General features: G+C 41.3%; 2 protein-coding genes, 1 long non-coding RNA gene and 2 pseudogenes across 10 annotated transcripts; 3 read left to right on the forward strand and 2 right to left on the reverse strand.

The window, feature by feature from the left end:
- The first annotated feature begins 1912 nt into the window (after nt 1–1912).
- Nucleotides 1913–31351, forward strand: LOC135964893 (uncharacterized). Its single transcript, XM_065520019.2, has 4 exons — nt 1913–1984; nt 2465–2531; nt 20686–21911; nt 31231–31351. Exons 1-3 carry the CDS (start codon nt 1913–1915, stop codon nt 21807–21809), a joined length of 1263 nt encoding a protein of 420 aa, XP_065376091.1. The 3' UTR covers nt 21810–21911; nt 31231–31351.
- Nucleotides 31352–43282: 11931 nt separating this feature from the next.
- LOC102115904 (uncharacterized) lies at nt 43283–109383 on the forward strand. Of its 8 annotated transcripts, XR_012417654.1 has the most exons (12): nt 43283–44762; nt 51712–51920; nt 54574–54791; nt 55667–55783; nt 57638–58018; nt 59105–59246; nt 60379–60444; nt 69894–69972; nt 72821–73024; nt 80646–80827; nt 86224–86320; nt 106637–109383. It is a non-coding gene; the product is annotated as an uncharacterized lncRNA (long non-coding RNA). The 8 variants fall into 8 exon arrangements; XR_012417650.1 differs by lacking the exon at nt 57638–58018; XR_012417651.1 differs by lacking the exons at nt 57638–58018; nt 59105–59246 and adding an exon at nt 82484–82576 and having other exon boundaries at nt 69894–70008; nt 106637–109162.
- Nucleotides 73770–75343, forward strand: LOC135965062 (ankyrin repeat domain-containing protein 54-like; annotated as a pseudogene).
- LOC123575472 (ankyrin repeat domain-containing protein 54-like) lies at nt 97805–98571 on the reverse strand (annotated as a pseudogene).
- A 1017-nt stretch (nt 109384–110400) lies between the features above and the next one.
- On the reverse strand, nt 110401–116378 carry LOC102131071 (ankyrin repeat domain-containing protein 30A). The gene is given in 6 exon segments (XM_065520020.2): nt 110401–110768; nt 110770–110850; nt 110852–111073; nt 111075–111300; nt 111303–111519; nt 116322–116378. Coding segments are annotated over 6 exon segments (1026 nt in total). The 3' UTR covers nt 110401–110545.
- Between the last annotated feature and the right edge of the window lie 27801 nt (nt 116379–144179).

Here is a 144179-nt window from a genome sequence, read left to right on the forward strand (position 1 = left end):
CCTGACTTCAAACTATACTACAAGGCTACAGTAACCAAAACAGCGTGGTACTGGTACCAAAACAGAGATATAGACCAATGGAACAGAACAGAGTCCTCAGAAATAATACCACACATCTACAGCCATCTGATCTTTGACAAACCTGACAAAAACAAGAAATGGGGAAAGGATTCCCTATTTAACAAAGGGTGCTGGGAAAATTGGCTAGCCATAAGTAGAAAGCTGAAACTGGATCCTTTCCTTACTCCTTATACAAAAATTAATTCAAGACGGATTAGAGACTTAAATGTTAGACCTAATACCATAAAAACCCTAGAAGAAAACCTAGGTAATACCATTCAGGACATAGGCATGGGCAAGGACTTCATGTCTGAAACACCAAAAGCAATGGCAACAAAAGCCAAAATTGACAAATGGGATCTCATTAAACTAAAGAGCTTCTGCACAGTAAAAGAAACTACCATAAGAGTGAACAGGCAACCTACAGAATGGGAGAAAATTTTTGCAATCTACTCATCTGATAAAGGGCTAATATCCAGAACCTACAAAGAACTCAAACAAATTTACAAGAAAAACCAAACAACCTCATCAAAAAGGGGCAAAGGATATGAACAGACATTTCTCAAAAGAAGACATTCATACAGCCAACCGACACATGAAAAAATGCTCATCATCACTGGCCATCAGAGAAATGCAAATCAAAACCACAATGATATAGCATCTCACACCAGTTAGAATGGCAATTATTAAAAAGTCAGGAAACAACAGGTGCTGGAGAGGATGTGGAGAAATAGGAACACTTTTACACTGTTGGTGGGATTGTAAACTAGTTCAGTCATTATGGAAAACAGTATGGCAATCCCTCAAGGATCTAGAACTAGAAGTACCATATGACCCAGCCATCCCATTACTGGGGATATACCCAAAGGATTATAAGTCATGCTGCTATAAAGACACATGCACACATATGTTTATTGTGGCACTATTCACAATAGCAAAGACTTGGAATCAACCCAAATGTCCATCAGTGACAGACTGAATTAAGAAAATGTGGCACATATACACCATGGAATACTATGCAGTCATAAAAAAGGATGAGTTTGTGTCCTTTGTAGGGACATGGCTGCAGCTGGAAACCATCATTCTCAGCAAACTATCGCAAGAATAGAAAACCAAACACCGCATGTTCTCACTCATAGTTGGGAACTGAACAATGAGATCCCTTGGACTCAGGAAGGGGAACATCACACACCCGGCCAATCACAGGGAGAGGGAGGGGGGAGGAATTGCATTGGGAGTTATACCTGATATAAATGACGAGTTGATGGGTGCTGATGAGTTGATGGGTGTAGGACACTATCATGGCACAAGTATACATATGTAACAAACCTGCACTAATGCACATGTACCCTAGAACTTAAAGTATAGTAATAATTTAAAAAAAAATGTGGATTACCTCAATCCTGATTTGTTCTCTCTGGCATGACAAGAGCCATTTTGACAGAAATACCTTGCATCACATTTCAGATGGTAGATACATGTGATACAATCCCACAGAGTGCCGCAAGCTTGGCAGAAGCTATTTTGAAATGTAAAGGGAAGAATGACCCAGAATTCTTTATCGTCAGGGGACAATATTCACTTCTGCAATCAGGCATATCTCCTTTGAAAGGATTTATGACAGCAAACCTCACAAAGGCAACTGGCACTCTGAGGTGTTCACTCTACACACCTCAGACACCTACAGCGTAGTAAAGGTGACAGCCAACATAGAAAGACACAAACTCACACTGCTCAGTGACCAATGTTTAGAAATTAAGACTGATAAAATATGCATTTACCCAAAAGATTATTTTCCTGTTAGCACCGCTAGGTGTAATTTAGACAATACTTTGTATTGATCTATGACACAATGGGGAAACATAAGTTACTGGCATTAGACTTCAGCAGTACAGGAGCAGCTATGTGCACTGCCATTCAAGAGGTAAAGATGGGCCGGGTGCAGTGGCTGACGCCTGTAATCCCAGCACTTTGGAAGGCCAAGGCCGGCTGATCATGAGGTCAGGAGACCGAGACCATCCTGGCTAATACAGTGAAATCCCATCTCTACTAAAAATACAAAAAATGAGCTGGACATGGTGGCGGGCGCCTGTAGTCCCAACTACTCGGGAGACTGAGGCAGGGGAATGGCGGGAACCCGGGAGACGGAGCTTGCAGGGAGCCGAGATTGCGCCACTGCTCCCCAGGCTGGGTGACAGAGCGAGACTCCGTCTCAAAAAAAAAAAAAAAAAAAAAAAAAAGGAGGTGAAGACTGGTGATCAGATTATCACATATTTTTCTGCATAGCATCATCAAAGATCTTCACTCTTGAGGTCATGTGCTTTCACAGCAAGATGTCTGTAGCATTTAGAAATGGCCCTTGTGCATCATATACTTCATAACAGCTTGGAAAACTCTCACCCAGGTATTACCAAATGCCAAACATCTCTCCATATTTGCCATGTTCTACCCACAGCGAAAATCTGTCCTAGGTGAGATGCTAGCCTTGGCTGCTAAGGAAGTGATCTGAGAATGCCAGGTGCCTTTTGCTCTCTGTCGGTCTATGACAAAAAGGCGACACTGAAAGGCACTAAGTTTACTGCCACTTTTAGAAGAACTTGTCAAAGAAATGCTCCTTGACTCTCCCCACCTGAGTGTTATATGTGGCCAATACCAACTTGAGTTTTTATAGCAGTTATTATATAATGATCACAATCATATTCAAGTCCACATTCTAAATCTTATCCAGATTTTACAGGAACTCTGTTTGATAATGTCCTATAGGCCCTTCAGTGGCTACAATCAATGAATTTGAAAAATAATTTGAATTTGGTTTACTCACTTTTTCAACAGAATGCACTGGTGAATCCTGTTCTGTCATTATATCTCATGTGTGGCTATCCCTCTTGCTGTGTTGGAAGTCAATATTCCACAATGTCAGCTTCTACAAATACCTAAGTATAGAGTAAAGGGGAAACTCTTCAAAGCAAATAGAGGATATGCTATGTCGGGGGGCTCTCTAGCCTTGAATTTGAAACTATGATGTTTATTGTACAGAAAGAAGATGGTTCTTTTTTATATTTAATTTTTAATTTTTGTGGTTACATAGTATTTATGGGGTACATGAGATGTTTTGATACAGGCACGCAATGTGAAATAAGCACATCACAGAGAATGAGATATCCATCCCCTCAATCCTTTTTTCTTTGAGTTACAAACAATCCAATTATAGTATGTAATTTTCAAATATATGATTAAGTTATTATTGACACTAGTCACCCAGTTGTGCTATCAAATAGTAGGTTTTATTCATTTTTGCTATGTTTTGGTAGCCATTTTTCATTCCCACCTCACCCCACCCTCTCACCACACTTCCTAGACTCTTATAACCATCCTTCTACTCTCTATGTCCATGAGTTCAATTGTTTTGATTTTTAGATTCCAGAAATAAGTGAGAACATGTGATGTTTGACTCTCTGTGCCCGGCTTATTTCACTTACCATAATGATGTTCCTGTCCATCCATGTTGTTGCAAATTACAGGCCCTAATTTTTTAAGGCTGAAGAGTACTTCGTTGTATACATGTACATTTTCTTAATCCATTCACCTGTTTATGGACACTTAGGTTGCTTCCAAATTTTAGCTGTTGTAAACAGTGCTGCAACACACATAAGAGTACAGATACCGCTTGGATAAACTGATTTCCTTTCTTTTGGATCCATGTTGGATCACATGGTTGATCAATGTTTAGTTTTTTGAAGAATCTTCAAACCTTTCAAGGAGAAGGATCTGTTGTGATTATTTCATTGAGCTATCCGACCTATGAGCAATTGAAAGGAATACAAGTTGCTGGAAAATCATAATGAAGAATGCAAAATTATCAGTCTACACTGGAATGTCATTTTTCATTCTAAGGTGAAAAAGGCAGTGCATTTAATAGAAAATACCTTTCCAGAGTAAAATCTTAGGTGTATTTCTTTAGTGCCAGTGTCTTGGATGATGGGCCCCTAGAAGTTGTCAACATCTCTTCTTGATTGGAGAAAGTGTTAAGCCCCAAAGTAGCTGGAGCAGTATATTTTCACCTTTTGTCAAGAAGGCAGGAACTTGATTACTTTGAGTGCTATTCAACAGTTTCTGATTTAATTAAAAATGCAACACAAGCCAACTATATTGCTGCTAACTCCTCGCTATATATCTTCTGCTACTGTCAAAGGAATTGTGGTCTCACTGGACAATCAATTAACTGGGGAGTCTTGAATCTTGGATGACAGCTGAAAAAATATTATCCACCAGAGGAATACCAATTCTTCAAATACCCCATATCCATCAGTATCTTGAATCATGCTTGATTCTGAAGAATTCTCAACAAGTCATGTCAATGGGGCTCTCTGGCCTTGGATTTGATATGTTGATGTTCATTTTATAGAAAGGAGACTGTTCTGTTGTAATTATTTTATTGAGAAACACAACTTTTGAGCCCTTGGAAAAAAAATACAAGTTGCTGGAAAATCAGAATGAAGAATACAGAATTATCAGACTACAATGTACTGTCAAATTTGATTTCAAGAAATTACAGAAAATCTTTCCTCCAGTTTAATCTCACAGAATTTATTTCTACAAAGAATTCCAAGATAAATTCAGTTTTCTGGAAGATTTTTACATGGCTTTTACTCATTCTTCATATCGAATATCAACAGATGAGTACATCAATTATTTGGCTAGTGAATTCATGAGTGCAAAACTCAGAGACATTCCAATATTACATTGCTTACATCGTTAGGCATACGCACAATGCCAGCTCTGGCAATTGAAAATAAGCTCTTTTGTGATCTAAAGGCTTAAATTCCTCCAACCAAACTGCTTGATTCAGATGCAGCTCTGCAAATTTTAAAATTGTTTCTGGAAGAACATGTAAATGAGACTTAAGAGAGAAAAGGGCTTGAAACTGGGAGGTGGAGGTTGCGGTGAGCCCAGATTGCACCATTGCACTATAGCCTGGGGGACAAAAGCGAAACTCTGTCTTAAAAAAAAAAAAAAAAAGAGAGAGAGAGAGAGACAGAGATAGAGGAAAGGAATGGTCACAAACCACTTGAAATTTAAAAAAAAAAAAATCAAATTAGATTGAAGCATGCCAAATTAGAATGAAAACAGAGGTACAAGATTATAAACAGAATGCAAACTTGTCTTGAGCTTACCTAAAGTTTTCTTTCCTCATAATTTTAGGCAACTTTGATTAACATTAAATTAACATTCTAAACTACCAAGTCATTTGAGTTTATATATGTTAGTAAACACTCCCTATATTAATTTTATTGTCCAAGGCTAAATCTAAAGAGTTTAAGTATAATTTAAAAATTAGTTTTCATTGATTGAAAAATAAAGTTTGTTAAATTTAGTACTTTCACAATTAAATTGATCATTGTTAGTTCTTTATTTGAGAAATCTGCAAAATTCCACTGAAAATAAATTAGTAGTAGAAATTATTCCTAAATATCAAAAAATGAACAGATTAGTCAATTGGTTTCAAAAAGAAATAAAGGAAATTTGCTTAATTAGCAGAATATCATTCCTACTATTTTTATTGTACTTGGATTAGTGTTCTGAGACAGATACAGTGGCAAGTAATTACGTAATTAAAGTAAATATGTACATTTTAAAATTAAATGACAATAAAAATAGGTTATGCAATGTCCTTAAAAACATTGTGGCCTAATTCTAATGTTATTTACTACTATGCTACACCACACCCAACATCACTTAAATGTTCAGTCTGGGATAGGTGCTACATTAAATTTTAGCAAACTTCACAAGACCCTTATGGGATGATATGCTTCAGTGTTGTAAGTTTGTGTGCCTGTACTAGTCTTGAATTTTCTGGGGGTATACTGACCCAGTATTACTCCAGACACCCAAGAATCTGTCTAGACTTCACAGTAGAACTGATATAAATCTTGACCATAGGTGACAGTGTTCTGACATTTATTTGGAAATTATTTTTCTTTGATTTTTCTTTGCCTTTTAGTTGTTTCATGCATTTTTTAATGTACAGAACATTTTAAAATTCTTATCTAGATAAACTGTTTAGTCTTCATTTTAAACTCCTGCCTCTGAGATGTTACTTAGGTTTCTCCTACCCATAATATCATACACATATTTGCAATATTTTTCTTGTACTGTTTTTTGACTCACTTTGTTTTTCAACTTTTTTAGAATAACAAAAGTGATATCAATTAATTGTGAAAATACTGAAGTGGCATATAAGTTTCCGAAGTGCATATATGTATGTATTTATTTATTTTTTAACCGACAGATAGGGGGAATGCTGTGTCCTATTTTAATGTACATTTTGGCCATTAACATCTTCTCCTTTGTTAATACATGATGCATACTATTTTTACTGTGCATTTCCTCTTTACATTCTTTGCCTATTTTCCCACTGGGGTGTGCAAGTTCCTAGTTATTTGAATGACCTCTACATATTCTGAATATTCCCTTTTCATTATAAACACCTTGTAAATATTTTCTTCTAGTCTATTATTTGTGTTTTAACATTATTTATCAATAGTTTGCAAAAATGCATCTTTTTAGATAGTAAAATTTGGCTTTTACTTCATGATATTTGTACTTCATGTCATAAGTAAAATACATGACTATTTTAAGATTTTCATTTCTTGTAGTACTGATTTTTTTGTTGTTGTTGAGATGGAGTCTTGCTCTGTCGCCCAGGCTGGAGTGCAGTGGCGCCATCTCTGCTCACTGCAAGCTCCGCATCCCAGGTTCACGCCATTCTCTGGTCTCTGCCTCCTGAGTAGCTAGGACTACAGGCAACCGCCACCACACCCGGCTAATTTTTTTTTGTATTTTTAGTAGAGATGGGGTTTCACCATATTAGCCAGGAGGATCTCGATCTCCTGACCTCTGATCCACCGACCTCGGCCTCCCAAAGTGCTGGGATTATAGGCGTGAGCCACCGCGCCCGGCCCTGATTTTTTTTATATCAGTCTTTATGTTATTTGAAATTCAGTATTTTTTTATTTCAAATTCCAAATATTACCCAACTTTCTCAAAGAAATTCTTTTCTTTACTGATTACAAATGCTACATTTGTCATCTCAGGAATTCTCGTATATTTCCTGTCTGGCTGTCACTCTCCTGCTGTGGATGTGTTTTGTACCAGCACAGTACTGTGGAGTTGCCATATGCTCTGACATCCGGTAAAAGCAGACCTCCGCTCACTGGTGCGTGCTTGGTCTTTCTCTCTTTCTTTCTTTCTTTCTTTCTTTCTTTCTTTCTTTCTTTCTTTCTTTCTTTCTTTCTTTCTTTCTTTCTTTCTTTCTTTCTTTCTTTCTTTCTTTCTTTCTTTCTTTCTTTCTTTCTTTCTTTCTTTCTTTCTTTCTTCTTTCTTCCTTCCTTCCTTCCTTCCTTCCTTTCTTTTTCTTTCTTTCTTTCTCCTTCTTTTAAATTCTTTCCTTCCTTCCTTCCTTCCTTCCTTCCTTCCTTCCTTCCTTCCTTCCTTCCCTCCTTCTTTCTTTCTTTCTCTCTCTCTCTCTTTCTTTCTTTCCTTCCTTCCTTCCTTCTTCCTTCTTTCTTTCTTGTTTCTCTTTCCTTTCTTTTTATATGGGTTCTCATTTTTGTACAAACTTTGGAGTAGTTCATCAAATCGCATACCAATTATCATCTGATTGAAATTTCAATGTTTTTAGATATAAACTTTGGGACTAAAGCCATCTCACTTTTTTGGCACTTCTGATTTTATTGACTTTCAGTTCAAAATGTATTCTACTTTGTATTTTGATTATTGTTTGTTTATGAATTATTTAGAAGATTATTGTCTGATTTCCAAACCCTTTTGAGTTTAGTAAGTATCTTCTTGATATTGCCTTCCTTTTTCTTTTTCAATTTATATTTTAGGTTCAGGGGTACATTTGCAGCTTTGTTATGTAGGTAAATTACATGTTGCTAGGGTTTGGTGACAAAATGATTTAGTTACTGAATTAGTGAGCATAGTGCCTGATGTACTAGGTATAGGTAGTTTTCCAATCTTCACCCCCTTTCCAGCCTCCCTCCTCAAATAGGACCCCCTGTGTGGCATCTATTGGTCCCCTTTTTTTGCTCATGTGTCATCAAAGTTTACTTCCCACTTATACATGACAATGAGGGGTTTTTTTGTTTGTTTCTGTTCCCATGTTAATTTCCTTTGTTGATTTGCTGGATGTAGCCTCCAGCTACATACATGTTGCTGCAAAAGACATAATTTCATTCTTTTTCTGTTGTTGTTGCTGCATAGTATTTCATGGAGTATGTACTACATTGTCTTTATCAGCCTCTAGGCTGAGTCCCTGTCTTTACTCTTGAGAAGAGTACTGTGATAAACATGTAAGTACATATGTAAATTTAGTAGACTGATTCATATTCCTTTGTGTATCTACCCTGTAATTAGATTGCTGGGTCGAATGGTAGTTTTTTTTTTTTTTAAGTTATTTTAGAAATCTTCAAACTTCTTTCTGCATAGCTGAATTAATTTACATTCCCACCAGCCATGTATAAATTTTCCCTTTTCTCTGCAACGTTGCCAACGTCTGTTATTTTCTGACTTTTTATTTATAGCCATTCTGATTGGTGTGAAATGGTGTCTCATTGAGGTTTTAATTTGCATTTCTGTAATGATTAGTGATTAAAGAAGTTGAGCATTTATTCATATGCCTGTTGACTGTATGTATGTCTTTGAGAAGTGCCTGTTCTGTCCTCTGCCCATTTTTGAATGGGGTTCTTTGGTTTTTGCTTAAAAATTTGTTTAAGTTCTTTGTAGATTCTGGATATGAGACCTTTGTCAGATGCACAAATTGAAAATATTTTTTCTCATTTTGTAGGTTGTCTGTTTCTTCTGTTGATAGTTCCTTTTGCTGAGGATAGTCTCTTAGGTCCCATGTGTCTATATATGTTTTTGTTGCAATTGCCTTTAGAGACTTGGTCTTGAAATTTTTGCTATGGCCTAGGTCTAGAATAGTATGTCTTATGTTTTTGTCTAGGGTTTGTGTAGTTTTAGGTCTTATATGTAGGCCTTTAATCCATCTTAAATTGATTTTTGTATATGGTAAAAGGAGTGGTGCAGTTTTAATCTTCTGCATATAGCTAGCCAGTTATCCTAGTACGGTTTAATGAATAGAAAGTCTGCTCCTCATTGTTTGTTGTTGTAGACTTTGTCAAAGATCAGAGGGTTATAGGGATGCCTTTATTTCTAGATTCTCTAACCTGTTCCATTTGTCTATGTTTTTCTACCAGACCCATGAAGGTTTGGTTAATGAAGTCTTGGAATATAATTTGAAAAGTTAGGTTAATGTGATGCCTCCAACTGTGTTCTTTTAGCTTAGGATTTCTTTGGCTATTCCAACTCTTTCTTGATTTCATATAAATGTTAGGATAGTTATTTTTTTCTAATTTCTGTGCAAAATAACTTTAGTTGTTTGATCAGAATAGCATTGAACTATCAATTGCTTTGGGCAGTAATGCCATTGTAACAATATTGATTCTTCCTATTCATGAGCATAGAATGTTTTTCCATTGGTTTGTATCATGTCTAATTTCTTTCCAACAGTGTTTTATAATCTAATTGTAGAGATCTTTCACATCCTTAGTTAGCTGTATTTCTAGGTACTTTATTTTTCTTATGGCTATTGTGAATGGGATTGCAGTCTTCATATGGCCCTCAGATTGGATGTTGTTGGTGTATAGAAATGCTATGGATTTTTTTGTCCATTGCTTTTGTATCCTGAGACTTGGTAAATAACTGAAGTTCTTTATCATTTCTAGGAGCCTTTGAGCAGGAACTAAATGGATTTCTGGGTATAGAATCATACTATTATAATGTTTGTGAAGAGAGTTATTTCAAATCCTCTCTCCTTCTCGGATGTCTTTTCTTTCTCTTGCTTGCTTGCTCTGGCCAGGACTTACAGCACTATGTTGAATAGGATGATGAGAGTGGACATTCTTCTCTTGTTCTGGTTCTCAGGGGGAATGGTTTAAGTTTTGTCTATTCAGTACAATGGTAGTTATGGGTTTGTTACAGATGGATCTTATTTTGTGATATGTTCTTTCAATGCCTAGTATGTTGAGGATTTTTAACATGATAGATGTTGAATTAAATGAAAAGCATTTTGTGCATCTTTTGAGATAGCATGTGGTTTTTGTTTTTAGTTCTGTTTATGTGATTAATCACATTTATTGATTTGCATATGCTAAACAAACCTTAAAGAAATAAAGCCTACTTGATCATGGTAGATGAACTTTTCCATGTGCTGCTGGATTTGGTTTGTTGGTATTTTGTTGAGATTTTTGCATCTATGTTCATCAGGATATTGGCCTGAAGTTTTCTTTCTTTGTTGAAACTATCAACAGAGTAAATAAACAACCTACAAAATGGGAGAAAAATTTTGCAAAATATTTACCTGGCAAAAGTCTAATATCCTGTATCTTTAAGGAACTTACACAAATTTATAAGAAAAAACAAACAAACAAACAATCCCATTAAGAAGTGGACACAGAATATGAACAGACACTTTTTATTATTATTATACTTTAAGTTCTGGGATATATGTGCAGAATGTGCAGGTTTGTTGCATAGGTATACATAGGTGGTTTGCTGCATCCATCAACCCGTCATCTACATTAGGTATTTCTCCTAATGCTATCCCTCCCCGTATCTGCGACTACATGCTGGGAATACAGGTATGTGACAGCATTCCCATCCTGATCTACTGCAGATTCTCTTGATTTCTGGGTAAAGGGACTGACTGCACCATCCTATTCTGTGAAACCTCTCACACAAATACTTCTACTTTAAGAATTCTTCCACTTGGTCCAGAGCCATAATCCATCAATTCCATTATTTTGTCTCTTAAGAGAATACACAAATGACAAGCTGACCGACCCATCAAAACACACACCTTTTTGCCCCAGATAACAAACACTAAAAACCCCAGCTGGTCTTCTTTCACTTCATCCACTTGAGATAGTCACTTTCTCATGAGTGCCTTAAACTCCTTGATTTACTGCTCTCCCTTTCTCTGGCACAATCCTCCACCTGGATGAATCCTGTATTATCTTTGTTCAATGACATCACTCAGCTGAGCCAGAGAGAATGTAGAAAAGTGGCCGGTGGTGTCAGCACAAATTCAAAACTACCCACACACCAAATTGGCCATAAACATTGTCCAGAAATCATTAAGTTTATGTTTCTCTGAGAAAATCCTTTCTTCAGAATCCCAACATCTCTAATAATCTTCTCCACGTCCTTGTAACATTCACTCACCTGGCATCTTGCCCAGTAATTCATACAAAAATTAGATCTCATGAGGCAAGAACCATCTAATCTTCCCACCACTTCCCAAAGTAATATGCCCAGGTCTGTACCTTTCTTATCCTTCTTTATTTCATCATGTCAGTAAAAAGGCATACCATAGATAAGAGACTGAGATGACATCCAGTCTCATTTGTAAGGTAATCTTGTAAGGATACTGGTAGGCTGAAGTGGAGAATCCCTTGAGGCCAGGAGTTTAAGGCTTTAGTGTGCAGAGACTATGCCTGTGAATAGCAGCTGCACTCCAACCTGGTCAACATGGTGAAAACCTGACTATAGAAATATGCATACATAGTAGCTCAGACTCAGGCCCCTAAAAACAGATGGAAAAGGGAAGTCCTCACAGCAATTGGTACCTTAGTGGTAACAGAATTTTCTTAGAATAGTGAGTCATCTGTCTTTAGCCCCAGTCAGTGACTATTGTTAGTGGCTGTTGTCTGTCCTGGCATGGTCCCTGCCCCAGCCCAACCCCATACTCCCACCCAAATCTTTTCTGCCCTCAGCCAGAGTCACAGTGGAAAGGCCCATGAGGAGAGGTATATATTAGTGCAGTCCCAGAACAAGTCTTATCTCATCCTAAAATATATTGCTACTGTGTCCACTTTCCCCAAGACATCACTTCAGTGTTACTCATGCATGATTTCCTGGGGACAAGGGGCCTAGCTCAGTTCTTAAGATGAAACCCCTTGCCTTTCTCCCCAAATCCACTGGCCAGCTTGATGCATTCAAATATACTTGATTCAACTGTTTATTCGAATGCAAAAGCTTTGGGAAAGTTGCAGCTTTTGACAAGGCCTTGAGGTTCTCTTCATTAGATGGTTTTCTTCAATGCCCCCACTCTTAGACTGTGGCTTCCAAACTGAAGAAGCTTGTCTTAGACACCTGCCCATCTGTAGAACAAATAATTCTCTATTTTTTTTAACCAAGAAAACCCCACTAAACCATCTGTCAGTCATCGGCTTAGAGGCTGATGTCTCATTTTATGTCTTCCGTAGGGATGACCGAGTGAAAGGCGGATGCTACACAGGTTATCTTGGTCTCTTTGAGCACATTTTTCAAAATATGGACTGGAGTAAGAGGATCAAGGTCTAGCAGTAGGTGGCTCTGACCCACCTAAGCCCATCCCATCATGCAGGTTTTTATCATTAATCTTTAAGGTCCATTTTCCACCTGTTTTCCAGGGGAAATCTTCAGTCTAATTCCACACATCCATGGCTGCAGCCTGTTGGAGTTGAAACCACCTTTGCAGAATTATAAAGAATGAGATCAATTTAACATAACAGACTCCATCTTGCTTTTAATTTCACAAGTTACATTGGTTTTTGCTTAATCTGTCATGGAGGTCAAGGTAACTATGAAAGGAATTTGGTTTATTGTTAAACTTTGAGGCAGAGAAACCTGACCCCCCTCCTTGTTTGGAGATTGAAGCTGCATTCATAAGACAAGATGTGAATTATAGTAGTGGCGTAAACTTTGTTAAGGACAGGGATAGTTACACCATGCCTGCTATTGCTTGGCTTGAGTTCTGTTTTTTTTAATATATATACTTTATATTCTAGGGTACATGTGAACAACATGCAGGTTTGTTACATATGTATACATGTGCCATGTTGGTGTGCTGCACCCATTAACTCATCATTTACATTAGGCATATCCCCTAATGCTATCCCTCCCCACTCCCCCAACCCCACCACAGGCCCCAGTGTGTGATGTTCCCCTTCCTGTGCCCAAGTGTTCTCATTGTTCAATTCCCACCTGTGAGTGAGAACATGCAGTGTTTGCTTTTCTGTTCTTGTGATAGTTTGCTGAGAGTGATGGTTTCCAGCTGCATCCATGTCCCTACAAAGGACATGAACTCATCCTTTCTTATGGCTGCATGGTATTCCATGGTGTATATATGCCACATTTTCTTAATCCAATCTGTTATTGATGGACATTTGGGTTGGTTCCAAGTCTTTGCTATTGTGAATAGTGCCACAATAAACATATGTGTGCATGTGTCTTTATAGCAGCATGACTTATAATCCTTTGGGTATATCCCCAGTAATGGTATGGCTGGGTCAGATGGTATTTCTAGTTCTAGATCCTTGAGGAATCGCCATCTGTCTTCCACAATGGTTGAACTAGTTTACAGTCCCACCAACAGTGTAAAAGTGTTCCTATTTCTCCATATCCTCTCCAGCACCTGTTGTTTCCTGACTTTTTAATGATCACCATTCTAACTGGTGTGAGATGGTAACTTATTGTGGTTTTGATTTGCATTTCTTTGATGGCAAGTGATGATGAACATTTTTTCATGTGTCTGTTGGCTGCAAAAATGTCTTCTTTTGAGAAGTGTCTGTTCATATCCTTCACCCACTTTTTGATGGGGTTGTTTGTTTTTTTCTTGTAAATTGTTTGAGTTCTTTGTAGGTTCTGGATGTTAGCCCTTTGTCAGATGAGTAGATTGCAAAAATTTTCTCCCATTCTGTAGGTTGCCTGTTCACTCTGATGGTAGTTTCCTTTGCTGTTCGGAAGCTTTTTAGTTTAATTAGATCCCATTGATCAATTTTGGCATTTGTTGCCGTTGCTTTTGGTGTTTTAGACATGAAGTCCTTGCCCATGCCTATGTCCTTAATGGTATTGCCTCGGTTTTCTTCTAGGGTTTTTATGGTTTTAGGTCTAATTAAGTCTCTAATCCATCTTGAATTAATTTTTGTATAAGTTGCAAGGAAAGGATCCAGTTTCAACTTTCTACTCATGGCAAGCTAGTTTTCCCAGCACCATTTATTAAATAGGGAATCATTTCCCCATTTCTTGTTTGTATTAGGTTTGTCAAAGATCAGATGGTTGTAGTTGTGTGGTATTATTTCTAAGGGCTCTGTTCTGTTCCATTGGTCTATATCTCTGTTTTGGTACCAGGCATCACCACAATGCAATCGATGCAGGTGTGAAATCTGCATGTACACTCCCTAAATATGTTACCATTTATTTTAAAAATTGAGAGAAGAAAATAAAAATCACAGGACCCCCAAACTTGTTATGTCAAGGGGAAAGGTAAGCCTAGGAACAGAGTCATGGAACCCTGCCATTTATTTTCCCTAAATAGGTAGTTAGCTGTAATTTCACAATCCCTTGTCATAGCATTATGTGTAAGCCAGGATCCCACAAGAGCCCAAAGCCATATACTTCCCCAGATGGCCTGCATTACAAATCACTCACAAGGAAATTCCTTGCTAGCCCCTGAATCCTACATATCCTCCTATAAAACGAGCCTATGCCCATGGTTGCCTTAGGTCTGCAACCTAAGTTTAACTGCTAAAACTGAGTTCTCTTAAATTTCACATTGACAGTATCAATCACCAACTTATCTTCACAGGTACAGAACAAAGACAAGATGAGATCAATTGCTTTTCCACCTAGCCTAAGACAGCTGCATACATGACTCTTTCCTACACTCTTTCTTTTCAAACATTTGCCTTATCTTATGTAAAGCATCGATTTACTGAGCACTAAATAGACTCTCCCAAGATGTAGCCATTAGATTCACTGCCTACCCCATCCTTTCTCTTTTCTTCTGCATGTTCTCTTGCCCTACGTACTGAGTTCCCAAAACCCACTGAAAATGCACAAATGCTCCTGTGACTTGTGTTGTTTCTGGGTACAGCCTCAAACCTTAGCTCAATAAACCTCTGCTAATCAAGACACTTGCCTAAGCCACTTTCACTGGTTAACACGCCCTACTCCACCCTCCTTATTTTTCTCCATAAAGCTTATCATCTCCTGACACGCTCCATTCTATAGTTAATTGTATTGTCAAATTTCATTCTTTTCTCCCTAAAATGTCAGCCACATGAAGACAGGGACTTCCCTTCTATTATTCATGGCTCTGTCTGCAATACAGAAGCCCTTCTCCTGATGCTGTCTCTGTCGTTGATCTCATGTGACCCTCCATCTCTCCCAGTTACTCACAGTGTCACTTGCTGCTCCCCTTCCATTGTGACAGTGACCAGTTTGTGCTCATTGCCTAATGGGGAGACATCACTGATGACCAAATGTATGAATGATGGGAACCCTGGCTTAATTTTCTGAGAGAGAGAAACCCTTAAAACTTTCTTTAGCTTTCCACTGAAAAGTGTTTCTGATGAATTTGATATGGGTTGAGGAGTAGCAACATGGAGTTCTCCAGTGTTGTCCAAGGGGATCTATTCTTCACCAAACATTTCTCCCTACATTACTCATGTAGTAAAAGAAAGCAATTTCTGTGTCACTTATCAATGTTATTTTTTAGAAAATGTCCATGATTATGTAAAAATATAAATATTAAATTGTATAAATTTCTATCTAAGCATACCAGTTAACTCTATCCCCCTCAAAAAAGCTATTATTTCCTTTTATTCTGGAATGTATACATACTGAGGCAAAAAATGTTGCTTTAAATTATGATGTAACTATTGGAAATGTAACTGTAGAAAAAATATTGCTAGAGAGTACTAAAAGTCTCTACTGATAAAGTGCATATATTTTCAAAATGTAATGTAATAAGTATATAGAGAATAAAATATGTTATTCACTTATAAAATTAGTATATAAATAATATTTACAGCGAATTGTTTTGAGAAATGTGTTTTGATATTGTTTCAGTTAGAGGAAAAGATTAATCTCTCAAGTATATCAGTTCTTCTATTGTGAAAAAGAATACAAACTTTCTGTGAAGAGAAAGGAATGTAGCCAAGTCCAACCTCATCCTGCTCCCCACACACCAGTCAATATGTCAGGAGACAAGGATTTGGAGCAAGGAAAGGTGACTTTAGTTTGGAGAGCCAGGAAGCCAAGAAGATGGTGGACTAATGTCCCAAAGAAGTATGTGAATCAGTATAAATTTCATGCTCTTTTTATGGAAAGGGCAGAGGAAGGGGAGGTGGGTGGGTAGGATCCAGAGGTGACTGAGGAAGGCAGACACCTGGGAGCCAGTGAGAGTCTGAGGAGGATGGGAACTACTTTGTCATTGGTCAGGTCACAAAGCTCCTACAAATCTCTAACAAAGCATAGTTGTTTACATACTTTCCCTTTAATCTCAGAGTTAGTTTCAAAAACTATATGATTGCTGTTTTTAATTTTATCTCAGTGTTGTAAAATTATCCTAGCCTATGTGCAGGAATGGATGAAGGCCCCTTAAACAGAAGTGGAGTTAGTTATGTTCGTTCTTTTGCTGTTTCACTGTTACATTCATTCCAATATTTCTTGGTGTGTTTCAGGATCTCCAATATTTTTTATATTTATAAGAATCAACCATGAAGGAGATGACTGCTGTGTTCAGCATGTGAAGGTGAAGGAATTCCAACCCAGAAAGTGACTCCCCTAGATCCACTGACCTCAGTTACTCTCAGATGCAGTTGAGGTTGGTGAACACAGCCTGGCAGATTAGGAGGCCTTCGTGGAGAGGAGGGAACAGTGCTGCTTTAAGGCCCAGGTCCAACTGCTGGTGAAGGAACCAACAGGGCTCAGCTCATGCTATTTCTCCACTGTGGTGTAAACACAGTGGCCAAAAACAGAGTAGTGCTTTGCCTTGCCTTTGTCAGTGACTTTTCTCATGGGCAGCCTCAGGCATACTCTTTACCTGCACAGTACGTTAAAAACGTCTCCCTTGGAACATCTTTCTATTTTGAAAACTGATCTATCAAAATTAAATTTGTTTTCCTGTTGATTTTATCATAAAGTTGGAATCTCAGAAAATATGCAAAAAGTGCATACATGAATGAGGAGAAGCCTCTGTAAATCCCCACAAACACAGATCACCCTGTGGAAGTACTGGTGTCCAGCCCTTAGCCCTTGTCTTTTCACCTGTACTTGTGGTCCTGGGGGACAGTCTCAGGCCTGGCATTGCTATGTGCTGCTTTTCTGTATTTTAAATGTTAATATATACTGTCTGATTGCCAACCCCTAAATGTGAAACACTTTATAATCCTGATATGCAATGTAGGAGAATTCTGTCCTTCATTCATCATCATGTGAAACATTTATTCACTTAAATTTTTATCAGTCTAAATAGTTTAAATGAGGTGTGTTTTCCCTGTTCCCCATTGTTGAAATGTCTTCCCTTTTCATGCTATAAGAAAAGTTGATATTCCTCTATATCTATGCCTATATATCTATGTATGTCTATAGAGATATGTCTAACTGTTTAAACACTTCTCCGAGATTAATGTAATTGTGCTATACCTGTTTTGAAAGGTTTTATTAAGATTTTAAAATAAATTTTTCAAAAGAATTTCCTTTATAAAATATTTGACCCATATAACATACTAAGAAGTGAAAATTATGGGTCAATTTTTTTTTCTTATGAATCACCAGATATTGCTGCATTCTTTTCTTTTTTCTTTCTTTCTTTTTTTTTTTTTTAAGACAGGGTCTTGTTCTGCAGTGGCAAGATCAAAGCTCACTGCAGCCTTGACCTGCTAGGCTCAAGTGATCCTCCCACCTCAGCCTCTTGAGTAGTTGTGACCAACCCTCTCTGAGCTTTTAGTTGATTTACCAATCAAGACCACAGGCAATGATGATCCCAAATACCTGCTTTTTCTTTGGCTCCATCTGACACAGCACATACTAGGACACTGACCCTTGAATAAAGTCACAGATATCCCAATGACTTTCAAACATCTCTGGCAATTCTAGAATATCTATTTAAAGAACAGTCATCCAAATGCATATGAGGACCGCTTCCTTATACAAAGATGAATTAGATAAACTGATGAATAGGTGTGTCTGTGTATATCTATTTGCATTTGTCTGATGTGTGTTTTAGTGTTTGGAGAGATGTTGGGTTTTATATACACTTAGATATGAGGATACTGTGTCTGTCTTCTCTGTGAGTGGAGGATTTGGAGTCACAAACTTTTGTACTTGTAAAGAGTACAGAAAAATTTATTTGAAGAATGGAGGTTTGGGATCCTCTGTAATTGATGGAGTATTTTATAAAGACTTGTACACTCTTCCAGAAGAAATTTATTTTTTTGTTTTTGGCTGCAGAATATTTATAACTTAAAGTTTCCCTGGATTGTAGCATCTATTAATGACAAGTAGTCACTATTTCTTTAAAAAAAAAAAAAAAGTAGAGGTCTCTGCACAAAACAAACAGAAACTCATATAATTTCAAATGATATTACAAAAAGCAGAGTATAACCAATAAAAGGGAAACTAAATATGTGCAACAATTAACAATATGTTAAATACTGTGTTTTCTGGCCTTCATCCAATGGAATAAGAAGTTTCATGAATAATTGTTTTAAAAGTCAATTAACTACCTCATTTACACACCCATGTTTATAGCAGCATTTTTCACAATAGCTAAAATATGGAAACAATCCAAGCATCCATGAAGAGGGTAATGGATAATCCAAATGTGATCTATCCATGCGATGAAATAGTATTCAGCCTTCAAAGGAAGGAACACCGGCACATATTGCAGACCGGATGAGCCTTGAGGGCAGGATGCTCAGTGAAATCAGCCAGACACGAAAAGGTCATCACTGTATAATTCCACTTCTCTAATGTAGTTAGAGTAGTGACCCTTATAGAGAGAGGAAGCCTCTGTGATGGTTGTCAGGGACCGTGGGAGTTATTGTTTAGTGGGTTCAGAGATTCCGTTTTACAAGATGAAAAGAGTTATGGAGATGCATGGTGGTGATGGTTTAACAACATTATGAATGCATTTCATACCACTGAATTGTACACTTGAAAATGTTCAAGATGGTCAATTTTATGTGTATTTTTCAACACTAAAAATAATAAATGAGAAAAAAACAATTAACAAATAACGTTTTGTATATGAAGAGGTGTTGCTGTTGGAAGCTCAGAAACATTTCGATCTGAAAAGTCACAATGTCATCACATTTCAAATTTTCTGTATTCTAACAAAAGAGTTTCCCAGAGAGACACTTATACAGTTAATATATATATATATGCTAGGGAAAGGGGAATATTTGAAATAATCGTCCAGCCTTCAACTCAGAATTTCAAAAATATCAAACATAAATAACAAAAAAGCAAAAACTAAAACTACAGTAAAATTCATATATGTATATAAAACAAGAAAAAAAATAAGAAAGTGAATTTTTTAAATACTTATAACCTGAAACACATGGGCACATCCATGGAAAAGAGAAATGGAACAAATCACAGGATTAAAACGGGTCACTAAAGATGGACAAGAGATTGGATATAATATTTAGTCATATGACTAATCATAAGCTCAAAATAAAACACAACTCAGAGCCAGAGAGAGATTTCAGTGTGTGTGTGTTGGGGGCGGGAGGGGGGTGGCAGGGCGTTGCAGGGAGGATTTAATTTCAGTGAGAAGAGAATTTTTTATTTCAGAAATGAGGTTGGGGCCTGGCAGGTGCAGTGGCTCACGCCTGTAATTCCAACACTTTGGGAGGCTGAGGAGGGTGGATCACCTGAGGTCAGGAGTTCAAGACCACCCTGGCCAACATGGTGAAACCCTGTCTCTACTAAAAATACAAAAATTAGCCGGGCGTGGTGGCACCCTCCTGTAGTCCCAGCTACTTCGGAGGCTGAGGCCCGAGAATCACTTGAACCTGGAAGGCGGAGGTTGCAGTGAGTTGAGATCGCCCAATGCACTCCAGCCTGGGCGACAAGGCGAGACTCCATCTCAAAAAGGAAAAAAAAAAAGAAAAAAAAAAGGAAATGAGACTGGGCGCGGAGACTCACACCAGGAACCTCCGCACTTTGAAAGGCCAAGGCGAGAGGATCGCTTAAGCTAAGAGTTTCAGACAAGCCTGGGTAACATTGGGAGACCCCGTCCCTACAAAAAATAAAATTAAAAAAAATTAGCTGGGTGTGGTGGTGTGCACCTGTGCTCCCAGCTACTCAGGAGGCTGAGGTGGGAGGATCGCTTGAGCCTGGGAAGCTGAGGCTTCAGGAAGCCCAGATCGCCCACTGCACCCTAGCCTGGGTCACTCTAGCCTGGGTAACAGAGACAGACCCAGTCTCAAAACAAACGAATAATATAAAAAACAACCCACAGACTGGGGGAAGATTTAAAAAAAAAAAAAGAAAGAAAGAAAGAAAGAAAGAAAAAGAAAAGAAAAAGCTTATAAGTTTAAAGCTGAAAGTGTGGAGTAAACAAAGTCGGGCAAGGGTGGACAGGCACAGCTGACAGGAAGGTCCCTCGCGGGCGGCATCTGGGGGCTGCCAGCCAGGTCTGGCCACGCCTGGTGACGCTGGGCCTGGGGAGGCGTGGGCGGGCAAGCTGCTCCCAAGGCCGCTCTGGGTCCGAGTCCGCTCCCTGAGTGACGCCGGGAGCCTCCAGCGTCCCAGCGCCTCCGCACTCAGTGGCGCCGCCGGCGTCTGAGAACCCAGCAGAGGCTCGGGCGGAGGCCACACCCGGACTCGCTAGAAGGACTAAGCCTGGAGCCCGCCCACAGCCAGGACGCCGAAGGAACCGAGAAGAACGCCGGAGGAGCCAGGAAGAACCTTGCGGCCCCGGAGCTAGAGCGCCGAGGTTCCCGGAACAGCGGCCGCCTGGCCATCGGCCCCGGCGCCCAGGTCTCAGTGGATCGCCAGCTGCAAGGGGCCCGGGACTGGGGTGGCCTCCAGGCAGCACGGATCTGCCCGCACTACCGCAGCGCCGCCTCCAGGACCAGGTCTGTCAGAACCGGACGCGGCCACCCTGCAGCCACCTGCAGGACAAGAGTGAAGGCCCCCCTGTCCTCAGCGCGGTCCTCAGCGTCGCGTCCGCCCCGCAGCGTCTCTGTCCTTTAAACCCTGTCGCGGCTGGGCCCCTGCCCTGCTCCCGCTGCTTCTGTCAACGGAACCTTTCCCTGCCGCCTCCGCGCTCCTTTCCCGGCAGGTTTCCCCTTGACTACGTCTGGGTTTCCTCTCCTGATGGAAGCGCCTGGGCGTCGGGCTGGAGTGGGAGACCTGCCTCTGGCTCGCCGACTCCGTCCTCCCTTCACAGCCTCCTGCCCAGCTCCTCACACACCCGCACATCATGGGACTGGGGGAGCCTGAGACTCCAGGACCCTCAGGCAGGGGTTCCACACAGTCCCCACAGTGGGAACCACTCCTTGTCCCTGGGTTGGGGACCTGGCTCCGCCATTGTAGGGCCGGTGCCAGAGGTTCCGTATCTCTTTCTCAGAGAGGAGGCTGCTGCCTGCCCCCGCCCTGCCCCCAGGGTTCTCCCTCCTCTAGGGCAACAACAGGAGCGTGATGTTCCTGCTGCAGAGCCAACGCCTACCTCCTCTCCCCACGCGTTCCTGGCACACTGCGATTCTGCCTCCTGCCCAGCAGACCTGCAGTGGACAAAAGGAGCACCAAGAAGCACCTTTCTTAATTGTGGGACAGCCGCAGGAAGGAGGGGAACATGGAGTTCTCCCCTGCAGCCCCTTTTCCCAACGCCCACCTCCAGTCTCTAGGGACAAGTCCAGCCTAGGAGGAAGTCGTGGTCCGAGGGGAGGGCAAAGATGCCTCTCAGCCTGTGGATCTGCAGCTCCCCCAACTCCCAGGATCTGTGTCAGGTGGGCGGCCCCTCTCTGCTCCTCCTGGGAAAATAACTCGGGCCGTCCATGGCCTCCCCTGCCCAACCCAATGCCAAGTGGACTTTGAGCTCCACAAAGCTGGCAGAGACCACTGTATCTCCAACAGGGGGTGTGCAGAGCAGGAGCATGTGTGTCTGCAGGTATCTAAGAGATGGGGCAGGGACAATCTTTGGACCTGTGTGCAGTGAGGTTATGTGAGAGTGTGCAGAGTGGTCTTCCCCCCATAGTTTCCCCAAAACCCACAGCAAGAGTGGAGGGCCCCTGGGGGAGAGAAGGGCCTTGTCTCCTTCCCCTTCACAAGGAGCTATTCCTCCTCCTGAGGAAGAAGTTCTTCCTTCCCCCATCTCTAAGTGGAGGAAGCCCAGCTATCTGCCTTTGCAGTGTGCAGGGTAGAAGGTAAAGAGTTGGTGTGGGTAGGTCCGGGAGTCTTTGGGTCTACAGCTTGCTGGGATAAGGGCTGGGGGAAGGCTCTGTCCCTCCAGACATATTTTCTTCCCCCATCTCTGTCTGGGGCTGCAGAATGGGGTGCCAGAAAGACCCTGTGTCCCCCACACTGTGGGTGTCTTACTCTGGGGGCTCTTCCCCCTCATATAAAGCACCCTTGAAACAAGAAAGAGGGTCCCAGGGCTGCAAAACGTGGAAGCACAGCTTCTGCAATGTGTTGGGGAAAGGTGGCACTGTATCTCTCTGCTGGTTGGTGGCTATGACAACCCTGGCCAACTTTATTTATCTCTGAGTTTTCTTGCCACCCCTCTGGGTGTCTCCCCAACCATCTTCACCCTGAATCCAACTGTTTCGGGGAGGGAAGGGTCCTTGCTCCCAGAACTCCCAAGATGGTGGTGGGCCACTTCCAAAATAGTGATAGGCCACTTCCAAGATGGTGGCAAGCCTGGTGTTCTCTGACCTGGGGTTCATGGCCTCATGGGTTCCAAGGAATGGAATCTTGGGCCATGCATGAGTGTTATAGCTCTATTAGAAGCCATGGGTCACGGATGAGAACCATAGAACCCAGTGACTAATGTTCAGCTCCATTAGGACAAACCCAGGCACTTAGCTGTGCAGGAACAATGGCAAGCTTTTAGCCCCATGGGGAGTAGCAATGGGCACCTGGCTGGATCAGGAGCACAGCGGATGGATCCAGAGGGATGCAAGTCAGCAGTGGGTCTGCAAAGGCGCAAACAGCAGTGGTGGACTGGAGCGAAAGCTCAGCTCAAGCCATAACAAATAGGGACCAGAAGAGTGCAGTTGCAAGATTTAATAGAGTGAAATAGAGTGGAAACAGAGCTCCCAAACAAAGGGAGGGGACCCAAAGAGGGTAGCCATTGTCGGCTGGAATGCCTGGGTTTATATCCCTATTGTAATGTAATAGGGAGCCGAGTAAGAAGACACAAGGCAGATGAGAACTGAGGTAGCCTTTATTGGGCTTGCGGGTGAGGTTCACCGGTCCCCTAGGAGGAGGGCTGAGGAAGTTGCACTCAGGGTGGGTATCCAGGGCCTTTTATAGGGTGAGGTAGGCGGGGTTTGTAGGTTTCAGTTTTCCTGAGTTAGGTTTCGATTTCTGAGGAATGACGTGTCCAGGAGCTTGCACAGAGTGGGGATTTTTTGGTGGGCACAGGCTTTTTTCATGCACTGAGAGTCTTAGCAGGAAGTGAAGGGTGGGAAATCCTAACAAAGGGCCTGCGGGAAGACTTAACAAAAGGCCTGCCATGCTGGGTGATACCACCATGTTTGGTCTAGATTCCTGCCTAACATTCCCAACCTCTTTCTAATAAGAAAAAGGGGCGACATATTCATCTGGCTGCTTCCTACTGATATAGGCCGTCATGGGGTTCTTCAGAGGTCGGAACTCGGGTATAGGAGTGGAGTAGCATCTGATTGAAAGTGACCTGGGAGACTTCTTTTATGCGGTCCTGGATGAAGCGGAGGACACAGGGAGCTATGAGTAGCAAGAAGCCAATGATTAGTAAGGGGCTTAGAAAGGGTAGGACCCAACCGGCCATAGACGTCAGTCACCACCCAAGTGAGGGCCCTGATCCGAGGTTTTTCTTGTGGAGTCCTTCCCGAATCTTTTTCTAGAGTAAGGAGATTGGTTTCTACTAGTCCTGACTCATTGATGTAGTAGCAACATTCTTCATTAAGGAACATGCAGGTTCTGCCCTTATTGGCCATAAGGAGGTTGAGTGCCCGACGGTTTTGGGCTGCCACCTGGGCAACCGAGGTGATCTGTCATTGGAGGGAGGCCAAGGACTCCACAGAAGCTTCTATTGCTACCTGTAATTGGGCTGAAAGGTCTTGAGAGGTCCGGACAGAATGAGTTAGGGCTCCGGTTCCTAGGCTGGAGGCTACGAGGGATGAGGCTAAAGAGACCCTGATTCTCAACGGAAGGAATACTGCCCTTGTCTGGTGGGGGCGGGCAAGGGGCAGAAGGGATGATAGCTCAGCCTCACTGTACAGGGTGAGGCTGGGGACTAGGGAGATGGGAACACATAGGGTAGTGTTGGAAGCCTTGAGAGTCTTTGACAGGATGGAATTGCACCAAAAATACCCCCCTGGGGGGGCAGTTAGATTTGGAGGCACAGATCCGGTTGCACCAGGAAGTATTGGGGGTGGAGTAGCAAAAGGGGAGTTGTTGTCTAAGCGGGTCTTCGAACAAGGGTTCTTCCGCCAGGGTTCAGCCAGGAAGGGGAAAGGAGAGGGTTAGGTTAGAGGAGTTAAAAGGGCTGGGTAAGGGTACCACAACCAGTGGGGGCCTATTTAAGGCTGCACACAGGAAACGAGAGATGTTGTGTATACCAGCCATTTGCACTACTTGAGCCCCTTCCCCAACTAGGGTTAGCCAGGAAAAAGGGTTGCTGCTGTCCTGGAGCTTGCTGCCTGGGTTGGCTAGAGCTGAGATGGCATTTTCCTGTTGTTCGATGTCAGAGGCCAGGCTGACAAGGCTGCTCACAACCCTGATGTAGGACCTAAAGACCTTGAGTTGGGCCACAGGATAGGAGTCATGGGCCCCTCGATAAAGGGTCAGGGATGGTGAGGAAAAATGTCCACTTGTCCCAAAATGTCAACTTGTCATATGTGTCACTCCTAACCAGTCGCAGAGAGGAAGTGGGCTGCTGCCAGAGGGTTCCTCTGTTGTCCGGATGGGTCCGGTGTATGTTGCAGTAGTGATAAGGACAGCCTTCATTGGTCTCAACCCAAGTGGATCGACAGGCATCGTTTGTCTGATCATATATGAAACAAATGACTGGGTACGAAGGGGGGCATTTTTGGGGAATGCTTTGGAAGGAGGAGAAGTTAAAGGTTACTTGGCTTTGGCACCCCAGGGGCTGGCAGTCTACTGTGGCTATGGTAAGGGAGCCCCCACTACTTTCTTGGGCCCCACTATTTTCTTGGGTCAAGGTCTCAGAAAGGTAGAACCTCCACCGGAATGGATTGGTGGGGTAAGTTTGGGCAGGAGTCTCACCTAGACTCGGGAGGACTAGATGCCTGAGGAAGGTTAGGCAGAGGGTCGTTACCTGCGCGCGTGGGTCTTAACTTGGTAGGGGTAACAACCTGAGTGGTCCAATTGGAATCATGTTGGGTGGGTGTCTTTTTCAGCTGGGACAGGTGATACCAGGAGGGAAGACCAAGGAGCTTGGCAGCAGTGGGAGTGGTGAGGATTACGGTGTATGGTCCTTCCCACTGTGGAGATAAGGCTCGGGGTTGCAGCTGCTTGACCAGGACCAAGTCTCCAGGTGCTACGATGGTGGAATTCTTGAGGTTTGGGGAAGTGGGTGCAGGGAGACACCAGTCCATGTGTTTTCTCAGAAGCTTGCGAAGGAGGGTTAAGTAAGGGAGGTAGGAGCCTAAGGGAGGGGAGAGGGCTGGCAGCTCCTGGAAGAGAAACGGCCATCTGTACAGCAGCTCAAAAGGACTGAGCCCTGTGGGGGCCCACAGAGCTGCCCTAAGACAAGTAAGAGCCAAGGGAAGGAGAGTCACCCACGAGAGGCGAGTTTCTAGAGTGAGCTTGGTTAGATGCAGTTTAAGGAGACCGTTTGCACATTCTATCTTTCCAGACGACTGTGGATAGTAGGGAATGTGGAGCTTCCAGGTAATCTGGAGTGCGGCCGCCACCTGTTGGGTGAGTTTAGAAATGAAAGCCGGACCATTGTCTGATTGGGTGGTTCAGGGGAGACCGAACCTGGGGATGATGTGCTCCAGGAGAATGGTTGCCGCGACTTTTGCAGTCTCTCGAGTGGGGGGGAAAGCCTCGATCCATCCTGAGAAGTTGTCAACCAGGGTCAGCAGGTAACAGAATTTTTTATGGCAGGGCATGTGGGTAAAATCAGTTGCCAATCTTCCCCTGGCTGGTGACCCCTTAGCTGGTGAGTGGGCCCTGGGTGCCTGAGTCCACCTTGGGGGTTAGCGGCCGAACAGGTGGCATATTGCTGATGTACCTTCCTAATTTGGGCCTGCAGTGAGGGGAGGTGAAGGATGGGTTCCAGGAAGTTATACATAGCCTTAGGCCCTATGTAGAGAGAGTGGTGTATATCGGTCAATATACGCACTGCCTGAGTCTGAGGGAGCGCTACTTGGCTGTCAATGAACACCCACCCATCCTCACTCTGGGTAGCACTGGGATGGGCCAGTAGGGTTTGAAGCTCCTGGGGAGAGTAGTCGGGGGAATATGTTGGGGAAAGAAAGAGTAAAGGCGCTGGGGTAAGGGAGGAAGTGAGGGCGGTGGCCCATGCGGTGGAATCAGCTAGGTTGTTACCCTGTGACACAGGGTCCTTAGAATGCTGGTGGCTTTTACAGTGGATGATGGCTACCTCCTTGGGGGCCTGGAGAGCATCAACCAGCCTTTTTGTAAGTGGTCCATTGACTACTGGCATCCCTTTGGTGATAAGGAACCCACACTCTTGCCAGAGAAGGGAGTGAATGAGTGCAATAAGGTAGGCATATTTGGAGTCTGTGTAGATATTAACCCTCTGCCCTTTGGAGAGAAGTAAGGCACGAGTAAGGGCAGTGAGTTCAGCCTTCTGGGAGGTGGTGCCTAAAGGCAAGGGCCTGGTTTCGACCATTTGGGTTGCTGTTAAGATAGCGTATGCCACTTGCCAGTGGCCATCGGGGGTTAAGACAGAACTCCCGTCCACAATCAGGATACAGTCTGGGTGTTCTAATGGCTTTTCAGAAAGACCGAGGTGGGCAGGTGGCAAGATGGTGAGAACCTCCGGGCAGGAATGTGTGGGGGCAGAATCACACCCTGGAGTGGGCAAAAGGGTAGCAGGGTTTAGAGGGGGTGAGGTGGTGAGGGTGATGTGAGGATTTTCAATGAATAGCAGGTGGAACTGTTGAAGCTGGGACAGGGTGAGGTGGCTGAGACACTTGTGTGTGATGAGATCTGACAGTTGATGAGAAGAGTAGACAGTAAGAGAATGTCCTAGGGTGAGCTTGAGGGCCTCCTTGGTAAGTTCTGTGGCAGCCGCCAGGGCTTACAGACAAGGTTGCCAGCGCTTGACCGTGGGGTCTAACTGCTTGGAGAGATAGGCCACAGCCTGGTATGTGGATCCAACCGGCTGGGCTAGGAGGCCAGTAGCTACCTTTTGATGCTCCTCGGTGAATAGATGAAAAGGCTGAAGGGGGTTGGGGAGAGAGAGAGCAGGGACAGAAAGGAGACAGTCCTGAAGCTTCTTGAAAGAGTTGGCAACCAATGAGGGGTCGGACAGTGGTCCGGTGGGAGCTTCCTTGGCAGCCTGGTAGAGGGGCTTGGCTAGGACCCTGAAGTTGGGAATCCAATGCCTGAAATACCCTACTAGTTCTAGGAAGGACAAGATCTCTTCTGCATCCTGAGGAGGCTGGAGAGTTTCGATGAGGCTTATTCTATCCGCCGTGAGGCTTTTTGTAGTGGGTGTGAGGAGTGTGCCTAGGTAGGTGACAGAAGGGGTGCAAAGCTGAGCCTTGGCCGGGGTAACCCGATAACCTCCGTTGGAACAACTAAAAAGGTGGGGACTACTGCCTCATTGATGAGGCGTAGATCCTGCATGAGGTGGTAAGCCCTGGAGCTTTTCCATACAGGCAGGATAGGAGTATTGCCTGGTGAGTTGGCAGGGACTAGAATGTGCTGCTGGAGCAGGTGCATGATGATGGGTTTTAGTCCCTGTTGGTGCTCAAAAGAGATGGGGAACTGGGGTCTAGAGGGAAACTTGGGGGGTCCTTCAGCCAGATGCAGACTGGAGTATGGTGCTGGGCAATGATTGGGGTGGAGGTGTCCCACACCTTAGGGTTAATGGGAACCAGAAACGGGAGTGGGGTGTCAGCCTGGTGGGGTTTATCAGGTGAGAGGAGGGGAAAGAGGAGTGCGAGGTGCGGGGAGGGGTTGGGCTGGAAGTGAACTGAGTCCCCTAGCTTGGATAGGAGATCTCGTCCTAACAAAGGGACTGGGCACGAAGGAATGATGAGAAATGAGTGCGAGAAAAGGGAGCCATCCAGGTGGCAAGACAGAGGAGAAGTCTGGTGCTAGGTGGAGGGAGTGCCATCCATTCCCATGACCGTGACAGCGGAGGGATGGCTGGGGCCACTGAAGGAAGGCAAAACAGAGTAAGTAGCCCCTGTATCCATAAGGAAGGACATGGACTTACCCACTACCTGGAGCATAACCATGGGCTCGGTGAGAGTAAGACAGGTTCCCGAGTCTGGGCCTCTTCAATCTTCATCGGTGTTGAGGAGCTGGAAGACGCCTCCAGCACCTGGAGGAGGGTCATCACATGGAGACGCAGCGACTGTCCTCAGGTTGGGGCAGTCTGACTTCCAGTGGCCCATCTGCGGACAGCTCAGACAGGGGCGAGTTGCCTCCTTAGGGTTGGGGCACTGCTTGGCCCAGTGGCCTTCGTTGCCACACTTGAAGCAGGCACCAGGTGGCGCTCGAGGAGTACCTCCTCTCTGAGAGCTCCTCGAGCCGGCCAGCCTCAGGGCAGCTACCAAGGCCTAGGTTTGGAGTTGTACCTTCTGTTTTAGCCTGGTCTGTCACTGGGCCTCAGCTGCTTCCTCCCTGGAGTTGTAGACCTTGAAGGCCAGTTTGACTAAATCCTGGATGGGAGTTTGAGGGCCATCCTCCATTTTTTTTTAAATTTTTTCCGCTTATCTGGAGCCAACTGAGAAATAAAGTACGTAGCCAAAATAGTTCCTCCTGTGGGGGAGGCAGGGTCAAGGCAGGTGTACTGAATGAGTGCCTCAGTCAGTCGGTTAAGAAAAACGGCCAGATTCTCATCTGAGTCTTGGACTACCTCCTTTAACTTATCAAAGTTGACTGACTTATTGGAGGCTGCCTGCATGCCAACAAGAAGGCACTGGACCATCATGTCTCGGCAGAGGTGGCCTGCCTGCCCCACCTGGTAGTCCCGCCAGGCTCAGCCGAGGGCACTGCCTTGGTGCCGACTGGCATGGTGGGGTCAGTTAAATGAACCTGGTCAGCATGCTGCCTGGCTGCCGCTAGGATACGCTCCCATTCCTCAGGGGACAGGGTTGAGGTCATAACGACATGGAGATCATGCCAGGTGAGGTCATACGCCTGGCATAGGTATCTGAACTCTCATATACAGAGTGGGGTGGCTGAGAAAGAGCCTGCACACTCTTCAATCTGAGACAGGTCTGCCAGCGAAAATGGCACATGGACCCAGACCACTCCTTTGGTGCCTGCCACTTCCCACAAGGATCACAGGAGGTTGGTCCTGGACTGGGTATGGGCTGAGACAGGCGAGGAGGAGGAGGAGGTAGGAGAGACAGGGTCTGTCAGGTTTGGTGGTTACACAGGAGGAGTGGAGGGAAGGGGTAGTGCCAACGAGGACAGAGACGACGACAGGTCAGGGTAAGGGGGAGGTTGAGAGGGGGATCAAGGGGGTTGGCAGGGAAAGAGTATCAGGGGGCTCAGAGAAAGAGGAGAAATTGTCCTTCTCCTTGCTTGAGGGAGTGGATTTCACGAGCAAGCCCTGGGCCAACGAACATTGGGCACAGAGGTCTGGGCGGGAGTGCAAGTCCCAAAAGGCCTGAACGTACGGTACCTCAGACCATTTGCCTCGTCTCTTGCAGAAGTTGGTCAGGTCTGTGAGTATGTTAAAGTTTACAGTGCCCTCTGCAGGCCACTGAGACTGATTATTTAATTTATACTGCAGCCTTGCCACTGTGAAGAAGAAAATAAGCCACTTTCGTTTTAGGTCTTGGCTGAGACCTAAAGTCTGGAAATTAGCCAAGAGGCACCCCAGAGGGGATTTTCGGTCTGGTTTGGACTGGGCAGCCCCCATGATCCTGAGGCAGGTAGTCCAGAGGCAACGGGAGTGTCCTCCCACTGTCACGCGGAGTGCGGGGTATGGCAGCTTTCTGGGAGGTTGGACGTCTCCTAGTCCCCTGTGCTGAGGTCACAAGTGATGGACGGGGGAAGCCCTGACGTGGCCCCGTTTTTGGGCAGGGACTCCTGGAGCCTGCAGGACGGGGGAAAAGTTACCCAGCAGTGATCGAATTGAGTCTTGGATTTGGTGAAACAGCTCCCGGCTCAGAGAGGAGGTCCTGGCTCGGGGAGAGGAGAGCCTGCCTGAACCAGCAGGGGTCCGGGAAGGGGGCTCCTCCTGGGTTTTCGGCACCAATGTAATGTAATGGGGAGCTGAGCAAGAAGACACGAGGCAGATGAGAACTGAGGTAGCCTTTATTGGGCTCTCGGGTGAGGTTCACCAACTGGTGAACCTCCTCCCCTAAGAGGAGGGCCGAGGAAGTCATGCTTGGGGTGGGTATTGGGGGCCTTTTATAAGGTGAGGTAGGCGGGGTTTGTAGGTTTCAGTTTTCCTGAGTTAGGTTTTGATTTCTGAGGAATGACGTGTCCAGGAGCTTGCGCAGAGCGGGGTTTTTGTGGCAGGTGTGGGCTTTTTTTGCACTCTGAGAGTCTTAGCAGGAAGTGAAGGGTGGGAAGTCCTAACAAAGGGCCTGCGGGAAGACCTAACAAAGGGCCTGCCAAGCCAGGTGATACTGCCATGTTGGGTCTAGATTCCTGCCTAACACCTATCATTGTCCCTTCTGCTGTGCTCTCAGGTAACAGATGATTGACTATTTCTTTACCTCCTGTATTTGCCTAATTAGCATTTTAGTGACCTCTCCTTACTATCTGATTGGTTGGGTATGAGCTAAGTTGCAAGCCCCCTGTTTAAAGGTGGAAGCAGTCACTTTCCCAGCTAGAGTTAGGGATTCTTAGTCAGCCTAGAACATCCAGCTAGTTCTGTCTCTCACAACCAAGCCCCACTGTTGACCTCTTGTCCCTTTGCACACTTGTACTCCACAGGTGGGACAGGACCTGTTCAACCATCAGTTCATCATGGGTGTTTTTGTCAACTGCTTATTAATTGATTCAGGGATATTTGCCCCAAATCAGAGGTGAGGAAATGACTGTGGGTGAGGAGTCCTTACCTGACCAATCCCTTTTCCTTTTGAGCCCCAGCCTAGGGGGGGGTGGGTGGAATATCTTATATTGGACAATTTGGGGGCTAGAAAGGCAGAGAATCTCTTGGGGGCAGTGCTGGTGTATTCTGTTTCCTCTTGCACTCAAAGCCCAATGAGGATTTGAGGACCAAAAGTCATGGAATCATCCCCTTAGAGGACATGTGTTTGGGAAAGTCGTGAGTGGAGGGCGGGGAACAGCAGGAAGTGGCCTGTTATGACTCAGCTTAGTTTTCCTTCCCAGTCAAGGCAAGACAGCCATGGAATCTTGCCGCAGGCCCTCCTCCTACTCTTTCTGGCCTCAAAATTGGTGCCATTTTCTGACACACCCCCAGAGAGTATGGACCATCACTGGTGCTGGGGGGCCCAGGGCTGCTGGGCATCTGTTCTTACCAGAACTGTCCATCCCTAGAAGAGCACAGAGCCGTGAGTGCTGAGCTGAGGCCCTGGTCTTCTCTACAGTTCAGAGGTCTTTCAGCAAGTCTACTCCCAAGAAGGAAGATGTCAGAACTAGAATACAAAAGTAATTTTTGTGGACCAACAATTAAATGCAAGAAGCCCGGGGGTGAGAAAAGTGAATTCTCCCAACACTGCTTCCTGTTTTCTCCCCTTCGTGTCCCTCCAGGGAAAACCACTTTGTTGCTTCATTTCTGCCTTTTCCCCCTGACATATGCACTTTGGGGCCTTTTCTTATAACTGGAAGAAAACAAAATCCCACCGCCACAAACCTGTATTTAAAAAGAAACAGGGCAGGGCATGGTGGCTCACGCCTATAATCTCAGCACTTTGGGAGGCTGAGTTGGATGGATAACCAGGTCAGGTGATCAAAACCTTCCTGGCCAAAACAATGAAAGCCCTTCTCTACTAAAACATAAATAAATAAATAAATAAATAAATAAATAAACAAACAAACAAACAATTTAGTGGGTGTGGTGGCATGCACCTGTAGTCAACTACTCCAGAGGCTGAGGCAGGATAATTGTTTGAACCCAGGAGGCAGAGGTTGCAGTGACTGCACTCCAGGCTGAGTGATAGAGTGAGACTCTTGTCTCAAAAATAAAGAGAGAAAGAAAAAAAGAAAGAGAGAGAGAGAGAGAGAAAGAAAGAAAGAGAGAGAGAGAGAGAGAGAGAGAGAAATGACCATGTGAAATTTGCCACTGTCCAAATATTTCATCCTTGCACACATGCACGTGCCCCTGTGTGTGTGTGTGTGCACGTGTGTGTGTGTTTGTAGCCACCCATTCATTTTTTATATGGAGTATTGTCTTATTTCTGTATGTTTTGGTCCCCACCTCATGAGCTTGTGCTCAGGATCAATCTTTTATGTCCTGTTATGATTCTGAACATTTGATTTGACCCACAAGGGAATCTTTCTCCTGGTAACTCAAATAAAATTGTAATTTAAAAAAAATAATAATAAATAGGCCGGGCGTGGTGGCTCATGCCCGTAACCCCAGCCCTTTGAGAGGCTGAGGTGGGCAGATCACAAAGTCAAGAGATCAAGACCATCCTGACCAACATGGTGAAACCTAGTATCTACTAAAAATACAAAAATTAACTGGGCGTGGTGGTGTGTGGCTGTAGTCCCAGGTACTCAGGAGACTGAGGCAGGAGAATGGCTTGAACCCGGGAGGTGGTGGTTGCAGTGAGCCAATATCTTACCACTGCACTCCAGCCTGGCAACAAAGCAATACTCCCTCTCAAAATAAATAAATAAAGTTTAATACAATAAGTATATAGACAATAAAATAGAAATTGCTGATGACATTAATAGATAAATAATACGATGCATTGTCTTGAGAAATGTAGTTTAATAATCTTTCAATATTAATAAAAGATGAGATTGTGAAGTACAGCATCTCTGTCACTGGTAATAAAAGAAAATCCAAACTTTCTGTGAAGAGTAGTAAACCTCAAATTCTTGGTGTGTTCCAGGAAGCTAAGCGTTCTTTAGATTTGGAAAAATCCACCGTGAAAAAGCTGACTCTTTATTGTTTGCAAAAATGTGACTCTTCACATATTTGCAGCATGTGAAGGTGGAGGAAGGGGCTTCCAACTTGGTCCAGTGACCTTCAGAGAAAGTCCATGTGGGTGAACAGAGGCTGGCAGCTCAGAAGGCCTGAGTGGAGGGGAGGGAACAGCACTGCTTTAAGACCCAGGCACATTTCTGGAGGAGGGGACAGTAGAGCTCAGCTCTTGGCCTCCAGGGCAGGTTTGGAACAGCTGCTTGTGAGGGGGTGAATCTCATGGCCTATTCCAGGGACTCAGCACTTTTAGCATCTCTGCAAAATTCACCTCTTGTTCTTTGGAGACTTTAAGTCTCTTTTCTTTCAGTGCTTGAACCAGGGCAGTTAATTCTCCCATAAGCATCAAAATTGTCTCTCTTCACATTTACATAAGCATTTATAACGCTGTGTGTAATCAATGACTCTCTCTAGCCTTGCATTCTCTAAAGGTGACTCAATCTCTTCCTGCTCATTTTTGGGAGTACTAAGCTAGTCAGTGAGTGGGCATTCTTCTCCATTTGTGAATCGACTGTTTCCACAGTTTGTTTTTTATATCTTCCATAAAGTCAGCTCTTAACAGGTCTTTGCATTGTGGATGCCCTTCTTGGAATCCTGGACCTAAACCCCAGATGGTGTTCTCCCTTCGCCCTTCAGGATTCTGCTTCAATGTTGCCTTGCCAAAGTCTTCTCACATTTCTTGTAGCAATTACCCAGTAGGAAAAGGGGTACCCTCTCCACCCCTCACCACCCAAGCACCTTCCTGCCTCATCTCTCTTCCCAGCCTCCTCGCTCTCCATGCAAAGTACCATTGTTTGTGTATTGTCTCTCGTTTCTCATTGGATTTAAACTTCATTAAGGCAGAAATTTGTTCCAATTTTGTTCTTGCTGTATGTTTAATACCCATTATTGTCAGGTGCAGTGGCTCAGGCTTGTAATCCCAGCATTTTGGGAGGCCAAGGTGGGAGGACCACTTGAGTCTAGGAGTTTGACACCAGCCTGGGCAACATAGCAAAACTTCATCTCTACAAAAATACAAAAAACTAGCTGAGAGTGGTGATGCATGCCTGTGGTACCAGCTACTCGGGAGGCTGAGGTGGAAGGATTGCTTGAACCCAGGAGGCAGAGGCTGCAGTGACAGAGAGAGGCCCTGTCTCAAAACAAACAAAAAAGTACCTCATAATCACACACACAAAAATATGTGTTGAAAGAATTACTGTTCCAAGGCTCCAAGGGGCTGCAGCGGGGAGCTGGAGTGGGGATGCCCAAGGGAGCACTGTGGCTCCGGAAAGTCGAGCGACTGAGGCAGCCTGGGTGCCCTTGGAGGCTGCAGCGCCCGCCCCCCGCATCCTCTTGGCTGCCATGCTCTGGGGGTCCCAGACCCCGGTAGGGCGAGCCAATCCTCCACTGCCACCGCCCAGTTCGGCCGTGCCACCCGGCTGCCATCGCCAGCACCCTGTCCGTGGCTGCCTGCAGGACTTCGTGGCTGCCCAGGTTCTGGTTTCCATTTGGAGCCGCGCTGTGAGTCAGAACACCTGGGCGCCGAGAGTAGGCAACTGCCTGAGGTGACCGACCGAGGAGGAGGGTAGTCTGGGACACCTGGAAGGGCCACAGCATGCCGATGACCCTCGCCAGGACCTCATTTGACCCGAACAAGCACCGACCCATCGAGACCTCCTCGGTGCACAGCGACAGCCCGAAAGGTCCTGATGAGGCCATAGGACCAGCAGTCACTTACGTGGCCGCCCAACCTGGGTCGAGCCCTTCCCGCAGCCCCAAGCGAGGCAGGGTCCTCGCAGCACCCAGTCTGCTCTACCACCCCTCATAGTAATGAGGGGCAAGGATTTAAGATCAAATATGAGGCAAAGAGTTTAGGTAAGTATTTTCACTGAGAATTATATCTACTTTTCCTGCAATTGCTTGGTCATCTTTGATTAAATAGATTTGAGAAAAAACATATAAAGTTTTCTTTTCTGAACTAACAGTAATAGAATTAATAAGAATGCCTACTCTTAAGTACTTATTATGTTTGATACATTCAATATCTCATTGTGACTACTTTTCAAGTAAAATATCATTATTTCCATTTTAAAGATAAGTAAAATGAGGCTTGGACTTTTTCAAGGCCACATATCTAATTAGTGACCAAAGTGAAATTTTCCATGAGTATAAGATAAACTATTCTTCGTGATCCCTGAAATTCCTTAGACCTTTCCATTATAAGATGTCTAATTGTAAGTTAAATCTAGTTATAGAAACATTATAAGAATTACATTTGCCTTATTTTGTAATAATGTATATGTTGTTTTTAAAGGAATACATAATCTTTTGATTCTGTTATTACTGATTGAATTATATGTCATCTAAGATCTTTACTTAATTGATTATACTTAATTACACTTGATTATAATTGCATTTAATTCTACTGTAATGATTTGATTTTGGTGACTTTACTTTTTAGTAATGTTTAATTGAATAAATAAATAAGTAAATAAAATATGATAAATTTTTGCTTTTGTCCCACCAGAAGTTAGATAATACAGATTTCAAAATGATGCTACTACTTGTATCCCAGGTTCCTAAAATATATATATATATATATCTCAATGAAATCATATGTTTTATTGCACATTGTATGAGATTTAAAGTCAATATCATTTCTTCATTTTGGTAAAATAAGTGAGTAAGAGTGTTTACGAACTGACACACAGAAATAATCAAATAGCTGGAGTAAGGTCCAAAACACCAGGGAAGGGGCTTTGGTCACTTCCCAGTGCACAGAGCTCTGGCACAAGGAGGGAGCTTTAATGCAACTCTCTGGGCACCTGCACTATGGGTTTCTAGGCTGGGACCTTCTCATCCCTCTCTCTCTCCATGCTGAGCTCTGCAGCTGAGTCACAAATGGGAAGGTTTTCACCTGGTACCAAAGCATTTTGAGAGGAGCAGTGTCTTGAGTCTAGTGAGTAGACATCAGACCATCCTACAGAACTCTACTTTTCTATTTTTATTTATGACAGACTCAGTCTTTTTTTCTTTCTTGAGACAGGTCTTGCTCTGTCGCCCAGGCTAGAGTGCAGTGGTGGGATCTTAGCTCACTGCAACCTCCGCCTCCCAGGCTCAAGTGATTCTCCTTACTCAGCCTCCCTAGAAGCTGGGATTACAGGTATGTATCATCACACCCAGCTAATTTTTGTATTTTTGGTAGAGATGGGGTTTCACCATGTTGCCCGGGCTAGTCTTGAACTCCTGAGCTCAGGTGAGCCACCTGCCTCTGCCTCCCAAAGTGCTGGGATTACTGGAGTGAGCCACTGTGCCCAGCCAATAGACTCAGTCTTGATTTAAATTTTTAAAGTCAACATTTAATGGTAATTCAGATACACTGAGAGATACACTAAGGGTATATTTGACATTGCACTTCTTCTATTTCTTTATGGACTCGCTGTCCATGCAAGTATGGTTATGGCCATTGCTTTCTCCCTGTCTTTCTTAAAGCTTATTATGACTGTAGTTGACATCAGACTTAAACAAAAGTCTTTTGATTTCACAACCTATTGTTGGCAACCTGAAGCAATAGCATCACTCTTATTTCTCTCTACTTACCAACTCAACCATATTCCATAACTATAGCCAGCCTTCTACTTCCCACATCTATCTGGCTATCTTCCCACCATATCTACTCCCATGCCACTCCTATTTCTCAGCCTTTAACATAGGTCCTTTTGTGAACATCTTTCGATATTGAATCACCTAGTTTTGTACCATTTTTCTCCAGAGACACTCTTTTGCTGTGGTTGATTGAGATTTCTAGGATCCTGTGGTAGATGCCTTTTATTCTCACCTGATTAATCTCATCTATTAATTAATTAATCAAACATTTACAAAGTGTTTCACATCATGAAAACTACCAAGTTCTGGCAAGGAGTTCACAGCGTTGTGCAGGAGACAGACAAGCAAGAGTGCAATTAGAACAATGTAGGGCTGGGCACAGTGGTTCATGCCTATAATCCCAGCACTTTGGGAAGCCAAGGCAGGAGGATCACTTAAGCTTAGGAGTTTGAGACCAACCTGTGCAGCACAGAAAGACCTCGTCTCTACCAAAAAAATTTTAAAGTAGCTGGGCATGGTGGCACACTTCTGTGGTCCCAGCTACTCAGTAAGCTAAGTTGGGTAGGTTGGGAGGATCACTTGAGCCAGGCAATTGAGGCGGCAGTGAGCCATGATCATACCATTGCACTCCAGCCTGGGTGACAGAGCAAGACCTTGTCTCAAAAAAAAAAAAAAAAAAAAAAAAGAACATGGTATATGGTATAATCAGTGCTAGAAAGAGGAATGTATAGAACAGAAACACCTACTTCAGCCCAGGACATCAGAGAGGGCTCCAGAGGAAGTAGATGAAGAGATTTGCCAATCAGTGATAAAAAGATGTGAGTGCATAGAAAGTCTCAATGTTACAAGTCATATTCAATAATTTGAAAGAATTCACCACCGCTTTAGAATAGAGTCAAAAGAGGTAAACATAATAGTGATGAAGCAGGCAGGAATCACTGTGCTCAGGGCCATGGATGCCACCATAAGTTAGTTACGTGTTCATCAAAAGGTAGTGGGAGGCATTGGAAGATTTTACTCCAAAGCCTGAACAGTGTGATCAGATTAAAAACACTAATGTGGCTGCAACACTGAAAACATTGGCGGCAGGGAAGACTAAAGAGAGAGAGACCAGATGAAAGAGTAATTTAGGAAGAATATTACTCCCTGAACTAAGGCAATGCCAGTAAGAAAGTAGAAGAGAGGGCATATCAAAGATATTATCAGTATGGGATGGAGTGAATTTGGAGGTCAGCTGGATGTGAGGCAGGAGGGAAGGGATGGGAGAAGCCTTAGAAGCAGTTGTTGGGTTTTTGGCTGAGTGGATCCTTTCATCCCACAGACATTTATTAAGAACTTTCCATGGGACAGATACTGTATTAGGTCCCAGGGATATAGCAGTAAACAAACAAAATTCATGTCTTCATGGAGCCTAATTCTAGTGTTAAGACTCAGACAATAAATAAGTAAAATATGTAATATGTCATATGGTGAAAGGTATGAAGGAGAAAAATAAGGCAGTAAAGTGAATACAGAGCGTCCGTAGGAAGAGGGGCTGACGCTGTCATCAGCAGACTCAGGTATGGAACTCTGGATGATGAACAAATGAGAGTCCTCATTTGAGACATGTTCAGTTTGAAACCTCTGAATTACCTCCACTGGAGATGCCCACTAAGTGGTCGGAACAGGAATCTGTAGGGCAGAACAGAGGTCTAGACTGAATATGTGAATATGGGAATTGTTAAGAGACTACTTATAGTTGAAGTCATCAGGATGTATAACAGCAATTGGGGAATTATTTAGAGTGAGATGAAAGGCCTACAGGAGGATTCCTGAGGTCCTTCAGCAATGTCAGGGAAGCCCTGGAGAGAGGCGCCTAATACAGTATTCATTCCAAGAGGAAGAATGATGTGAGGAGTAAAAGGAGAAGAGCTTGGTGTCACAGAAGTCAAGGGACAAAAATGTAAAGAAGGACAATGTGATCATGTTAAAAGCTGTGGATATAAAATAAGAATTTAAAAAGTTATTTGGGCATATAACTGTGAGGTGACTTGGGAGAACATGAGTGCTTTCATAGGATTGAAGAAAGAAGGGTTAAAAGAGAGAAAGAGAGAGACAGACAGAGAGGGAGAGAGAGATTAAATAGGGCAAGATCCCAGAGGAGAAAATAGGATGGGAACTTGATCCAGAGATACAGGAAGATAATATACAGAGGGTAAAATAGAGCATAAAGATGTGGATGAATTTATTAAGGATAGTAACAAATGAAGGGTAACAAATGGGATTATCATGTAATTGTTTCACTTTCTTTGTAAAATGGAACCTAATGTAGTGTGCTGAGAACCAAGAGGAAATGGGGAAAGTCAAGGGTTTAGGGAATAAAGTTCCAAATGGCTGTTGTAGTTTATATGAAAAGAAATGGGTGAATTGCTTGGAGATGTTGAGATGGGAGAACATATATTTGCAGGGGCATCAATTTCCATTAATGAATGGCTTGAATCAAACACAACTATGGAGTTGGTATTTTGCAAGGGAAGTCTGAAGGAAAGACATGAAGCAAGGGAGTTGGAACTCATGAAAGGGATTTGCAATTTAGAGTTTCAGAGATGGGGGAGTTAGAGATTGACAGAATTCAGGATGTGACTATAAGTGGATGAGTGACAGTGGACATAAATGTTGCTAGAGTTGAGCAGATCAAGTATCTGTGTGGCTAAGTGATTGGACAGGTTAATTTCATTGGCATTGTAAGTACATTTACTCCTGTCTGGTTTGTTTGTTGAAAATGCCAAAGAATATTTATTGAAAATAGAAAAGTATTTTTTGATAATACTTTGTTTTTCTAGAAAAGAAGTATTAAAAAGCTCCTTTATCGTTTGGCAAAACATGGCTAATAAATTGTCTCATGCCATTGATCTTGTTTCTCAAATGCATCTAAATCCTGAAGAGATGTAATGAATGAATGCCTCCAGAGTTGTGCAAAGATACATCTGCTTAGTCTTTTGAATACACCACGATCATAGCTCTGCATCATTCTGCTGCACTGAACACTCAGTGGGAAGCTGTAACTGCTAGCATACTTACATGCTTATTGAAGTGGTGGATATTTATTCATGCTTCTGTGATGTTCTGCCCCATGCACCATGCGCCATAATCATTTGGTTGGCTTTAAGAAAGAATGAAATTTCCAATGAGAATAGTTAGATGGTCTGGCAAATTAAAAAGTGTCACACCTGGTAGCTCCCTCGATAGCAAATTGAGAATTCGTTTGCTGGAAAAGAAAATGAGGATCATAACAGATGAAAGGAAATTGAGACAAATTACAGAGAAGTTGACTTTAAAAGATGATTTGTGTCCTTTGAATGCATCTCCTTCACCAGAGCATAGATTGATTTTAACTGTGTTTGCTGACAGCCTGTGGGGCCAAGGTCTACATCCATGAAGCTGAGTCTGCTGGGTATGTGACCTCTCCCAACCACTCTGATAATTACCCCCCCGCACACTGATTGCATTTGGATCTCAGTGGCTCCACTGTAAACATGCATACAGCTGCAATTTGAAGATCAATTTGATATTGAAGTGACACCCAAGTATGTCACTTACATTTTCATTTTTTTTCCTACCCAAAGTTAGTATGTTTTAACTGTCATGTCTCAGGGCAATTCATTTCTTTCAGTAGCACATACTGCAAGGAAATCTAGGGGAAAAGGGAAATGCTTAATAACTCAGGCCTGAAAACACAGTGTACCAGTCACTCTGCCATCAGCAGAGTGGGTTATGTACATGGATACTGTCCCTTGCTAGAAATAAGTAAGGAGTGTAAATGTTTAAAACCACAGTCATCAACTTTAATTTCTCTTTTAATTTTTATTTTAAAATGTAATCTTAGTAAACTTGAATATTTTATATTTTTTCTAACTTATTTGTGAAGAAATACGTGTAGCTGAATCAAACTCCTGTTTCTTCTGTGTACTATGAAATTCAGTAGTTCTCTCTTATCCATGGTTTCATGTTGCATGGTTTCAATGCCCTTGGTAAACAGAGGCCCCCAAAAATAGGTGAGTACAGTACACCAAGATATTTTGAGAGACCACATTTTCATAACTTTTCTTACAGTATACTGTTATGATTGTTCTATTTTATTATTAGTTATTGTTGTTAATCTCTTACTATGTTTAATACATAAAGTAAACTTTATCATAGATACATATATATAGAAAAAAATTGTCTATATGTCTTTATAGGGTTTGGTACTATCCGAGGTTTTAGGCACTCACTGTGAGGACTTGGAATGTATCCACTAAGGAAAAGGAAGAACTACAGTATGTTTATTACTTTAAGTAATAAAACTGTTTAAGAACCAGATAACTATACTTAGAACAATGTCTTTAAATTGCTCATCATATATAAAATAATTAAGCTTTTTTTTTTCTCTGAGTCTCTAGTGCCAAATCAGTCACTGGATAAAAAGCAAATATGTCTCTTCAGGATTTTGATTTTCTTTTTTTTTTTTTTTTTTTGAGACGGAGTCTCGCTCTGTCGCCCAGACTGGAGTGCAGTGGCGCGATCTCGGCTCACTGCAAGCTCCGCCTCTCGGGTTCACGCCATTCTCCTGCCTCAGCCTCCGGAGTAGCTGGGACTACAGGTGCCCGCCACCACGCCCGGCTAATTTCTTTTTGTATTTTTAGTAGAGACGGGGTTTCACCGTGTTAGCCAGGATGGTCTGGATCTCCTGACCTCGTGATCCGCCCGCCTCGGCCTCCCAAAGTGCTGGGATTACAGGCTTGAGCCACCGCGCCCGGCCTTGATTTTCTTATTTAAAAATTGAGCAGTAATTTTGCTTGTTGAAGATTCACTATAGTATGGTCATGATAGCATATAACTTAGTATCTAATAGGTCTAGACACAAACCAGGCAAATATTTAATATAGCAAAAGTTCAGAAAGCCTAATTGTAACAATATTTAACTATACCATAGATCATGTTATATCCCGAGTCAAGCTGCATGTAATTCAATTAGCTATCACATCCAGCTAATAAGACATAATTGAACAGTAATTTTCAAGGCCCTGAGATATCAGTTACTGTAGTGAACAGTTTAGTTGATAGTAAAACTAGAAATGGCAGGCGTCCGCACAGTACTCCTTCCAGCTGAGCTTGGGTTCAGTCTTTAGAATCAACACAGGCTTCTAGGCAGGTCAGATGAGTCTACCAGTTTGTTCTTGAGATAAAACTTGCTTGCGACTAATAGCTCTAACGCAGTGTACCAAAAGAATTAATGTGACATTACAGAATATGCCATTTAGTGGTCATCTTGTTTCCCATTATTGGATTGGACTTGTGGTATCACTTCTGTTTACATCAACCCTAGAATTCAAATAATGAGGAAAGCACTAACCATTTTCGGAATTTTAAAAACTTCAATTCATAGTCACTTGGCACCTAAAAGTTTTCACATGTGCTGGTGAAATGAAAAAAACAAAATTTGACATAGAATCTTTCAAATCTTTCCTTCCTTCCTTCCTTCCTTCCTTCCTTCCTTCCTTCCTTCCTTCCTTCCTTCTTTCTTTCTTTCTTTAGCTCAATGTGGGGGAAGAGTAGCAGGGCAAAATTGTATTGTTGAAAGCATTGGCCATCTAATGCTTCCATATAGAGACAACTTATTCTGTGAGTGGCATCTCCAGGGGCTCTCCAGATACTATCTCACCATCTCTTTTGAAGATTTTAACCTTCAGAATTCCTCTAGCTGTGAAAAAGACTTCATGGAGATCTGGGACTATCATACTTCCGGTTAGTGAAATGTATCTGCTCTCTTTGGGGTGTTTATTTTCGCATGTACTTATTCAGCCTCTGAAGTTTCTTCACTTCCAAGAAAGGCACAAGCATGTCTATACTCTGCAAAGAAGTGCAGATTAATGAGCTTTGGGCAGTACCAGCGATTCTCTCCCTCAATTCTACCATTAACAATGGATGCCCAGAGCCCAGGTGTCATATAGCCTATCCTGGAGGTCACTTGGGGAGAGCAATGGTAGTGTGAAGGCAACCTGTTGCTGCTGAGACATCCCATTGCCACATGCTATTATTTGAGGGGTGTTCTATAGTTTGAGGCAGAGAGAAGGTCATGCATGTCTCCTGGCAGCAGCATAAGGCAGATATTTGTCACTCTGTTGTCTCAGAGCACTTTTTCAACCAAATAAGCAAGCCTTCCTCATTGTCCCGAGATATCCTTCCCCAACTGGTTGCATTTTTTTTCACTTCTTCATATATTTGAATATGTTAATTTTCACTCATGTTTTCCTGTTTTCTTGACAGAGATTAACGTTTCTTCATCGGCAAGGTCTTGTTTTTTATTATTTTCTTTGTACACGCAGGACACTTCGAATAGACACTAAAAGAAATCAATCACCTGGACGTATATATTTAATTATTTGTCTCTCACAGGAGACATCTTGGGCAGATGCTATGCAAACACCATTCCTGACAGCATAGACACTTGTAGCAATACTGCCGTGGTCAGGTTTGTCACAGATGACTCTCTGTCTCAGGATTCAGACTGTGATTTGAATCCAGCATGGAAGGTGATTTCATTGATTCATTCAAAACAACATTGAGCACCTGCATTGGACAGACACTGTGCTAGGCACTGGTGTTACAACAGTTTGAAAAACAAAACAAAACATGACCCCTATCTTCTTGGACCTTAATCAAAAATCACAGTGATAAACGAAAAATTACAGCTGTGATCAATGCTATAAGGGAAAATAACTAGTATCACGAGAGATATAATAAGAGGATGAGAGTTATACTGCAGTGCCTGCCTTAAGAAAGTCCTGTAGTTACTCAGAATTTGCATTACTGCAAATCCAACAAACTCAGATGAAATAAAGTTCTTGTTTGGAAGAACTGGATACTTACATTAACCTTCTGATTTTCCTGATTTTTTTTGTAAAGATGGGGTCTTGCCTTGGCCTCCCAAAGTGTTGGGATTACAGGCGTGAGCCACCACTCCTAGCTTATTTCTCTGATTCTTTTTTCTTGAGATGGAGTCTCGTTCTGTCACCCAGGCTGGAGTGCAATGGTGCGATGTTGGCTCACTGCAACCTCTTCTTCCCGGGTTCAAGCGATTCTCCTGCCTCAGCCTCCTGAGTAGCTGGGATTACAGGTGTCCACTACCACGCCCGGCTAATTTTTGTATTTTTAGTAGAGATGGGGTTTAACCATGTTGGTAAGGCTGGTCTCGAACTCCTGACCTCGTGATCTGCCCACTTTGGGCTCCCAAAATGCTGGGATTACAGGCATGAGCTACTGCACCTGACCCATTTTTCCTGATTCTTAAGTTCATTGTATTCATTGGTCTGTCATATTTCTTGGGCCATGATGATAATTAAATTGCTGTCTGTGGACTATCATCCATGGAAGCCAGGGTTAAATATTAATAGAGATAGGAAATGCATGTATATATTCACTAAAATCGTCACCCACATAAATACGGAGAATAATTTTGTCTAGAAGGATAATTTTTAAATACCTGAATTTTGAGAGCTTCCCTGATGGAAAGAGACACTTTGATTTGATTGGAAGTTTTCTTAGCTTTTTTCCCCTCACATCAGAGTGTGGTGGGGGTCTTCAGGGCTCTGCTGGAACATCTACTTCTCCCAACTAACAGAACCCAAATCCTCATGGCCGGATCTACGAGTGGATAATCACCATCCCAGAGGGAAGGCGGATCACCCTAACGTTTAACAACCTGAGGCCGGCCACGCATCCATCCTGCAACAACGAGCATGTGATAGTAAGTGTTCCCTGCGGCCTGAGATGTTATATTCCATCATTTAAGGAGTTTACTGACCCACAAATCATAGTCAGAAAACTAGGTCAGGAAAATTGCCGTCTATGCAACTATAACTCAGACAAATTCTAAGTATTGTTGGGAGACCAAAACACAGTAAACTGTCAAACTAATTGTAAAAGTTGTTTTAAGAGGCTAACGGCTATCACTCCATGCATTGGGGTCATAGAATAAATTTTAAGAGTGAATGATAATGACAAATGGCAAAACTGGGGAGGCTGTGGGAAGCTAAGCCTACAGCAGCACATAGGTGAATGGGACCAGAGTCACAGCACAAGCCACCACCGAAAGTTCTGAGCAGATGGGTCGTCCTGCATAATGGTTGCTCTCTCCGGGGGTGCAGAGGGACTCCTGGTGGGAGAGCACTGCTACCTGACCTCTATGTCGCCAACCTCCAGTGGTTTCAGATGTGCCTTCAGCACTCTCAGCTTCCTGCAGTGAAAGAAAGCAAATGAGATCCCTGAGTGTGAATAACAAATAGATTGTTAACTGTGAAGTGCTATACATACATATGTGTCTGTAGATAGGTAGACTGGATTAATATTAGCACATTTCTCCCCCCAACTTGCCCCTTCTGCAGTATATACTATCTCAGGAAATAATTCCAAACTTCTGGTTGCTAAGGTCAAAAATCTTGATGTCTATTTTGGAATACTTCCTCTCACACCCTATATGGCATCTCTAAGCAAGTCCCATTGGGTGTATCTTTAAAAATATCCACAATCAAACTACTTATTATCCCTACTACTACTACCCCCACTGTTCACTTGGATTATTTTAGCAAGTTCCACTTGGTCCCCCTGCCTCCATTCTCATCTCCCAACATTCTCAACACAGCAGCGTGTGATGGTTTTAAACCTCAATTACATCATATTGCTCCCTTTGAAAATCCTCTAATGGCTTCTCATCTCACTCAGAGGAAAATCCCAAATTGCACCTGTGGCCCACCTGGCTGATATTACCTGCTGCCCCTCCCTCTTCTACCTGTCTGCCTTATTTCAAACTCCCCTCTTCTCTGCTTGCTGGGGTCCAGCCACCTGGCCTCCGTTCCGTTCCTTGAATGTGCTGAGATTCTCCCTGTCCAGCTGTTGCCTTCATCTGGAATGCCCCTGCTCAGATGGTGGCCTGCTCCACACCCTCACTTCGTTCAGGTCTCTGCTTGAATGCTTTTTAATCCATGTGGTGTAAGTACCTTATATTACAGACCCCACCCTGGCCTGACCCTTCTCTGCCATGTTGTTTTACAGCATTTCACACCTGCTGCCATATATCATTTTGATTTGTTCATCAGTTTATTGTCTGCTTCCCCCACTAGAATGTAAGCTCCTTGAGGTCAAGCTATAGTTTCATTCACTGCTGGGGATTCACTGAATCCCCAATGCCTGTACATAATAGAGATAAATACTTGTTGAATGAATGGATAGTAGAGGTACTATCATTATCCCTTTAATAAGAAGCCACTTCTGCTTTCAGTTTAATTGTCTCCTGTTGGGTAGTGAATTTCAAAAATATGAAATATATTTGTATCTTATGACCACTTTGTATTGCCCTAAAATGATCTCATTCAACCTTCAGATTTTATTTCCAAGTTCTAATATCTGAAGGACTGAACTGTTGTCTTTCAGATCTTGAAAATAAGAAACCAAGTGTGTTTTCTTTTGTTTGAGAGCCAGGAAATTTTGGACTAAGGTTGTTTATTATAAAGAAACTTTGTTTCCTATTATTGATTGAATATATATAAACAAAGATGAAGTAGAAAAAAATACTAACCACTCCCACTATACCATATTTTGATGCGTTTTCTCATCTCTTCTTGGCAAAGCATATTTTATATACTTGTAATCATGTGATATAAATCCACTTGAATTCTAATTTTAGTCTGTTTTTCTGGTTATAAATATAATGGATGCTTATTGAGTAATATTTGGAGAGTTCAAAAAATAAATAACATTTGTTTTTTACCTTTGAAATTATTTTCGTAGTTTAAATCATACGAATATAATGGTTATTAGGAATTTTACAGGCGGAGTATTCACATGTCCTTTAGGAAAGAGAATATGAACATTCATAGTTTTAGAACTCAAATAAAGATAACAGTTGTAGCCACAACCACAAATTCCAAAGCAGATCTTACTTGTTATCTCCTTATCCCTTAATTATCAACTTATAACTCTTGCAGCTACTGCTGGTGGATTTTATGTCATTATTTCTAAATAATATTCCTATTCTACTACTCTTTGCTTTTTTTGGACATTATCTGTCCACATCCTACTCTGGAAGATGAGCATTAGCCCTCTGCCACCACAAATGCACATGAAGTACGTACAGTTTATATAATCTCCCAAATGTCTCCCAAAATACATATGTCACAGCTTTTGCTTAAATTGTCATTCAGTTGACATTACCATGATCATGTAAATACCATTCATGACTGAGCCAAGTAGTGTACTATGGCAACACTTGCTTTTGTTTTCCCAAGGAGTAATAATAATTGTGTCCTCTTTATATTTTCTTGGGTTTTACGCATTGATCACTAATTCTTCCACACCCTTTCCACCCTGGGTGTGCATCTTCACCTTCTGTAGTAAAACATATCAGTTCCATTTCTTTTTCTCAGTAATATCCTTCCTTCAGTCTTTGTCCATCAGCTGCAAACCTGATGCTGGCTGTCATTTCAGAATTTCCCTTTGTCTTCAGATTTGCAAGTTCCTTCATTCTGCTCCTGGGCTAGAAAGCTGGCTTTGTGATGCTATGCAAGTCCCTTTCTTGATTAATTTCCTCTTTTGGTGAGGCATACCCTCTTGTAGCTCCCCAAGGACAAGGGCAAGGGCAATACATTTTTTCAGAAATGATATACCTGAAATTATCTTTATTTTACCGTCGTTCTTTGAAAAATATATATTTAAATATTTTATATGTTCACTATATTAATATGTACATGAATATATTAATAGTAACTTTGAAGTTTTGTGTTGCTTATGTGGGGTCAGTTTTCTTCATGTTCCTATCTCCTGTTTACTCATATTGGTCTCTACCTTTTACAATAGTCAATTCCCTAAATGTCTGCTGATCCTTGGCTGTTCATTCATATTTAAGAATGAATTACCGAAAGGATGACTGGCATCTCTGTATGCATGAGGGTGCCCTGACTCTTTAAGCAGGGAAACCTACAAATGTCATATCCACAGGTCTTTTCTCTTGGGGAGGTTAAAACTCCAGCAAGGAATCACTTTCAGAATTAATTTTTTTTCTGAATCTTTAGTATAATGTCCACATTCCTTTTTCTATAATATATTTTATCTGTTCAATGTTTATTTTGGTTCCTCTTTACTCTGCTCCAAACAAGGGCATGTGGGTTGGCCTTTGCCCCCACTCTATTTGATTGAGAACTTGCCAAAAAGGGGGAGAAGAAAGATGAAAGGGGGAGAAGAAGGAGAAGGAGGACGAGAAGGAGGAGGAGAAGGGGGAGAAGAACAAGAGGGAGAAGGAGACAGAGGGAGAAGGGGAAGGAGAAAAAAAGAAGAAGGAGAAGGAGAAAAGGAAGAAAAGGAGAAGAAGAAGGAGAAAGAGAAGGAGGAGGAAATTGAGAAGGAGAGGGAGAAAGAGAAAAGAAGAAGAAGAAAAAAAAAAAAGAGAAAAGAGTGAAGAAGAAAGATCTGCCGGTGCAGAGGAGGCAGTTTTAACTTTTATTGCACTGCTTCCTGGCTAATGCCTTATCCAGCTGGTCTGAGACTAAAATTTCTCCAAACCCACCTGCCTATCTGACTCTTACAGACAGAGAAAATGAAAAGCTATGCCACCTGGTGCATCCTACAATACTACCTATATCTGATTTTGTCCCTGCTTATAGCAAATTTTATAGCCTGTCCTAAATCTCACATGCCTACTTCATTTGTATTCTGAGAGTTGTAGTTTCTGAGTACAAAAGGGATTAGAGGAGAATGATGAGAATTGCATTCTGGTTGCTTCTAACAGCAGAACTCTGATAAATGGATGACGATAACATGTTCAGTCATTGTGATTCTATGCCAAAGGCAGACTCAGAGGCAGGATAATGCTATTGATCATGGTTTCCAACATGTCCCGTTAACCTTATAGTTGGTTCTAATCCCTTTTGATTTTAGCAATGTGATGCCCATTCCTGTATTCAGCATTATAGAAATATTTGTCCTCATCTGTTTCTTTATACACTACTTCATGGTTTGGAATCAGAAGGATGGTTTGAATCCCAGTTCTATTATTGCTAGTTATTTGAACTTCAGCAAATTACATCATCTTTCTGAATTCTGGTATCTTAATCTGGAAAACAGGGATACTATTATCTGCCCGGGAGGGTATTGTGCTGATTGGATAAGACAGGCTGAGTAGATGATGAGCAAAGACTGGTATTTTTGTCTGCTCAGTAAATGATAGCAAACTCTTCTTCTGGTCCAGTGAGCCAGAAGACACTTTAGACCAGAAGCCCCAGAGAGCTAAATTTAATTAATTATAGTAAAATTTAAAAGCTGACATCTTTTGTTGTGGAGTGCATTCTCCTACTGCATAACTTTTAGTGCCATAGTCTGAGTCATTATTTCTAATCTCGAGTCATTCAAATCCTTTTAAACACTGGAATATTAATCACTTAATGAATTATTGTTTAGTTATTTCATGTAATTTTTTTTTATTTTGTACAGCATTGGAACAAGAGTTTGCCAATTATTGTAACTATGTGAATGACTACAGTTATTATTTAATATTTTGGAGTCAATAATAATTCATTCTTAAAAATTCAAATAAGAAAATTGAAGCTTTGAATCCATAACTAACGAGGAAAGAACTATTATGTTTAATTGCATATGGAGATTGATTTTTCAAATTACTTTTCAAGGCATTAAAAAATATCTGCTTGCCAGGCATGGTGGCTCACACCTGTAATCCAAGCACTTTGGGAGGCCGAAGCAGGTGGATCACCTGAGGTCAGGAGTTCGAGACCAGCCTGACCAACATGGTGAAACCCCGTCTCTACTAAAAATACAAAATTAGCTGGGCACAGTGGTGCATGCCTGTAATCCCAGCTACTTGGGAGGGTGAGGCAGGAGAATCGCTTGAACTTGGGAGGCAGAGGTTGCAGTGAGCTGAGCCGAGATCATGCCATTGCACTCCAGCCTGGGCAACAAGAGCAAAACCGCATCTCAAAAAATAAACAAAAATTAAAATATATAAAAATATCTGCTTCATTATATACATCGAATTATCAGAAACTAACATTTAAGCTTCCTTTCCAAATAACAAAAGTCCTGATGCATTGTTAAGAAAAACTGCCCATCAGTGAGCTCTGCACACCACATTGTAAGCATGATGGCTTATCTTCCTTTACATTGGGAGCTCAGCTTCTAGTTCCAAAGTGTACAGCAGCTTTTAATCTATCACCCCATGGCAGGAAGACATTACTGCAATACTTTCACTCTAGTGAAATCATCCTGAGGTCACAAAATGTGTTCAGGGTAACATAGTGGCTTGTGGCACTGGGATAGAAACCTGCATTGTTAGATCATTCATTTTAGGGCAGGGTTCCCATAGAAGGAAGTGGGTCTGGGCTGGGAATATCACCTCCTAGGAAATATGCAGTAAGATGGATTGTGTGTCTAAAGGTTAAACTCTTTCCCAAAGGTATTCAATGGCATTAGAAGTAACTCACCCCAGCTAGAGAAACTGTGTAGTAGTGTGAATGTAAGCAGTGAGATTAAATCTTCAGGAAACACAATGAAAGTCATTTTTTTCACATGGATGGATCCAGACCATACGGAGGCTTCACTGCTTCTTATACCTCCAGTGAAGATGCAGATAATGTGGGATGTTGTAAATGTACCTCATTTTGATCAGGTGCATTGCAGATGCCCCCCAGCTACTGCCAATGGCAGCAGAGCCATCCATTTTCGCTTTAGTGATCAAAGTTCACTTGAAATATTTGACATAAGACAAACACATATAAGCAGATCAAAAACTTACTGCAGACAGAAAAAAGCCTTCTGATTTCAGAAAGAAACTGCTGTGGTGAATTTAAAACTTTTAATGCCATTAGATGAACTTCTAGCACAGTTTCAGTCATGTTACCATGAGGATTGGTGACCTGTCCCATAGTCCTTGGTCAATTATTTGGTGCAGAAAGAGAGCATCTACCTCCTAGAAGGTAGCTTAGTCTCGGAGAGTAATTAATTTTGCTGGGGACAGAACAGGCTTTATTGTTTCTAGTCATCTATTCACACACGTATTTCCAGTGAAAATAAATGGGAGGTTTGATTTGATATAGAATATTTCAAAATTAAGCAAGATATGGTCTCTAATTATAAATATCCTCCTATTTCCTGGATTGGTGCTATTACCTAAGGGTTTTAAAATTTAGAAGTGGAAGTGAATATTAAAAAAAACCCACTAAATTATTTCATTGGTACAAGAAGCATCTATTACTTTATTAAAAGGGGGCAAATTCATTCGTAGGTCAATGTCCTATTATCTGTTTGATTTAAATTAAATTATTAGATCAAGTGGAGAATTGCTAATCAAGCCATTAGGACCTGCCACCATTATATTTGGGTATTCCTCTAAATTAAATATTAATGAATAGTAGGCCTCAATATTTTAACTTATTGATACAGAGCCAAACCCCAGCCACCTAATCTACACCAACAGGAAGATAGAGAACTGATTTTTGCACATTTTTCCTTTATAAACTTGCAGAAACTTCCATAATTTGCATGCCTTTTACCCATAATCATAACCCTGACTGCATCTAGAAAAACAAATCAAAGCAGTAATGTTGATGTTTTAGTTACTATTCCTGTATTGTTTATCTCTTCTGTTGTGGCCTGAATCTTACTACTACTTTCTCTGTTGCCTTCTGTTTTCTTAGTGTGTGGTGGGTCTCTTCCAAACACTTCTGAAGGAAACTTTACTTCTCCTGGCTATGATGGAGTCAGGAATTACTCGACAAACCTAAACTGTGAATGAACTCTCAGCAATCCAAATCAGGAAAATTCATCTATTTATAATCATTTTGAAGATTTTTTTACCTAGAAAGTCACCAAGACTGTCAATTTGATGTCCTCGAGTTTCGAGTGGGTGAGTTCTAAGAACACATTCTCCCATTTATGTATTCTTTTTACGTTTTTGTTGTTGTGGCTGTTGTTGTTTTGAGATAGGAGCTCACTGTCTTGCCCAGACTGGAGTGCAGTGGTGTGATCATAGCTCACTGAAGCCTCAACCTCCCAGGCTCAGGTGATCCTCCTGCCTCGGTCTCCCAAGTAGCTTGGACTACATGCATGCACCACCATGTACAACTAATTTTTAAAAATTTTTGTAGAGATGGGGTCTCTCTATGTTGTCCAGGCTGGTCTCGAACTCGTGGCCTCAGGTGATCCTTCCTCCTTGGCCTCCCAAAGAGCTGGGGTTGCAGACATGAGCCACCATGCCTGACCTATAATATTCTTCTTATGCTTGGAGACCACCAACAATGAAGGGAGTCAAATGGCTCTAACATAGGTACATATGATATAAAAGAACTCTGTTCAAAGCAAGTCATAATTCTGTGTGTGCCCAGCTGAGGAAAATGAACCCCAGGGACAGTGAGCGAGGCAGATCACTGCACAACTAGACCCTGTGTTACAGTCGCTTGGTTTTCTGCCATGTGAGACTTCCTCAAGGGAGAGTCCACTACTATGAAGACTCCTTTCCAAGGAGACTGGGACTTAGCATGGTCAGCATGTGTTGGCAGTTTCCTGAACTTCCAGGATTTACAAAGCGGCTGTGAAATTCTCCTGAGGGCTTAGGCATTAAAAGAAGTTTTGCAATGTACCAGATGGAGAAACCCATGGAAGCTATTTGGGGAAATAACCCCAAAGCAGTCATTTGTCTTTGTTTTTGTAACAGAAAAGTATTGTGATGTACTCAATAAGCCATAGTTCACTTAAGAATTTTTAAAACTCTGTATTCAAGAAGGATGAATCAATTTTCATTCTTTCTTATAATCAAGGTGTAGTTTATTCATTAGGTTGCTTCTGTGATTACGCTGACATTTTTTTCTCAGTAAATAAACAAGTAGATAGAGAAGACAATAATATTGTAAATAGTATGTAATCATTCATACTGTCAAAGTTTTGCTGAGTTCTGTGTTATGCCAAAATTTAAAGAAAAGGAGGCTGGGCTTGGCGCGGTGGCTCACGCCTGTAATCCCAGCACTTTGGGAGGCGGAGGCGGGTGGATCACAAGGTCAGGAGATCGAGACCATCCTGGCTAACACAGTGAAACCTTTCTCTACTAAAAATACAAAAAATTAGCCGAGCAAGGTGGCGGGCCCATGTGGTCCCAGCTACTCAGGAGGCTGAGGCAGGAGAATGGCATGAACCCGGGAGGTGGAGCTTGCAGTGAGCCTAGATCACGCCACTGCACTCCAGTCTGGGTGACAGAGCAAGACTCTGTCTCAAAAAAAAAAAAAAAAAAAAAAAAAATGTGCTCTTAAGATAGATAACTTGATTTTCTCTAACCTCTATAGTCTGGAATATTGTCTCTTTGGCCTTTCTGTAAATGCTATATAGACCAATAATATTCTTAACTTTAATTTTGAATTTCTTCATTCATGAATTCTAATTCCATGTACCCAACCTAGCTAGTCCTCTCGCCTGATACCCAAGATAATAAATTTAATTAATTAATTTATTTATTTATGAGATGGTAGTCTCCCTCTGTCTCCCAGGCTGGAGTGCAGTGGCTCATTCTCTGCTTACTGCAATCTCCACCTACCAGGTTGAAGTGATTCTCCTGCCTCAGCCTCCTGAGTAGCTGAGAATACAGGCACGTGCCACCACTCCTGGCTAATTTTTTTTTTTTGTATTTTTAGTAGAGATGGGGTTTCAGCGTGTTGGTAAGGCTGGTCTCGAGCTCCTGACCTCATGATCTGCCTGCCTTGGCTTCCCAAAGTGCTGGGATTACAGGCGTGAGCCACTGCACCTGGCCTCCCAGATGATAAATCTTATTGCTTGGTGTATAAAGAAAATGTGGCACATACACACCATGGACTACTATGCAGCCATAAAAAAGAATGAGTTCATGTCCTTTGCAGAGACATGGATGAAGCTGGAAATCATCCAGATCCTACTGCTCCTGCCATGCTGCATCACTGCCACTCACTGCAGTGAGCCCAGCTGTGCAGCTGTAGGCTACAGCCTCCAGCATGCAGCAGGTGGCTCTTTCTTTCCCCCTTCCTTTTTTTTTTTTTTTTTTTTTTTCCTCCAAGATGGATTCTTGCTCTGTTACCTGGGCTAGACTGCAGTGGCGCGATCTTGGCTCACTACAACCTCCGCCTCCTGGGTTTAAGCGATTCTCCTGCTTCAGCCTCCCAAGTAGCTGGGACTACAGGAGCACCACTCCCGGCTAATTTTTGTATGTTTAGCAGAGACAGGGGTTTCACCATCTTGGCCAGGCTGGTCTCAAACTTGACCTCGTGATCCACCGGCCTCGGCCTCCCAAAGTGCTGGGATTACAGGCATGAGTCACCATGCCCAGCCCCTTCCCCACTTCTAAGCTGGGCACGCACCAGCAGAACACATAGAAGCAAAAGAGCCTGGAACGGGCTGACTTCTGCTTAGCAGGCTTTATATACCAAGGTTCCTGGACTACATGTTCTGATTGGATGAGAGCAAGCCTTAGGCTAACCAATCAGAACATGATAGGAAAGCCCAATCAGAATAAGCCTAGAGGTTTTCTTTCATCCAATCAGAACATTGGGGGCGGCAACAGAGACTGAAGTGCAGCTGGAGCGGTAAGATGGCGGACTAGCAGCTGGCTCGGTACAGTGCTATAGCGGGAGGAGAAGGTGGTTTCCGCGGACGCAAGCTGGAGGCCGGAGCCTGTGGCACAGCGGCTCGCCTCGCTGAGGCTGGTGGCTGCAACAGAGACGGCACAGCTGCCGGAGTGGTAGAAAGGCGGCCACGGTAGGTGCGTATCCTCAACTGCACTGCCCACTGCGTGGGGGCGCTATTCCGGGCATCACTGCCTGCAGCTGGGAGGGGGTTGGGGTGCTATCCAGGGCTGTGGTGCTATCCAGGGCTGTGGTGCTATCCAGGGCTGTGGTGCTTGGGGACGGAGGGCGGGTTGGGGCGCTGTTCTAGGCGTCATTTCTTCCGGTATGGGGGCGGGTTGGAGTCGCTATTGGGTGCTCGAGGTGAGGACGGGTTGGGGGCGCTATCGGTGGTTACACTTCCTGGGAGTGTGGGGGTGTTCGGGACACTATCGAGGGCTACACTGCCAGCGGCGGGTTAGGGCCGCGATCAGGGGCTGCACTGCTGGTGGCGGCAAAGGTGGCCGCCACAGCGGTGGCCTCCAAGGAAGGAGCCAGGCTCCAGAATCTAGAGGGAGACCTCCTACTGCTCGTGATTTAGCCCGGTGGGGGCACAGCGTTTCCATGGGAATCATGAGCATGGCAGGGCCCCGACACCCGTCATGGTTCCCGGGTCTGCGTCCTCTTGCTCTGTGTTGAGACAACCTGGGATCCCTGGGCACGGAGTAGCAGGCGTCATGGGGGGACAGGGCCCTGTGGGTGGAGGCGTTAGGAACGGAAACTGGCACTCGGATTGGGCGGGGGGCGCGGGGAGGGGGGGATAGGGCAGGCGGGGTGGTGGTGGCTGGGTGTGAGTTCTGCTGTTCTTGCTCGCAGAGGAGCCGCAGCCGTTGGTGGGCCCAACGGCTCCTGTGGATGGGGAGCAGGCCACTGTGGAGTCTCTCTCCAGTTAACTGAAACCTGTCACTGCCACCCAGTGGCCACTATGACGAGGTTAGGCTCTAACGTTACCACTCCCTGCATCATGTTCTAGGCTTTTCTGACTTTGTTGGCTCAGCTGCTCCGTGCCAGAAGGAGGAACAACCTGCCACACGCTGGAAAGTGAAGGCTGGAGCCTGGAGCCTGGGACGTGGCGGCTGGCTTCGCTGCGGTGGGTGGTGCTTTGGAGGAGTAGGTGGGAGGGCCGCCATCTGTGGCCAGGTTGGGGGGCAGGGCTGTGGCTGTGGCCAGGTGGTAAGAGCCTTGTAGGGAGCGCCAGTGCATCGAGGGCGACAGCAGCGGTGGTTGTATTGGCATTGGCCCTAGTGGTGGCAGCAGCCGCAAGTCTGGGGTCCTGGGAAGTGGGAGTAGGAGTGCTGCGGGGCCACCTGGCCTGGCATGGGTAGGAAGCTGTGGGTGCTGTGCCGTGGGCCTCGGTGGTAGCAGTGGAGGTGCCGTCAGGGCAAGGAGGAGTCCTCCCCCTTCTTCTGTAGAATCTGGAGGGTCCCTTCCTTCTGCTGGCACCTGAGCCAGGCGTGAATGGAGCATTATCTCAGTCTTAACAAAATTTAGGGGGTGATTGTGTATTTTTTTACTTGTTTTTTTTTTGTTGTTGTAAAAAAGTCTTGAACTTTTTCAGTTTTCATGAATCAAGGAGGGGAAAAAAGGTATAATAGGCCTTCTGGTTCCCTCACCTGTTCTTTTTCCTTTCTTCCAGTCTGTTTTATTCTCATCATCATCATCATCTCGTTCCTCTTTACTTGCTTATGCTGCTGCTTCTATTTCTTGTTTCTCTTCTTGTTTCTCCTTCACCTCCTCCTGCTTTTCTTTGCTTTTTCCCAAGCAATGGCATTAACAACAAACCAAAACTGAGTTAAAAATAAACTACTTGTCAGTGTGTTGTACTTTAAAAATAATTGGTCCAGTACTATGTCTTAGAGATTTATATAATTATTTAGTTGCTTGAATAGCTATGCTTTCCTGTTCCTGTTAACGCATTGTAGGTAGTTATACAAGTAATAAAAAAAAATGAAGCATCAAATAAAATACTGGTAGGAAACAGCCATTTCATACCTCTTTTATATTAGTCTGGAGATATGCAAGAGGCATGGGGTAATAAGTTCCAATTTAGGAGGTCATTAAGTAAACTATATTCCCTTCATGTTATTTCTCTGCCACTGTTTTCAAGATTATTATCTGCATGAGCAGACCTGGTTTGTCACCACATCTTTACAATAGGAAAAGGAAGGGGAGATCATGTGAATAATGTTTTAAGGCCAGGATTCACAACCAAAAGCAAGGCTTTATTAACTTTTGCCTTTAAGAACCTGCAGTACTGAGCCCTCTTTCCTAGTATTACAACCTTTAGTATGAACCCTTTTTTCAGTGATTGCTCTAGAAGTTTATGCATTTTATTGAATACTTTAAAGAAACAAATGTATATTGTATCATTTTTCATGCCCACAGAGATGGATTAAGGCTTATAATTTTGACACTTTTAAAATTATTTTTAAGGTTATGGCATGTAAAATACTGTTGATATATGTAAGAATATGCATAAGTACCACCAGATAGCTTATTTTGAAGAGACAGTGTCTAAATTTTTGTCCAGAGTAGATTGGTTGCAGTTTCTTAGGTGTGTTTCTCAGTACATTGCCTCAGTGTTTTAAAGCATGTAGAAATTTGGATTGTTTACTCTCATATGGTCGTTTGTTTATAGGTTGTTTAATATTTCTAGGGACTAAAGACATCACAGCCTCCTTTAAGATTCAGTACTATTAATAAGATTTGTTATATATAGGGTTAGAATCCAACAAACTCCAGAGGAAAATTCTTAAATTATATAGCTGTAGAGCAGGACATAAAACCTAGGTTCTAAGCTCTAAGGGAGCTACCAAGCAAGTGCATCAGTGACTGGGCATAGCATAGAGTGGGCAGAATTACAGGATGGTTAAGAGAGTGAGCTGTGCAGTCTAACTCTATGTAAACATGACTTTTTTTTTTTTTTTTTTTTTTTTTTAAGCAGATTCTCACTCTGTCGCCCAAGCTGGAGTGCAGTGGTGCAATCTGGGCTTACTGCAACCTCCGCCTTTCAGGTTGAAGGGATTCTTTTGCCTCAGCCTTCCGAGTAGCTGAGACTACATAAGTGCATGCCACTACATCTAGCTAATTTTTGTATTTTTTGGTAGAGATGGGGTATCACTCTGTTGGCCAGGTCTGTCTCGAACTCCAGACCTCAAGTGATCTGCCTGTCTTGGCCTCCCAAAGTGCTGGAATTGCAGGCATAAGTCACTGCCTGTAGCCTGGGGAGGGAGGGTTACTGTTGAAGTATTATCTTTGTATCCTAAAACATGCCCTTTTGAAAGCGATGACGTTGATAAAAATCTTCTACTGAAGTCTTTGCAAGGTATCATCTTTTTACCTCCATTTTCCTACATAGTGTTTGTATTTAATGTTTTCTTGTATTCCACAGACTGTGTTTTAGTATTTATAACTATAGTATTATGTATTACTTTTCTACATTGAAAAGGAAAAATTGTATTGACCTTTTCTTAACATATAAATGAACTTGACAAGCAAACATTTTTCAAATCAGTTTTCCCTTTCACGAATCTCAAAGTGGGTACAAGACACACTTTCCCATTTAAGGTAAAGGTGCACATTTATACCTTATCTCAGAATAGTCAGAAGTCGGGTTCTTATTGTGTGGTTAGTAATGCAAATATTAGTAAGTTCATGTACTTAGTATTTAGAAGAATTCTGAAATAGCACTTGTTAATTTGTAACTTTTATGCATTTATTACTTTTTTGTAATTTTTTATAGTGTTCCCAAACTTGACACTCATAGGCTATTAGTAGTAGGTTTTACTTCTATCTCTTCTGGCCTTGAGTACATAAGATGTATTTTCCTTATGTTTAGCATATAGTATAAATTTAATTGTTCAGATTTTAAACAAAAAGGACCTATAGAATTATTGCTTACATTGACACCGGCCCAGTTGTCCCATGGATAGGGTTTTGTTTGGATCAACATAAGAGTTGACCCTGCTGTTAAACCTTGAAACTTGTATCTGTTTTATCTGAGTTCTCTCCTCAAAAAAAGACCTTCAGTAAGTATCAACTGAAAAATATCAGATCTCAGCACCAGATGCCTCCTGCCCCTCTCTAATTTCTGTTCTCTTACCCATTATTACATTTCTTTCCTGACCCTAGTTTTAGTCAGTCAGGGAGATAAATTTGAGACTGAGCCCCTATCTCCTGGGCTGCAGCACCAGGTTAAAGCTTTCTTGCTTGGTAATACTTGTCACCTCAATGACTAGTTACTGTCTGGTGAGCAGCAGGACCTGGACCAAACCCTTGGTGTTCAGGTAGTAACATGAACAACGATCTTAACTGTCATTCTTTACTGAAATTTTACTTTTTAATTACTGGCCTCTTCTTTATTATCTATCATTCCTATGACCTCATATCTCTTTTTTCTTTGATTTTACAGTCAAAGAACTTAATGCTTCCTAAATCCAAATATTAAAGTTAAAAAAAGAGAAAGGAAATGTGTGCAGAGAAAGTGTGTTTTACAAGTTAATTAAAGATGGATTCACAGATGTTTGTAGATTTACCTAGAGTTTTGAATTCAGGTGAGTTTTCACAATATGCAGTAAGTTGAAAAGAATCCCAAGATAATTGTGACATAATAAAGCTAGGTATTGAAAACCAAAAAGATTTCACCTCAGTATGGCACTTTTAATTCAAGAACAGTAACCACCAAATGAGTTTTTCAGACTAATCATTACTCTTTAAAAATTAAGAGAAAATGTATGTATAACTTTTATTTTAGTTTTAGTACAGCTTCTGAATTTATTTATCAATAGACAGGACAAAATAGATGAGCATCTGCTTCCCTTCCCCCTAAGCAATGTATTCTTCCGAAATGTAATACATTTTTATTTATACTTGAAGGCAGTGTTTTTCAATCTTTTCCATGTTAGTAGCTCAGATCTTTAAGGACAGTGGATGTATACTAGGGGCAACTTGTGGTCTTAATCCTACTGGAGCTCTGATAATCTTAGATTCTTTCTTTCCTATTTGTGAATAAACTTCTGCTCCAGTAGGATAAACCTGTTTACCATGTGACTGCCTAACTGATCTGTTGCTTTATGTCCCAGTTTTTAGAAGCAAGCAGATTATATTACCTGGATTAAAATGTTTTCTTGATACTGAAGATAGGATCTTAAATTTTTACTTATGAGTTACTTTAAGTACAACTTTGATTAAATTATGGGGATTGAGTTTCCATAGCTTTCACCATAGTTAAAATGGAAAGCAGGAAGCATTCTATAGCAAACCCTGAACTTATTTATAGAAAGTTAATTAAGTGTCTGAGCAAAGCAAGCATTCACACTTCGGGGTGTGTGTGTGTGTGTGTGTGTGTGTATGTGTGAGTGAGACAGATGAGCATGGTACTTGAAGCATAATTGTGCTTCTTCAGGTTGCAATATCCAGTAGTTTTATCATACAGTTACAGTAACTAATGTTAAATCCACAAACCTACTTTGGTCTACTCTGTATTTGTATTCTAAAATAATATTTTTTAGCTTCCAAATAGAAGTGTTATAATTTTTTCTAAATTAGAAAGTATTTTTCCATTGAGTTAAAAAATCATTTTTCATGTTTATTATATCTTAAAAATGATTGCATTGTTATCTAGATTCTCTTTTGTCTTTCACTGTGAGTTTTTATTGGTTTATTATATGTTTATTTTCTTTTTAGGAAGCCATCATTCTTCAGAAGGCAATGACGGAACAGTACCAGCAGCAACTGAAGGACCAGCAGAAGGTTAAAAGAAAAAGAGATTTTATGTGTTACTGTATTTGTTGTATTTTCATTTTTTATTTTTTTCCTCGAAATGGAGTCTTGCTCCATCACCAGGCTGGAGTGCAGTGGCATGATCTCAGCTCACTGCAACCTCCGACTCCCTGGTTCAAGGGATTCTTCTGCCTCAGCCTCCTGAGTAGCTGGGATTACAGGCACGCACCACCACACCCAGCTAATTTTTGTATTTTTAGTAGAGACAGGGTTTCACCATGTTGGCCAGGATGGTCTCGATCTCCTGACCTTGTGATTTCGCCTGCCTTGGCCTCACAAAGTGCTGGGATTACAGGCGTGAGCCACCATGCCTGGCCTGTTGTATGTCTATTCTCTTTTACAGATTATATTATTCTTAAAACACCTGTCTTGGAAATAAAAGATGATTCTTTTTGGTATGCTTTCCTGGGCAACAAGTTGTTTTAAGTTATAAGAGTTAATATACCTCTTTACTATATTGATCAATAAAGCCTATGAGGATAAAAACTAAGTGGTAACTGAAGGTCTTCATGATGCAAATACTATTTTTCTGATCATAGTTTTTATTATAAATTGTAACTTCTTAGGTATGTATGCTTCATTACTTGTTGATGTCTAAATCTGGCCTAGTAGTCAGTGCACATGGTAACAGATGGTAACGCTAGGTGACAACCTTTAATAATAGAAAAATAGAACATTCTCTTTAATGCAGATTTATTGACATTTTTAGGTATAACAGTTTCCTGCTGACAGCTTTTCAAGTGCTTGTCCATCTTCTCTGTAATACTGGGGCTTTAGTTAAGGGATACTCGAGTGTTGTCAGTAAATTAGTTTATGTACATAGATGTGTTTTTACAGTTCCTCTTCCTGCATTCAGTGTTTAGTTTTTCAGTTATGCTTCCAATTAAGTTTATTTAATTATTTAATCTCTGAAAGTAGAATTAATTCAACTAAATTAAAGGGGCAAATTTTTAATAAGCATTTAATTCGTATGCTGTTTACAGAAAAACTATCTGGGTTTTAAAAAGTTGCTTTAGATTTTGCCATCTTAGTACGTCCTTATGTGGTGTACTGTTTTGGTGTTTTATTTTTATTTTTTGATAAAATATACATAATACAAAATAACACTTAACCATTTTTAAGGGCACACAGGTCCCTGGTGTTTTAAGCACATCCGCATTGTTAGCCATCACCACTCTCCATCTCCAGAGCTTTGTCACCATTCTAAACTGCAGCTCTGTACCCCATAAGCAATAGCTCCCCATTGAACCCTCCTCCTGGCCCCTGGCAATTACTATTCTATTTTCTGTTTATGAATTTGTTTATTCTAAATACCTTATATAAGTGGACTTGTACAATATTTGTCCTTTTGTGTCTGGCTTATTTCACTTAGCATAATGCTGTCAAGGCTCGTAACACTATCAGAATTTCCTTTTTTTAAAAAAAAATTTTATTTTAGAAGTGAGGTCTTGCCATGTTGCCCAGGCTGGTCTCAAAATTCTGTGCTTAAGCAACCAGCCCGCCTTGACCTCCCAAAGTGCTAGGATTACAGGTGTAAGCTGCTGAACCCGGTGAGTTGTTTTTTTTTTTTTAAATGCCTAAATAATATTCTGCGTATGTGTATATTACATTTTCTTTATCTATTCACCTACCGATGGGCATAGGGCTGGTTCTACCTTTTGGCCACTGTGAATAATGCTGCTATTAAACGGGTGTACAAATACCTGTTTGAGTCCCTGCTCTTAGTTCTTTTGGGTATAGAGCTTAAAGGGTGTTGTTGGATCATGTAATTCTATGCTTAATATGTTAACTACCAAACCGTTTTCCACAGTGGGCTGTAACATTTTACATTCCAAAAAGCAATCCATAAAGGTTCCAATTTATCTCTATTATTGTTAACAGTTAATATTTTCTGTTTATGTATTGCATTTTTATAGTGTTTGAAATTCATCTGAGGGTTTTCCTGATACCAAAATATTAGAAAATGTTTTTTTAAAAAATGCCTTGTTATAAAGACTTTTACATGTTACTTGATGCCCTGTGATCTATTTTCTCAGTAAGAAGAGGAACTTCTCTTCACCCAGCCTCATTCCACTGCACCCACTCTTTTCTGTGTTGGGTTATGCGGGGGAGAAAGGGAGCTTTGTACCACTGTCCTGTGTTGTGGTAGCCCATTACTGAGTTGTAAAGCACCTTGCCTCCTCTTTTACTTGGGAGAAATGCATTGATGCTAGGTGCCATATGGATTTATTTTTGGAGTGATATTTTTCTAACTTTATGGAATTAATACTAGATAGAAAGTTAGCAGATGGATTCTGTATCTGATGAGAGTTTTGGGTAACTTGAATACCTAGTTTCTGAGCCTTATTTTTCCTCTGATGCAAGACCACTGTAAATTAGCCAGCCAGTGAAAAACTCTTACCGCTCTGGATATGGGTTTAGGACCCTGGATTTCTACTACTCATTTTTTTACTACTTGTGCAGGGATCATGGCCCAAGTTGCAGTGTCCCCCCTGCCTGTTGAAGATGAGTTCTCAGAGAGCAGGATGGCTGTGACATTCCTGATGTCAGCTCTCGAGTCCATGATGAGACTTTTTGTTCTAACATTCCATATTTGAGTAGGACTGGGCTGTAGATAAGGTTGATTTGTTTTTTGTAGAACATAATTTTATGTTTTTTTTTTTTTTTTTTTTAAATAATGAGTAGTTCTTTCTCTTGAATAGTAGCTGTGGTCAAACACTTCCAACCAAATGTGCATGTGGAGATTCTACACCAGTTTTCGGACAATCTGGATACCAACTGGGTATCCCCCAATTGCATTCTGACACTACCTGGAGTTAGTGCCGACCCCTCAGGATAGAGGCTCAGTCCCACAAGACTACCTTCACTTCACATGCCAATTGCAAGTCGTAGGTTGTTAGATGTACTTTTGACTAATCAGTTAGAAACCAGGGTCTCATGGCCCCCTTCTTGGATTGAATCATGTGCTAGAACAGCTTGCAGAACTCAGAAAAACAGGTTATTTTCTTTTGCTAGAACAGCTTGCAGAACTCAGAAAAACAGGTTATTTTCTTTGTTTTTCTGAGATACAGAGTCTCACTGTGTTGCCAGGCTGCAATTCAGCCGTGTGATCAAAGCTCATTGTAGCCTTGAACTCCTGGACTCGTGATCCTCCTGCCCCAGCCTCCCAATGAGAGTACAGGCCTGCACCACCATATCTGGCTATGTTATTTTATGTTTTGTAGAGATGGCGTCTTGTTATGTTGCCCAGGCTGGTCCCAAATTTCTGGGCTCACATGATCCTCCCATCTCAACCTCCCAAAGTGCTAGGATTATGGGCGTGAGCCACTGGATCTCACCAATTTACTTTCTATTACTGGTTCATTGTAAAGGATATATTTCAGAAACAGCCAATGAAAGAGATGTACACATGCTGGGCTTCTGCCTGTATTCTCAGCACTTTGGGAGACCGAAGCAGGAGCATCGCTTAAGCTCAAGAATTTAAGACCAGGCTGGGCAACACTCTGAAACCTCATCTCTACAAATTTTTTTTTTCTAAAATAGCCTGGTGCGGTGACATGTGCCTACACTTGTAGTTACTCAGGAGGTTGAGGTGAAAGGATGGCTTGAACTAGGGAGGCATACTGGTTGCAGTGATCCACGATTGTGCCACTCTAACCTGGGAGACAGAGCCAGACCCTGTCTCAAAAAAAAAAAAAGGGAAATAGATGCACAGGGCAGGGTATGTGGGAAGGGGCACAGAGCTTCCATGCCCTCTATTGGGCATGTTACCTCTTAGTATCCCCTTTGTGTTCAGCAACCCAGACATTCTCCAAACCCTGTTGTTTAGGGTGTTTATGAAGGCTTCATTATGTAGGCATGATTGATGAAATCAGTTGACTGTTGGTGATTAAGTCAGTCTTCAGCCACTGTTTCTTTCTGGAGCTCAGTAGGTGAGGCTGACAGTTCCAAGCCTCTAATCACATGGTTTGCTCTTCTGGCAACCAGCCCTCCTCCTGAAGCTGTCTAGGAGCTTTCAGTCACCCAGTCATCTCAGTAACATCATCAAATGCATTCTTACTATGGTGGAGATCCCAAAGGTCTTAGAGGTTCTTGTGTTAGAAACCTGGGACTAAGACCAAATATTGAAACAGAAGATGCTCCTATCACCTTTATCACCGAGATGTTTATGAGAACTTTAGAAGCTCTTTGCCGGGATAAGGGCAGAAACCAAATGTGTATTTCTTTTCTTTTTCTTTTTGGACAGAGTGTCTCTCTTTCACCCATACTGGAGTGTAATGATGCAGTCATATCTATCTGCAGCCTCAACCACCTGGGCTCAAATCAAACAATTCTTCTGCCTCAGCCTTTGAAGTATTTGGGACTACAGGTGCACACCATCCTTGCTCAGCTAATTTTTGTATTTTTTTGTAGAGATGGGATCTTGTTACGTTGCCAAGTCTGGTCTCGATCTCCTGGGCTAAAGCGACCCTTTCACCTCAGCCTCTCAAGTAGCTGAAAATACGGATGCATACCACCATGCCCAGCTAATTTTTTCTTTTCTTATTTCTTTTTGTTTTTGTTGTTTAGTTGGGGATCTTGCTATGTTTCCCAGGTTGGTCTTGAACTCCTGGCCTCAAGCCTTTCCCCGCTTTGTCCTCCTAAACTGTTGGAATTATGGGTGTGAGCCACGACTACTGTGTCTAGCAGTCACAAGGGTTTTTATAAGAGAAAGAGGGAGGTAAGAGAGTCAGAATTGGAGGAGATGTGATGATGGAAGCAGAGGTCAGAGAAGGAGATTTGAATATGCTTCGCTTCTGGCTTTGAAGATGCAGTTAGGGGCCATGAGCCAATTGAATGGGGGTGGCTTTTAGAAGCTGGGAAAGGCAAGGGAACACATCCTCTCTGGAGCCTCCAGAAGGAATGCAGTCCTGCTGACACCTTGGCTTTAGCCTTAATTGACCTATTTTGGACTTCTGGCTCCCAGAACTGTTAGGTGGTAGATTTGTGGTGTATTAAGGCACTCAATGTAGGGCAGTTTGTAACAGCTGCAAGAAGAAATGAACATGAACCCAGGGGTGGTGGCCCACACCTGTAATTCCAGGTATTTAGGAGGCTGAGGCAGGAGGATTGCTTTGGCCCAGGAGTTCAAGACAAGCCTGGGTAGCATAGTGATGCCGTATATATTTTTTTTAAAAATTAGCAGGTGTGGTGGCATGCACCTGTAGTCTTAGCTATTAGAGAGGCTGAGGCAGGACGATTGCTTCACCTATGAGTTCGAGGTCTCAGTTGTGATCATGCCATGGCACACCAGCCTGAGTGACACAGCAAGATTTTGTGGGAAAAAAAAAAAGGAGTGAGCATGGCAGGAATGGGTACAGATGGCAATATTAAATAGAGTGGCCAGGGTCGCCCTAAGTGAAAATTGAGCAAAGACTTGAAGTGGGGGAAGCAGCTGGCCAAGGTGCTGAGGTAAGAACGTTGTAGGCAGAAACAACAGGATAAAGTTGCTAGAAGGGAACTCCGTGATGTGTCTGAAGCTCAGGAAAGAGACCAGTGGGGCCGAGTGGGGGGAGTGGAAGGGGAAGAGAAGTAGGGGAGGAGGCCAGGGAGTTGTTGGGCTGAGATCAGTAAAGATTGTGTAAGCCCTGGGAGGCTATTGCTGGGGCTTTGACTTTTACTCTGACTGGGATGGGAACTGCGGGAGGTTCTGAGCAGAGAGGCAACGTGATCTTTCTTCTGATTTAAAAACATCCCTTGGCTGCTGAGTTGAGAAAGATTGTGGGGAGATTTGGGTAGAAACAGGAGTCCTGAATGTGGCAACATCCAGGCAGGAGATAACGTGTTTCTGACCAGGGTCATGGCAATGGTGAGAGATGGTTGAATTTTTTTTTTTTTTTTTTTTTTTTTTGAGACAGAGTCTCTTTCTGTTGCCCAGGCTGGAGTACAGTGGCGTGATCTCAGCTTACTGCAACCTGTGCCTCCCAGGTTCAAGCGATTCTCCCGCCCCAGCCTCCCAAGTAGCTGGGAGTACAGGCGCCTGCTAGCCCACCTGGCTAATTTTTGCATTTTTAGTAGAGATGGGGTTTCACCATATTGATCAGGCTGGTCTTGAATTCCTGACTTTGTGATCCGCCCGCCTCAGCCTCTGAAAGTGCTGGGATTATAGGTGTGAGCCACCGCGCCCGGTCCTGAGAGATGGTTGATTCTTGTTGAAATACTAAGTAATAATAATAAGAATAATAAAAAACAGTACTGGCTTTCACAATTATATGAAGTATGGGATGCTAGATTAAAGAAACCTCAAGTCAGGCCGATGCAGTGGCTTATGCCTGTAGTGTCAGCACTTTGGGAGGCAGAGATGGGAGAATTGTTTTAAGTCCGGGAGTTTGAGACCACCCTTGGCAACATAGCAAGATTTCTCTACACAAATAAAAATTAATAACATGTAATTATCCAGGCATGGTGGTATGTGTCTGTAGAGTCAGTTACTCCAGTTGTCAAGGTGGGCAGATCTCTTGAGGGTGGGAGTTTTGAAACCAGCTTGGGCAACATAGCAAGGTCTCTCTCTCCAACAACAACAAAAAAAATAGCTGGGAGTTGTGATGCTCACTTGTAGTCCTAGCTATGGTGAGGCTGAGGCAGGAGGATCCCCTGAGACTAGGAGATCAAGGCTGCAGTTAGCTATGAGTGCACGACTGCATTCCAGCCAGAGTGACAGAGTGAAACTCTGTCTCAAAATGCAAAGTAATAAATCTCAAGTCGGACCAGTTCCTTTTTGACCATGCAGCCTTTTCAACCCCATAGCTGCGTGACTGGGTTTGTGTTGCTGGAGATGAGGAGACCTGTGCCCAGTTGTTGCCTGTCTAATCAGTTTATTTTTAAATATATTAGTGAAATTTATTTCATACTTTATGTCCTCATACTGTGTGGTTTTTTGAATTCTCCTTTGAATAGCTTGTAACTAACTATTCAAACATCTTATTGGTTCCATAATTCTTTTCTAACTCGCTTCTTAAAAATCAGAATTGATACTAGACTACCTACTCAGTTTTTATTAATGAGGAGATGGAGTTGTTTGCATGCTTTACCTAAGATTAGTGTCATATTAGCCAAATCAAATCAATACTTGAGCAAATGCAAAATTAGAGCTTCTTCAGCATGGAACTCTCTCATGATTCTTGAAGATGCCATTTTCTTTTTTAGTCTTTAGTAAAGAGCTGCTATCATTTCAGACCCTTTACTATTTAGGGACTTAGGAATTTTTCACTGGAATTCATGTAAAGAAAGACCATGGGCGTTTCTAATGAATTTAACATTCATCATTTAACTTCATGACTCATCCCTAGGGCTGTAGTTTTACTAATGAATTTTTCAGATACTACTCAGCTAGCAACTGAGCCTAACCAGGAACACACCCTCAACCATTTAGTGGTCTTTTTTTTTTCTTTCTTTATTCCTCCTGAAAGTCGATTACTCTCAGAAGGTGGTGAAAACTTGCATGTCTTCTGTTTTTTTTTCCTAGAGACAAGCTCTTGCTCTCTCACTCAGGCTGCAGTGCAGTGGCTTGATCATGCCTCACTGCAGCTGGAAACCCCTGGGCTCAAACAATCCCCCAACCTCAGCCTCCCAAATAGCTGGGACTACAGACGTTTGCCCCTATGCCCAGCTAATTTCTTTGTTTTTTTATTGTTGAGATGGGATCTTGCTATGCTGCCGAGGATGGTGTCAAACTCCTGGCCTCAAGTGATCTCTCTGCCTCAGCTTCCCAAAGTGCTGGAATTGTATACAGGCCTGAGCCATCTGTGTTCAACCCCCACTTTCTTTTTTGTTTTTTTTTTTTGAGATGGAGTCTAGCTCAGTTGCCCAGGCTGGTGTGCAGTGGTGCCATCTCGGCTCACTGCAACCTCCACCTCCCTGTTTTAAGCAGTTCCCCTGCCTGTTAATATGAAGGCCGCCATGGCTGATGCCAACCAGTTCTGTCCCTGTATGTCCAAGCACCAGACTTCCTTACTGACCCTTTGCAATTTCAGACCCTCCATCAGCCTCCTGTATCCTGCTGGAGATTTTGGAGCGTCTCAGCATCTCTGGGGCTGCTCGCATGCATCAGGGAGGGAAAGGCAACAAAGCCCACAGAGACCCTTGCAAGCATCTCAGGATCTCCCAGTGGGATCCTCTTTTCCCCAGCTCATTCCTTAAAATTCTGCTGACTCCCCTACTTCTTCCTCCAGCTCAGCACTTACCTGGAGTTGCCCCAAAGGTGACCACAGGGGAATTTTCACAAGGGACTTCCCCAGACTGTTCTGAGATAAAGGGGGTTAGGATTACAAAGAAGTAAACTCTAAACCCTGGTATCATGATCCCAAAGCATTTCTTAAGGGATGTACACACAGTGGGCGCTGCAGCTCATCTTATTGGGAGAAAAGGAGACCAAGGATGCTTTTTCTAGATATGTCTGCAGTGAGGGGTCTGGTTATGCAGTTTATAGTAGAGCTTAAGGAATCTGTTCCAGGACCAGGGATACTTTCTTTTAAGTGTTTCGAATTACAACCTAAACACAACACCTTTACTGATGTCTGTGAATGGTCAGGGCCCTGGCTTGGGTTCAGGTCTGCAGGGGAAAGCATGCAGGTGTCCAGGCCACGGAATAACAGAGCAGTCAAGTGTCTGTGTATTCTTGGTCGGAACATATGGAAAATGTGAAGAAACTGCGGAATCCTACTCTATCCTTTCTAGTAAGAATTGATATTAGGAAGTACAAGTCATTTGATTATGTTTTTCTTTTTAAAAAATTGTTTTATGCAATTTGATTTTCTGTACATATATATTGATTTAAAGGAGTGAGAGACTTTCTAATTTCTAAAAAAATACACTTGGAAATTTGAGGGGATTACATTGAATCTGTAAATCAATTTATAGGGTATTGTTATCCAAAGAATATTAAGTATTTTTAAAATTATTGTAGGTATACATAAGTATGGGTTACATGGGATGTTTTGATACAGGCATACAGTGCATAATAATCACTCACATCCTGGAGGGTAGGGTATCCATCCCCTCAAACATGTGTCCTTTGTCTTAGAAACAGACCATCCTTGAACATAAGATGACTTCCAGTTATTTTTCAGTTTATCTTTGATTTCTTTCAGCATTACAAATTGTGTAAAATTCCTATACCTCTCTTAAATTTTTTCTCTTAATGTTTTTTATTGATACCATTATAAATGGAATTGTTTATTTTATTTTTAATTGTTGGTTGCTTTTATATAAACCATAATCTACTTTGGCATGCCAGTTTTCTGTCTTGTAACATGGATAAATTTGTGTATTAATTCTACTCATATTTTAGTGAATCCCTTTTTTTACAGAAAATTATTTCATTTGCAATAATGACAGTTCTATTTTTATTTTAAATCTGGACAATTTTTTTTCTGTTGTAGAATTTCCCTGGCTAATACCTCCAGTACCCTGCTGAGTAGAGTGGTTAAAGTGGAAATTCTTGCCTTCTCAAACTTTCAGGTAAAGAAGCACAAGTCTGTCACCGTTAAGTATGAGGTTAGTTATAGGTTTTTCATAGATACCTCTTAGTGGGTCTCAAAATCTTATTCTATCAGTAGTTTGCTGGGGGTTTTGTCAGGAATGGATGCTTGATTTTTGTAACTTTCTCTGTGCCTATTTACAGGATCATTTTTTGTTCTTTACTAGTATTGGGCATTATCTTGATTGAATTTTAGATATTAAGTCACAACTGCATTTGCAAAACAATCACATTTGGTCTTGGTGTATATTCACATTTTATGTGCCTGGATTTAGCTTGCCTATGTTTTCTGAGGATGTATGTGTCTATATGAATATGGCATATTTGCCCACAGTCCTTCTATTATACTTGTGTCTGGCCTTAGTATTACAGTAATACTGGGCTCTAGAATTAATTGGAAAGTGTTTCCTCTTCTTCATTTTTTGGAAGTATTTTCTGCTGAAGAATTAGCATTAATTATTTATTGAATATTGGTAGAATGTTTTACATAGGTTATTTTGCCCTGGACTTTCCTTTGTGAAAGTATTTTAAATTAATATTTCTGCTTTACTTGAGTGACAATTCATAATACATAAATGTATATTTTACATTATACTTTTCAGTTTACTTTTATAATTTGTACATCCAAGATATTGATTTCTCGACTGGGTGCAGTGGCTCACACCTGTAATCCCAGCACTTTGGGAGGCTGAGGCGGGTGGATCACAAGGTCAGGAGATCGAGACCATCTTGGCTAACACGGTGAAACCCCGCCTCTACTAAAAATACAAAACATTAGCCAGGTGCAGTGGCAGGCACCTGTAGTCCCAGCTACAGGTGAGGCTGGGAGGCTGAGGCTGGAGAATGGCCTGAACCTGGAATGTGGAGCTTGCAGTGAGCCCAGATCGCGCCACTGCACTCCAGCCTGTGCGACAGAGCGAGACTGTCTCAAAAAAAAAAAAAAAAAATTATTTTCTAATTCGTAATATTCTATGAGTAATAGATTTTCTAGGCTGTTAACGTGAAAAAATCAGAAATAATACAGAGTGAGGCTTCAGCCCAATCAGTGAATGACCCAAAGTCTATTGTAGAATGGATCATTGAAATACAATTTTATCCTTAATGTTTACATTTATTGTGGAGGAAAATAAGGTAGTGATTCTAAAGGAAATTAGTAAAAATACCATTTAACTTTGGATTTTCTCAAGAGGGCAAAGTAGACTTTCTAATTTTTATTGATAATTATATGAGACATAAACACAGTTTTTAATTAGAACAAACAATATGTCATTTGAAGAATAGTATGAAGATGATAGTTTGATTAATAATTTTGATTAGTATTTGCTTACTATATACAAATATGTTGGGCAAGATTGTAAGCCATTAAACACACACATATATATAGACATATATAATTGTTTGAAATAAGGAAACCACAGACTCATGACCAGTGAAAAACTGACATATTTTCAACCTTAGTAACTTTAAAACTATCATAAAAATTTACCATTTTGATTTATATTAACTAAATATACATAAAACTATGAAAGAACTTTATTAGAAAGTTTGACTAGTCATGGAGATCAATGTGTTTCACAATTAAAAAGTAACCAAAGGCACACATTATTATCAAATACCAAACCAAAGCATTTAAGAAAAGATTAAGACTAAAAGATGCTATGGAATTTGTCCCAGCAGAAATACAACAGAGCACACTTCTAGGCACTGTGATACCTTAATAGATACTATCAATTTATGTGTAAACACAGGCCAGTGTGCTCATCATTACATGAAAAAAATTTAGAACTGGTAAACTAAGGAAGGTTGCAGGATACTGTATCAATGTAAAGAAAATCAGTTGCATTTTTATACTCCAACAACAAATACCTGGGAAAAATCAAGAAGACAGTTACATTTACCATAACATCAAAAAGAATGAAGTATTAGGTTGGTAATGGCAAAAACCACAATTACATTTGCACCAACCTAATACTTAGGAATAAATATAATAAAGAATGTAAAAGATTTGTGCAACACAAACTGTAAAATATTAATGGAGGCAATTATAGAAAAGACACATTTAAAAATACTTAGTGTTCATGGATCAGAAAAATTAATACTAAAACATTAATACTACTCAAATTGGTGTATTATTTAAAGCAGTCTCTATCCGAATTCCAATAGCATTTTCAACAAAAATTTTAAAAAATCTACAGTTTGTGTGGAATTATAAAAGACTCAAAACAATTTTAAGCAAGAGGGACAAAGCTAGAAGCATTACACTGCCTGATTTCAAGCTATATAGCAAAGCTGTAGTCATCAAAACTGCAAAATATTGGCATAAACACAAACAAATAGACCACTGGAACAGAATAGGGAGCTCAGCTATATGTATCCATCTGTATACAGTCAATGAATTTTCAACAAAGGCATACAGATACACAATGGAAAAAGAATAAACTCTTCAATAAATGGTGTCGGGAAAATGAGATATCCACATCAAAAACAAATTGCACCCAACCTTTACAGCATACATAAAATTAATTTAAAATATATTAAAGATGTAGGCCTCAATATTTGGACATATTGATACTGAGCCAAATCCCAGCCACCTAATCTAAGCCAACAGGAAGGTAGAGAAGTTGTGTTGATTTTTGCACATTTTTTCCTTTATAAACTTGCGGAAACTTCCATAATTTGCATGCCTTTTACCCATAATCCTGACTGCATCTAGAAAAACAAATCAAAGCAGTAATGTTGATGTTTTAGTTACTGTTCCTGTGTTGTTTATCTCTTCTGTTGTGGCCTGAATCTTACTACTACTTTCTCTGTTGCCTTCTGTTTTCTTAGTGTGTGGTGGGGTCTCTTCCAAACACTCCTGAAGGAAACTTTACTTCTCCTATGATGGAATCAGGAATTACTCGACAAACCTAAACTGTGAATGTACTCTCAGCAATCCAAATCATGAAAATTCATCTATTTATAATCATTTTGAAGATTTTTACCTAGAAAGTCACCAAGACTGTCAATTTGATGTCCTAGAGTTTCGAGTGGGTGAGTTCTAAGAACATATTCTCCCATTTATCTACAATATTCTTTTTATGTTTTTGTTGTTGTGGCTGTTGTTGTTGTTGTTGTTGTTTTGAGACAGGAGCTCGTTCTCTTGCCCAGACTGGAGTACAGTGGTGTGATCATGGCTGACTGCAGCCTCAACCTCCCAGGCTCAGGTGATACTCCTGCCTCAGTCTCCCAAGTAGCTTGGACTACAGGCGTGCACCACCATGTACAGCTAATTTTTTAAATTTTTTTGTAGAGATTGGGTCTCCCTATGTTGTCCAGGCTGGCCTCGAACTCATGGTCTCAAGTGATCCTTCCTCCTTGGCCTCCCAAAGTGCTGGGGTTGCAGGCATGAGCCGCCATGCCTGGCCTACAATATTCTTCTTAGGCTTGGAGACCACCAACAATGAAGGGAGTCAAATGGCTCCAACATAGGTACATATGACCCAAAAGAACTCTGTTCAAACAAAGCCACAATTCTGTGTGTGCTCAGCTGAGGAAAATGAACCCCAAGAACAGTGAGCGAGGCACATTACCGTACAACTAGACCCTGTGTTACAGTCGCTTGGTTTTCTGCCATGTGAGACTTCCTCAAGCGAGAGTCCACTACTATGAAGACTCCTTTCCAAGGAGACTGGGACTTAGCATGGTCAGCATGTGTTGGCAGTTTCCTGAACTTCCAGGATTTACAAAGCGGCTGTGAAATTCTCCTGAGGGCTTAGGCGTTAAAAGAAGTTTTACAATGTACCAGATGGAAAAACACATGGAAGCTATTTGGGGGAAAACCCCAAAGCAGTCATTTGTCTTTGTTTTTGTAACAGAAAAGGATTGCGGTGTACTCAATAAGCCATAATTTTCTTAAGAATTTTTAAAACTCTGTATTCAAGAAGGATGAACCAATTTTCATTCTTTCTCATAATCAAGGTGTAGTTTATTCATTAGGTTGCTTCCACGATTACGCTGACACTTTTTTTTTCTCAGTAAATAAACAAGTAGATAGAGGAAAACAATAATATTGTAAATAGGATGTAATCATCCATACTGTCAAAGTCTTGCTGAGTTCTGTGTTATCCCAAAATTTAAAGAAAAGGAGGCTGGGTCAGGCATGGTGACTCACACCTGTAATCCCAGTACTTTGGGAGGCCGAGGCGGGCAGATCAAGAGGCCAGGAGATCGAGACCATCCTGGCTAACACGGTGAAACTCTGTCTCTACTAAAATACAAAATATTAGCTGACCATGGTGGCAGGTGCCTATAGTCCCAGCTACTCGGGAGGCTGAGGCAGGAGAATGGTGTGAACCCGGAAGGCGGAGCTTACAGTGAGCCTAGATGGTGCCACTGCACTCCAGCCTGGGTGACAAAGCAAGATCCTGCCTCAAAACAAAAAACAAACAAACAAACAAAAAAAGCTGAAGGGCACCTGGGGCTTCTTCTCCTTCACTGACCTCGGGTCTGCACTGGGCAGCTGCACGGGCCTCCCAGGCCAGGAGGCCCCTGGGGCCCAGTCCCCTTTGCACCACCGCACGACTGGTGGCAGTAGGATGCAGAGCTGCACCAGGAGCTGTGCTGCAAGATCCCTGCTGGTGGCTGAGGCTCACTGCCAGGCCCCACTGCTGGCTCGGGCCCATGAGCAAAGAGGTGCAGCTCTGAAAAGAATGAGGGAGACAATGCCAATGCTGCCAGTGCCAACGGCGAGGAAAAAGTGTGGCAGCTGCTGGAAAATGGCACGGATCCCTGTGCAAATGACAAGGGCCACACAGCTCTACACTTTGCCTCTTGCAATGGTAATGACCAGATTGTGGCCTGCACTGACCATGACTCTGTCATCACCTTACTGCTACGACGAGGGACCCGGTGGATGCCCTGGACCAAGCTGGACGTATGCCTCCACACCTGGCCAAGACGAAGCTGAACATCCTGCAGGAGGACCACTCCCAGTGCCTGGAGGCTGCGCGACTGGAGATGAAGCAGATCATCCCGATGCTGAGGAAGAACCCGGTGCACCTACAGTGACGTGAACAGCGGAAATGGTTGGACCACCTCTGCACCCACCTCTAGATGACCAGTACCAAAGAGCAGGTGGATGAAGTGCCCGACCTCCCAGCCAGCTCCACCTCGCTCAGTCTTTGCATACAGAGCATGGAGGAGGTAGCAAGAGATGTTCCCTGGCTTCCTGTCACTGCCCCCACTAGTCTCTGAGTACAAAGAAAAAGCCCAACATCTGGGACTTGGAAGCTGCATTTGTCAGGTGAGGACCTCGCCATCACCCCCAGATGCAATGGGGTAGAGATGCTCTCTCCACAGCCTCAGGGCCACTCCTGGTGCCACAGTCTCCAGCATCTCTGTGGACCGGGACGATAGCCCCCAGCTTCTTCCTCTGGCTCCTGTGGCACTAGGCCAGGCTCTACAGCCTCACCTCAGCTCCGCAGACCTGCACTGTCCTAGCAGACCTCGCTCATCCCATGGCCTCCATGGTGCCCTCACCAGGCCCCAGACCCGTCTGTATGTTCCTTCCCAGCCATGGGCTTGTTTCAGTCACCAGGTGTGGCCTAGGTGGGCACCCTCTGGCCGAGGGGACTGTCATGGGGGCTGTTGGCTGGCCCTGTGCCTCTCATCAGAACTTAGATATAGACATGTCATCAGACTTTCAAGGAAACACTGCAGTGGGTGTCTCTGGTTGGAGGAGGGGATTGATGAGGGTTAGACCTTAAAAATACAAGTTTAAGAGGGACCCTAGACCCTAAAAATGCAAAGTTAAGAAGGACCCCAAAGCAAAAAGTCCCAACTGCTTTTCTCCCAATCATTAAAACGCGAGAAGGGTGTAATGGTTTTGCAGTCTACTTGCAGTATTTTGCAGCCTAGCGGTACTAGGCTTATAAGTGGCCTCCCACTATGCCCATATTCTGATCCAGGAACCTGTGAACATTACCTTATATGGTAAAAGAAGCTTTGCAGATGTAAGGAAGTTAAGGACCTTTGGCAGGAAAGATTATCCCAGCTTGTTTAGGTGGCAAGTTGATATCCTCACTCGGATCCTTGTAAGAGCAGAGCAGGTGATGGGAGAGTGGTGGGAGGTGTAGTGATGGAAGCAAGAATTGGAGTCATTCAAGGAGGGCATCAAAAGTCGAGGATCGGAGGCTGCCTCTAGAGCCAGGAAATGGATTCTCCCACAGAGTCTCTGAAGCCACTTGCCCTGCTCCCACCTTGACTCAGTGGAAGGGAATTTAGAATTCTGGCCTCCAGAACTATAAGAGAATACATATATGTTGTTTAAAGACGCTAAGTGTGTGGCTCACGCCTGTAATCCCAGCACTTTGGGAGGCCAAGGCGGGCAGATCAATAGGTCAGGAGATTGAGACCATCCTGGCTAACACAGTGAAACCACGCGTCTACTAAAAATACAAAACAGCCGGGCATGGTGGCGGGTGCCTGTAGTCCCAGCTACTCAGGAACTCTGGAGGCTGAGGCAGGAGAATGGCGTGAACCCACAAGGCGGAGCTTGCAGTGAGCTGAGATCGCACCATTGTACTCCAGCCTGGGTGACAGAGCAAGACTGTCTCAAAATAAATAAATAAATATTTATTGCACCAGCAACAGGAAGCTAGCATTGCAGTGAAGCCTCAAAATCCACCTGAAGAACGTTCCCCATGACACATCATTTGGCTGTCTCCCTTGCAACCTCCACACTCTAGGTATCAGCCCTCACATTAAGCCCAAACGTTACATTTTCTTTTATAACATGGCTTGGCCCCAGTAGCAACTGCACAATGGTACTCAATGGCCTTAAAATGAAATCTTTGACTTTCAAATTCAACGAAATCTTGAAAATTTTATCTGCTGCAATGGGAAGTGGACCAAGGTTTCCTATATTCAAGCTTTCACTTACCTCTGCTCCTGACCTTCCCTTTGTCAATCTTGCACCTCTTACCAGGCTCTCGACAAACCTATTATCAGAAGGAAACGCACTAGCTGGTTCTGCAGCTAAACAACAGCCCTTAAGCCCCAACCCCTACTACCTGTTTCCCAGCTCAACAGCCCTCATACTCACCAGAAGAAAGCCTCAATCTTTCTGTGGCTGGGGCCACAAACAAGGAGGGCTGGTTCTTTCTAGACAATAAGCTTCTCTTGCCCATGTCCCAGAAAAAATCCATACGCACTCACATTCACAGCCTCTTTCACACCAGCTATCATCCTCTCCTTCAGCTTTTATAACCTCACCTGCAGTCTCCTGCCATGGCCACCACCCTTAACTCACTCAGGCCCATATGATCTGCAACCAAGTTTCTTTCCAGGGAGCACTCAGACCACTCACTTAGCCCAGAAATCAAGCTAAAGGGCACCCTCCAGTGTCAGAGGCCACTACAAAATTGGAAAATTGATTTCATTCATATGCTGCCTCTCAAGAAACATGACTATATCCTCACCCCTGTTGATCACTTTCAACAGGCAGATCGAGGTCTTTTCCACCACCACCAAGAGGGCAAAAGAGGTTACCTCAATCTTCCTACGACAAATTATCCCAAGGTTTGGACTGCCCACAACCATGCAGTCTGATCATGGCCCTGCCTTTATCTCAAATGTAACTCGACAGGTCTCCAAGGCCTTAAACATCAAATGGATCCTCCACATCCCTTATTGCTTCCAATCTTTGGACAAGGTACAGGGAGCCAATGGTCTTTTAAAACAACTAACTAAACTTGCCCTGAAGGTTAAGATCCCTGGCCCATGCTCCCACCCAGTGAGCTCATAAGGTTGAAAGCCCTTCCCTGTCAGCCAATAAACCTAAACCCCTTCGAACTCATGTATGGGCGGCCTTTCACCTTACATAGTTTCCCACAAACTACAACTTCCCTCACTGATGAAGTCTGACCCACCCTACATCTCAGGGGCATTCTCCTCAGAGAATACGCTGATGCATTTCTTCCCCAACCAAACCCTGACACCCAGCTCACAACCTTACCCTCCAACTCAGAGACTGGGTATGGGTGGATGAATCTCCACCCCATTACCCTAAATGGAGGGGCCTTATCAGATGATACTAACCACACCCATAGCAGCCAAAGTTAAGAGCCTAACACATGAGATGTGGCACTCCTAATCTTAAAAGGCATCTCATCCCCATCCCTCCACACCCCCCACATTTCTACCTAAGTATCTTTCATCCCTCACAGGCACAACATCACTCTGCCTAACCACAGTCCCAGAATCTCTGAAAACTGCCTGCACATGGCATTGTCATTTTTTAACTTCCAATCTTTTCCTTCCCATCTTGTCCAGGGCCTCAACTGGTACCCACTTCCAGCCCCTATGAACACCCCAGCTTATTTCTCAACCTAATACAAGAACTTTGGCTCCAAGGCACATTTCAGGATTTCACCCCAACCCAAATCTTTCTTCTCCTTTTGTTTATTCTTTTTGCAGGAACCTCTTCAACCCGATAGGTGGGTGCCTCATGTCAGTGTCACTCACCAACTATTAAGGCAAACAAAATTATCCTTGTGCTCCAATTGCTGGATTTGTATGTTGGCCCAAACCCAAGGTTCCACTGCTGTTCCAACCCTTCTAACCACTTGGACCAGTTCCAGTATGAATTTACACCTTACCTACTCCACAGATCCACTTCCAAGGATCCTTTCCTCCTTAATCCATTAAATCTGGCCATACTGTCCTACAAAGGATCATAGCTTAGCTCAGACTTACAGCTTCCGGACACCAACTACTCCAGGACCAAGCAAAATCTGTCAGGCTCCCTATTTGGGATCCTATGTCTACTCAAACCAATTTGGCCACTCTTGCTTGCCTCAACTGCTCTTTTAGAAACCCTTCTTAAAGCACCTTTCTCAGGGCCCTCTCAAAACCCCACTGCTAATACGTCCTCAATCTTCAGCTTTCTCAAGGCTATGAAAACATTCAAATTAATTAAGAAATTGTCTCATCCAATATCTGACCAAGCCTATCCGATTCTCTGGTACCCCATCCATTACCATTACAATTACATCTCCTTCCTCCCGTACTCCTTTATGCCAGTGACGTCCCCCACCCACCAAAATAGAAGGCTTTCCCTAAAGAGATTGTTTTGACAATCCTACCTGTCTTCCCTTTCTTTCTGTCAATTCCACTACCCCACAGCGGTCACTCATAGACAGCACCCACTTCATTCTCTCTTTCCAAAACCAAACATTTCATTTCCTCACCAGCTAAAATCCATTACCAAACCTCTCATTGGAGCTGCCTTTCCCAGCTCCTATTCAGTATGAAACAAAGAAATCATTTTTTTCAGGACAGATTCCAAGAAAATTCTGAAAACAGTGTCACAGTTGCAATACATTTATAGCAACTGCATGTTTTTCATTAAAACAATAATTGAGTCAAAATATAACGCTCTAAACTAAGAAAAAGTTTTCCTTAAATTCACAATCAGTTCTAAAAGCACTAGTACGTACCAGGATCTTTTGTGGGTTCAGATTTTACTCTGCTGGGGACACAGTTACAAGTAGAAGTAAACCCTGATCAAGCCATGAGCTGGTGACAGCCACTCCCACAGCATTCGAATACTCTGGACCTCAAAGTGTAACATCACTCACTTGACCAAGGTGATTGCAAAACTGACTCAACTGAAAACTGAAATGTTTATTTCTTACATGAATAACACGTGTCAGCTGGATTTGGTACTTTAATTCCAATCTATCTTTTGTGGACAAAAGTACAACAAAATACTAGAAGTGTGTGTTAACTTACAAACCCCGCTCTAAGGCTTTCCAATTCAGAGTGTCGCCAATCACCCAGGGTTTACCTAAGAACACTCTTATTCAGAAATACCAAGTCAAAGAGGGCATGTTCGTAACAACTCCAAATGATTTTCTTGCCTATTAAACTTTGAAATATGTGACATAAGGCCTTTTTTTTTATTATTATTGTACTTTATGTTCTAGGGTACATAAATCTCAATACTTTAAAAACCAAAACATTTTGAAGGAAGGTAGTTAAACAGCAGTAACGAAATTAGATTTTACCTTCCACCTAAAGATATTATTGACATGTCAGCATCTGTTCCCATTACGCGACCACCTATGTACAAAAAAAGGATTAGATTTAACTTTTTCAACATTTCAAATACAACTAATATTTCCAAAGGCTTTACAGATAGGATAACTGGGGATTGAACAAGGTTTTGCAGCTCTGAGTCATACAAGAGTAAGCACCGTGTTGGTCATCAAAGACTGTACTTTGTTTTGTCCTGTAAAGAAGAGAAATACGAATGATAATAATCTCACAGCTTTTCATCCTTTCTTCCACCTGCACCTTCCTTCCTTTAATGAAAAAGTTCTTATTTTTGTCAATGAGAGAAACATAGAAGCATACCATTTCTCTAGTTAAGATAGAATACACAGATAAGACTCTGCTGATGTATACATGACATTATATATATATAGATTTTTGTTTTGAGACAGGATCTCTCACTCTGTTGCCAAGACTAATGTGCTGGGACATGATCATGGCTCACTGCAGCCTCAACCTCTCCCAAGATCCAGCTATCCTCCCACCTCAGCTTCCCAGCTGGCTGGGACTACAGGTGCACGTCACCACACTCAGCTAATTTCTTTTCTATTTTTTGTAGAGGTGGGATCTTTCCATGTTGCCCAGGCTGCTCTTGAACTCTTAGCTTCATGGAAGACTCCCACTTTGGCCTCCCAAAATGCTGGAATTACAGCCATGAGCCATTGTGCCCAACCCTGGAGTGTTACGAATAATTCGTCTGGCTTAGAAAAACTGAAAGGAGTGACTGCTAACAGACACAAGGTATGTGGTGAGAAATACATTCTGGAATTAGTGGTGATAGTTGCACAGCTTGCAAATATACTAAACACTATTGACCTGTACACTTTAAAATGGTAAAGTTTATGTTATGCGAATTCTACCCCAATTTTAAAACTGCAAAAAAAGAAAGAAAGAAAGAAGAAAGAAAAAGAAAGAATGAAAGAAGAAAGAAAGAAAGGAAGGAAGGAAGGAAGGAGGAAAGGAGGAAAGGAAGGAAGGAAGAAACAGTATTTCAGAACACTGAAATACTGACCATCCTCTCTACCAAATGTTGATGAAGATGTAGAACAACTAGAACTTTCACTCCCTGCTGGCAGTAATGTAACATGGAAGGATTGCTTTGAAAACTGGTTTGCTGGTTTCTCAAAAAGTTAAACCTAAACCTGCTAGAGAATCCAGCCCTACCAATTTGAGGTATTACCCAGAAGAAAAGAAAACATATGTCCTGATAAAGACTTGCACCCAAATATTCATAGCAGCTTTCTTTATGATTGCCAAGAAATGTAAACCACCCAAATATTTATCACCAACTGAGTAAGCAAAATAATCGTGATTATATCATAATGTAGACAAAAAATTGAAATAACCACACTAAAAAGCTTCTACACAGCAAAATAAACAATCAGCAGAGTAAACAGACAACCCAGATTGGGAGAAAGCCTTTACAATCTGTGTATCTGACACAGGACTAATATCCAGAATCTACGAGGAAGTCAAACAAATCATCAAGAAAACAAACAAACAAACAATTCCATCAAAAAGTGGATTAAGGAGATGAATAGACAATTCTCAAAAGAAGATCTACAAATGGCCAATAAACATATGAAAAAAATGCTTAACATCACTAATGATCAAGGAAAATGAAAATCAAAACCGCAATACAATACCACCTACTCCTGCAAGAATGACCATTATCAAAAAATCAAGATTGGCATTGATGTGATGAAAAGAAAAACAGTTTCACACTGCTGGTGAGGATGTAAACTATTAAAACCACTATGGAAAACAGTGTGGAGATTCCTTAAAGAACTAAAAGTAGAACTACCATTTGATCCAGCAGTCTCACTACTGGGTATCTACCCAGAGGAAAGTAAGTTATTATAAAAAAAAAAAAAAGATACTTGCACACGTATATTTATAACAGCACAATTCTCAATTGCAAAAACATGGAACCAGCCCAAATGCCTATCAATCAACAAGTAAAGAAACTGTGAGTATATAGATACACACACACACATATATATATATATGTTTATCACATATATAGGATGAAATACTACTGAGTCACTTATAAATGAGAACAGGCAGTATTTGTTTTCTGTGGCTGACTTGTTTTACTTAAGATAATAGTTAAGTCAAAATTGAACAAAAGTCATTGAAATTAAACAGCTCAGAAATGAGGAGTCAGTCTCCAGTTCCTACTTCATTTAATCTTTGTGGGTGCTCCTGTGTTTTATTTTATAGAGCAGGAAGTATCCTAGTTAAGTTTTTGCTGCTGGTCAAAGAAATGAAAGGAAAAGATAAGAGAAGAAAAGAAAAGAAGATGGTACTATTCTATTCTACCCAAGAATGATCATTCTGTCTGTACTGGTAGAACCTGCCTGGTTTCTTCTTCAGTTCTTTTTTTTTTCTTTGTAGAGTTAGGGTCTTGCAGTGCTGCCCAGGCTGGTCTCAAACTTCTGATGTTATGTGATCCTCCCACCTCAGTGTCTTATAGTGCTGGAATTACAGGTATGAATCACTGCACCCAGCCTTTAATCAGTTCAGTGAACTCTACAATGTTTGGTAACATGGGAGCCAGTTTTGTTCACTGCTGTATCCACAATGCCTACAGAGTACCTGACACAGAGTAGGATTCATTATGTATTTATTGAATGAATATGTGACTGCGTTAATTTTTGATGGTGGCTGTAACAAATGACCATGAAATTTAGGGATATCAGATCACACCCAATTTATTATGTTACAATGCTGGAGATCAGAAATCCAACATGGGTCTCGCTGGGCTTAAATCAAGGTGTTTGTGAAGCTGGGTCTCCTTCTGGAGGCTCTAGGAGATAATCTGTTTTCTTTCCTTTTGCAGCTCCTAAAGGCTGCAGAAGATCAAAACGAGATTCTGGGGACTCCAACAGGGGGAAGGTGTGAGAGGAGCAAGGGTTGAAAAACTACCTCTTGGCTACAGTGTTCACTATTTGGGTAATGGGTGTACTAGAAGCTTAGTCACCACCATTATGCAATTTGCCCGTGCAACAAACAAGCCCATATATGCCCTCTGAATCTAAAATAAAGCTCAATTTTAAAAAAAAGTAATAGATTTATTTTGTAGAGCAGTTTCAGGTTCACAGAAATATTAATAAAAACATACAGAGTTTCCACAGACCACTTCCCCCAACTGTTTCTCCTATGTTTATACCTTGTATTGGTGTGGTTCATTTGTTACAGCTGATAAACCTATACTGATACATTATTACTAACAGTGCATCACTCTTTGTGATGTATATTCCATGTGTTTTGACTAATGTAAAATAACATGTGTCCATCATTACTGTATCACAGGGAATAGTTTCATTTTCCTAAAACATCCCTGTGCTCTGTCTATTCACCTTTTCCTTCTTCTCCCTGAACCTCTGGAAAAACCAGAAAACTCCTAGAAGATAACATAGGAGAAAAATCTTGGGTTTGGTGTTGACTTTTTACATACAACAGCAAAAGCATGACTCACGAAAGAAAAATTAGTAGATGGGACTTCATTAAAATTAAAAACTTCTAGGCTAGGCAAGGTAGCTCACACCTTTAAATCCTGCACTAAGAGAGGCTGAGGTGGGGGGATCACTTGAAACAGAAGTTCAAGACCATTCTGGGTAATATAATAAGGCCATGTCTACTAAAAATTTTTTAAAAATTATAATAAGTAGCCTAGAGTTGTGACTCATGCCTATAGTTCCAGGTACTCAGGAGACTGAGGTGAGAGGATCACCTGAGCCTGGGAGGCAGAGGTTGCAGTGAGCTGATATTGCACTGCTGCACTTCAGCCTGAGTGACAGAAAGAGACCCTGTCTCAGAAACAACAACAAACAAACAAACAAAGAAAACTAACTATCAAAATGGGGCAAGGTGCCTATAATCCCAGAATTTAGAAAGGCCGAGGCAAGAGGATGGCTTGAGCCAAGAGTTTGACACTACTAGCCTGGGCAACAAAGTGAGACTTCATCTCTACAAAATATTTAGAAATTAGCCCAGTATGGTGGCACCTGTAGTCCCAGCTAATCCAGAGGCTGAGGGGGGAGGATCACTTGAACCCACAAGTTCGAGGCTGCTGTGAGCTATGATTATACCACTGCTTTCCACCCTGGGCAACAGAACCAAGCCCTGTCTAAAAATAAAAACAAACAAAAAAAAGGCAAAAGAAAACAAACAAACTGATTTTAAAATGGGCAAAAAATCTGAACAGACACCTCACCAAGGAAGATACACAGATGGCGAATAGCATACGAAAATATACTCCACAACATGTGTCACTAGGGAACTGCAAATTAAAACAACAGGGAGATACCACTACATTCCTATTCAAATGACTCAACTTCAAAACACAACACTAAATGCTAGCGATGATGTGAAGCTCATAGGAATGCAAAAAGGTAGAGTCACTTTGAAAGATGATATGGCATTTTTCTTACAAAACTAGTTGCAATTTTTTTTAGGTGTGATCTTGCTCTGTCGCCCAGGCTGGAGTGCAGTTGCACGATCATAGCTCACTGCCGTCTCAACCTCCCAGGCTCAAGAAATCCTCCCACCTCAGTCCCACAAATAGCTGGGACTACAGGCATGCACCACCATGCCTGGCTAATACTGTTTTTAATTTTGTGGAGGCGTGATTGTCTCATGTTGCCTAGGCTGGCCTTCCACTCCTGGGCTCAAGTGATCCTTCTGCTTGGCCTCCCAAAATGCTGAGATTACAGGCATGGGCCACGGTGCCCGGCCTTGGTTCTAAATTTTAAATTGGAAAATAAATATATAACTTGTTTGAGGTGTATAGTGCCATAAGCAGATTTTTTAAAAGAGTGAAATAAAGCTCAAAAAGCAAGTGATAATAGAAGACAAAGTTCCTGGGGGTAGGACCTGTAGCACAGGGAATACTGTGAGTACCTGGATGATCAGCCCATTTACTGGGCAGTAGCACACCTTTAAGTATATATTGTTGACTCTTCATAATCCAGGCAGAATTAAAACTTCACAGTTCAACAACAAACTGACTGTTCTTAAAGAAAACCATTTTTTGGTGGGGTTGGGGTGGGCCAAGGTATTACTCTGTCTCCCAGGCTGGAGTGCAGTGGCTGCAATCACAGTTCACTGCAGCCTCAACCTCTCAGGCTTAAGTAATCCTCCCACTTCAGTGTCCTAAGTAGCTGGGGCTGCAGATGGTGCTTCATAATGCCTGGCTAATTTTTAAAATTATTTGTATAGGAGGGATTTTTCCATGTTGCCTAGTCTGGTTTTGCACTCTTTGCTTGATCTAGGCAGGATCGTGTCTCTACAAAAATTGTGCTGGGATTACAGGTGTTAGCCACTGTGCCCAGCTGAAGACTATTTTTTAAAAGGCATAACCTAGAGAAGTTCTTTCACATGACCAATTCCATCTCAGTTCATATGTGTCTAAGGGTTTAGGTCAGTGGTCTTCAAAACGTGATCAAAGGAGACCCACGAGGTAAAAATGATTTTGATAAAAATACTAAGACATTATCTACCTCTTTCACCCTTGTTCTTTTACAAGTGTTTGGTGGAATTTTCCTACATGAGGTGTGGAAACCACAGATTAAATCCTGATATGAGAACCCACTTGTTTTTTATTATGCCAGACATTCAAGAGAAATGCAACAATGTAAAACAAGTCCACTTTTCTCACTTTTTTGAATTTTGAAAATACAGTTATTTAAAACGTATTATTTATAGCAATATGTAATGGTTTTATTATAATTATATAATTAAAAATACGTATTTTAAAATTTTTGTTTTAATTTCTAATTTTAATAGAATAATTGATATGAACAAAAAGTCTTAGAGACCTTCAATAAAGTTAAAAAATGTAAAGGGGAGGGTCCACCACAAAAGTTTGAGAACCAGTAGTTTAGAAATATTCAGAGTCAACCACCTACAATTTGCTACTCATTCAATTTTTTTTTTCTTTCTTTTTTTTTGTTGTTGTTATTTCAGGAGATGGGGTCTCATTCTGTCACCCAGGCTGGAGTGCAGTAGTGCTATCACAGCTCACTGCAGCCTTGAACTCCTGTGCTCAGGATCCTCCCCCATCAGCCTCCTGAGTAGCTGGGCCTGCAGCTATACACCACTGTGCCTGGTTAATTTTTTTTTTTTTTTGGTAGACATGAATGAGGTCTCACTTTGGTGCCTAGCCTGGTCTCAAACTTCAGACTTCAAGCGATCCTTCCACCTCTGCCTCCCAAAACTCAAGGATTACAGGTACATATGAACCACCATGCCTAACACTTGCTCAATTTTCTGAAATAAGACTGTGGGATGATAGTAGGAAGATAAAGGTAGAAAAACAGGAGTGAGTTCTAGTATGACTATGCATGCCTACTCATTCTTTTATACCAAGAAGAACTTTCAGTGGATACATTCCTTACAAACAAAGGCAACTGAACAATATTGTACAGGAACTGCATGAACATGGCCAGTGTCATCCTTTCAAACACGTAGAATGCTTCCCTAATTTCTTCTTTACTCTCTTTCTCTGTGTCTTGCATTTTTTTGCCATCATTATCATAAACCGCAGAAAGGTAATTGTTCTATTTTATCACCATTTGCTTCATTAATCTGTACTTTGCTTCTATGGAATTTTGCCCAACACACCTCATTACGATTACAGTTTCTAATCTTTTTTTTCTTTTTTTTTTTTGAGACAGAGTTTCACTCTTGTTGCCCAGGCTGGAGTGCAATGGCGCAGTCTCGGCTCACTGCAACCTCTGCCTCCCAGGTTCAAGCGATTCTCCTGCCTCAGCTTCCTGAGTAGCTGGGATTATAGGCATGTGCCACCACGCTTGGCTAATTTTGTATTTTTAGTAGAGACAGGGGTTTCTCCATATTGGCGCAGCTGGTCTCAAACTCCTGACCTCAGATTATCCGCCAGCCTTGGCCTCCCAAAGTGCTGGGATTACAGGCATGAGCCACTGTGCCCGGCCAAAACTTTTTTGTTTCTGAGACAAGGTCTCACTGTGTTTTCCAGGCTGGAGTGCAGTGGTGCTGTCACAGCTCACTGCAGCCACGAACTTCCAGGCTCAAGCAATCCCTTCACCTCAGTCCCCCAAGCAGCTGAAGTACAGGTGCTTGCCACTATGCCCAGCTAATTTTTTTTTTTTACTTTCCTACATGTGGGTTCCAGAGGGTTTGTGTATACACAGAGACGGTAGGGAGTGGGGCTGGAAACAATCTTCTTTGTATACTGAGGGGCAACCGTATATGTTTATACTAATATAGTTATATGGTAGGACACATACTGTTCTATAGACTTGACTGATATTATTAATGACAAGTAATTTTAAATTGAGTGAAATGATTATAATAACAGTAATAATAATAAAGTAGGAGCTGGCTGGGTGCAGTGGCTCACAACATAATCCCAGAACTTTGAGAGGCCAAGGCAGGAGGATTGCTTGAGGACAAGTGTTGGAGAGCAGCCTGGGCAACACAGTGAGACCCTGTCTCTACAAAAAAAACAAAAAAAAAAACAAAAAAAACAAGAACTCGCCTGGAGTAGTTGTGTCTGCCTGTAGTTTCAGCTACTTGGGAGGTTGAGGGGAGAGGATCACCTGAGCCCAGGAAGGCAAAGATTGCAGTGACTCATAATCAGGCCACTGCACTCCAGCCTGGGCAACAGAGTGAGACCTTGTCTCAAAAAAAAAAAAAAAAAAAAAAAAAAAATTTAGCTTACTTCTTACCAGGAGCCTGTAAATACTAAGGATTGTTTAGTTCCCCATAACTCTTCCTTATTTCATGTAACCACTCTATCTTAAATTGCTCCCAGATTTCACTGTGCTTGTGCATATGACCTTTTGTTTAGGTTGAATTTTCTCCAAAGGTATCTCCAGAAATGAGATGACTGTGAGTCAGCAGGGCATGGACATTCTTACTACTTTGATGTAAATTGCCAAGCTTTTGGGCATCTCACAGTTATAATCCCAGCACTTTGGGAGGCCAAGATGGGAGGACTGCTTGAGGCCGGGAGTTGGAGAAGGCAGTATGGTGAGACACTTGTCTGTTATTTAAAAAAAAAAAAAAAAATTGCCAAGCTTTACCCTGGAAGGCTTATATAAAATTCAAATGCCAGTAATAGTATAATAAAGTGCCCATTTTATTGCACCTTTTCCAACACAGGGTATTATAATTTAACCAGCTATTTTTTGTTTATTTTTAGTAGATAAAAGACCTCACATTACTTTATTTTTATTTATCTGTCACATTTCAGCAACTTTCCTTATGTTAGCTTATTAGCTCTATTTTTTGTCTGTTCATGGTTTTTGTTTTGTTTTTTGAGACAGGGTCTCACCCTGTCACTTGGGCTGGAGTATCGTGGCACGATTATGACCCACTGCAGCCTTGACCTCCCAGGCTCAAGTAACCCTCCCACTTAAGCTTCTCAAGTAGCTGAGACCACAGACGTTTGCCACCATGCCCAGCTATTTTTTGTTGTTGTTGTGGAGATGTTTATGTTATGTTGCCATATTTCCTAGGATGGTGTCAAACTCCTGGCCTCAAGTGCTCTTTCTGCCTCAGTTTCCCAATGTGCTGGGATTATAGGCAGCCATGAGCAACCTGTGCCCAGTCCCCATTTTCATTTTTTAGTAACAATTTTATTGCAGTATAATTCACATACCATACAATTTATCTATCAAAATAGGCAATTCAGGCAGGACACAGTGGCTAATGCCTTAATGCTAGCACTTTGGGAGGCTGATTGCTTGAGCTCAGGAGTTGGAGACTAGTCTGGGCAAAATGGCAAAACCCCATCTTTAGAAACATACAAAAATTAGCCAGGTATGGGGGCTTATGTCTGTAGTCCCAGCTATTTGGGGGCCTGAAGCCAGAGGATTGCCAGATCCTAGGATGCATAGATTACAGTGAGCTGAGATGGCGCCACTGCACTTCAACCTAGGTAACAGAAGAAGACCTTGTCTCAAAAGAGAGAGAGAGAAAGAGAGAGAGAGAGAAATCCAGTGGTTTTTGGAATACTCACAGAGCTATGCATCCATCACTACAATCACATTTACAACGTTTCATTATGCTGTAGAGAAATCCTCAGCTCTTAGCCACTGCCTTCTACTTCCCCCACGTCCCTGTGTCTTCATAGGCAATCACTGATTTATTTTCTGTCACTATAGATTTGCCTAATCTGGATCTTTTAAAAATGTGATGCTTTGTGACTGGGTTTTTTTTTTTTTTTTTTTTTTTTCTCCTCCTAGGGCAATATTTTCAAAGTTTCTTGTCAGCCTGTATCAGTATGTGTTTCCTTTTATAGCTGAGTAATAGTCCATGTTTATCCATTCATCAGTTCAGAGACATTTGAATTGTTTCTACTTATTGGTCATCATGAATAATGCTGCTATCAAGATTCATGCACAAGTTTTTGTGTGAATATATATTTTTATTTCTCTTAGATTTATATCCAGGAGTGAAATTGTTGCATTATGTGATTACTGTACATTTGTTTTTCCAAACTGGTTACACCAGTCAGGTGTGGTGGCTCATGCCTGTAATCTCAGTTATTCAGGATTCTGAGGTGGGAGGATCATTTTAGCCCAGGAGTTCAGGACCAGCCTGGGCAACATAGAGAGAGACTATCATGATTTTTTAATAAATCAAATGACAAGAAAAGAAACACCCAAAATGATTACACAATTTTATGTTCCCACCAGTAATTTATGTGGGTTCCAATTCTTCCACATTTCACCAACTTTTTTTTTTGAGACAGAATCTTGCTGTCATCCAGGCTGAAGTGCATCAGCATGAACATGGCTCAGTACAGCCCTGACCTCCCAGGCACAAGTGACCCTCTCACCTCAGCCTCCTGAGTAGCTGGGAGTTACAGGAGCATGCCATCACGCCTGGCTAATATTTGCTTTTTTTTTTTTTTTTTTTTTTGGTAGAGATGAGGTTTCGCCATGTAGGCCAGGATGGTGTCAAACTCCTGAACTCAAGTGACCTGCTTTGGCCTTTCAAAGGTCTGGGATTACAGGTGTGGGCCAACCATGCCTGACTGGTGTAACTGCTTTGGAAAACAGCCGCCATGCCTGGCCTTCACCAACATTTGTTATATCTTTTTTTTTTACTTTCTATTGTTTCATTAAAAAATTATTTTATCTGTTGCTTTAATTATAATAAACAACAAATAAATTTGCAGTAGAGTTGTGTTCCCCTGAAAGTATTTGTTGTTTAACTGAAATACACGTTTTTTAACCTAGATATTTTGGTTTTATTTTCATTTTATTTTTAATTTTTTTAAAAATTATTTGTTCATTTATTTTTATTTTAGTAGATTTTTGGGAAACATGTAGTGTTTGATTCCATCAATCAGTTATTTAGTGTTGATTTCTAAGATTTTCTAGCACCCATCAACCAAGCAGTGTACATTGTACCCAGTGTATAGTCTTTTATTCTTCACCCCCTCCCACCCTTTCCCCAGAGTTCCCAGAGTCCACCGGGTTATTCTTATGCCTCTGCATCTTCATAGCTTAGTGTCTACTTATGAGTGTGAACACACAGTGTTTGATTTTTCCGTTCCTGAGTTAATTCACTTGTTACTTCACTTAGAATAATAGTCTTCAGTTTCATCCAGGTTGCTGAAAATGCCATTATTTCATTCCTTTTTATGGCTCAGTAGCATTCCATCATATATATGTGAGAGAGAGATATATATATATGTATGTATGTATGTGTGTGTGTGTATATATATGTATATAATTACAGTTTCTTGTTGATTGATGGGCATTTGGGCTGGTTCCATGTTTTTGCAATTGCGAATTGTGCTGCTATAAATATACGCGTGCAAGTATCTTTTTTTTTTTTAAATGATAATTTACTTTCCTCTGGGTAGATACCCAGTAGTGAGATTGCTGGGTCAAATGGTAGTTCTACTTTTAGTTCTTTAAGGAATCTCCACACTGTTTTCCATAGTGGTTTTAATAGTTTACATCCTCACCAGCAGTGTAAAACTGCTCTTTTCTTCATCACATCAATGCCAATCTTGATTTTTTGATTATGGTCATTCTTGCAGGAGTAGGTGGTATTGCATTGTGATTTTGATTTTCATTTTCCTTGATCATTAGTGATGTTAAGCATTTTTTTCATATGTTTGTTGGCCATTTGTATATCTTCTTTTGAGAATTGTCTATTCATCTCTTTAATCCACTTTTTGATGGGATTGTTTGTTTGTTTGTTTGTTTTCTTGATGATTTGTTTGACTTCCTTGTAGATTCCAGATATTAGTCCTGTGTCAGATACACAGATTGTGAAGGCTTTCTCCCAGTCTGGGTTGTCTGTTTACTCTGCTGATTGTTTATTTTGCTGTGCAGAAGCTTTTTAGTGTAATTATTTCAATTTTTGTCTACATTATGATATAATCACGATTATTTTGCTTATTCAGCTGGTGATAAATATTTGGGTGGTTTACATTTCTTGGCAATCATAAAGAAAGCTGCTATGAATATTTGGGTGCAAGTCTTTATCAGGACATATGTTTTCTTTACTTCTGGGTAATGCCTCAAATTGGTAGGGCTGGATCCTCTAGTAGTTTTAGGTTTAACTTTTTGAGAAACCAACAAACCAGTTTTCAAAGCAATCCTTCCATGTTACATTACTGCCAGCAGGGAGTGAAAGTTCTAGTTGTTCTACATCTTCATCAACATTTGGTAGAGGGGATGGTCCGTCTTTCAATGTTTTATTCTTTCTTTCTTTCTCTCTCTCTCTCTTTCTCTCTTTCTTTCTTTTTCTTTCTTTCTTTCTTTCTTCCTTCCTTCCTTCCTTTCCTTCTTTCCTTCTTTCCTTCTTTCCTTCTTTCTTTCTTTCTTTCTTCTTTCTTTCTTTCTTTCTTTCTTTCTTTCTTTCTTTCTTTCTTTCTTTCTTTTCTTCCTTCCTTCCTTTTCTTCTTTCCTTCCTTTCTTTCTCTTTCTTTCTTTCTTTCTTTCTTTCTTTCTTTCTTTCTTGGAATTTTAAAATTGGGGTAGAATTCACATAACATAAAATTTACCATTTTAAAGTGTATAGGTTAATAGTGTTTAGTATATTTGCAAGCTATGCAACTATCACCACTAATTCCAGAACATATTTCTCACCACATAAACCTTGTTTCTGTTAGCAGCCACTCCTTTCAATTTTTCTAAGCCAGACGAATTCTTTGTAGCACTCCAGGATTGGGCACAATGGCTCATGGCTGTAATTCCAGCATTTTGGGAGGCCAAAGTAGGAGTCTTCCTTGAAGCTAGGAGTTCAAGAGCAGCCTGGGCAACATGGAAAGATCCCATCTCTACAAAAAATAGAAAAGGCCGGGCGCAGTGGCTCACGCCTGTAATCCCAATACTTTGGGAGGCCGAGACGGGCGGATCATGAGGTCAGGAGATCGAGACCATCCTGGCTAACATGGTAAAACTCCGTCTCTACTGAAAAAAAAAAAAAATGGAAAAGAAATTAGCTGAATGTGGTGATGTGCACCTGTAGTCCCAGCCAGTTGGGAAGCTGAGGTGGGAGGATAGCTTCATCTTGGGAGAGGTTGAGGCTGCGGTAATCTGTGATCATGTCCTGGCACACTAGTCTTGGCAACAGAGTGAAAGACCCTGTCTCAAAAAAGAAAAAAAAAAATCTATATTGTCACTTATACATCAGCAGAGTATTATCTGTGTATTCTATCTTAACTGGAGAAATGGTATGCTTCTGTATTTCTCCCACTGACAAAAATAAGAGCTTTTTCATTAAAGGGAGGTGCAGGTGGGAGAAAGGATGAAAAGCTGTGAGATTATTATCATTCATATTTCTCTTCCTTACAGGAGAAAACAAAGTACACTCTGATAACAAACACAGTGCTTATTCTCATATGACTCAGAGCTGTAAAACCTTGTTCAATCCCCAGTTATCCTATATGTAAAGCCTTTGGAAATTTTAGTTATATTTGAAATGTTGAAGAAAATAAATCTATTCCATTTTTTGTACATAGGTGGTCGTGTAATGGTAACAGATGCTGACATGTCAATAATATCTTTAGGTGGAAGGTAAAAATCTAATTTCATCACTGCTGTTTAACTTCCTTGCTTCAAAATGTTTTTGTTTTTAAAGTATTGAGAGTTAAGAATGTTAAAAAGGCCTTATGTCACACATTTCAAAGTTTAATAGGCAAGAAAATCATTTGGAGATGTTACGAACATGCCCTCTTTGACTTGGTATTTCTGAATAAGAGTGCTCTTAGGTAAACCCTGGGGGATTGGTGACACTGTGAATTGAAAAGCCTTAGAACGGAATGGGGTTTGTAAGTTAATACACAACTCTAGTATTTTGTTGTACTTTTGTCCACAAAAGATAGATTGGAATTAAAGTACCAAATCCAGTTGATACGTGTTATTCATGTAAGAAATAAACATTTCAGTTGTCAGTTGAGTCAGTTTTGCACTCACCTTGGTCAAGTGAGTGATGTTACACTTTGAGGTCCAGAGTATTTGAATATTGTGGGAGTGACTGCCACCTGCTCATGGCTTGATCAGGGCTTACTTCTAATTGTAATTGTGTCCCCAGCAGAGTAAAAACTGAACCCACAAAAGATCCTGGTACGTACTAGTGCTTTTAGAACTGATTGTGAATTTAAGGAAAACTTTTTCTTAGAGTGTCATATTTTGACTCAATTATTGTTTTAATGAAAAACATGCAGTTGCTATAAATGTGTTGCAACTGTGTTTTCAGGATTTTCTTGGAATCTGTCCAGAAAAATGATTTATTTGTTTCATACTAAATAGGAGCCAGGAAAGGCAGCTCCAATGAGAGGTTTGGTAATGGATTTTAGTTGGTGAGGAAATGAAATGTTTGGTTTTGGAGAGAGAGAATGAAGTAAGTGCTGTCTATGAGTACCCGCTGTGCAGTGGGGGAATTGACAGAAAGAAGGGGAAGACAGATAGGGGTGTCCAAACAGTCTCTTTAGGGAAAGCCTTCTATTTTGGTGGATGGGGGGCATCACTGGCATAAAGGAATACGGGAGGAAGGAGATGTAATTATAGTGGTAATAGACGGGGTTCCAGAGAAACGGATAGCCTTGGTCAGATATTGGATGAGACAATTTCATGATTGATTTGAATAAACATTCAAACTTTGAGAAAGCTGAAAATTGAGGACGTGTTAGCAGTGGGGTTTTGAGAGGGCCCTGAGAAAGGTGCTTTAAGAAGGGTTTCTAAAAGAGCAGTTGAGGCAAAGAAAGGCACGAGTGGCCAAATTGGTTTGAGTAGACATAGGAACCCAAATAGGGAGCCTGACAGATTTTGCTTGGTCCTGGAGTAGTTGGTGTCTGGAAGCTATAAGTCTGAGCTAAGCTATGATCCTTTGTAGGACAGTATGGCCAGATTTAATGGATTGAGGAGGAAAGGATCCTTGGAAGTGGATCTGTGGAGTAGGTAAGGTGTAAATTCATACTGGAACTGGTCGAAGTGGTTAGAAGGGTTGGAACAGCAGTGGAACCTTGGGTTTGGGCCAACATATGAATCCAGCAATTGGAGCACAAGGATAATTTTGTTTGCCTTAATGGTTGGTGAGTGACACTGACATGAGGCATCCATCTGTCCGGATGAAGAGGTTCCTGCAAAAAGAATAAACAAAAGGAGAAGAAAGATTTGGGTTGGGGTGAAATCCTGAAATGTGCCTTGGAGCCAAAGTTCTTGTATTAGGTTGAGAAATAAGCTGGGGTGTTCATAGGGACTGGAAGTGGGTACCAGTTGAGGCCCTGGACAAGATGGGAAGGAAAGGATTGGAAGTTAAAAAATGACAATGTCATGTGCAGGCAGTTTTCAGAGATTCTGGGACTGTGGTTAGGCAGAGTGATGTTGTGCCTGTGAGGGATGAAAGATACTTAGGTAGAAATGTGGGGGGTGTGGAGGGATGGGGATGAGATGCCTTTTAAGATTAGGAGTGCCACATCTCATGTGTTAGGCTCTTAACTTTGGCTGCTATGGGTGTGGTTAGTATCATCTGATAAGGCCCCTTCCATTTAGGGTAATGGGGTGGAGATTCATCCACCCATACCCAGTCTCTGAGTTGGGGGGTAAGGTTGTGAGCTGGGTGTCAGGGTTTGGTTGGGGGAGAAATGCATCAGCGTATTCTCTGAGGAGAATGCCCCTGAGATGTAGGGAGGGTCAGAGTTCACCAGTGAGGGAAGTTTTGGTTTGTGGGAAACTGTGTAGGATGAAAGGCTGCCCATACATGAGTTCGAAGGGGCTTAGGTTTATTGGCTGACAGGGAGGGCTTTCAACCTTATGAGCTCACTGGGTGGGAGCATGGGCCAGGAATCTTAACCTTCAGGGCAAGTTTAGTTAGTTGTTTTAAAAGACCATTGGCCCCCTGTACCTTGTCCAAAGAGTGGGAGCAATAAGGGATGTGGAGGATCCATTTGATGTTTAAGGCCTTGGAGACCTGTCGAGTTACATTTGAGATAAAGGCAGGGCCACGATCAGACTGCATGGTTGTGGGCAGTCCAAACCTTGGGATAATTTGTTGTAGGAAGATTGAGGTAACCACTTTGCCCTCTTGGTGGTGGTGGAAAAGACCTCAATCTGCCTGTTGAATGTGGTCAGCAGGGGTGAGGATATAGTCATGTTTCTTGAGAGGCAGCATATGAATGAAATCAATTTTCCAGGTTTGTAGTGGCCTCTGAACATTAGAGGGTGCCCTTTAGCTTGATTTCTGGGCTAAGTGGGTGGTCTGAGTGCTCCCTGGAAAGAAACTTGGTTGCAGATCATATGGGCCTGAGTGAGTTAAGGGTGGTGGCCATGGCAGGAGACTGCAGGTGAGGTTATAAAAGCTGAAGGAGAGGATGATAGCTGGTGTGAAAGAGGCTGTGAATGTGAGTGAGTATGGATTTATCCTGGGACGTAGGAAAGAGAAGCTTATTGTCTAGAAAGAACCAGCCCTCCTTGTTTGTGGCCCCAGCCACAGAAAGATTGAGGCTTTCTTCTTGTGAATACGAGGGCTGTGGAGCTGGGAAACAGGTAGTAGGGGTCGGGGCTTAAGGGCTGTTGTTTAGCTGCAGAACCAGCTATTGCGTTTCCTTCTGATAGTAGGTATGTTGAGAGCCTGGTAAGAGGTGCAAGATTGACAAAGGGAAGGTCAGGAGTGGAGGTAAACGAAATATTGAATATAAGAAACCTCAGACCTTTTGCCATTGAAGTGGATAAAATTTTCAAGATTTCGTTGAATTTGAAAGTCAAAGATTCCATTTTAAGGCCATTGAGTACCATTGTGCAGTCACTATCGGGCCCAGGCCATGTTACAAAAAAAAATATTTAATGTTTGGGCTTAATGCGAGGGCTAGTAATACTAGCTTCCTATTGCTGCTGCCACAATTTATTTATTTATTTATTTATTTTTGAGATGGAGTCTCGCTCTGTCACCCAGGCTGGAGTGCAGTGGTGCGATCTCAGCTCACTGCCAGCTCCACCTCATGGGTTCACACCATTCTCCTGCCTCAGCCTCCAGAGTAGGTGAGACTCCAGGCACCCGCCACCACACCTGGCTAATGATTTGTGTTTTTAGTAGAGTCGGGGTTTCACTGCGTTACCCAGGATGGTCTCAATCTCCTGACCTAGTGATCCGCCCGTCTTGGCCTCCCAAAGTGCTGGGATTACAGGTGTGAGCCACATATTTAGTATCTTTAAACAACATATGTGTATTCTCTTACAGCTCTGGAGGCCAGAATTCTAAATTCCCTCCCACTGAGTCAAGGTGGGAGCAGGGCAAGTGGCTTCAGAGACTGTGTGGGAGAATCCATTTCCTGACTCTGGAGGCAGCCTCCACTCCTCGACTTTTGATGCCCGCCTTGAATGACTCCCAATTTCTTGCTTCCATCACTACACTTCCCACCACTCTCCCATCACCTGCTCTGCTCTAACAAGGATCCGAGTTAGGACATCAACTTGCCACCTAAACAAGCTTACGGTGGCAAGTCCTTAACTTCATCACATCTGCAAAGTCCTTAACTTCATCACATCTGCAAAGCTTCTTTTACCATATAACGTAATATTCACGGGTTCCTGGATCAGAATATGGACATCTTGAGGGGCCACTTATAAGCCTGGTACCGCTAGGCTGCAAAATACTACAAGTAGACTGCAAAACCATTACACCCTCTGGCGTTTTAATGATTGGGAGAAAAGCAGTTGGGACTTTTTGCTTTGGGGTCCTTCTTAACTTTGCATTTTTAAGATCTAGGGTCCCTCTTAAACTTGTATTTTTAAGGTCTAACCCTCATCAATCCTCATCCTCCAACCAGAGACACCCACTGCAGTGTTTCCTTGAAAGTCTGGTGACATGTCTATATCTAAGTTCTGATGAGAGGCACAGGGCCAGCCAACAGCCCCCGTGGCAGCCCCCTCGGCCAGAGGATGCCCACCTAGGCCACACCTGGTGACTGAAACAAGCCCATGGCTGGGAAGGAACATACAGACGGGTCTGGGGCCTGGTGAGGGCACCATGGAGGCCATGGGATGAGCGAGGTCTGCTAGGACAGTGCAGGTCTGCGGAGCTGAGGTGAGGCTGTAGAGCCTGGCCTAGTGCCACAGGAGCCAGAGGAAGAAGCTGGGGGCTATCGTCCCGGTCCACAGAGATGCTGGAGACTGTGGCACCAGGAGTGGCCCTGAGGCTGTGGAGAGAGCATCTCTACCCCATTGCATCTGGGGGTGATGGCGAGGTCCTCACCTGACAAATGCAGCTTCCAAGTCCCAGATGTTGGGCTTTTTCTTTGTACTCAGAGACTAGTGGGGGCAGTGACAGGAAGCCAGGGAACATCTCTTGCTACCTCCTCCATGCTCTGTATCCAAAGACTGAGGGAGGTGGAGCTGGCTGGGAGGTCGGGCACTTCATCCACCTGCTCTTTGGTACTGGTCATCTAGAGGTAGGTGCAGAGGTGGTCCAGCCACTCCCCCTGTTCACGTCACTGTAGGTGCACCGGGTTCTTCCTCAGCATTGGGATGATCTGCTTCACCTCCAGTCGCACAGCCTCCAGGCACTGGGAGTGGTCCTCCTGCAGGATGTTCAGCTTCGTCTTGGCCAGGTGTGGAGGCATACGTCCAGCTTGGTCCAGGGCATCCACCGGGTCCCTCGTCGTAGCAGTATGGTGATGACAGAGTCATGGGTGGTGCAGGCCACAATCTGGTCATTACCATTGCAAGAGGCAAAGTGTAGAGCTGTGTGGCCCTTGTCAGCTGCTCAGGGATCCGTGCCATTTTCCAGCAGCTGCCACACTTTTTCCTCGTCGTTGGCACTGGCAGCATTGGCATTGTCTCCCTCATTCTTTTCAGAGCTGCACCTCTTTGCTCATGGGCCCGAGCCAACAGTGGGGCCTGGCAGTGAGCCTCAGCTGCCAGCGGGGATCTTGCAGCACAGCTCCTGGTGCAGCTCTGCATCCTACTGCCACCAGTCATGCAGTGGTGCAATGGGGACTGGGCCCCAGGGGCCTCCTGGCCTGGGAGGCCCATGCAGCTGCCCAGTGCAGACCCGAGGTCAGAAAGGAGAAGCCGCCCCAGGTGCCCTTCAGCTTTTTTTTTTTTTTTTTTTTTTTTGAGGCAGGGTCTCTGTTTGGCCCAGGCTGGAATGTAGTGGCACTACCTCTGCTCACTGCACCCTCTGCCTCCTGTGCTCAAGCCATCTGCGCTCCTTAGTCTCCCAAGTAGCTGAGACTACAGGTTCACTCCACTAGGCCTGGCAAAGTTTTGTATTTTTGGTAGAGATGGGGTTTCACTATGTTGCCCTGAGCTCAAAGCAATCTCCCTGACTCAGCCTCCCAAAATGCTAGGATTACAGGCCTGCATCACCACACCCGGCCACTGTAAAGTCTTATTTCCACACAGCTAAGACATGTTTTAGGAAGTTTGCTAAAATACCCCTGGAGACCACCTTATTGTGGTCTCCCTTTTTTCGTATTTAATTTGACGGATCTTTTCTGCCCTCCTGCTTTTCAGAAATCTAAAGGCTAAGAAGAGGAATTAAACTTTAAAATTTCTCTTTTTGTCTCCCATTAAACTAATCGTAAGAACCACCAAAAAAGGGGAAAGTTCTTTGGAAAAATTATTTGGAAAACAGTAAAATGATGCGGACTGTTAGGATGTAAAACACGGGATATAAGTCATTATATGTTAGTGCTGCTCTGACATAGGGACCAATTTTTGAGAATCAACTTTTGCTCAATTTTCAGAGAAATGGAATGGTTGCATCACTTATCTGTGTAAACAACTGAAGAACTGTCTGAAAGAAAATATGGTATGTTTAAACTGGAAAAGTCCTGTAGTACTTTGTTCATGAGCATTTACACAGTGGATTTACTGTTCATCTTGGGGGTACTGTGGACAAGCCCAGGGCGGCCAGTGAATCGAGTCATCCTTACATGTCTCTCCTTGTAAGGTGCTTTGCAGTGTCTGCCTAAATATTAGAAACATTCTTTGTTTCTAGATTACTGCAAAGCTAAGGAAAAGCTATATTTCTTTAATTATCAGCTAGCATTTCTTTTAAACTTTTAGCATGGATATTTGGGGATTTATTTACATATTTATTGCAAAGTCCTGGATCTTAGAGATTTAATTGAAGATTTTTTGAACTAATAGTTTCTCTGAATCTGTGTGTTAAAATCAGTATTCACCAGGATGGCCCTGTTGTCTCTACTTTTATCTTAATGCATCACTGAGTTGACGTTCAATTTCAAATTCTTCTTTGTTCTTAATACTATTCTATCCTGAAACCACCTTTATATACCAACGAAAGAAGTAAGCAACCTGTTATTATCATCTGTTTGTATATATCAAATGCTCACCTCACAATAGCATCAACCAGTGAAAAGCATCACGTTTTGCTGTTTTTATTTGGATAACTCTTTACTTTGCAATCGACTAGCAAGGTATACAATTGTATGATATGCAGAATTTTAACTGGATTGCTTTAAGTGAACAATTAAACATGATAAGCCATATCAATATTTAGGTTAATACACTTAAAATGAACATGTTTTCTTCATCATGAGTAATACAACCTACTCCTCAATGAAAATCTAGAGTTAGAGTAAATTTGCCAATGAATTCAGTAACTTTTCCATAATATTTTTAGTTATTTTGTTAAGGTTCTCTTGGTGTTTCTTTCACTTTTTAATAACTTACCCCTTTTTTGCCTGCGTTTTTTATTGGTTTATTTAAAGCAAAAACCTCATAACATGTGCTACCTGGAAGCACTGTAACCTAGTGGCAAGATCATAGGCTCTGGGGACACACTGCCCGGCCACGTCTCTTCTGTCTGAACCTTAGTATCCTCTTTTGTGGTCATGAGAACTGAAGATCTATCCTGAAGACTGGATAAGATAGTAAAGTGCTTCACATTAATTCCTGGCATATAAATACATAATAAATGCTTCCACTTTATCTTGACTCACTGCAACCTCCTCCTCCCGGGTTCAAGCAGTTCTCCTGCCTCAGCCTCCCGAGTAGCTGGGATTACAGGCACCCACCACCATGCCTGGCTAATTTTTGTATTTTTTAGTAGAGACGGAGTTTCACCATGTTGGTCAGGCTGGTCTTGAACAACCGACCTCAGGTGATCCACCAACCTTGGCCTCCCAAACTGCTGGGATTACAGGCGTGAGCCACCATGCCCAGCCTATATTCTTAATTTAGTACTATTCTGAGTAAAAATAATTAGCTATTAGTTTATAAATTTACCATGAGTATTTTATAAATGTCAGTGCTTTCCATAAAGTGAAACAGGTTATGTTGTGGTACTTTTGTCTATACCTTGTGCTGGCCAATCCCTCATTATTGCTGTTCCTGTGTTATAATACTTACTTATACTAAATGTTACCAGTTTATATGTTTGAGTGATTTATGTCTCCTGATTGGACTCTGACAGGTAGAAAATTGATGCTAGGAAGGGTACCAGGAGATAGCCCCACAAAGATGGGATTTGGGCATAGGTTTGGTTATTCAAGTAGCAGCGCTTAGCTTCTTGCCAATGGGAAATGGAATGCTGGTAATTTACAGGAAGTGACCTCACAATGAACCAGGCTCCCACTTGTTGATTGTGATGAAATGCGCGCTGAGGCACATGCCTTGGGAGCTAAGTGGCAGCTATACTTCACCACTATGGCAGTAAAGATGACTATAAAGACTGGCGGGGGATGGATCCTTTCAAATGTACTTGAGCAGGGATTCCCCAGCTCGTGGAACACAAAGCAGGAGGTGAGCAGTGGCCGGTGACTGAAGCTTCATGTATATTTACAGCCCCTCCCCATCGCTGGCATTATCATCTGAACTCTGCCTCCTGTCAGATCAGAGGCACCATTAGATTCTCATAAGAATGTGAACCCTATTGTGAACTACTCATGCCAGGAAACTAGGTTGTGTTGTCCTTATGAGAATCTATTGTCTGATATCTGTCACTGTCTCCCATTATCCTCAGTTGAGGCTGTATAGTTGCATTAGAACAAGCTCGGGCTTCCCACTGATTTTTCATTATGGAAAGTTGTATAATTATTTCATTATATATTAGAAAGTAATAATAGTAGAAATAAAGTGCACAATAAATGTAATGCACTCGAAACATACTGAATTTATCCTCCCCATCCATAGTCTGTGGAAAAATTGTCTTCCATGACTTCATCCTCTTCCTTTTTTTTGGTAGAGACAGGGTCTTACTATGCTGCCCAGGCTGATCTCCAACTCCCAGCCTTGAGCAATCCACCCTTCAAAGCCTCCCCAAATGCTGGGATTAGAGGCACAAGTCACCACGCCAGGTCAAGACCACGTTTGTTAAACAAAATAAAAACTTGGTGGGAAGATTGCTTGAGCTCAGAAGGTTGAGGCTGCAGTGAGTACTTATCACACTACTGCACTCCAGCATAGGTGACAGACAAAGATGCTATCTCAAGAAATAAAATAAAATAATCCCACTTGCCCGCATCTTAAAAAAATATATTGTCCGTATCTTCATGACTCTCATTCCTGGCCCTTAAAATTCTCTTCACACTGGACCTTTGTATTCATCCACTTGTTTGACCCCTTCTGGGGCCTGACCTGTTCTGGGAAGAGTCCCCATTTTCCTCCAATGCACTTGTCTTCGAGTCTACCTGGCCAGACACCCAGGAGTTACCTTGAGATGTTACTTTCCTCCCTTCCCACATCCAGCCTAGCAAGGCCTGCTGATTCCGCCCTGAATACAAATCCCCCATCTTCGTTCACTGCCTTCCAGCCCTCAGTCAAAGCCATGCCACAGAGCAGCCAGGTCAGTTTCATTGGAAGTAGGAGGTCTGTCATTCTCTGGTGTGTCATCTGTAGTGGCTTCCCACTGTACCTGGAATAACCTCACAGCCCCGATCGGGCCTGCAGGGGCGTGGGTGGGCTGCGCCCTGCTGTTCCTCTGCCATCCCATCATCCCCTCTGTGATTGCTTGCTCTGTGCCAGCCAACGTGGTGGTCTGTGTACATTTCTTCCTCTCAGGTTGCAGCCTCCTAGCACTGCCATGCTGAGGGGTGGTGTTTATGGAATGCTCTTTCTTTAGAGTTTTCTGTGCTCTCCTTTCTATTTGTGTCACAGTTTAAACATGACCATATTGGAGAGGTCTCACTGAGCACCATCACACCTCAGCTTCGAGGCTCGCTGACTCATCATCCTTTTATTTTCCACGAAGCGGTGCTAACTGACATTTTTCCTCCTGCTGCAGCACGGTAGCTCTGACAGCCCAGATCGTGCCTATCTTGTTTACTTCTCAAGCAGGTGCTCAACAAACATTCATAGAATGAATCTGTAGCATTAAAGCATTCTCTAAGCCAGCGGAAACGCCTGAGGCTGTTGGTCATGTAGCATGCATTGTGACACTTAGGGGCACAGGAAGGACTGCAGGCACCACACCTGGAAGTGCCACAAGCTGCAGTGGGGATCCACGTTCCCATGACCCTGGGGCTTTCATCTTCTCCTGAAACAGACCCTTTGAGTTTCAGTACACAGAAGTCAAGTCTCCTGGGTGAGGAGCCCTGCCCTCCCTATGGATTTGAAGTGGGGTGCATAGCACTCACTGAGTCTTCAAAGACCAGCTTTTAGGTGCAACTCAGTTGGCAAAGACAAACGTAGATCACTGTTTGTATGTTATTTGCAGGATTCATGTACTTACTTTTTAACTATTTATACTACTTTAAGTCTCTAAAAATTCATATATTGAAAAAATTGAAAATCTTAAGTTTCTCCTCATGATTACTTTTTGTGATATTTGATCTCCCCTAGTACCTGACTATAAATCAGCCAGTAACCAATAAAGAGTCTCTCCCACTTTTCAAGTCATTATATTTTTAAGTCATGCAATAAAATAGGTCAGGTGGTGAACATTGTCTATCATTAGAGATACCACTGTGATGTCACTAGGATTCATGAGGAGATGACATCTGAGAAGAAGGATCTACATGAGAGGCCTCACCTCTGCCCTCTGGTTTGGTTTTTTTTTTTTTTAATTGAGCATGGTAAAAAATAATCTGCTGAACTTGGCTGGACATAGTGACTCAAGCCTGGAATCCCAGCACTTTGAGAGGCTGAGGAAGGAGGATGGCTTTAGGCCAGGAGTTTGAGACCAGCCTAGGCAACAGAGACCCCATCTCTGCAAAAGCATTAACAATTAGCCAAGTGTTGTGGCATATACTTGTGGTCCCAGCTGCTCTGAAGGCTGAGATGGGAGGATTACCTGAGCCCAGGAGTTTGAGGCTACTGCACTCCAGCCTGGGCAACTGAGTAAGACCCTGTCTCTAACAAAAAAAAGATAAAGAATCAGCTAAACCTAATAGAATCATTGGCCCTTGCCACCAAGCAAGCTTACTTCTTTCTCATAGAAGGAGGACACTGTCGAGGAGTTATTTTGCCATTGGAAAATATTTTGGTTTTCTATTATAGCTAAAACAATAGCTTATTAATAAACAACAGTTTATTAATCATTTACTTGTAAACAATAAAAGTTAGCTCTCTTTGTACTGCTCATGGCATTAGGTGGATCTCGGAACATGACCACTTGTGAGAAGCCAGCAGTATTTGCTGCTTCCTTTAAGGTTCCTGAAAGGGAGAGAGGCAATCTTAGATCTTTCATTGTTACGAACCACTGCAAGTATTGAGTAAATATTCACTACTTCCAGCGTCATAATCCTGCAGCCATTGGCACCTGTGAGTCAGGTGCCAGGAACTGGGCAGTGCAGAAGGCACTGCGCTGCCCCATGTATTCTGGAGCATTCAATCTTGTAGGAGAACATGCATAGTAAGTAGGAGATACGTAATATATAACAAGTGTGTTAGTGGTCTGGGAAATAAGTAAGTAGAATAAGAGGGATGGGGAGACGGGGTTGATTGGGATATCTTTAATGATATGTGATGAGCATGTTCCACAGTTGGCCTCACTTTTTTCTAGAACTTTTGCTTTTCATTCTCAACTCCAAGAGTTTTTTTTTTAATGTAAAGTTTGTTAGAAGTAGGTTTATATATTTTCTTTCAGAATTAACAGAGGAATCATAATTAATATCACTTCCTGATGTGACTGAAAGCCTCTATTCCTTTACTGTTATTTATTTATGAGCACATTTCTTTTAACAGCTATGATAATTACTACATTTTGTGTGGTTTCTCAAAAATACATTTGTTTCTTATCTCAAAGAGTTTCTGTAATGGAGCCCTTCAGATTTGGTGCTAATAACATGAAGTAGGAATTTAAGAAAGATCTTTTATTTATATTTATATTTATATTTATATTTATGTTTTTTGAGATAGAGTCTTGCTCTTGTCACCCTGGCTGGAGTGCAGTGGCTCCATCTCGGCTCACTGCAGACTCCTCCTCCCAGGCTCAAGCAAATCTCCTGCAGGGTTTCACCATGTTAACTAGGCTGGTCTTGAACCCCTGACCTCAGGTGATCCACCTGCCTCCACCTTCCAGAGTGCTGGGATTATAGGCGTGAGCCATCGTGCCTGGCCAGTTGCAAAATATTTAAATGTTACATACAGAGGTGCAAGGGAGATCCATATAGTACCATGTAAATTGCTTGAATCTTTTCAGAGTACTGTTTGTATTTGGTTTCAAAGCAGGGATTAGTATATTTATTTTTTATCTTTTAATTACAATTTGTATACCTATTCAAAAGTAGAGAAAATAGTAAAAGTAACAATAAAATACCCATTATTCAATTTCTGTGATCAAGATTGTCCCACATTTTGTCCATCTATCCATTTATCTATCTTTACAGGAATATTATAAAGCAAATCACAAGCATCACTCCATTTTTTTGTGTTCAGTGTGCATCCCTGGACAGCACTAAAGTTTCTTTATTTTTTCTTCAGCTTTTAAGTTCTGGGGTCCATGTACAGGATGTGCAGGTTTATTACGTAGGTAAATGGGTGCCATAGTGGTTTGCTGCACAGATCAACCCATCACTCAGATATTAAGCCCAGTATCGATTAGCTATTCTTCCTGATGCTCTCCCTCCTCCTGCCCCCACAAGAAGTCCCATTGTGTGGTGTTACCCCTCATGGATCTGTGTGTTCTCATCATTCAGCTCCCACTTGTAAGTGAGAATACGTGTTGTTTGATTTTCTGTTCCTGCATTAGTTTTCTGAGGATAATGGCTTCCAGCTCCATCCATATCTCGGCAGAGGACATGATCTTGTTTCTTTTTAGGCCTGCATGATAGTTCATGGTGCACATGTACCGCATTTTCTTTATCCAGTCTAACATTGATGGGCATTTTGGTAGATTTCATGTCTTTACTGTTGTGAATAGTGCTGCAGTGAACATACATGTGCACGTCTCTTTATAATATAATGATTTATGAAGGGGTGGCCTGCCCCTCCACACCTGTGGGTGTTTCTCATAAGGTGGAACGAGAGACTTGAGAAAAGAAATAAGACACAGAGACAAAGTATAGAGAAAGAAAAGCGGGGCCCAGGGGACCGGCGCTCAGCTTACAGAGGACCCACGCCGGCCCCGGTCTCTGAGTTCCCTTAGTATTTATTGATAATTATCTTTACCATCTTAAAGACAGGGGAGTGGCAGGACAATAGGATCAAAGAAAAAAGAGGAAATCGGCAGTAAGACATATGAACAAAAACCTCTGTGACATGAATAAGTTCAAAGGAAAATGCTGTGCCTTGAGATGCATATGCAAACATCTCCATAAACCTTTTAGCAGCATAGTTTCAGTCTATCACATGGGGAGAAACCTTAGACAATACCTAGCTTTCCTAGGCAGAGGTCCCTGCGACCTTTGGCCGTGTACGTGTCTCTGGGTAGTTGAAATTAAGAGAATGGTGATAAACTTTTAACCAGCAAGCTACCTTCAGGCATTTGTTTAACAAAGACACATCCTGCACAGCCCAAAATCCATTAAACCTTGAGTCACCGCAACACATGTCTCTTGCAAAGGACAAGGTTGGGGGTAGGGTCACAGATTAACAGCATCACAAATACAGAACAAAATGGAGTCTCTTATGTCTACTTCTTTCTATATAGACACAGTAACAGGCTGATCTCTCTTCCTTTTCCCCACAGATTTATATTCTTTTGGGTGTATACCTAGCAACGGGATTTCTGGGTCAACGGTATTTTTGCTTCTAGATCTTTGAGGAGTCAACACACTGCCTTCCTCAATGCTTGAACTAATTCTTGGCAAGCCTCCTAGCAAGCCTCTGTGTGGGCCTCCTAGCCAGCCAGCCTGAAGACCGGCCTCCCATGCGGCCAGCATTCGGATCAGCATTTCTGTAAGCCTCTCCCCCTGCCAGAAGGCTCGTGATTCGACCAGCCTCCCATGCAGCCAGGCTCTAGGCCGGCCTCCAAAAAACCAGCCTGCCACCCAGCCTCCAAGTCACATCCATCTTGCCGGACTCTTCAGCAAGCGTTTTAAGAATCACTTAAGGCGGCCTCTCACACAGCCTCTCCCACAGGCTCTCAGCCAGCCTCCCAGACAACCAGTCTCTGATCCAAACTTTCAGAAAGCCTCTAAGCGAATCTCCCAGACAGTCAGCTTCCAGACTAACCTCCTATGCAGCCAGCGTTTTTAACAGCCATCCAGCAAGCCTCTTGCACAGCCAATCTGCCACTCTGCCAGTTTCCTCGCCAGCCTCTTGGTTAGCCTCTGGTGCAGCCAGTCTCTAGGCTGGCCTCCTAACAAACCAGCCTTGCATTCAGACTCTTAGTCAGATTCAGCCTGCCAGGATCTCAGCAGGCCTTTTAGCAAGCGTTTATGGCAGCTTCTCAGACAGAAAGCCTCTCCCACAGGCTCTCCGCCAGCCTGCCAGCCAGCCAGCCTCTCAGCAAGCCTCTAGGCCACTTTCCAAGAGTCCTTCACTAGACCAGCCTCCCATGCAACCCGCTCCTTGACCAGCCTTCCAGCCAGCCTCTCAGTAAGTCTGTTAGCGAAGTAGCTTCAGAACCAGCCTCTTATGCCACCAGTGTCGTGGCCAGCCTCCCAGTAAGCCTCTCAGAGAGCCTCTTAGGTGGCCTCCTGACTAGCCAGCCTCAAATCCAGCCTCCCTTGCAGCCAGCGTTTCCAACCACCTCAGTGGGAGTGAAGGAGAAAGCAGCCAAAATTTGGGGTTGATTTTAAGGTGACCTGGTCCCTCCGCCCTGCAGGGCGCCCCCATCTCAGGCCTGGGGGGCTTGCCCAGGAAGAAGTCCCAGACACCGGGGCCCAAGATTTCCGCTTGGCCGCGGACCCACTCTTCCACCTGCTCCCTTCCTCCCCGGGCTCCCCTGACACCCCAGGCTGAAGGGGCGATCCTCCCACAGGAGGATCACCTCCTCCTGCAGCCCCAGCTCAGGCAGGGCATGGCACCTCTTCTTCGCATCTCTTATGTTCAGGTCGATGGTTGTCGTCTTCATCATCATCCCCTGCAAGCTTCCAGGTGTGGCCCTGAGAGGCAGCTCTGTGCATCTTTCTGATGTCCCCATAGTGGATGACTTAAGAGCCTTTGGTCTAGACTAGCTGAGTGGGCGCTCCAGGCTCCTCACGCCCTTGACAGCAGTGGCACAGAGCCTCTGCATGGCTGCAGCCACCTTTTAAGAGAGAGGCCGCACCTCCCACTCGCCCTTCCCGAGCCCCAGCCCCTGCCGCTTGCCCTTGCCCTTAATCGCCACCACATCCGGCCCAATACCAGTAAAAAGTGCAGTCTGGAGAAGCCCTTGGACACTCCGGCCTCTTTCTGGAGAAATTTGTTGAGTAGAGTCGTGAAGCTTTCACGGAATCTTGTAGCCAGTCTCCTAACAAGAGAACCTGGCACAACCAGGCTCTTAGCCGGACTCAGTCTACCAGGCCCTCAGCAAGCAAAATTAGCAAGAATTTGAGGCAACCTCTCAGATAGACAGCCTCTCACACGGACTCTCCACCAGCCTCCTAGTTGGCCGCCTCTCACCCGGGTTCTTGGCAAGTTTCCCAGCAAGCCTCTGTGTCGGCCTCCTAGCCAGCCGGCCTGAAGACCAGCCTCCCATGCAGGCAGCATTCTGATCAGCGTTCCCGCAAGCCTCTCCCCCTGCCAAAAGACTGGTCACTGGACCAGCCTCCCATGCAGCCAGGCTCTAGGCCGGCCTCCAAAAAACTGGCCTGCCACCCAGCCTCCAAGTCATATTCATCTTGCCGGACTCTTCAGCAAGCATTTTAGGAAGCATTTAAGGCAGCCTTTCAGACAGATAATTTTCTGGAATATTCCATTAAACATTCTTCTCTGATTAAATACCGTGTGCCTCACTATGGCAACATAAATTACTGAAAAACACTGTTTATCCGAAGAATAGTCTCTCAGCTTGTGGGATAAATGATGTATAATTCTTAACCTTCTTGAGGGTAGATATTATGAGAAAAAACATTTAATTATAAGAAAAACATTGCAGAATGATAGCTACAATTTTAAAAATAAGCACATTATAAAGATAATAAAATTATAATAAAACTAATTATAATGAACATATAAAAGAAGTCTTCCCATGGAAATTAGTATCATAAAACAATTTGTATTATTTCACCAGCTGTAGATTCACTGTTGGCATGTTACCTTTAATACATACTTCACTTTCGATTCGAAATCATTTCTTCATTAAATCCTATATCTCAACTTTGAGATTAATGTGGTAATGTGATGTAGCCTCTAGTGAAGCCTCAGACACACATTGTTTATTGAGATCAGCCAATTTTTTTGAAGTTGTCTCACAGTGATCTGACATGTTTGTTATTGATTTTGTAAATCATCTTATCAAATTAACAATATTTACTTTCGAAAATATCCCCAAATATATTGGTTCAGCTTATTTTCTTTATGTGTACACATTCCTGCTTATTACTGAATCCACTTAAGGACACAAGAAGGTATTATCTTCCTGCCAAACTGGTACTCTTTTACTAGACACCAGATTCGTCCCCCTAGTCATTTGTCCCCTAATGAATCTGTAATGCTTCACAACCTACTGAAGTCTCAAGAAAATATGTGGGCAGGACTAGCGGTGGTAAATTCTATGCCGTGGAATGCTTTCCTTCTTTTTTGTTGAAGTACAAATCAACATCAAAGTTCCTCACATATTCAATCACCTGCTGAAATTTTTCCAACAGGTTTCTATCTCAGAATAAAAGTATTTTTGTTTCAAAGGCTTTAGAGGCCCTAGGTAAACCTGGTCTCCACATCCCTTCTGACCTCAGCTGCTATGTTTCTCTCCTCACTTCTTTTGTACTATACATGAACCCTGCCACTCCCCATGAATTGAAAAATGGGGATCCAATGCAAAGCTAATAAATCACAGATGGCTACAGTGATCTTTCTCTGGGACAAAGTTCTACCCACATGACAGTCTTTGAGCTGAGCCTTGAAATAGAAATTATGAGCAAATTATTTGTAACAATATTCAAAGTAAATTATAAATACCAGTGGGATGATTAAGTCAAATTTGATATCGTTAAAATTCACTACATTTGTCCTAAGCTGCTATTTAATAAAATGCAGATGCCTTTAAAAAATTAAGTTGTTATAACAATACATATGAGATTCAAATATGTTCAGATTTAAGTCAAATTGACATAAAATAAAATTCTACCAACTGAAATATATAAAAACCTACTTTAAAAAGTAGTATTACAAGATACAGAAATGTACACTTCAAAATGTACTTCAAATACACTTCAGTTCCTCTGGAAAATTTAGAATTAACTGTCAAAGTAAATTGTTGAATTGAATCTTAATTTCAAAATACTCATTGCTGATATGGGCATTCCCATTTATCTGCTTCATGGTGGTCATAAAATGTGGCCACAAAGAATGTTAATCTATTAAAAACCTTTAACTTAAATTCTTAAAATTTCATGAGTGACACAATGTCTCAAAGTAAAATATCTCTTAGCTTTAACTTGCATTTGGTGGAAATAAGCCATGTTTCTAAGCTGACATAGCAAATACATTTATCATCTATATTCAACTAGATTCAGCATTTATCTAAGGCCAAATATGACTTCACATTTTCTTTCAGGAAAGTTGAAATATATATATATATTTTTGGTACTTCTCTTTCAGCTTTCTGTTTTTCATATTGGTATATATATTCTTTTAAATGGTTACAGTCATTAAATGTCTCCTCATTTTTCTCTTTTAGGAGGTGATGTTGCTTTTTCCTTTCAAAACAATGAATATTGTTACTTGCTTTTGTTATCAGCTTTCTTATGCACCTGAACGAATTGCTGTGGAAGCCACATATTTTTGCTTTGTAGTTGAAATACTTTCTGCTCCAGACTCCTGCTGTTCAGTGTATTTGTTCACATTATCTCATTTGTTTTGATACATGTGTTCAGCTTTCTTCATTTGACACTGTGTTTCACTTAGGTCTCCTTGTGCATGTTCTAAAACCTATGTATTTTCTCTTAGAGCATCTCCTGCATAATTGAGATTAATTTTTAGGCTTTTGGATTCCCTTTGAGCTTCAGAAAGTGGTTGATGAAGCTTCTCATTATTATATATTATTCACATCAACATTCATTTTTCCTTGCAAATGAGCACTGTGGAAAGTAAGTTCTTGGTTTTTTCTTGATGTCACACTTAGATCTTGATCTTGTATAGCAGAAGCCAGTCTAGAATGGTGTGATTCAGTTTCTCTCTCCAATATTTCTTTGTCTTGTTTTTCCTTCAATTTAGAAGTGAGCATTGTGTTCTCAGTCATCAGAACTTTAAGCTGCCCACTATATGAGATGCCCTTTTTGTTAATGTTTCCTCTTTCAGTTTTAGGGTCATTTGAAGTTCAGCATTCTTTTCCCTTAAAATCTTAATGTCCTCAAAGTATTTATTTTCCTTCTCCTGGTGCTGATGTTTTAGTATGTCCATTTGCAGTTTTAGCATGGCAATTTCCTTTTTCAACATACCATTTTCATGTAAGAGATCATTTTGATTTTCATAAGCATGAGAAACCTAAATAAAACAAAATAAATTTTTAGCTAGCACTCAATAAAATGGCATATCATGGTTCCTCTTAAATTAAAGAATAATTTGTACATTTATACACTGAAAGGGTTTCCGTAAGTAGGTATCAGTTGAAGAACCATTGAATCAAAACTTCAAATGCTATAGAGCATAAATTCCCCAAAGTTCAAACATTTATTTGAAGACAATGAATTCATGAAAGTAAAAAAGAAATGACTAGAGAATCTAGAGAATTTTTAAGAGCTTCAAAATTGAAACGAACTTTCCCTGGATTACAAGACACTCAAAAGCATAAAATAAAAGATTAATCACTTTCACTACATACAAAAATTTGATTTACACCCTGATGTCTAATCTGTACAAGAGGCTCCCATACTAGGAGCCTTAGTGTGTAGGGAGACCCCCTGAAACTATTGCTATGGAACAAAAGATGAAATACTCCTGGTTATTGTAAATACAAAATTGCATGTCGAATTGTGTAAAGACAATGCCAGGTTGGGCTGCCAGAATGAGCCAACAGCACATGATGTGCTCCCCCCTGCAAAAAGCGTATGAATGAATGCACAGACAGGGAGATTTCACATCACTGAGATTCCTATCCCAGAAGAGCAGATGTTCATAGCTCTGGGAATGGAATGTGACTCTTGTGGAGAGCCTATAAACGGATGCATGAGGGGCACCTGTTCATATGGGTAAGTTAGGGCTATAAATGCCCTTATCTTGCCATGGCTCTTCTAGGCCTGTTTAGGGTTAAGGCATACTCCTTTCTGAGAATTTGTGGTCTAACCAGTTGTCTGGCTTCACGTCCTATTTCTATGGATTGTTTGCAACCAGCTTTTGCTGCAACTGTTACTGCTGATCTTGCTAATCCTAGGTTATGGAAAGACTGTGTTTCTGTTTTAAGGCTCTGTTAGAAATTGCTGATGCACACACTATATTGTAAATTCTTATCTCTGTATACTGTACTTCTGCATACTGATGTTATGTTAAAGAATTACTTCATCCCCATGTGACCGTCTCACCTCATAATCAAATGACCCTAAATCCCTCACTAACCTACCCCCGCCCTCACTAAACTTAATAATAAATGCTGGTATATCCAGTGCATTGGTGGCACCACGGGACCAGAAAGTGGTGACCCCCCTGGACCCAGCTTTCACCATCTTGTGTGTGTCTTTTATTTCTCGGCCTGCCGATCTGCTTGGGAACAAAGAAAGAGCCCCATTGCATTGTGGGCTGCTGGCCAGTTCCCACAATATTAGTGCTGCATATATTTAGACAGATACAATTTCCCAAAGCCCTTTCATTTCCCTTTTCCTGAGAATATTCTATAGATATTCTATTTTTAAAAATAGTTAATTTTAAGAATAATATTTATAAATGTTTGATAAGTTGAGACATTGTAATAAGCACTTTTAGTTATCGCAATTCTGAAAGGAAAAGATTAAAAATATAAACAAGTATTTTCTTTGTGTTCCATGCACATTAAGGTTAAAAGTGTATAATTAAAGGAAATTGATTCTTGAGGAGAGAGGAATGGCCATTTTACACTCTTTGTTGAACTGTAAATGAATATAAATTTTCTTGAGAACAATTTAGAAGTAATGAACAAAGAACTCTTTAAAACTTCCTGTAATTTAACCAAATATTTTATATTGAAGAATTTATTCCAAGTCAATAATTAGAAAGGTAGAAAAATATTTACCTGCAGTTATGCCTTGCAGCACTTATAATACAAAAAATTAAAAATCAAAAAATTAATTTGTTAACTAAATAATGGGATTTCCAAATAATGGCCTTCTATATAACCAGTAAAATTGTGATTTAAATAAATATGCATTTAATTATCAGAAGTATTCAATGTTAAGAACTTGTATTATTTAAAAGAATTTGTCACTCTACAAGACAGATTTTTTCTGCAGTTAAACCTCAGAAGGTAAGTCAGCTATTACAAAAAGTATCCTACATAATTTTAGTATAAATAGTTGAAATATTTATTTTAAACTAGGGTGTCATACCTCACATTGCAGAGCTCTTGTTTCCATTTAACCTTTTGGTTCACTTACTGCAATTTTATTTATTTCGCTTCTGATAGTTCCTTTTGTAGTACACAAAATTTATTTTTCATTTGTTTCATTTTTGCTGTAAGTTGTTCACCGTGATATTTTTTAAGTTCCCTTGCTCTTTCATGAGAAGGAACTGCAGCCAAGAATTTTGATAGGCTAGTTGAATCTGTCTTGAGGAGGAGATAGAAATAAAATATATTAGTACTTTTGGGATATAAAGGACAGCATATTTTAACAATCACTAATTCACACACTGAACAAATATATGTTAATTACCTACCGCACCTGGCTAAATTTTTTGTATTTTTAATAGAGACAGGGTTTCACCATGTTGGCCAGGCAGGTCTCAAACTCCTGACCTCAAATGATCCACCCACCTTTCCCTCCCAAAATACTGAGATTACAAGCATGAGCCACCACGGCCTGCCTCAATAAATAATTTCAATTTAAAAATAATGACAAGCATCAATATTTTTATTTCAAATCTTTTTTAAAACACATTTTCTTACTTTAAAGGCAGTTAGATTTCAGGCTGTTTACATATTGAAAACCAAAACATTTCAAGAGAAAACCTCGCATACGCTCTGTAGATCACACTTATCTTCATGTGGCTAGTGACCGAGTTACTGAGCATGGAAAATCAATCATATTCACAAAAAATTCACTTGTGTGCATATTTCAAAAGGAATTAACTTCAAAGTATCTGCCTTACACTGTAGTCCTCACCAAAAATAATGGGGCATTTCAAACAAAATACGATATGATTAAACATTTAACATATGCACAATTACAGAATTTTTGTTAAAAACTATGCATAGCATTAAGAGAATTTTCAGAGTATGTCATGCAGAGTAGGAATAGAACTCTGTAAAAGCTGTTTCATTTAGGAAAACAAAGGCTTAATAAGAATAATTTTGATACGTTTTTGCTGATAAAGAACTGCTTGAATAAAATGAAAGATTCATAAAGAAAATATACATTTATGTTATTTTTAAATGAAAGCAATCATTAGATAAAGTATGCAATTCATCCTTAAGACATAACTTCAGAAAAGTAGAGCAAACCTTCATAAAAAGAGAAAAATAAAAACATATATTCATGAAACATCTAATATGTGCCAGACACATGTTTGCAGATTTTTCTTCACCTTAGAATAATGAGGAGGAGGATGATGTTGGTGGTTACCCCATTTTCTGCTTCCTAGTCATTCTAGGTTGTTAAGAACAAAATGATGAACAAATATGGTCCACTGTTCTCTCTGTTCAGAATGTCTTCCTCCTAGACTTTTGTATGGCATAATCCTCATCTTTGAGACGACAGACTGAATGTCAGTCTCAGAAAGATCTACTCTGACCATAGAATTCCACTTCCATTCCAATACCCATGCTAATTATAAAGTTCTTCAATTTTCTCTAACCGAACATTCTCTGTTTTGTTTTTAAGAAAAAGTTATAGTGATTTATAAGTGTTTTTCATTTGTTATTATCTTCCTACTACTACAGCATAATCCCTCATCTTGGATATTCAGAGACTCACTGTCTAGCACACAGTTGTTACTCTGAAAGAAATTACTCCAGGTCAAAACATTGAAAATCTCAACAGGAAAGTCTAATTTTCCAAACTGCTATATTTCTATGGAAAATCTGCAGTAGTAGCCTGCTGAAAGTTACCAACCCCTTACCCAAAATTAGAAATCCACATGCCTGCTCTTACTCCCCATTCCTGTGCTAACAATACTGCTTTCACATAAATGCCACTTTGATCATTTTGTCTTACATTTGGATACAGACTTTCCAGTTTACAAAATGTTTTCACATTTGTTACAACATTATTTCATCACATGCACTTAAGAGGTAGATATGAGCACTGTTTTTATAAATAAGGTTATTGGTACTTGATTAGGTTAAAGGATTTTTTTCCAAGTTCCCATAGATAGTAAGTGACAGAACCAAAATACAGACTTATCTTTTGACATCCACTCATTGCTGTTACCACTATGCAGCTGCTGCTTCTATCTTAAGTGGTGAGGTTTCCTATCTCTTCCACATCCACAGTTGTGACCTTGGGATACATCATTATCATTGGATACTCATGTGGCTGCAAACATGGCTGCCACAAAGGGACTCAAAGAGTTTTATTTGTGAAAAGAATGTCTACTTATCAAAATACTACTCAACCAAATTGTTGTTGTTATAGTTTTACAGGTGTCCTATTTCTCATGTTTATCCAACTCCTGAAATGTTCCTTCAGATCTATACTGGATAATCAAAATATACCAACACTTTCAAGTCCCAGCCATTATCCTCTCAAGTTCCAAGTTGAGCAAGACTAAGACTACAGTTTAAACTCTTTCTCCCTGAATCCAGGTAAAGCTTTCATACATCTAGATATACACAGAATCATATATTTGCCCATAAATGAATGCAGATAAATTATTTTGTTTTTAGACAAACTTAACTTCAGAACTCAAATAGATTCCTAGTGCCTTCCATGCCTTATTTTATTTTGCTCTATTCTACACTGGCTTCGTAAATTAATCCTGCAAATTAGCAGGCTTGCACTATGCAGCTGTTATCTAGTTGGCACATGATTATAAAGTATGTTCTGGTAAACGTCAGTAAATAATTTCTTATGGACACATGCAGAGGTGAGAGAATAAAGTCATCTTTTTATGTTTTAAGATTACTCATTAAGTTTTAAAATAAGAACAACAATACACAGTACCTCAGAAACTGAAGGTGATGTCGTATCTTCTTTTCGTGCTGACTCTGATGTGGGCATCTTATCTACAAAATGTTATTCACAGACACATATATCAGAACACTTATTACTGTAAATTGTAAAAACATATACAAATCTATTTCCATTTATGAACATTTCAAAAATAAAATAGCAAATATAGAATTTCAGAATCGAAGCAGGTTCAGAAAATGGATAGTATGATGAAAGATAGCAAAAAGTAATTTTTAAGGTAGACATTGTATTTCAGTCTATAAAATTATTTTCTAAATAATAGCATTTAAGCATAGAAACATTTTCAGAGATACTAACTTACCATTTCTATTATTTTGGTATAAAAAATAAAATTGTCATTACTTGTCAGATCTTGTGGAGCTCATACAATAATGCCAATATCATTTTCTTGTTGCCCAGTTGCTTCCTTCTATTACAAACAAAAACCAAAAAGCACCAAAAAAGAACTTCAGAAAAAATTGTATTTATTCACTCATTCACTCAATTTGTCAGTAAGACAAAACACAAAGAAACAAACAAAAAAACTCATACATTGTATCTATCAAATCACAGACACTATCCTGGGAGAAGCAGGAAATATACACAGAAGATAGATTCTGGCCTATGTTCAAGAAATGGTAGAGAGATGTGAAAACAAATAACAGAAAAGTATAATTCACCAGTTCTACAATTTAAGTCAATATACTACATAAGGGCACAAAGGAGAGAACAATCAGTTTTACCTAAAAAGCATAGAAAAAGGTGCCATAATGGGGCCATATTTGGCAGGACAAAGTGCAGAGTCAGGATACAAAGACTCTAGGTGCAATAGCATGTGCAAAATAATAAGGCATGAAAAACATGGCAACTGAGGGGTGCCAAAGTGATGTGGTAAAACTGGAACACAGCCAGAGGAAAGAGATGAAGAGACAAAATGCGGCCAAACCATATAAGATATGTGTCACACTAGAATGTGAATGTACCCCTTTGTGTAATGGGTATTCACTCAATATGCAGATGAGTTGCATCATTACAAATATATTTTAGAAAGGTGACCCTTCCAGCGGTGTAAAGATAGATGAACATGGGGAGATGGGGCAAAACTAGAAAGGAGTACTTCAAAATTATAGGTAGAGAGTTAATTATGGTAATAAGATATGGAAAATTATAAGAAGGTAGAAAATACAAAATTAGGTGTGTGACTGGATGGGTGACATGGAGAAGGGTTGAAGTTTAGGATGTGGGGCAGGTTGAAGTGCAGGTTGAAGTGCTTGAGCGTTTCATGGCTACTTCCTAGGTGTTATTTCCTAGGATGGGGAAGCCGGATGACAGAGTAGATTACAAAGAGTCAGAAAACAGTCAGGAATAGAATAAAAATGATGCTTTCAGTTTGAGACCTATAAGATTTGGGGCACCCAGGGGCTTGGAATATCTGGACAAATACATTTGGAGTATGAGTAGATGACCTACATGAGGAAAATTACATAGTGATAAGAAGATAAATATTTGTAAGACAGGCTAAATGGGTAGAATTAAGTAACACAAACCTATGCAGACTGTTGAATTTTGAATTTTTGAAAATGAAATCAGGCTGGGTGCAATTGCTCACGTCTGTAATCCCAGCACTTTGGGAGGCAGAGGCGGGTGGATCACGAGGTCAGGAGTTCGAGCCCAGCCTAGGCAACATGGTGAAACTCCGTCTCTACTAAATATACAAAAATTAGCTGGGTGTGGAGGCGCATGCCTATAATCCCAGATACTCAGGAGGCTGAGGCAGGACAATCGCTTGAACCTGGGAGGCGGAGGTTGCAGTGAGCTGAGATCAAGCCGTTGCACTCCAGCCTGGGTGACAGGGCGAGACTCCATCTCGAAAAAAAAAAAAAAAAAAGAAAAGAAAATCAAAGGAGAGACAAAAACCTGGGATTAAGTTTCTCAGTTATATATTTCCAAATTTGTTTCAAGAAAATAAATTTTATTTATATAGGTAAATATTTGTGAAATATTATTGCAATATGCATCTTTAAATTGAATGAAAACATTTAATTCTAAAACACCAAGATTCTGCAAAAGGACCTTTATAAAAATTATCTTTGAAATTTTTAATTGTACAAGAGAAAGGCTTACCTAATTATAGAATTATAAGGTATTTTTAAGTACTATTATAAAGTGAGAGAGTAATGTGAAATCCTGTTTTATAATTCACATGCTTTTCTTATGTTCCTGTAAACAATATAATATTAGCTGAAATTGCCTATTTACACCATATAGGATGGTAGTTTAAAATTGGAGAAAATATCTCATATAAAGAAAATTAACCAATAATTATTCAAGTTGAAGATTTAATAGTTTTTACATACATCTATGATTGTCAGGCAGGATCCAGTATTCACAGAAGTGAAGAAAGAAACTATAAAATTCAAGTCGACAGGATTTCTGAGTTTTAGAAATAAACAAGTATGTGTGCAAGGTTTAATAATTATGAAGACTAAAGTTAAGGCTTCCTGGAAATAATATAAAACATCCTGATTGTAAGAGATATATTTAAGAGTAAAAAAATATTCTTCCAATGGTAAGTTTGTTTACTCTGTTAACAATCTTCCCTTACATATGATGCTATAATAATACGTACTTTACTTTTAAAAAAATCACAAAGATTAATTACACTCATTTGATGTGTGCATATAACACCATTACATACAAATATTATGAGCAAAATATGTCAGAATATTTCTAAAGATTAATAATTTCTACATTTATTTCTTTGAGAGTGTTGTAGCTTAAAAGTGATTTTTCTCTTTTAAGAGATACAGGTTAAGAACCTTGCTCATATGATCAGAAAATTTAATTTTAATAACAAGATTAAATAAAATGCTTATTTATTTATACTCTATTAACAAAAATATTCAAAACAGCTACCAAGATTATATCAAGATAAATTAAATAACCTAAGAATATGCCAAACATTAAGTTAGAAATCTTAAACCAGAAACCAAAGAGTCAAAAATTAATAATTCACAATAAAGATGACAAGGCCTAAAACCAATTTCACTTTGCAGTCTACATTAATATAAGTATGACTAGATTAAATATAAAACATAAAGTTACTAAAAGAAGTGAGAATTAAATTTTCCTTCCTTGTTTATAATTTTTTTGTTCATACAATATAAATGTACATGTTTTGGGGGTATATATTATAACTTAATACATTCACGTAATGAAATCAGAATAATTGAGATATTAATCACCTTAGGTATTTATCTTTCCTTTATGCTAGAAACTTTCAAATTATTCTCTACTAGGTATTTTAAATAGTACAACAAATTGCTGTTACCTATACTCATCCTTATATTTTCTTTCAGCTTTTTGTTCAAATCAGCTATAAGCCACTTGAAAACATCTGAGCAGTGTTTTATTACCTGGCTATGTTTTCTTAATTTTTATTTTAAATAATTTATATTACATCTTTTATTCTAGAGAGTTCCTGCTCTCATTTAAACCACTATTTTTGCTGTGTTTTTATAACAGTCTGTCTCATCTTGACTCTCTCATGTAGTCTCTATGTTTATCTCTCTCTTCTTCAATGAATAATTTCCTTTCATCTCCTTCATCGAATTTATTATTATACAAATATGGTGGTATCCATTAGGGTTTTTTTAACCAAAATAACCTAGGACAAAAATTTACCATTACATAGATTATAGAATTGTAGAAATAATTAAAATTTAAAAAGTTAAATTACATGTTATATTTTGAAATATCTCTTCACAATTTACAGTTGTATTAATTACCTCTTGTGTGGAAAAATGTGAGAGTTTAGTTTTTAATAGTACCTTATCTAACTGGGTTTGCATTGAAATAGTATAGGTTGTTTCTATTCTGTGTGGAAAAAAGCGAAGTATAAATTATTGTATAAATTCTGATTCTTCCATGAAACAGAGAAAAAAAGAATAAATCATGCGGGGGGGGCAATGATTGATTAATGAAAGTAATACATAGCAACTAAATAGAAACCTGTAAATAAATATGCTGACAATTGAGACAGAGATGCCCTAAAAGCAGACACTGAAGAAATGTATTGTGTGAGAAAAAAGTCTGGGGTAAATCATTTTTAAAAAGGTGAAGGAGGAGGGAGAAAGAAACAAGAGACATAACCAGTCAATCAAGTATGAGCTTCAGTCATGAAAGAAAAGGAAAAACAACTACTATATAAGACATGTGATGAAATACAAAAAATACAGACTTCTGTTCATAATATATTCCTATAATGCTGGTCAGTATTTACATTACAATTAGTTATTTTGTTAATACCTGTGTAATAAGGATTTTAGTTTCATTATTATATAATAAGACACTCAATTAATTAAACATGGTCTTCTGTCAATACCTAAAAGCTAGAACATTTTTACTACAGAGAGAAAAAATTTAAAAAGGAATGTTTCATAAACTTTTCACCTGAAGAAAGTATTGGTAATAGGAATTCTAAAGAGTAATGTATTCCTTGAAATGATATGTTTAGTAGAACACGAGTTGCAGCCAGGTGTGGTGGCTCACGCCTGTAATCCCAGCACTTTGGGAGGCCAAGGCTGGCGGATCATGAGGTCAAGAAATTGAGACCATCCTGGCCAACATGGTGAAACCCTGTTTCTACTAAAAATACAAAAATTAACTGGGTGTGATGGCACGCACCCGTAGTCCCAGCTACGCAGGAGGATGAGGCAGGAGAATTGCTTGAACCCAGAAGGCAGAGGTTGCAGTGAGCCGAGATCATGCCACTGCACTCCAGCCTGGGCAACAGAGTGAGACTCTGTCTCAAAAAAAAAAAAAAAAAAAAGAAAGAAAGAAAAAGAAAAAAGAAAAAAAAGAACATGAGTTGAGACTACAATACATTAAAACATTTTTAATCTAAACTCCACTTGGAGGATACTAGAAAATACAGTGTAACCTTCTTTCTTATTTACTACATATCTCTGATTTATTGCCTTCTTATTTAAGACATATTTTCTTAAGATAACTCACATGAATTTATGCATTCTAAATATTAAAAGAAAATACAAATGTAAGCCATATTTTGAAAATGCATTAGATTTTATTATAAGATACGCATATTATCTTACTTGTAACATTCATTACATACAAATTAATTTGTCTGCTTGTTTATTCACATTGAAAACCTCTTAAAATGCTTTTTATAGGCAAGACTGTATTCTGGGTACACTAGGATGCACACAACTATGTTTTCTAACCTGCAGTATCTCGTAGCGATGCAAGGGCTTCAAAACGATTATTTAAACAACTCAATACAAAATCTTCTGAAATTTAAAATTTTCAAACGTGATAAAAAATCTTTGAACAATATGTTTAAAAATTGCAATTTAAAAATTCTTAAATTAAAATCCTACCATACGCTTAGTAAGAATCTCTGCTTAGTAAGAATCTCTAACTGGTTGTTTATTGGGGTAAAACCTGCATTCTTCATTTAGATGAAGAGTTTAAAATATACTTTTAATGAAATAATTTGGAAAACACACTGGCATGCCTTAATAATACAGGCTCTGAGAAAGAGAATTTACATTTCTAAATTTCTACCATTATTTTTTAAAATTAGAGATAGACCGAGCGCAGTGGCTCGCGCCTGTAATCCCAGCACTTTGGGAGGCCAAGGCGGGCGGATCCACGAGGTCAGGAGATTGAGACCATCCTGGCTAACACGGTGAAACCTCGTCTCTACTGAAAATACAAAATAAATAAATAAATAAATAAATAAATAAATAAAATTAGCCGGGCATGGTGGCGGGCACCTGTAGTCCCAGCTACTCGGGAGGCTGAGGCAGGAGAATGGCATGAACCCGGGAGGCGGAGATTGTAGTGAGCCGTGACTGTGACACCACTCCAGCCTGGGCGACAGAGCAAGACTCCATCTCAAAATAAATAAATAAATAAATAAATAAATAATAAAATTAGAGATAAGGTCTCGCTATGTTGCCCACACTGATCTCAAACTCTTTGCTTCAAGCGATCCTCCTGCATCAGCCTCTTTGGTAGATGGAACTACAGGCATGCACCACCATGACCAAATAAAATTTCACAATTTCTAATATTATTTTGGTGTAATTGAAGAAGCAAGAAGAGAAACTGAGAAAAAACTCTCTCCTAAAAACTATATTATATCAAAATAATACGTGTGAAAAAAAAAAAAAAAACCCTAGATACTATGTGGCACAGTTTTGGAACTGAACAGTATCACAGAGATTCCTTGATTACTATAATAAGTAACTGGATCCATTAAAGACAAATTTAAGCATGAGTTTTTTTAAGAGACAATAGAATAATTTTAAAAGTCACAGTAAGTACTCTTACCCAAATAAGCCTTTACCAGATGTTATATATTCTGTATTGTGGAAAAGTTTTTTCTAATATAATGTTCCTCTCACTATGTATTCTCCAGCCCATTCCTTTTATTGGCACTCACACCCTCAAAGTATTTACCAATCATTTGTTATTTACTAAAGTAAAAAAATAAGTTTTTAAATCAACTACTCATATTTCTATAAAATGTTTTTATCTCACCAACTCTTATTACCAACACGAAATAATGGTACTTACACACACTGCTAAACATGAAAAGTAAATACTATACAGAACTAGTTTCCAACAGAGAAAATCAACTTCACAAGAGACCATTTTACATTGGTAGTAAGATTAAAGTCTTCCTTACCTTTTGTAGACTGTGAATTTTCTTTTTTTTTTTTTTTTTTTTTTTTTTTTGAGACGGAGTCTCGCTCTGTCACCCGGGCTGGAGTGCAGTGGCCGGATCTCAGCTCACTGCAAGCTCCGCCTCCCGGGTTCACGCCATTCTCCTGCCTCAGCCTCCCGAGTAGCTGGGACTACAGGCGCCCGCCACCTCGCCCGGCTAGCTTTTTTTGTATTTTTTAGTAGAGACGGGGTTTCACCGTGTTAGCCAGGATGGTCTCGATCTCCTGACCTTGTGATCCGCCCAATAGTCAGTTTGCTGAAAAGACTTTAGAGAAACAAGATACAACAAAATAAGCAAATTCATATATTTAAAAAGAAAATCTGCTAGTTCATGTCTTGGTGCTCACTCCAAAAAAATGAGAACAAAAAATCTGGGGAAAAATCAGTCTTCTGTATATTAAATCGTGTTTCTTGGTATAATTAAAATATGCCTCTGCTTTAAAAAAAGATTTTAGTTACCTATTTTTGACTCTACCTCCTCAACCTATAACATTCAATGAAGACTCACTCTTAGTTCCATAACAAGTAGTGACAGCCAAAATAACTGGCATACCCTGAGTATAATTCATCCTCACAAACTGTCCTCAATGGTGAACTGAAAATCTACTTAATGGCTGACATAACTTTTGATATCTAAACTGTGGACAAATTTGATAACCTAAAATAAGGGAGAAAGACACATTTACCTTGCTTCTTATCGATTATCTTTCTCTGATTCAAAGACTAATCTGTATCATTGGAAAATGACATTCTTTGTTTTTCAGCATAAAAACCAATTAAGAATGCCCTATTGCTTCCCTTCACCCTAAAACACTACAGAGAGTCCCCTGAAATATTTGAAATGTTGAAAAGCTGAACCTACAAATGTCAAAATACAAATGTATATTTGTTATTGGGAATATTTTTCTCAACAAAACAATGAAACATTAAAAATAATAAAATCTAATTACTTATTTTGTACTTGTCTTTCCTTGTTCAGGTCTACATAAAGTAGCAAAGCCTTAAAAATCTCGTAGGTACTTATACCCAAGGAGAGAGTCTGCTAGAAAAACTGAGTCCTGATAGTTGGATTTCTCTAATTACTATATATACACAGAGAGAAAGATCTGGAAGTGGGAGCCACTGTATATAGTGAAAGTTTCTCCCACTTCCGGATCTTTCTTCTGCAGAGCTTCATGGCAGTCTCCAAACTTTAAATATTCTCCTCATCAAAGCACAGACTACTGAAAAGATAAACTCCATGACCAACCTAGAAGCTCTGTATTTACCTGTTCCTGGAAAACAACTAAACGGAGTCTCAGTCAGTCATTCATCTCCAGCATAAGCATGTTATCAAAAACCCAACTGAACCATGACTTATTTGACAGCCAATCTTACTCCTGCTTTACATGTACATGGGTAGGACATCAGAGGCTTGGAAAAAGAGGCAAAGGGGAGGGGACACCTGCCGTGGGCCACAAGATCTATGTAATTCAGCAACCTTCAATCCCCTAGCACTCAAGGGGCTCTAAGCCACTCCTGTGAGATTTGGGGTGAAAGAACACAATAGGACATTTCTATCTGATTGTAGAGACTTTTCGAAGGGGCTTTTTTTTTTTTTTTTTTTTTTTTTTTTTACCTTTCAATAGAAAGCATGAAATGCATTCATTTCTCCAATTAAACAAGCAAAAAAGCTCCGATAGCAGTAAAACTTGCTGTCTGGCGAAGTTCTTGGACACTCGTCTTCTCCTGGGAGAAATTCGCTGAGCAGCGCCGTTAGGCAGCAACGAATGCGCAGCTCAGCAGTCTCAGAAGACCCGCGCCCTGGCAGCGCTCCCCCGGGCCCCGCGTGTAGGTGGCACCCGCCGCTGAGGCACTGTCGGGCTGGCGGGCCTCCCTGGAGCAGAACGTGGGAGACGCCCTGCCACACGACCCGCTTGACATAGCCGCCCCTGGCCCCTTCTCGACCTGCGATCCAGGATCTGGGCCCCGGTGCTGGGCACCTGCAGCCTCCTGGATGGCGCTGAGCGTGGGTTCCCGCCCTCCTGCAGCTGGGGACCCACCCCTGCCTTAGGCTCCCTGGACGTTTCTTATCCAAGGATCCGCGCTGCTGGTGGCGCTGACAGGTTCCGGGTTGGAGCCCCTGCTGCCGCGTGCCAGGTTCAGATGGGAGCTGCAACTGAGTCCACGGTGGAGGCTGCAGGGCTGGGCCCAGACCGCTGAGGGTAGTCGAGTGAACCCGCCCTTCCACCCTGGGCTCGCTCTTCCTTGGCCGGCGCTGGCAGCTCAGGCTCGCGACCTCTGAGCCCCGTACAGCTGCTGGGATGAGGCATTGAGGCAGATTCCCGCCCTCCTGCGGGTGAGGTCCCACCACTTAGGCCCAGTGGCGGCGTCCGACCCTGGGGTGTGCCGCGGCTGGTGGCGAGGTCAGGTTCTGGGGTTGCCAAGCTGCTGCCACGTTCAAACGCCAGCTGCAGCTGAGCCCACGGCGGAGGCTGTAGGGCTGGACACAGAGGGTCTGAGCGTCGCCGTGCGGCACACGCCCTCCCTCTCTAGGCCGTGCACTTCTTGACTCGCGCCCGGAGAGCTGGGTTGCGGGCTTTGGGCATTGTGCAGCCGCCAGGATGGTGCTGAGCAGCAGGTTCCTGCCCTGGTGCAGATATGAGGCGGACCGACTGACGTCAACGCTGTAGCAGTATCTGTTCCTGGTCCGCGCTGACTGGGCCCAAGGGGAAGAAGGGAGTTTAGGGTTGCTGGACCATATTTGCCTGTTCACCAAGTGCAGGTAGAGGCTAAAGCTCAGACAGGGGCACGGATAGCTGGTCCCGTTTGACGGCTTCAGGTTGCTGAGTGTGCCCCGTGCTCGGCCCCAGGGTCCCTTCCTCGTTCACCCACATCTGGAGTATGGCGGTGACACTGGGTAATCTGCAGTCATCCTGGATGGGGCTGAGCTGCGGTTCTCTCCCTTGGGCTGAAAGGGAGACTTAGCTGAGTAGAGCAGTTGGAGAAACAGTTAAATTGAACTCATCCTATTTGAAGACTTCCAGGCTGGGTGCAATGCCTCATGTCTGTATTTCCTGCACTTTGGGAGACCAAGATAGGAGGATCACTTGGTCCCAGGAGTTTCAGACCAGCTTAGACAACACAGGGAGACTTCGTCTCTACAAAACTAAAACAGATCAGCCAGGCATGGTGGTGCATGCTAGCTACTTGGGAGATTGATTTTGGGAGGATCACTTGGTTCCGGGGATTTGTGGGTATAGTGATCTGTGATTGTCACAAACAAGGAATGAGAGGCCTTGTTGTTCCGCATCCTAGAAAGCATTTGACATCGCGGTCTTCTAGATTTCCGTTATTATTTGGTTATTTCTGCCCCTGTATTTTAAGCCTGGGCAACACAGACTCTCTAAATAAATAAATAAATAAATAACTTCTAGTCAATATATCATATCTATGTCGCATTCTTTACACACCAAGCTTGCAGAGTTGAAACTCCCAGGATAGGGACCATGTGATTAAAGTGGGTGACCATATTCTTGCTTTTGGACATTCCAATAGATGTGCAGTGATAGTTCATTACTGCATTTTCATAAGGAAACATTATATGGACCATCATTACATATGATTATTTTTATTTGCATATTTTATTGGGTGAGATGCCTGTTACAGTCTTTAGTTCACTTTTTAATTGGGTTGTTTATTTATTATTCAATTTTAAGAATATTGGTATATTGTGGAGAAAATTCATTATTCAAATATGTTTTGCAAATATTTTCTTCCAGTCTGTGGCTTGTCTTCTCTTTCAGTGGCTTTAACAGAAAAAAAAATGTGACATTTTAATCAAGTCTAGCTTATCATATTATTTCTTTTAGGTGCGGTAACTTTGGCATTTTTTTCTAGAGATCATCAAACCCGAGAGAGTCTAGATTTTCTCCTGTTTTTTTCCCAGAAGTTTTATAGTTTTGTGTTTGACATTTATGTCTATGATTCATTTCGAGTTAATTTTGGTGAGGGGGTAAGATCTGATTCATTTTTTTTTTTCACTTGTGGATATTCAGTTGTTCCAGCACCAATTTCAGAGGAAACCAATCTTTGTTTCATCATATTGCCTTTACTTTTTCATCAAATATTAAATATATTGATTTTTCTCTATTTCTAAACTGTCTTGTTTCATTAATCTGTCTATTTTTTCATCAACATGATACAGCCTTGATTACTGTAGCTTTACAGTAAGTCTTGAAGTTGGGTAGTGCCTGTCTTTCCTCCAACGTTGTTCTCTCCTTCAATATTGTGTTAGCTATTCAAGGTCTTTTTCTTCTCCATATAAGCTTTAGAATTAGCTTTTCTATATCCATAAAATAATTTGCTTCCATGTTGATTAGAAGTGCATTGAATCTCTACATTGGGAAGAGCTGACATCCTGACAATATTCAGTTTTTCTATTCATTAACATAATGTATCTTCTCTATCTGTTCAGTTCTTTTTTGATTTCTGTCATCAGATATGGACATTTTATGAAATTACATAACTCCCTCTAACTTGACCAAAGGACAGTGATGAATTCCTCATTCTACAGCCAACAAGTCACCTGTGAGGGCCATATGTCTAAACATAGACAGAAGGGTAAGAAAATGATAAAGACATCCTGGGAAATATAGGAAATTCATGAATCAGCAACTCTAAGTAACTCCTTTCCATTTCCCCAGGGCACCTGTGGCTTCAGCCAATACCTGCTAGCTTGTGCCAAGGATGCTGGTGCTCCTGGCTTTCCCAGTCCTGCCCCCAAGGCTGCCTTCCGGTGTGTGCCTCTTGATCTTAGTGAGAATGTACTTCATCCCTACCATGGGTGAAATTTTTTCACAAATAAACACTTTTTAAAATAATGTCAAATTTATATGAAACAGAGGTGCTGCATGTGCAGGTTTGCATGTGTCTTTTTGGTAGAGTGTTGTATTTTCTTTGGGTGTACACCCAGTAATGAGATTGCTGGTTCAATTAGTAGCTCTATATTACATTTTTTGAGAAATCTCCAAACTGCTTTCCATAGTGGCTGACCTAATTTACATTCCCAGTGACAGTGAATAGGAGTTTTCTATTATCTGCAGCCTCGCCAGCATCTGTTAACAAATAACCACTTTTATTCCAGGCATAGATCATCTGTTAGTTTGTATTTCAGCACATCCTCTGAAGAAGATAGTCTTTTTAACAACCAAAGATGATTCAACATTTCAAACATGTTTTTTTATTTTTCTGTTTCTGATGCCATGTGAAGCTTTCTGTCTGTCGCAGTTTAAAGTATAGGTTAAGAGCATTGTACCTTGAAGTGACCCATCTCAGTGGCCCCATGCAGTGTTCTGTCCTAGAACTCTTCATAAGCTTTTGCCCTGTGTGACCAGTGTGGAGAGGAGTCCCCCTGATAGTGTTTCACTAGGCAAGTGACCAACTAAAGAATTACCACAATCATGTGTGACTGTTCTCAAGGTTCTCAAACATACAAAAGGGGACAGTTACAGGTAATAAAGCTTTATTAAAGGCAGTAATATCTCAACCCAGCAGAAAACATACCATGGGCCATGAGAATAGGTTACAATAAATATTGAGGAAGAAAAATTCACCTTAATCAGATATTCACCTCAAAATCCTCTTGCTCAAATATTAAATGTCCTTCCTGCACATGTGGCAATACCAGACTTGCAGAAAGCACACGTGGTGAGAGACAAAGCCTGCTGCCTGTTAGCTTCAGAGTCCAACGAGAGGCAGCAAGGTGTCATCTCTTCTTTCTACACTCCTGCTTTTATTGCACAGTACATTTTCACATATGTTTTATTCTGTTTTTGAATGTTGTATTCCATTGGTCTCTCAGACTCATGATGAAACAATACAACACAATTTTAATTTCCAAGTCTCTACAATATTTTACAGGGGAAGTCAGTCTGTTTCAATTTTCAGACTTTTCATGGATATTTTAATTTGTTTGCTCTTCTATACAATAAAATTTCTATATTCAGGACACAGATGGTATCTACATTGGAGTTAAACTTATTTTCGTTATTTATTTAAATTTGGTTTTAACCTTAGGGGTACATGTGCAGGATGTGCAGGTTTGTTACACAGGTTTCCACCCACCTGCAGCTGGGGACTCATCCCGTGACTTGGGCGCCCTGGAAGCTTCTGGCCAAGGATCCGCGCTGCTGGTGATATGGCAGGGTCAGGGATGCAGTCCCTGCTGCCGCGTGTCATGTTCAGGCGGCAGCTGCAGATGAGTTCACGCTGGAGGCTGCAGGGTTGGGCCCAGACAACTAAGGGTCGTCGAGTCCACCAGCCTTTCACCCTGGTCTCTGCTCTACCTTTGCCAAAGCTGGCAGCTCAGGCTCGCGACCTCTGGGTCCTGTACAGCTGCGGGGATGAGGCTTTGCTGCAGGTTCCTGCCCTCCTGCAGCCCAGGGTCCAACGCCTGACTTAGGCACAGTGGCGGCGTTCTACCCTAGGGTTCGTCGCAGCTGGTGGCGCGGACAGATTCTAGGGTTGGCAACGCTGCTGCCACCTTCAAATTCCGGCTGCAGCTGAGCCCACGGTGGAGGCTACAGGGCTGGGCCCAGACGGCCAGAGGGTCACTATGTGGAACACGCCCTCCCTCTCTAGGCCCTGCTATTCCTTGGCTCGCGCCCACGGCGCTGGGTTGAGGGGTCTGGGCACTGTGCAGCCGCCACGATGGGGCCGAGCAGCCGGTTCCTGCCCTGGTGCAGATATGGGGTGGATCAATAGACTTCAGGGCAGCAGCGGCATCTGTCTCTAGTCCGCGCTGCCTGGGCCCAGAGGGGAAGAGGGGAGTCTGAGGTTGCTTGGCCATTTTGCCTGTGCGCCAAATGCAGGTAGCCCCTACAACTCAGACAGGCACGGATGGCGGGTCCCGTTTGGACGGCTTCAAGATTTCTGACTGCACCCGCGGCCAGGCCTCAGGGTCCCTTCCTCGTTGACCCGCATCTGGAGCATGACGGTGGAGCTGGGTAATCTGTCCCCATCCTGGATGGGTCTGAGCTGCGGTTCTCTCCCTTGGGCTGAGAAGGAGACTTAGCTGAGTAGAGCAGAGGGAGAAAAAGTTAGATTGAACTCATTCTGTTTAAAGACTTCCAGGCTGGGTGCAGGACCTCATGCCTGTACTTCAGCGCTTTGGGAGACCGAGATTAGAGGATCACTTCATCCCAGGAGTTTCAGACCAGCTTAGACAACACAGGGAAACTTCATCTCTACGTAAATAAAACAAATCAGCCAGGCATGGTGGTGCATGCCTGTGGCCCCAACTACTTGGGAGATTGATTGTGGGAGGATCACTTGGGCCCGGGAGTTCGTGGGTACAGTAAACTGTGCCACAAACAGGGAATGAGAGGGCCTGTTGCTCCACATCCTTGACAGCATTTGACGTTTTCAGTCTTCCGGATTTTGCTTATTGTTTGGTTACTCGTGCCCCTGCGCTCCAAGCCTGGGCAACAGAGAATCTCTTTCAAAATAAATAAATAAATACATACATACATACATGCAAGATTTCTAGTCACTATATCATATCGAAGTCGAATTCTTTACACATCAACTTGCAGAGTTAAAGCCCCCAGCGCCCCCTAATTATGTGATAGGGACCACGTGATTAAAGTGGGTGACCATGTTCTTGCTTTAGGTCATTCCCATAGATGTTCAGTAGTAGCTCATTACTGTATTTCTCTAAGAAAATATTATGTGGAACGTCATTACATATGCTTATATTTTATTTGTACATTTTATTTGGTGAGATGCCTGTTACAGTGTTTAGTTCATTTTTTAATTGGGTTATTTGTTTCTTATTTAGTTTTTTTTTTTTTTTTTTTTGAGACGGAGTCTCGCTCTGTCGCCAAGGCTGGAGTGCAGTGGCCGGATCTCGGCTCACTGCAAGCTCTGCCTCCCGGGTTCCCACCATTCTCCTGCCTCAGCCTCCCGAGTAGCTGGGACTACAGGCGCCTGCCACCTCGCCCGGCTAGTTTTTTGTATTTTTTAGTAGAGACGGGGTTTCATCGTGTTAGCCAGGATGGTCTTGATCTCCTGACCTCGTGATCCGCCCGTCTCGGCCTCCCAAAGTGCTGGGATTACAGGCTTGAGCCACCGCGCCCGGCCTCTTATTATTTAGTTTTAATAATACTGGTATAATTCGGATAAAATTCATTAATCAAATATGTTTTTCAAATATTTTCTTCCAGTCTGTAGCTTGTCTTCTCTTTCAATGGCTTTAACAGAACAAAAATGTGACATTTAAATCAAGTCTAGCTTATCATATTATTTCTTTTATGTACTGTAACTTTGGCGTTTTCTCTGGAGATCATCAAACCCAAGAGAGTCGAGATTTTCTCGTGTTACTTTCCAGAAGTTTTACAGTTTTGTGTTTGACATTTATGTCTATGATTCATTTTGAGTTAATTTTGGTGAGGGGCTAAGATCTGATTCTTTTTTTTTTTTTTTTCCACATGTGGATATTCAGTTGTTCCAGCATCAATTTCAGAAGAAATCAATCTTTGTTTCATCATGTTGCCTTTACTTTTTCATCAAATATTAAATATACTGATATGTCTCTATTTCTAAACTCTGTCTTGTTTCATTAATCTGTGTATTCTTTCATCAACATGATACTACCTTGATTACCGTAGCTTTACAGTAATTCTTCAAGTTGAGTAATGCCTGTCTTTCCTCCAACTTTGTTCTCCTTCAATATTGTGTTAGCTATTCAAGGTCTTTTTCTTCTCCATATAAGCTTTAGAATTAACTTTTCTATATCAGTAAAATAATTTGCTTCCATTTTTATTAGAAGTGCATTGAATCTGTACATTGGGGAGAATTGGCATCCTGATAACACTGAGTTTTTCTATTCATGTCTATAATGTATCTCCTGCATCTGTTCAGTCCCGTTTTGATTTCTGTCATCAGATATGGACAGTTTATGAAATTACATAACTCCCTCTTCCTTGACCAAAGAACAGAGATGAATTCCTCATTTTGCAGACACAAGTCACCTCTGAGGGCCATGTGACTAAACATAGACAGGACGGTAAGAAAATAATAAAGACATCCTAGGAAAAGTAGGACATTCAAGGAATAACAACTGTGTCTAAGTAACTCCTTCCCATTTTGCCAGGGCACCTGTTACTTCAGCCAACACCTGCTGGCTTGTGCCGAGGATGCTGGTGCTCCTGGCTTTCCCAGCCCTGCCCCCAAGGCTGCCTTCCGGTGTGTGCCTCTTGACCTTAGCGAGAATGTACTTCTTCATCCCTACCATGGGTGAAAATTTTTCACAAACGAACACTTTTGAAAATAATGTCAAATTTATATGAGACAGAAGTGCTGTGTGTGCAGGTTTGCATGTGTCTTTTTGGTAGAGCGTTGTGTTTTCTTTGGGTATATACCCAGCAATGAGATTGCTGGTTTAATTAATTAATAGCTCTCTTTTACATTTTTTGTGAAATCTCCAAACTGCTTTCCATAGTGGCTGACCTCATTTACATTGCCAGTGACAGTGAATAGGAGTTTCCTATTGTCTGCAGCCTCGCCAGCATATGTTAACAAATATTTATATTTCAGGCCTAGATTGTCTGTTAGTTTTGATTTAAGCACATCCTGTGAAGAAGATATGTTTTCCACAACCAAAGATGATTCCACTTTTCAAACATATTTTGTTTTTGTTTTTGTTTTTCTGATGCTGTGTGGAACTTTCCATCTTTCTCAGTTTAAGGTATAGGTTAAGAGCATTGTACCTTGAAGTGACCCATCTCAGTGGCCCCATTCAGTGTTCTGTCCCAGAACTCTTCACAAGCTCTTTTCCCCTGTGGTCCCAGTGTGGAGAGGAGCCCCCTGATAGTGTTACACTATTAGTGACCAACCAAAGTATTACCACAATCATGTGTGACTGTTCTCAAGGTTCCCAAACATACAAAGGGGGACAGTTGCAGGCAACAAAGCTTTATTAAAGGCAGTAACATCTCACTCATGAGAACTCTGCCCCCATGATCCAATCACCTCCCACTAAGCCCCACCTCCAACACTGGGGATTACAATTCCACATGAGATTTGGTGGGGACATGCATCCAAATCACATCAGCATCTTTGGCAGGGATATCGCAGAAACACTGTGTTCTTGTCATGGCACCCTACCTAGGACACACGACTTCCATTTATCCCATCGATAAGGATCTTCACTTTGATCACTGAAGTCTGCCTGGCTTCTCCATTGCCAATGTATTGTTTCCCCCTCTTGTCATTAAGGTACTTTGATACAGTGCCAATATCCTTGTTCCCCACCAGACTCTAAACTTATTCTTGAGTCTTTTGGTCCCTAATCAAGGCAACTTTGTGCACTGCCCCCCCACCCCCACCCCACAAAGGGATATCTGGCAATGTCTGGAGACATTTTGGATTGTAACACCTGTGGCCACTAGAAAATCTAAAATGTCATTGGTGACTGGCATCCTGTCTGCTGGATGACACTAGTCTAAAGCACTGGTATAGCGGGTGGAAGCCAGGGATTGTGACACACATCCTGCATCACACAAGGCAGCCCAACCTGTGACAAAGAATTGTCTAATCCAAAAGGTCAACAGCATTGGTATTGGGAGATCACGGTTTATTTAGTTATACTTGTGTGGCTTTGCGGCTTCCTATTTTAGCTGATGGGTTATAATCTATCATTATTATTTACAGTGATACTCAAATTGTCCCTGATTTGGCCAGTATGAGTCCATCCAAGCTGGCTTCTTAGACCTTTTGACACGCCCCCTCATTCTTGCAGCACTTTCTTGCTTTCTGGCACAAGATATTCAAGTTCATCTTGTATTTTTCTGCCACAGCCCTGGAATCAGGCATTTCTCCCATGATCTCTAGTTCCTTTTTGTAGGAAATATTTATAAGCCAAAATCCAGGCACTAGATGTGCTCATTGCTATGGGGGGGTTAGGTACTTTCGGCCCCTCTGAGTGGTCAGAGCTAGGGAATACACACACTCCTAACACCTATATTGATTTCACTGTCTATTTCTCTTTTTAAACACCCTATCTTCACTCTAATCTACCCAATTCCAATACATCTCAGGGCTCATTCTAGTTTTCTCCCTTCCCATATTTGTAATTCTCTCCTTTAACAGTGGAGAACTCCGCTTCCATGGTCTTTAAACTGTTTACTCATTTAATAAATATCCCTCTAAATAGGTGCGTAAAACAGTTATCTCACAGTGAAACCGGGACAGCTCTATGCTCATTTGCAAGGAAACCCTCGTGCCCACTCTTACTCAAGATAAGGAGAAGCGGGAAAGTTTAAAGTTAAAAATGCCCCTGGTGGTCCCCAGGGCCAGCTTGATCACACCATTCAGGGAGGTGCGGATTGATGCCTTACACCTGGTCACAGGGCCTGGGTTAACTTTGTGACCAAACACAGAAGACAGCGCTCGATGTTTTTGCCCAGTCTCTCCTGACACCAAGATTCCTTGGACACGTCTTGATAGTTTATAATCTAGAGACAAAATGTGCCCTGTGCAGCCAACGAGTGGCCCTGGGTTGCCACACCAGTGTGTCTCTTCGGTCACCGATGCTGGCTTGTGCTTTCTTCCTCCAGCTGAATCACCTCCTGTGCTTTTATTAAGTCCTCATTTGAGTAGTCACTGTGGAATCTTGTGAGTCCTTTCAATTATCTAACACGTGCTCCACTGCAGCAACCAATGTCCCCACCACCCCTTCCTCCTCACTCTGCCCTGAACTCAATGCTACTAAACTCCATGCCAGGCCACCCCCACCAGGACACCCTCCTCGCTCTACTCAGGCCCTGACTTGACCAACCGGCATGGCTGCTCTTCTCACCCACTAAGGTGCCAGTGTTCTCCCACAAGCCACCCTCTGAATGCCTCTTTTTTCCTGTCCCATTGATATGGTTAGGCTGTGTCCCCGCCCAAATCTCACCTTGAATTGTAATCCCCACGTGTCAAAGGTGGGGCCAAGTGGAGATAATTGAATCATGGGAGTGGTTCCCCCTTATTGTTCATGTGACAGCAAATAAGTCTCACGAGATCTGATGGTTATATAAATGGGAATTCCCCTGCACACGCTCTCTTACCTGCTGCCATGTAAGATGTCCCTTTGCTCTTCCTTCATTTCCCACCATCGATCTACCAGCACCATCAAACATCTCAACATGAAGAAATTTCAGTTTCCTACTGAGTTTGCCTAGTTTTACAAATCATTACAGCACTTTTCCTAGCTATATACTATACCTCAGACAGAATAACTGCATTTTCCTCTATCATGCATATCTGTTGAGATGTAAGCTATGGCTGAATCATTTAATATCTGCATGCTAGTGGATATCTATATTCTTTACCTGTTTATTCATGTAGGCTGAGGTCTATACCTTTCTAGAAACCTGAAACATTGGAATTATTCTTTTATTCACAGTAATAGCTATAGCATTCATAGGTTATGTCTTACCATGAAGAGAAACAACAATCACAAATTTACTATCAACTATTCCATACATTGGCACCAACCTGTTAGAATGAATCAGAGGCAGATTTTCTCTTGACAAAGGCACCTTCACACAATTCTTCACCTTTCATTTTATTCTGCCATTCATTGTTTCAGCTCTAGTTATTGTGTACCTTCTATTCCCACATGAAACAGGATCAAATAACCCAAGGAATCTCAACCAATACAAATAAAATCCCATTCCATCACTACCACACAATTAAAGGCATTTTAGGATTTGTTTTTCTACTATCACTTCTACTCAAACTTGTTTTATTCTCCCATGACTTTTTAGGAAACCCAGAATATATTCCAGCAAATCCCCTCAATATACCACCACATATCAAACCAGAGTAATATCTTCTATTTGTCGGTGAAATTTAGGATCTATCTCCAATAAACTAGGAGGTGTTGTAGCCCTTGTGCTCTTAATCTTAATTCTAGCAATCATCCCAATCCTTCAGTTATCTAAACAACAAAGCATGATATTCCAGCTACTAAGCCAATGCCTATTCTGGGTTCTAGTATATAATAACCTCATATTCACACAAATTAAAGGTCAATCAGTAGAACACCCTTTCATTATTATTGAACAAGTATATCCATTGTATATTTTTCCCTTGTTCTTATATTAATGCCAATTGCTAGCCTAATCGAGAATAAACTTCAATGAAGAGTTCTTGTAGTTTATTAAATTTAGTTTTGTAAACCAACAATGGAGAGCACCTCTCCCCAGGGCAGTCAAAGAAAAGCTTTTCACTCCACTATCAGCACCCAAAGTTGAAATTCTATTCCCTGATTCTTATACTGAATGCAAAGAGACTGCTCTTGAGTTCTATATCAGTATGGAAAAAATAAGCATAAAATCTAATCACCTTGTGTACACCATGCATTATGTAATTTACCCCATTAATTATGCACTAGTACTATAAACACTTCATCATACATTATACATTTATATCTTATAGTGCTTTAAAATCCATTCCCCATGCATACAAACATGCACATCAAACTAATCACAGTGCATAATACATTAAAAGTCCATATAAATGTATTTAAAAATGAGTGTTGTTCCATACAATAAGTTCTTCATTTTACATAGGACATAATATTATTGACCATACATAGCACAGGAAGTCAAATCCTTTTTTGACAACATGCATATCACCTCCAATAGGATTTCTTATCTACTAAGCTTTGATTAATTAGCAGTCTACTCAGGAAGTGTCCATCTTCTCACTCTGGACTCAGAAAACTTGGGGGTTTCTAGACTGAGACTATACCAGACATGTGGTTCTTACTTAAGGGCCATGAGCTTATAATTATCCAGTCATTCCTCTTAAATAAGACATCTCAATGGACTAATGACTAATCAGCCCATGATCACTCATCACTGTGGTGTCGTGCATTTGGTATTTTTTAATTTGGGGGGATGATGTGATCCGACATGGCTGTCAAGGCCTTGACACAACTTGATTGTAGCTGAACTTAAATTGAATGTTATTTTCCCACATAAAAACCATAAAGTGTTAATTAATCCATGCTCAATGGACATAATAAAAACAAGATACAGTCACAGATGCATAATTATTCCCATTATATATGATTAACTCTGCAAATTCCCTCTAGTCCCTTACTTTGAGCTGTTACAGTATTTATGTAAATATAAATCTTTTATTCTTGCTAAACTCCCCAAACAAAAAATCTTTTATCTGCTGATTATTACCTAAGGCTCTAATATGTACCCACATATTATTAAATTCAATTATAAACTTATCTGGAACATTATTTCAGCCTAACTCCTAATTAAAGCATTTTCTAAAACAAACAAAAAAATCCATTAAAAATTTGATTTTCTAGACTAAAACTTTGTTTCTTAATAAGATTATCAAAAGTCTCTCAATACTAGAATAACACTTAAATTTAGCAATTTCCCCTTGAGAGAGTATTTTCTAGATACAAGTTGTTGTATCTTAATTCACTAAAGCAAGCCACTGAAAATGCCTGGATGAATTCATGTAACTTCATCAACACACAGCTTTGGTCCTGGCCTTTTTATTAATTCTTAGCGAGATTACATATGCAAGTATCTGAATTCCATTGAGAATGCCCTCCAGATCAGCAAAAGATCAAAAGGAGCAGATACCAAGCACATTAATTAGTATCTCATAATGCCTTGCTCAACCACACTCCCATGAGAAACAGCAGTGATAGAAATTAAGCAATAAACAAAAGTTTGAGCAAGCTACAGTAATTCCCCCTAGGGCTGGTAAATTTCGTGTCAGCCACTGAGGTCATATGATTAACTCAAATCAATAAAACCCAGTACGTTTGTGATTATGTCTAACTAAAGCTGTAAGCCATAAAAGGCAATAGCTAAAATGAAAATAAACTACGAAAGTGACTTTATTATGTTCTGAATTCATAATAGCTAAGGCCCAAACTGGGATTAGATACCCCACTATGCTTAGCCATAAACTTAAATAACTGAATAAACAAAGTTATTTGCCAGAGTACTACTACCAGCAACAGCTTAATCTCAGAGGACTTGGCAGTGCTTTATATTCCTCTAGAGGAGGCTGTCCTATAACTGATAAACTCTGACAAACCTCACCATCTCTTGCCAATTCAGCCTGTATACTGCTATCTTCAGCTAACTCTAAAAAGTCTTAAAAGTAATCACAAATATTTACATAAAAGCATTAGGTCAAGGTGTAGTCTATGAGATGGGAAGAAATGGGCTACAGTTTCTAATTAAAGAACACTCCACCTATAATAACCCCTATGAAACTAAAGGTCAAAGGAGGATTTAGTAGTAAATTAGGAATAGGGAGCTTAGTTGAATGGACATGAACACACCACCTATCAGCCTCCTGAAATACTTTAACAAACCCAAATTTACAATTAACACAAATTTATGTATAAGAGAAGGTAAGTCACAACAAAATAATCCTACTGGAAAGTGTGCTTAGGTAAACCAAAATGTATCTGAATTGAAAACACCTGGCTTACACCCAGAATATTTCATATTAAACTGACCACTTTGAACCAAAACTAACAAAACTCAACAATTATATATATTTAAATGAAAACATTCATTCATAACAAGTATAGAAGAAATTTATTTAGGTGCTATAGAAAGAGTACTGTAAGGGAACAATGCCAAGAATAATTTTTAAACTCCAAAAAAGCAAAGCCACGAGGTAGTGATGCCTTGTAGTTTTCATTTACATTTCCCTAATGATTAATGATGGTTGAATATCTTTTCATGTGTTTGACAGTTGTTTATCTTCTATAGATGACTGTCTATTCAATTCTTTTGCCTATTTATTTATTGGGGTGTTTGTTATTTAATTTTGTGGTATTTTTCTATATTTTGGATACGAGTACTTTATCAGATACAATTTTCAAACATTTTCTTCCAATCAGAGGCTAGTCTTTTCATTCTCTTAATAGTGTCTTTGTAAGACCCAGAGTTTTTAACTTTGATGCATTCCTAATTATTGATTTATTCATCTAAGAAATCTTTACCTAACTCAAGGTCACAATCTTGCTCTCCCGTGTTTTCTTCTACAAGTTTTACAGCTTTAGGTTTTATATTTACATCTATGATCCATTTTGAATTGCCTTTGTCTTTTGTATATGGTACTATATATAGATCACAGTTTACAATTATGTACATGAATATCCACTTGTTTCAGCACAATATATTGATAATACCATCCTTTAGACATTGAATGGCTTCTGCAACTGTGTCAAAAGTCAGTTATCTAATATATGTAGGTCAATTTTTAGGTGGTTTATTTTGTTCTTTTGATCTACTTTTCTGCCTTGATGCCAGTAGCACACTGTCTTGATTACTATGGGTTTGTAAGAAGTCTTAAAATCAGGTAGTGTTTGTTATCCATTTTGTTCTTTCTCAAAGTTGTTTTCATAGTCTAGAGCCTTTGTATTTTTACATGCATTTTAGAAACAGCATAGTTTCTTTTAAAACTATATCAGGATTTTTACTGGGATTGTTGTGAATATATAGATCAGTTTAAACAGAACAGGCATCTTAACAATACCGAGTCTTGCAACTCATGAAGACAGTATGTTTCTCTATTTATTTAGGTCTTAATTTCTCTTAGCAATGTTATGTGGTGTTCACTATACCGACTTGTCACATGTTTGGATAGATTATTCCTAATTATTTCATATTTATTGGTGCTCTTACAAATGCCACTATTTTGAATTACATTTCTGCATATTTTATTTTCACTGAGCTGTCAGTGGCCAAATGTTTAACTGTAGCTGTTAGCTAACTTTCTAGGTTGAGATCTCAGACTATAAAATGGAAAATGTACCTGATACTTAACAAGCATTTGCCTGTGTTTCCATGTCAACTTTCAGAAGTTATTGAAAATGTACTGTAACTACAGGAAAAAATGTCCCAGAGACAAATCAACAGGTCATCTCCAGAAAAATCCATCATAAATTAGTTTAGTAGATTTCAACTTTATATGTGGTCAGAATTTATCTATTGAATTGTGGGGTTTGTAACCTACTCCCCACCACCAGCAATCCACCTCAATGAATTCCTGGGATCTTAGGTGGTGAGAGAGAGAGAGAATATGTATGTAAGTATGTGGGTATGTATGTGTGCATGAATGTGTATATTGCTGAAGCTGTCAGGAAGATTTATTGTGAGGAATACTTCAGGTTAATTACTGCACTCATATCAGACCAGTTCAGTTCCTAGGACATACTACAAAACAAATCAAAGTGATGCTTATTTTTCTTTTCCGAGCTATCTTGGCCCACATTGTTACCATGGTGACTCAGTGACTGCCGTGAGATTGGGTGAAGAATGAACATTCATTTATGTTTTTTGCTTGAATCACGTATTATTATGATAGTTGTTAAGTGGCTGTTTTCCAATTTTGATATTCCTTCTGGAATTTTTAGTTTGCATTTGAGAAAAAGAGCTTTTTCTTCTCCCTTATTTATCAATGTATTTATTAACATTTATTTATGTCAATATGACTCAGAGATTCCCGTGTTCCTCAAAGGGTTGCCCTCTGTAATTATTAGTATATAGTTTTTGTATTAGGCCATTCTTGCATTGTTATACAAAAATACCTGAGACGGTATGAAGAAAAAGGTTTAATTGGCCCACGATTCTATAGGCTGGATAGGAAGCATGGCCCCAGGATCTGCTCAGCTTCTAGGGAAGCCTGAGAGCTTTGAATTGTGACAGAAGGCAAAGCAGTAGCAGGCATGTCACATGGCAAGAGTGGAAACCAGAGAGACAGACAAGGGGAAGGTTTCAGACTTTTAAACATCCAGATCTTGCATGAACTGAGGGAGAACCCTCTTAGCACTAAGGGGATGGCACTAAACCATTCATGAGAAATCCACCCCTATGATCCAGTCACACCCCATCAGGCTTCACCTTCAACAATGGGAATTGCAATTCTACATGAGATTCAGAGGGGACAATATCAAAACCATATCAATATTGGTGCTGAAGTGTTCTCAGAATTGGCCAGTGGGAGCCCCTTGAAGTAGGTCTCATGTCCATTTGAAGCTTCCATAAAATTCTTTGAATATGTACTTGGTCCTCTAAGCCTCTTATCCATGATCTGTAGAAAGGAAGCTCTGATGTCAGCCTCAGAACATCACTTTGAGGGCTTGAAGAGAAAAAGCCTGAAAATAACCTACAGTGTGTGGTACCTAGTAGACCATCAGCAAATGGTAATTCCCCATTCCAACTTGCCTCCTCCATTCTGTCAATGGAATGCCTCTGGCATTAACATAATGGCCTAACTACTAGAGCGAATACTTGGAAATGTAACATCAAGCAGCAATAAGCCCACATTTCCATTATGTGTGAGCTTCAGTGTCACCGCTGTGTGTGGGAGGGGTTCTGGGATGGAGATGAGAAAGAGGAAAAGCATCATTGCACAGCTTCCAGTTAACCGAGTGGGGATAGGCCAGACATCATCGCCCCATCCCCTGCATTTCATGTGTTTTCTCATCCTTTTACTTTCTTCTCTATTCCATGTGCTTTCTTATCCCCTTACTCTCTCTTCTAGTTTAGCATCTGAGACTCTGAAAGCCTCTTAGGTTACTGGAGCAAGAGGAAAGAGACCCAAGTCACATCATGGGGACACTTTAGGCAAGTCATACCTTTCTGCCAACTTTGTCTATCCAACAGGATAATAATCCTCACACCTCTAGACCACCCAGGAATACCCTGAAATTTAAGTGTGATCTCGTGTGGCAATCTGCTTTCTTATGTGGTAGGGAAGAACCAGTGCACTTTCAGCTAATATGTTAACAGAGCAACTGCAGATATCCCAGAACTTTGTATGGTGGGCATTAAACTTATGGTACCCAATTCCGAGCTGTTTAGGTCAGGAGTTTTACAAGTGTGATCTACGGACCACTTCATCAGATTTGTCCACGGTTGCTTGCTAAACTTGCAGAGACTTGGGCCCAGCCTAGATCTGCAGAATCAAAACCAGGGAGGTGAGGTGAGAGGTGTCTACGTTTTGAGTAATTTCTTTTGTTGTTTCTGTTACTCATCCATGCTTGAAAAGCACTGCTGTGGATGGCAACACGGTCTATGAAAAGTTCGAATCCTTTGATGTTTAATTTCATTGTTAGTTGCTCCTGCCACTCAGCTTTAAATTTCTGTGTCTTCTCTTCCGTGTCCAGTAGGTAACAATTTTTTCAATTCAGTAATTTTTATTCAGTGATTATGTGTGAGACACTTGAGGAAACATTACAGAGAATAAAACAAGAAGAATCCCTGGAGCTATCATTCTAGTTTGGGGAAACTGGCAAGAAGCAGGTACACAAATCAATGAGTGGGGCAATTTCATATGGGGGTGTTTTGAAAAAAATTAACAGGTAGAGTAGAAAATGACCGAGACAGGGATTATTATACATGGGTTGTCAGTGAGGCTCTTTCTCAGGAAGTGACACTTGAGATGAGTCCTGAACAACAGGAAGAAGCCAGGCATGGAGAGGCCATTTCATCAGTGTCCCTGTGCTGTGTGTGGGCATCACTGATCTAGGAGCAGAGGACAAGTTGGACTGGCTGAAGCTTGGTACATAAGTGCAGACAGGTGGGAGATGAGGTTGAAAGGGCAGACAAGAGCCACATGGTTTGGATCCTATAAGGAGTTTGGGTTTTATTCTGAGTAAGGAAGTTTAGAGTACAGGAGTGACATGATCTAATTCTTGTCAGAAAGTGATTCTGGCCACTGTGTGGAGAATGGACTGGAGAGGGACAAAATAAGGAGTGGGGATAACCATTAGAAGAATATTGCCGAAATTCAGGGAAGAGGCACAGGTGAATGGCACCAGGACTGCAGCTGTGTGCAGAGGAAGGGTTAGACCTGGACAAGTCGTGTTTGGAGGTAGGGCAGGGGGGACCTGCAGTGGCTGTGTGCGTCGGGTTTGTGGGGATAAGGCACAGTCAAGGAGGACGCCTCGGCTGTTTGGCCCTGCAGAGAAATGGTGGGCTGTTTTCTGAGATCAGTCCTTCCAAGTGCTTTTGAGGCATTTTTAAGGTAATTAGTCAACCAACGGTGGTTGTAGTGAAAAAAAAGTGATTTTAAAAATGCATCAGTTGATGACTAATATTCATCACTGAGGGTAGAGGGAGAGAGGAGAGTAAGGATTGAAAACTACCTGTTCAGTAGTATGCGTATTTCCTGAGTGGCAAAATAATCTGCACGCCAAACCCCTGTGACACGCAATTTGCCTGTATAACAAACCTTCACATATACTCCTGAACCTGAAATCAAAGTTAAACAAAAACAAAAATTAAAAAAAATAAGTAAAATCAAAAGCCTTATAAGGGCAAAGATAGGTAAATTTGACAGCAAAATTAAAAACAATTATTTAACAAAAGATACCTCAAACAAAGGTAGAGGACTCCAACAGATTGGAGGAAAATATGCCATTTTTATAATAAAGTATGAGTATCTGCATCATAAATAAATAAGAAAAAGGAAAAAGAAGACTCATTTGTAAGACTATTAAGCTTTATTGAATTTATTGAATTGGCTTGATTTAATCTTTCCACAATGTAAACATCTATCAAAACATTACAGTGTACCCCATAGTATATGCAATTATTTGTCAGTTAAAGTTAACACTTTAAAAATACCCGAGTTAATAAATAGGATTCAGTTGGAAGACTATTAAGCTTTCTTTCCCCAATATCTCTGCCTTAGAATTTTCAAATTAATGTGATCCCTGGCCATTTATATTTTTAAAAACCAGAACACAGAGACTTTTTAAAAATTTAAGTTCCGTGGTACATGTAAAACATGTTTTGTCCTCTATTGTAAGTACTATATAATCCTGATTTTACTGATAAGTCTTTGAGTGATTTTATGGTGAAATAAAAGTATTCAAAGTCACAAGGTTTTTACATGGCAGAACTAGGGTTTGTCTCTAGTCTGTATCCAGAGCCCACACTCCTAATCAGTACACTTAGGAAGAAGAAACAGACATTTGTTGAACTATGTCAGCCCATGGTGGCTGGTGTAACAGTGAGACCATAGCTCTTTTATCTATGTTTCTGTAGTCATTCTACA

The sequence above is a fragment of the Macaca fascicularis genome, chromosome 9 (assembly GCF_037993035.2).
Source record: "Macaca fascicularis isolate 582-1 chromosome 9, T2T-MFA8v1.1".
NCBI lineage: Eukaryota > Metazoa > Chordata > Mammalia > Primates > Cercopithecidae > Macaca > Macaca fascicularis.

Coding starts and splice junctions, on each gene's coding strand:
- LOC135964893 (XM_065520019.2), top strand. CDS start 1,913: ATGGGGAAACATAAGTTACTGGCATTAGACTTCAGCAGTACAGGAGCA. Junction 1,985..2,464: donor TGTGCACTGCCATTCAAGAG/GTAAAGATGGGC, acceptor ACTCTCACCCAG/GTATTACCAAATGCCAAACA. Junction 2,532..20,685: donor ACAGCGAAAATCTGTCCTAG/GTGAGATGCTAG, acceptor CCGCTCCCTGAG/TGACGCCGGGAGCCTCCAGC.